The following is a 144179-nucleotide window of genomic DNA, read 5'->3' as shown; positions in this document are numbered from 1 at the left end:
CTGATTAGAATTGTGAGAGAGGTAATCTGTTATGGCCCGTTGCACCAGGTCCAATACAGCAGTGCAGTGAAGGAGAGTTTCTCGCAGGCATCAGTAATGTGTAGGACGCTGTAGAGGAGGAAGCGTGAAAGTAGCTATGACAGGTGCGTGATCGGAGAGTGAAGCCGCCCCTATTTCGGCGGTAGTCATCAGGGTATGCAGGGGTGATGTGCTCGAGAGATAGTCAAGCCAAGCATATGTTTTGTGAGCATTGGAATAAAAGTAATATTCACAGCTATGGGGATGAGCGCTGTGCCAAACATCCTTGCGGTCTAGGTCGTGAAGACGAGCCCTGCTGCTGAGAACGCGCCTGTCTGGCTCGTGCGTTGGCATGATCTGTCTGTTACGTTGTCAAAGACTAGATTCAAATCTCCGCCTAACAGTATACGGCACTCAGTTGTAGCTGTGGCGTCTGTGAGTGCTGAATGGAAAAACTTCTCCTGCCCATTGTTAGGGGCATAAATTGACCCAACAGTGAAGGTCAAGCCACCTAATGTGAATAGGTAGGTGATTAGCCTCCCCCTAATTTCAGCTTCTTTCTGGAGGATTTTCCCAGGGAATGCGTGGGAAACCAAGATGGCCACCCTGGCCGGTTTGGTGGGGCCTGAGGAAAACATTTGGATCGGGAACATGTGAGATTTGAGACAATGGCAGTCATTAGATAGGAGATGCATCTCCTGCAGGAGGTATATGTCAGCTTTGGTGCTATCAAAGTAGAAAAGGTCCGCTTTACGCTTAACTGGGTTGTTGAGTCCCTGAATGTTGAGTGTGAGTACTTTATGAGTGGTGCGTGGCATCTATGTGGGTGTAAGGGTAGCAGATTCGGTGGCCAGGTGCACATATGACCTCCGCAGTGTTGTGGGCCAATCAATGGGGCTGCGGGGATGCTGTGGGAAGTGTCTGTATGATAGGGTGAATGGATAGACAAGGGACCCTAGAACAAGAGTGAAAGAAACCCCGAACAAAGATCAACAACAGAAACATCAAGTAAAGATAAAGTCATTATGGGGGTCGCCGATGATAAAGAGAGAAGTCCAAAAACTATTATGCCTTTAAACACATTTTCACGTTTATATACTGTTACTTCTTAACTATTACCATTCTTTTCTTTGATAAATTGCAAGCAATGGATTCTAACAAGGGGATTTAAGACCCCTTCAGTATTAGGAAAGTCTTTATTCAACATGCTCCTTCACAAAAATAATAAGGCATCAAAACCTGAAAACCTTTTCTGCTTATTATTCTTACTATTAAAGAATGTACTATTTCCAGCCACGGCCCGTGGAGGGAGTTTCGGTGGGGCGGATAAGCGGGGCGGGGGAGGGGCAGGGTGTGAGGTGCTAAAAACCGGAGTATGGATAATTGAAGGTAAGTAAACAATTTGATTAATAAAGCGAATTTCGTTGCACGCCCTGCATCGCATTTTGAGAGGTGATACCCCAAATACTCCACTTCGGTTCTTTCAAACTTGCACTTCTCCACTTTATAGGATAGATTGTTTTCCCGGAGAGGTAGAAGGGCAGAACGAGCATGGACTAGATGTTCAGGAAGGAAAGCATAGAATTTCAGCATGCCATGCAGGGAAACCACCAGAAACTGGTCCAGGACATCAGAGATATTCTGTTAATGAATCTCTAGAAAACTGTTGGAGCATTGATAAGGCCAAAGGGCATAATTCAGTTTTCATAGTGGCCAAAGAGTGGCCAAAAAGCTGTCTTCCACTCATCATCCTTCTTTAAACTGAGCAGACAGTAAACTCCGCAGAGGTCTACCATTGTGAAATATTAAGCTCCCTGAATGGGATCCATAGTGTTCTTGATGAGTGGAAGCAGTTAACCATGGAATTTGAGCTGGCCAAGCTTTATTGCTGACCTTATTCAAACTACAATATTCAATTCAAGGTCTTCTCTCTTTCTTTGTATGAAAGAAGCAAGTAGCTTCAGTAGGGGATGTTGGCTAGACAATAAAGTAATTCTGAAAATGTTTCCCACTCTTCAAATCAGAACCTGCTTCTTATGCTGGGAAAGAGAGTATATGTTGCCATAGGGAATTATGGTGCCATGTACCATTGGGGTAGCACATTCCAAAAACCTATGAGGAGGGAGTGACACAGAAATAGTGTTCTGAAAGACATCAAGAAACTCTTCAGAAGCCATAGCAATTGACAAGATCTGATCTATAGTGGAATAGACTGGTCTTCAGAAATTTCTAGCGCCTCTGAAGCTTAATATCTCCCGTCTGAATTAACAAATGCCTCTAAAACTGAAAGGAAAGAGAAAAGGCCCTTGTTAGAAATGGAAGTCTCATGGCAGTAGAGACTGCGCACAGACACTGCAGTGGCAGGTCTGAGAACCCCTTTGAATAGCTTCTTGTGTGCGGGCACAATCAGTGTTGCAGGCCCACTAGCAGCATTTGACTTACAGCACACTGTACTATGGACTTAGTAGTAAGTCAAACAAGCCAATCAGGGAAACAGCAATCCATAATAACAATTTACACTGAGAGCATATGCACTTTAGCACTGATCAGCAGTGGTAAAGTACTTAGAGTCCTAAAACCAACAAAAACAGGGTAAAAAACAGGAGGCCAAAAAGCTAAAGGTCTGGGGATAAACCCTCTGAGAAAGCCAGGTCTAACAGCCCTGATATCCTAATTGATTAAGGGACTGTAGTGCTCCAACCAGGGTATCCAAAGCACTAAGGTATTGTTCGGAGCATGTTTAGATCAAAGACAACCAATTCTATAATATTACTTAAAGAGATACTAAGAGGGGAACTGTAATGGAGGTCATTAGAACCAATGTCAGTTTTACATGATCTAGATAAGACTTCTTCCTGACTCGAAAAGTAAGTTTTGGGGCATAACTCAAGTCCATATACTTTCAGAGGCACCACAACCTAACAAGGCTGGTACAGAGATGTACTGAGAGGGAAGGAATTGAAGAATTAAATCCAATAAGAACAAGCGTTAACTGTAACCACTGTAAAAGCGGAATACTTTCGTGAGAGTAGAATCTCCCATTGCTTTCTCCCTTAGGAAGGATGAGATATGATGGAAGGTCAAACAGTGCAGTGACTGGGGCTTGTGTAATAAACACAAGTTTGCCCTATGTCTTTGATCGCTTTCACAGTTAGATAATTGGTCTCCAGCAGACCAAAGAAGAACTGGTTTGGCAGGCACATCAGACAAAGGATTAGTAGGCTCAGCAGGTCAACCACTCTGCCTAAAAATATGGGGAAGAAAAATAGAAGTGAACCTCTGGTTTCTCAGTTTTTCTATTCACCTTTCTTAATGTCTGTGTTCAATCAGTAGAACTTGATTGTGGTATTCAGCAAACAAGGTAGCTCTTGGAACTCTTGCCAACTCATGGTTTAATTTCTACTTTAACCCTCATCGGAATAAAGTAATCTGAGTGTGTTTCACCCATGTGGACTCAGGAGCAAGTTTACAAAATTGTGTACAATAGGACAGTGCATCAGAATTTCCCTGGAATATTGTACGCAAGGCATAGTCTGCAGAAGTTTCATGGTCAAGTCTCTCAAACTTCTTCTTAAAATGTGCCAAGAAATTTACATAATTGTTCAGACAATGGTCTTCAGGGACAAATAAGGGAGTTGCCCAAGCCAGAGGTGCACCAGTAAAGGAAGCAGTCAGATATCCCATGTTAGCTCTGTCAGAAGAAAATTGTCGAGGTCAAATGGAAAAATAAACCACCCAGATGTCCAAAAACCCTCTTTAATCTCAAAGGGTCTCCAGAATATTTAGAAGTTGAGGAACTGATTGCAAGAAGTTTGCAAGACCTGGAATGGATTACTTGGCAAAGGGCAGCTTCCTGGGTCGTTAAGTAGACCAATTCCAGGATTAGTTAATGAAAGACAGCCCACAAGTCTACACCATGATCAATGCTGCAGTTAGAAATTCTGGTATTGCAGCCTGTGGTGGTCTGGATGCTTACCCTTAATCTGTATCTGGGTCTTCATCTGTCCGATGTGTGGTCGACTGTTTCCTAAAGTCATAATGTCATCACACACTAGAATATGTGGTAGGCAGATGTCTCCTAGAAGCTGCTACCATCTCAGGAGGGAAAAGTCAAAGGCATAAAAAACCACCTTGCTGGGCTTCAAAGGATAGAAAAAAACTAGTAATCCAAAATCCGATAGTGGAATTTTTTCAGGAGTAACAAGTCAGAATCAGCAAGGGGAGGAAGTGAGAAACAAGTGAAAGAGCCCAGCTTTGTTGCAGGGCGCCCTCCAACTAGACTGAAGCCTTTATGTAGTAAAACAGGAAAAGGACATGAGCTCAAACATCACCCAACAGAAAACACAATGGATTGGGATACCCAGGAATTAATTAGAGAAGAAACATCCACAATGGAAAAAAATAACACAAAGGAAAATCTGAACCGGACTGGCTCTAAATCAGCTTTAAATAGCACCGCAGCCCCACAGGCTAATCAATTCAATTTTTAAGATGAAGGAGCAAGGATCAGCAGCTTGGACCCCAGGTGCATGAGGGAAAGCAGTCCAGGTCAGTGAAAGTCACAACCTGCAGCTGTTATTTGCATGCAGCATTTCCTGAGATCTAGGAACCATGTAACCACACAAGAATCTGCTTCTCAGGTGCCCAAGCGATTGCAATAAGGAGGTAAATAGGAAAAGCTTACGATTGCCCCCTGAAATATTTAATTTATATAGGTTACATAGGGGAAAATCCTATCACCTTGATCAGCTGTTTTAATTCTCAGAAAGTGGGCTTTGATAATAATTTAGAAAGTTCAGCAGCCTAATCAAAGAAATTGAATGGGGAAAAGAAAGGAGAAGAGAGCAACTTGGATTAATACTCCTTTTAGAAGATGTATTCCAATAATTGAAGGTGGGGTACACTGAAATGCTGGATAAAAGTTTAAAAATACATAACATGATAAATGCTTTCTCTATTATTAGGGAAGCAAAAAAAAATAATGGATATGCTAATTAAATATTGCCTTCAACACCTGAATTGGCAGCATCCCAGAGATCTGCCAGCAAGGAATCCATTACAGGGTTTAAGGAATTTTACGCTAATTGTTTACATCTGTGTGAACATGGAAATACAGTAGGTAATTTTAAGATTTTGAAATAATACTTCAAAAAGAAAATGATCATGGTTCTCTAGTTTGGGTAGTAAATATAGACTTCATAGGTAACAATGAGGTAGTCAACAAGAGATATGAGACAGCTAGTGGAATTTCTAATAGCCGTGAAAGCTTCCTAGGGTAGAAGGTTAATCAGGAAGAAAGTTCAGTAATTTAACAGTAAAAGTCTCTTAGAAATCATTTTGAAAATGTGAGTGAAGCTCTTAGTGAGAGTTCATCAGTGCAAACCAATGATAGATATGTTAACCTTTTTCCTTTCTAGTTTAGTCTCCCAAAATAGAAAGCCTATGGAACAGGTGACTGTCACTCAAAAACAAATGAATGAAAAAAATATCGACTCATTTCAGCATTAATTAAGGGCTACAATGCAGAAGAAGAACACTACCGAGGAGAAAAGCAAGGTATCATCTAGCGCAAGAAAATGGGTTTTAAATAAGTCATCAAAAATCAAAAAATTGCTGCAGAGATTCGAGAGGTATGTGGAATATATTTGTCAAGAATACTGTAGTATTAAAGAACTGTCCAGAGAGTGCAATAGGTACTGTGTAATGTTTTTATCACTTTTCTCCACTTTGTGAACCCCTAATACAATTAAAATACATGTATTTAATGCATATAGACTGGTAATGACCAGGTAATCTCGATAGATTTGACACTTGTTTCCCCACCACTAAATCTGAGCACAGTGTAACTGGTATTCCATGCTTTCAATTTCTCAAAATACTACTTTTAATGCTGCAATTGAATGGCTGGTTTGATTTCACACTGGGCTAGCTTCTCAAAGATTACTTTGTGAAGTTTAAACTTGAAAGAGAAAACAATGATTAGGAACTGGCATTTATTCAGAACTATATACAACCCTCTGCCACAGATAGACATGGACAATACCAAGAAAGTGCATCAACAGCTATTGAGAGACTACTAATTACCAAGATTATGCTAAATTATGTTATTAATTGATTACTTGCTAACTTAGGATAGGGTAAGGCTGTAGGGAAGTATTTTAGAAATGTAATGTCCTTATGGACTAGGTAGAAGAAAGAATAAGACACTCTTAGTATTATGTTAAGCATGGCATATAAAAATGCAGAACAGATGGAACTTGTTCTGCTAATTAGGAATTCAAGGGCCTGATTTAGAGTTTGGAAGACTGGGTTACTCCTTCTCAAAAGTGATGGGTATCCCATCCACCCTATTATAAGTGCATTATATCCTATGGCACTTTTAAATAGGCAGACGGGATAGCTGTCACGTTTGTCACGGAGTCATCTGTCTGTCATACTTTAAATCAGGCCCTAAATTGCATGATTAAAAAGCTGCTAAGACTTTTTCTGATGAGTACAGATTCTAATATTCCATACATATCAGATAGTTATCCTGGGTGTGCGCTAAGAGTACAGGTACAGATGAATATTGGTACAAAATTTTGTTTGGTATTTAATAGCAAGGTGTTCTATCGCAAAATCTATCTGGATTGATATATGCGAGGACGCGCTTACCTGCTTCTGGATTTCTGTTGCTCCCTTCTGTGCGCTTGTTCCCTTGCTGTTGTCCTGCCCAGAGACCTTTCCAGGGGGGCCTTGTGTTCGAACTTTCCTCGTGCCACCCTCGCAGACTGCTGGGGCTCTACATCCCCCAGAAGGCAGTGCAGTCTCGTGAGAAGAGCCGCGAGAGGACCCGCGACACCTGATAAAATCGTCAGAGAGCCCCTGCGGCGAGCGACGCGCTTACCTGCTTCTGGACTTTTGTTGCTCCCTTCTGTGCTCTTGTTCCCTTGCTGTTGTCCTGCCCAGAGGCCTTTCCAGGGGGGCCTTGTGTTCGAACTTTCCTCGTGCCACCCTCGCGGACCGCGGACTGCCGGGGCACTGCATCCCTCAGAAGGCAGTGCGGTCACGCGAGAAGAGCCGTGAGAGGACCCGCCCCACCTGATAAAATCGGCGGAGAGCTCCCGTGGCGCGGGACGCGCGCGGGCTCGCCCCGGGCAAAGCCAGGACCAAGGGCGGGCCCGTCCGCGCCCGTCGTAGCAAGGAGGAGGCAGGGCTGGGCCACCTCTCTTTCATCTGACTTTATTCATCCTGGAGGACTAGAGGACTTGGTCAGTGACGTTTATGTTTAACTGTTAGTGAACTTTGATTTATAACTTAAGGTTCAGACATCCTTATTTCTTAGTAAAAGCTTGTAGGCCGTGGGGGGTGGCTGCATTAGCATTGTTTTACATTTAACATTTTAGATTTATTGTTTGATGGCCACAAAACTTAAGCTCACATGGCGAGGGGCGAGGGGTAGCAGGTACCATGGACGCTTTCCTAACCAGGACTGAATCTGTGCTTCAGCACGAAATCCAGCTTACTGAAAAGAGCTTGTCTTTAGGGTTGTATGTGGATCAAAAAAGATCATCTTTGGGGGCAATAAGAATGGCTAAGTCACCTGTGGCAGTTAAACAAACCTCAAGTCTCATAAGCATAGAGTCCGCTGAAGCACTTAAAGTTAGTAAGGTTGATATGGAACCCATCCCTCTACTGAACGCTCTAATTCTTCAAGACTGAGTGCCCATGGTGCTACAGGGGGCTATCTCCATTTGCAGAACCCAGATTTCTCTGTTGCCCAAGTACCTCCCCAAGCCCAATCCCACTCCCCCATTATACCTTGGACGGCCCAAGGCGATCGAGCCACCAGGTCCAAATTGCTACCTGAGGCTAGTGAAGGGCCGGCTAGTGTATGTTCACAAGGGTTGGATTTTAACACAGAGGGGGGACCTGGGGAACCACCGGCAAAGCGTACTAGGGGCAGTTTAGCATCGGGGGGTAAAAATAAAGAAAAAGGAAAGATTAAACATCCAAAAGGGAAGTCACCCCCAAGAACTGACAATGGCTTGCCCTTACTCATTAACCCTAACGTGAGCAAGCCGATAGACCCCGGAGACATATTGGAAACGAATGGAGACCCTAATTACCACTCTCCACGCACCTTTTTGGTATAAACAGGGGCAAGTGAAGAAAACCTCGCCCTGCTTTCAAAAAGTTCTGAGGTAAGGGCAAATACTGATGTAGTGAGGATCGTAGGAGGATGCCCGGAACATGGGGTGCCGGTATGGCCTAGGAGTAGTGGTTCTTTTGGGGATCAAAATCAGGTTATGACTTACGGGGCAGCAAATAACTTTAATGAAAAAATGTGTATAGCAAGTTTGCAACCCCAGCATGTAAGATTAAACCCAGGGGGCTCTTCCCGCAACCGAGCACAGCACCTCAAGGCATGGGGGGGCAGGTAACCTTTTCTTGTTCGGGTGGGCAGAATTTGCATATCCTAAAGGGGTCACCTAGGGTATTAACTGCTGCTCCGGCCCATTCTAGCGAGGGACCCAGCACCACTAACATTGCGTCCACTAAGCCTGCACGAGACACCTTAGATTTGCCGGCGGCGGCTTGTCCCATAGTTGTGGTCTTGGCCGGTGTTCCCCCCTGAGACCCGATCAACCAGAATCTTGAACCCAACTAAGAAATAAAAGTGTGGACTGGTTAACTAGATTTAAAGGTTTCAGGGTGGCAATGAGCAATAATATTTTGATGTTGCGCAGAGTTGCATGGGTTGGGCGGTCGCTAAAAAACATAGGGGGGGATTCTGTTATTGTACATTTTCGAAGCCCCACAGCTGCTCAAATGATCCTCAAAGCTCATTATTATTACCCACTCTCTACCACCAAATATATACCTCTGCACCCCAAACTGTGCTATATCTGGGCCTCAGTGTGACTTAATAGGTGCACCTAGAGTTCGCACCCCCCCATATTGCGGCTGCAATATCACACTGGTAAGGCACCCACTCAGCATGCTAGTAGCATTTAAACTATTTCCTAACACCCTCATCCCGTTTGCCCAACATCTAAATGACCACCAGCAAGTTAAACCAACCTCTTATTTGTTCCTCTCTCTTTCTTTACCCTCTCTCCCATTTTTGCTCTCCTCCTCCTTCTCGTCATTCCCTCTCAGTGCCCACCCTTTGTTTGTGTTTCCCTTCTATGTTCACCCTTTCCTCCATGTCCCTACCCTCCATTCGTGTCACCCCTCTGTACCTTTCTTCCAGACAGTATAGATAACAATCAGTAGTAGTATCCATACCTATATAGACATCCACCAGCAGTTACCATGGAACACCTGTTAATCTTTGTTCCAAGGCACATGAACCTCGCTAGGTAAAATCACATATCAGGCCTAAACCCCTTGATGAGTCACTGCAATATAGGATGTATTCTAGAAAATGTATGCCACATTGTATATATGTATATAGTAGGATTCTTGTCTTCCCCAGTTTTTAACTATAGCTTTGTAAATATTAAACTTAATGTATTGATTGCTTTTGTAAACTCTAATATTAGGACACTGATACTGACATGGACTTTTCATATATTTTGTATAGGTACACTTGGAATACATACCATGGCTTCCTGATGAAGGCTCACAGCCGAAACGCGCGCAGCAATGTTATATTATCTTTAGCCATGCCTTTATGATTAATACCAATTATCCTTGTATATAGATTACAGTTGGTGTACCATTCGTGTACGTTTTGTATTTATGTATGATATGTAAATTGAAATCTAAATGTATTGTGATGTATAACAAATATAAATTGCACAATAACAGAATTAACTTCGGATCAACAATGAATGTTAAAAAGTTAGATCCTAAATAATTATATTAACCAATAAAGTACCCTTTTTACTACATACCCCAGTGTACTGTCTATCCATAGCCAACTAAAAACCTCCCTCTCCATTGTCAGTTTGTGTCCAGGTGAAATCTATGTTCCTAAATTCTTTTCTTTCCAAACGCATTACCCACTCTCTGCCACTTCTATTGTTGCTCTTCCATTGGGCTATTTTTACAGGCCCCCATTGAGACTCCAGAAGGAGATTATCCCTTATATCCCTGTCTCAAATAGATTTGAGGCCTTATCCAGCCTAGACGAACAAGGCTGACTACCTATAAATCAATTGGCTACAGAGGACCCATTAGTTAAGGGGGACACTGTAGAGGAAGAAATTCCTCTTCCCATGATTAACCCGCTACCTCCTACTACACCTCCTATTGAAGAGCCCGGTCCCTTTACTCAGGGATCCACTGAATCAAATTCCACTCTGCAGTCATCTAGTGTCCCTGGATTAAAAATTCTATCATGGAACATAGCAGGTCTTCGATCCAAAAGAGGGGGACATTAATTGGGAACTTTTCCTTGCAAGTCATCACATCATTGCCCTGCAGGAAACATGGGACTCAAAAGAACCCTATTTTCTGGATGGGTACTTGTCATTTTGTAAATATGCTGTTCTATCTAGAATGGGGAGATCTAGTTGGGTGCTTTTGCTATTAATTAGTATAAAATTACTGTATAGGGCAAAGTTAATAGATACGTACTCACCTTACATTCTAGCAGTTGAATTAACAGGAAAAATCTACTGAGCTTTTTAGTGGTCAATTTTTACAATTCCTTTACGAGAAGTGATGATCTGGAGCATTTAAGACTTCTCGCTTCCTTTTTGGATGACTATGGGGCTAAGGTTGATATGTCCTACCATTTATGATTTTAACATTCATGTTTGTCCTACTAATTGCATGTCAAGACTAGAAGAGGAGTATGGCCCGCAGGGGCTAACAGATTTTGAACATACAAACTCTGGGTCTTTTCTAGAGAGTTTTTTATCGGCCCATACTCTGATCTGCCCTGCGCAGTCAGATGTTTTATCTCCCATTTTTACATAAACGGGTCAAGGCGTCCCAAGTATCATTGATTATATTCTAGTCTCAGGACTATTGATTTACTTACTAGGTACTTTTTGTGTAACCCATAGTTGACTGAGTGACCACAACCCTTTGACTCTGGTCATTAACATCTCTGTTACTGAGAAGGTTAAACCCCTGGTTCACAACACTAATTCCAAAATCGCTCCAAAAGACCAAGCTCGCAGGCTAAGATGGGAGGTAATCACCCCGGATAGTTTCCTTGAAAATCTATAAAATGACTGCGTAGAGGAGTTTGGAATTTGTATGGACCAGGACTCTGACACATCAAATATCCTAGGTGCATTTGACCGCATTACCAAGCAGGTAGAAGTCAATTTGACGGTCCTTTGCAAAGTAAGGCCCAAGAAACATAAAAAATGGTTTGACCAAGCACGTGTTAGTACGCACAGAGCGCTCTTGGAGGAGCTTAATGTGAAACCAAGGGACCCTGATAGGGCTAAGCAAACCAGAAGGGCTTACAAAACTGCAGTGCAAAAAAGAAAGTTGCAGCTAAGAGAGATGGCATGGGATGAACTTAGCTGAGCGAGCATTTTGGCTAATAGCACTAGGACTGTGGTAAATAGCCCCACTTTTGACGAATCCACTAACTCTGTTAATGATTGTCTTATCTCTTACGAGAGGTGGGTCCAGCACTTTGGGGGCATATACAGTGACGTGAGTCAGGGATCTATTAGTTGGCCAGGGGACACAGGTTGTGTTTAAAATGCCCTGTCCTTTACACAGGACGAAGTCACTGAAGCAATCATATCAACATCAAGGGGGAAGGCACCAGGCCTTGATGGGGTGCCGGCTGATCTTTACAGGGCAGATCCTATTTTTGGGGAAAAAATCTTAACTTTTGTTTTTAATGCTGCAACCCAGGTCGGCTTTCCCCCATCTTGGGCGAAGGCGGTAATGGTCCCGATCTTTAAACAGGTCTGTTATAGACCGATCTCACTCTTGGATTCCTCACCTAAAATAATAGGGAAAGTTGTTCTTGCCGGAACAGATTGGTTAGATAAAAATAGCATCATCTCTGATCTTCAATATGGTTTTAGACAGGGAAAGGGCACATTGGGACAATGTCTTAATCTACATTTTGTAGTAGGGAAGTACATGGTCGCAAAGAGTGGGATCTCCATTTCCCCTTTACGGACCTAACCACAGCTTTCGACCTTGTAAATAAATCAAAACTCTGGGCGTCCCTTCATAGCATTGGTATGGAGGCACATTTGATCTCTTTATTGGCGGCCATTCATGAAAACACCATAGCCGCTATCCGCTATAATGAGGATGGCGGCTTAACTGAAGCATAACTGAAGCATGGGCTGTCAAGAGAGGGGTGAGACAGGGGTGCATTTTAGCTCCCCTGTTGTTCACACTCTATATCAATAAACTTGGGGACACCCTGAGCTCATCTTGCAAAGATGTCCCAAAAGCCGGTTCAAAATTGGTCCCTGACTTACTCTATGCCAATGATGTGGTTCTGGTAGCAAGGACGTCGAGAGGGCTGAATTCTCTTTTAGATTGTTTTATTGATTTTATGGACTCTCTAGATTTAATCACAAATCTTAAGAAGTCAATATCAATGTCTATTGGTACAGCTAGAGCAAGGAAGGCTACATTTTATTGTAAGGGGATGGAACTTACAAAAGTCCCCGCCTTCTCATATTTAGGTGTTCTTTTTGATGAAAGATGGTCCTGGCTCATGTAGCATGTCCACAAAAAGAACACCCTTGCTAGAGCCTCTGGGGCCATCTTAGAGTTTTCTAGAAGAATTGGCTCCAAACTGCTCCCGGCCCTCATGAAGATTTATAATGCCAAGTACCTCCCTATGGTAACCTACGGGAGTGATGTTGGGGACATATAGAGACCGGTGAAATCCATTCAGTTGAAAATAATTTCTTTCCCAGGCTGCTGTCGGTCCGGCCTCCACCCTAATTTTCAATATTCATGAGGACCTTGGTGCTGGTTTTATCTCGGATCAGATTACGGTTGCCCCTTTATTATGCTGGCTGAGAATTTGGGCACAACCGCCCCCTAATCTGAATCAATTGATCATCCAAGATTGCCTTTCCCTGGACAAAGGGTTAGACATACCTTGGGTCCGCTATATTAAGACCCAAATGAAATCTCTTGGTTGTCCTGGTTTATTTCTAAGCGCTAGAGCTCTTTTTAAGTCAGCTATTAGAGGACTAAAGCAGCAGTTCTTGGTTAGATCTATGTCAATAAGGGAGGAAAAGGAATTAGTTAAACCTACTGTGGGAAGCTTTGTCATGCTGAGTATAGATAGTCATCTGCAACCATATTTAACATATATAAATAAACCGTATCATCTATTTGCTTTAATTAGATTTAAGCACAATATGATGCCCTGGCTACTAGCCTTCCAAAAGGGTTTTTAAAGAAGGGATGTTGGGTCCCTGTGACAACTTCTCGGAACAGAACACCCTACATATGATATTTTTCTGCGAGTTTTATGTCTCGTTACGCATGAAATGTATCATTCCATTCTTAAGAGGGCATCAATTTGAACAAGTCAGGCCAGCATTGGCCTATTTGCAAATGTTGGAATCCCCAGTAGTCTGTTTTGGGGTTGCAAGTTTTATTATCGGAGCAATCAGGCGTAGGAATAGACTCACTGTACCATAGCGTGGACTTTGTTAATTTTTAATCTGCCTTTGGTAAAATTGTTTTGTAAATAGTGGACAAACTTTTTATATATTTATTTAAATATCAAGGAATGTTTTGTCTGGTAGGAATGCCTAATATTTGATGTCTCATGGTGAATCTGTTAAAGGCATGAGATTTGGAATGAATTGTATAAATGTAAACTGTTTTAATGTGTTATGCTCTGTGATGTGCACTTTGATGGTTTTAAATTTTAACCGAATAAAGTCATTTTTGACTTTGACTTTGACTTTGATATATGCGAGGAAGTAGGTATACATAATTACATCTGGATTCAGTGGTATAGTGAAGATGGGGGACGTTGAAGTGATTGATGATATAGTAAGTCAATCATGTAATTATCTGCTACTTTTTAAAATTGCATTGCTAAATTTTGAACAACAGATATTAAGGAGTGATTGGTTGTGGCACTGAAGTAGAGATAGGCATACATAAAGTTCATTTGATCCCTGTGCTTTCGGTGGCATTGTTCAGTGTGTTGATTATTAAAATGGATAGTAGTAGGAAAATAATTTGATCATATTGTCCTTGTGATTTTGTCCTCACCTTTAGGATTAGTGAATGTAGTTGACTTATGATAGAATGTTTTTGTAGCAGAAGTCACTTGGTGTATTTGAGAGGTTTGTGACATTAGGTACTAAAAAGACCTTAAATAGCGCTTGAACTGAGAAAAACAAGGGGGCATATTACCAAGCAATAGCGATAATTATCACTATTGCTTGGTTAGAGACAAACATTTACCGCAGCGCTGCGGCGATTTTTACCGCAAATAAACCTTGGTATTACCAAGGTTTAACGCAAATGCGGTAAAAATCGCCGCAAAGCATGAATATCGCTGAAAAGTCAGCGATATTCATGCATTAGCGAGCTAATGCTCTTAGCCATGTTATCCACCTCCCATTGGATAACATGGCTAAGAACTGCTCAGGGCAGGTGTTAGCTTTTGGAGATATTCACGCTTAGCGCGAATACCTCCAAAAGTTGGTAATAGGAGATAGCGATGTTAGCGACTGTTTTCAGTCTCTAACATCTTGGCACGCCCACTTTGCATCTCATTAGTGATAAATATCACTGACATGCAAAGTGGGGCCCAAGATGTTCGCTATCTCCTACTAGCTGTCGCTAACTGGTGTTAGCGGCAGCTAGGTAATAGGGAGATAATTTTATCTCCGCTTTCTTGACTTTTAAAGTCAAAAAAGCGGAGATAAACCCCCTTGATAATATGCCCCAAGATTTATTTGAATTTATGTTGATGACTGCATGCTCATGAATGCATGATATGTGTCAATGTGTGCATGGAGATTGTGTGTTTGTCTGCATTTGTACCTGCACCATGCAGACCACATATATATTTTCTTTAACAAGGTTTTTTTCCTAGTTTTCATTAATTTGATATCATTTTTTTACACATTTGTTTTATTTCTGAAAGTTGATTCTGACAAAGCATGAGCTACAATTTACCCCCACTCTACGCACAATGCACCCTGAAAGCTTTAAAACATTGCTTCAGACACCTTCATATCATCCATCTATGTTGCTCTGTCTGCATACAAATGCATTCCTTAATGTATTGCACCAGCTTTGGTGGATGCATTTCGGTTTCTGCTATAAACATGGAAATGTCTTACAAATTTAAATTATACAACAGTGGTGAAGACTCGTACCTTCTCCAATCTTCTTATTGATAACCCTATTTACTCCACCCTCGACCCACCATTTGATACAGTATCCCTCTCAACAGACGTAATCAGAAGGCGCCGTGAAATGGACCAAATTGTTATTTGACATTCATTCTTTATCATGCAGAAAGAACAGCAAGCCACTGATGATGGTCCTGTCAAACTATCCTGTATCCACAATATCAAGTAGCACAATATTGTGGAAGTATGTATGCCTAGGTAAGTATAGCTTTACTATAATGAGCTCTGCTTCTCCGCACCTTGGAGCTATGTATCTGCATTGTAAAACTAGCTACAATAAGTGTGGATTTTCTATTCGTAACTCAACATTTATGCACCTTGAAGAAATATATTGTGATTATAATGGTATTACCTAGGTTGACATACTTCATAACTGAACCCTAGATTATGCACTAAGAAAATGTATGTTAATATTGTCTTGAAAGTTTAAAGCCTGTATCTTTGAAATGTAATTGAAGTGATTCAAAAACAGAGTGAATAGGAAATGCCTGAAGTATATATCAGATTTTGCAGACTTCAATGCCTAGAAAATGTAAAACAAAACAGAAAAAAACGATGAAAGTAGGGAAGAACATGACAAATTGTCATAGAATGTATCAAAAGCATCTGTAATTTAGGTATTTAAAGTTAGAGAAGGCCTAGAAATGAAAGCAATACAAGTGATCTCCATGTTGACAACAATTTGGAAAATCAACTTTTTAATGAGGCCGCTCACATATTACATAATTCTATGTTGTTTATTCATTCAGCTTACCAGAATGGTAAATGGATGCTGTTGAAAGGGAGATGGAGTTAACAGACCTAAGTTGAGGTTGAAAGAGTTCTTAAGAGTTTATTTCATGCTCAGGAGCAGTGCTCTGAGGAAATATGCTGGTGGGTGAACTCGCCTGAAGAAAAACTGCAGTATGCGTGGGGGTTGAACTATGACAGGAAATGCCACACTCACACAATTTGTGCTGTTTATCTTCCTTTTCCATTTTTTTCATGTTATCAACTGTGTATTAACATTTTCTTGGAACTATTTTCCGACGCTCCAAAGCTGTTTTATTCCAGCACCGTTTCATCCATCTGTTTCCCCAAGAAGATTTTCAATTAAAACAACCTCACGGCATGGCAACACAGCATTGTTTTTTGAAAACTGAAACACGAGCTTCTTGTCAGAGAAGCAATTTGAGAATTTTCTTTCTTTCACGAAAAATGCGTTAAAAGCTAAACACCATAATATCATGTCAGTGTCATCTAAAGGGCATCATCCACATACTGTACCTAATTACCCATTGACATTTCTCCACTAACGTGTACTTTTTTTTATTAATAAATGGCAAACAGAGTCGAGGATGTTATAGTATGTCAGCTGTCAGGCTGTATTTTTTTTTTTTATCCTTCTGATCTTCTACAGTTTATGGGGTCATTAACTTGTCATTACCACCAGAAGTGTGACCTTAAGGGTCTCATTCCGAGTTCCTCTTTAAGTCTGGGGAAATACTGGAGTGTAATTAACGATTCTGGCCGGTATCCCCGCAAACTGCCTCCTTCTAGGGGTACTGAAGGGCCAAAATCTGCAATTATTTATGTTACAGAGGATTAATCTTTTGGGGGGTAGGGGATCAAAAAGGGGCAGCGGTTCCGGAATGATAGAATTCTTTCTCCTTCAGCTGGGGAGCTTCTCCTGCTCTCCCCCAAGCTGAAGGATGGAGGCAAGTTGGGCCGGGCACAGCAGCTGCCTACATCTCCCACTGCCCCACCGATTGCATGCCTAAAGACCGAATTTAGGGCCTTATTACAAGTACTGCGGTCCATAGGACCGCTGTATTCGCAGTGGCGGTCTGACCACGCCACTCTGCGGCACCGTGTGCGGCATTAGGATTGTGGCATTAGATCGGCACAGGACCGCCACCTCAGCCGGGGTCCAGTATCTCGAAACGTGGCAGTCAGGCATAGTAATATGCTGGTGGTTCTGCTGCGGCACTGCAAGCATATTATGAGTTGCCAAATCACCACCTTTTCCACAGCGGTGAACCTGCCATGAAAAGGATGGCGGTGAGGCAACTAAGAGGGGCATAGTAGAGCCCCCTGCTGCTCCTGGCACTGGGGGTGCATGCGGGGGTACACATATAGTACCCTTCTGGATGTGCACCCCCATTTTGTGCACAGTGTGGCATGTATGCCACACTGTACAGGAAGGTGCAGGCAGTGCTCTGATAGCAGTGGTCTGCATGTTAGGCTCTTTTAGGAGCCTAACAGACCGCTGCTGTCAGACTGCTGCAGGACCGCCCACCAGACAGGATTGAAGTCCTAATCTGGTGGTCCTACAGTGGATTGCGTGTTGCACCATCAGCTGTAGAACAGCCAAAGTCATAATACGGTCTTAAAACACGATTGAGGCCCTAAGTGCAACGTTTAAGAATTAGGAGGGGATTGAAATATATTTCATTCCAGATTGCTAATTCAAGTATTGCTCAAGTTGATAATGAACTAACATCCCTTCAAGTGTGTGAAAGGGAAACAGCCTTTACAACAAGGTTTTTACCTCGCTGTGCCTTTATCACACATTTTTTAGCACACATATTTTTACCGCAAATATGCATTTAAAACGCATGCCAATACCACGCATTTAAGGTAAGTTGGGGGGATGGGGGTTCCCCGCACAAATACATTGTTTTTAAATCTAAAAACCATGAGTAGTATTGCCATGCATTGTAATAGCATATTTGCAGTAAAAACATGCATGATAAAAAATAAATGCGAGGCAAAGGCATGCAATATATTTACCTGCGGTGTACCGTCGTATAACGGTGTGAACAAGTTAGTGCTATCAGATGACTCAACAGTTACCGCTTACTCTGGCTGACACCATTTTTTTGGGGCCCATCTAGATCACTTTTCCCAGGATCATGTATGGGTTTTTTGTGTGCTGCACTAATCTGCACTAATCTGATCTAATTGTCTGTTGGAAATTTGCCCTTTATGCAGGGTCACCCCAGTTTTTTGACATTTTACTAAACCCTATTTTTTATGGCTGTAACATCTACAGACTTTACCCCTGCTAACCAGAAGTAACGTGCTTGTGTTCTACTTTTCAACATGGAAAAACTGGTTGACAAATTTAACGTGCCTATAAGCCCCTAGAATACGGTACGTAAAGTGTACCCAGGGCTTGTAAGCTAGATGTCACCAGTGGGCTGATACATCTCTACACAGAAAACCCACAGATAAAAACATGCTACTTGCGTACTCTAGTTACCATTCACACACTCTCACAGATGGCTTACCATATGGCCAATTTTTAAGACTGCACCACAACTGCACATACAAATCTGACTAATTCAGTGAGGCAAAAGAACTAGGTGAAAGAATGCTCCAAAGTGCGTTTCCACGTAGGATTGTCAGGACTGCGCTAAAATGTGCCTGGTACAGCTATAGGGAGGGACTACTGACCACGAGTGAAAAAAAAGAATGTGAGAAACTCACACGTGTCACCACGTTCTCACCCTACTCCAACGAAATCACAGCATGCATTGGCTACGAAGCACTGGATAACCCAATGTTCTCCTTTAAGAGGTAAGAACATCAGGGGTCATTTGGTACATTCTGCTAGTCCCAGCACCATAAACACTTAAATCAAACCCAATTGGCAATTTATGGAGTGGGCCACCTGTAAGAGGACACTACAAATGTGGTAACTGTGTAATATGTCAACAAACCACTAATTTGAAAATGTTTATGCATGACCCCAATAAGGTAATATTAATGAAATTTTGAAACTTGTAACTCCACCAATGTGATCTAATGCATATGGTGTCCTTGCCACTTGATTTACATTCGTCCAACAACACAGCAGAGTAAAGTCCGGATTGGGCAATAGCAAAGAAGGATCTGCTGCAGTTTCACTACAGCCCATTGGTTGCTCACCACCTGGCACACCAACACACGGCAGATGACATCAAATGGCAAGTGTCTACACAAGGAGATGCGATCTTTCCATCAACCAGCTGCTTCTTAAATGTAAAAGGATTAGTACTTGGAAATCCACCACAAAGGGATTGATGTTCATGGAAGAGAGCAGGAACTTTGGGCCTGATTACGACTTTGGCGGTGCTGCGCCGGCTGTGCACTGGGACAGCAATGCCAAAGCTGTGCATGGTCTGCCCACCAGATTACAAATTTAACTTGTGCCTGGAAATGGGTACCGCAGTGGGAACGCAAAAGAACTTTCAGCACAGCCTGGACTATGAAGTCCATGCCAAGCTGAAACTTGAGATGCATGCAAACAGCGGGGCACATGTTGTGCCCTCATGAATGCTTCCCCATGGCAGCTGGGGCACAGGGGCCCTTTAGAGGTCAATTTTTTTCCTCACCATCAGCCTTTTCATGGTGGTCTCACCGCCATGATAAGGCTGGCGGTGAAGAAACTCAAAATATGCTTGGCAGACTGCAACAGTCCCGCCTTGCATATTGGATACTCCAGTCCTCTGCGTCACCGCCAGGGAACAGCAGTTTCCTGGCACAGCCTGCGCTGCGGTGGCAGTCCAAATGGCCACCTCATAATACTGCGGCCACAGGACGCCACGCTGCGCCACCACGAGTTTGTCGATTAAAGACCGCTAGACTCTTAATCGGCCCCTATGTCTCATGTGACCGGTAGAGGACCATTCCCTTTTCAATTTTTTATTCATCTTCAGATAACCCAAAGTGGTTTTTGTACTAACCTACAGGCTTGTGTGTCTTTTATTTTCAGTTCTATCAGTTGCCTTTGGCAAATGGCATGTATTTTATCTAAGGTGTTATCTTACAGAATTGACTGTCATGTCATTGTAATTGCAGACTGTGTGTTTGATTTCATCCGGTGTATCAATATACCCCGGCGCATTTGTTCCCATCCAGCTGGTAATAATATGGTTGGGTGCACCTTTATTATTTTTTTACATTTAATCTTTAATTTATTTTTTTCTTCCTATGTGCTTTCTGGGAGTTCATTCTGCCCACGCATCAAGTACAGGACAATTCTTCTTTCAGGCCAACTCCCGCTGAGACTGTGGATTTGCAACGCATACTGCTACAAGCCCTTTGTCCTCTAGGCTCACATTAGGTATCCGAGGTTTGGGTTGCATTTCGTTCTAAGCCATGTTTTCAGCCTCCGCCCAATATTTGATAGACCATGCAAGCAAGTGCGCCCCCATCCAATTACGACATTCTGCATACAAGCGTGCATGGAGGGTTTACCCCCCTAGGCTTTTTTGGAACTCTAAAGTGCCACCTCAGCACCTTGCCCCGGTGGACCCTTAAAACTATATTAATAACAAAGGAGGGAGGGAGAGAAAAGGTGGATTCAGTCTCCCCAGGTATATTTCATAAACAAATTAGAATCCACTAAGACGGTGGGGGTGGTGGTCCTTACTATGGTGGGGAGCACAAAGTGTTGTTTAAATACCCCTCACACACCAACAGGCCCCTTGGTGTCATGATTCATCATCGGGGTCTTCACTTCTACGGGATGCGGCGTGCTGCGACCGACGACTACGTGGTAGCACTATCTGCGGACTATGTGTGAATGTGTGTGGGGTAATGAATGTGAGTAGTGGAGTGGTGAAAGGTGATAGTTAAAAAATACCTTGCTCGTGGTGTGAAAAAATAAACTTTTATTAAACCCCCGGCTGGTATCATTAAAAGGGGTGCAGTGAGAGGTTGCTAGTGTATAATTATGTACATCAACCTCATTTGTGCGTCTACATGGACATGTTTCGGAGTGAAAAACTTCTTCTTCAGGACGGGAATTGCACAAAGGTCCCCACCTTACTCACATGAATGTAAATGTCAAAGTGTATTATACAAAAAAGGGGACGTGAACTATAGGTGTTATGTACCTAGTATGTAGTTCAATAATGTAGTCTTTCTGCACTCAATTAGCGTGTATTTAAGACCTGGAGGGAGAAAAAAGCATAATAAATATTTTTCTCACAGTGTTACTTGGCTGTCATAAAGGTAGCAGTGACCTGAAGGGCAAAAAGTGAAGGGTTGCCGATTGCCTCCAGTGATCGTGCACCCTGTAAATAAAGTGACAGAAGTAGGACAAGAACACACATATATAACAAACATAACACACGTATTGGATTTATGTTGATTCCTTATGATCCTGTAATATGAGGGTAAAAACAGGACAGAAATAGTCTTACTTCATGATATTGACTAAAATGCCTCATGAGCCTTTTGTGTGTTGTTGGGGGTTTTCAACATTCTTAGTTCAGCGATCTAAAAACACGAGAAAACCTTGTTTAGGTTCTTCTACTTACAGAGTCCTCCTGTAGCCCTTCCTCTTGTGAGGATTTTCTGATAACTCACGATTTCTGCAGGATGCGATATGCCCTCTTCCCCTCAACGCGGCTCCGCTGGTTGTGCCGTTGTGGGGAGAGGTTGGCCCTTTTATACTCACGCGGGCCCTCTTAATTGTTGATTAGTGAGTAAATTCAAGGCGGATATATGCCCAAACATGGGCTTATTGTCTTGTCTTTTGCCGGTAGCGCGCGAGTGATCATAGTGCTGGTCCTGCGCATGCTTACTCACTATGGTTTGGCCGGAGGTTTTCCGCGCAGGTGCTGAGTATAGAAACTCACCCTCGCGCATGCGCGATAGGGAAAAAAAGGGGGGGGCCAGCCCGAGTCCTAAGTAAATACGAAGACAGAGGCTGCCCTGTCCCTGATGTTTGAGAGGGTTCGAGTTGTTTTGAGAGCTCAAGTGTGACCAATGGGCATAATTATCATTACCAAATGCACAATAAAGGGAACTTTCCAGATGTTAATGAGAGGGCGCTTGTCTTTGCTGATATGGTTTTATTATGTTTTTGGAGCTCACAATTGATTGGCTAGTAATTGGTCATAAGATCATAAAACAAGGCTTTTGTCTTTGCTGGTATGGTTTATTCTATTTTTTGAGCTCAAGATTGATTGGCTATCAAGTGGACATAAAGATGGGAAGTTCATAAAGCATTAGGGGTGCCTGAATACGATCTTTTTCCGATGCAATTTTCATCAATATTCTCGGATATCTGGGTAGAGCCCCTACGATATTGATCAGTGGGTGGTGCCCTCTTATTGAGGATCATGGGTTTAGTGCAGGTTGTATTTCATCGCAGTTTGCCCCATGGTATGGCATCGTTGAGGCCTTCTGTATTCGTGCCCAGACGGAAGACCCATCTTTGCTCCTTTTCAAAGAGGCCTGCATCAGAGGGTAGCTGTTCGATAATGGTCCAATGTAGGTCATTAACACAATGCTGCTCCTCTAGATAGTGGGCTGCCATCTTCGTTATAGATTTTTTACATCTGACATTGCTCTTGTGTTCGTTCATCCTTATTTTTACAGCCCTTGTGTTCATGCCCACATATTCCAAACTGCAAGGACAAGTGATCGGGTAGACTACGTTCCTACTGTTGCAATTTGTGAATTTGCGTTGTTCCCATTTGCTTCCATTCCTGAAAGTAAGGTCACGGCTCTTTTTCGTGAGGTTCAACTGCTGAAGTTGCCACAGGGATGATGTCCTTGTATCCCCTGTAGCCTGGGCTGTTGATTAGGTACAGTCTGTGGTCTAGTGTGCACTAGGATGTCCTTCAAATTCTTACCTCGCCTATGGGCAAATAGTGGTTTCTCTAGGTGAAGAGCTCCGCTAGTCAGTATCCTCCAATTTTTATTGATCATTTTAGATATTTGGTTTGAGTGTGAGCTGTACGTGGTGACACACACTGGTCTTGCCTGAGTGTTGTCTCTAGGTGCCCTGTCTTCCAGGAGGGCCTCCCGGTTGTTGTTTCGTGCCCTCTTCATTGCTGAGTTTATTACCCTATCCGGGTATTGTCTCTGTCTCAATTTTTCTTTGAGGTCTTGGGCTTGTGATTTGTATTTGTCTATGTCTCTGCAGTTGCGGCGTAGGCGGAGAAACTGCCCGTACAACAGATTCTCTCTGAGATGGCGGGGATGGAAACTGTCAAAGCGTAGCAGACAGTTCCTTGCCGTTGGTTTGAAGTGTGTCTCCATTTTGAGGAAACCTGAGTCATGATAGATGTTGAGATCCAGGAAAACCATGGACTCACTGGACATGGAGTGGGTGAATTTTAGGTAAGCATTTTGATTGTTTAGCCACGTCAGAAAATCTGTAACTGACTGGCTGTCCCCTTTCCAGATGACCAAAACGTCTTCTATATATCGTTTCCATGTCTGGATTCTGTTTTTGAAGGGGTTATCTGGATGGAGAATCTTGGTGGACTCTAGATGGTGCATATATAGTCCCGCCAGTCTCGGCGCAAAAGTGCTGCCCATGCTGGTGCCGTGGCGTTGTAGGTACAGGGTGCCTTCGTATTCGAAAACGTTTTTAGTCAATGCAGTGGAGATACATTCCATAACTACCCCTCACGGAGTCTGGTATTGCCAGGTGTTTGAATGCAGTACTTCCTCTATGATGAGGAGAGTCTCATTGTGGGACAGGCTGGTGTAAAGACTCTCCACATCTAAACTTAGCTGCATCTGGGAGTCTGGGTCAAATGGGTGATCCCTCAGTAACTGAAGGACAGCTTTAGTGTCCTTCAAATAGGTGTCCATAGCCTGGACCAGTGGTCTAAGGAAAGCGTCTGCAAATTTTGACAACGGCTCCAGGATTGACATGATTCATGACACTATTGGTCTGCCTGGTGGACTTGTTAGACTCTTGTGCACTTTGGGGATGCTATAGAAGTAAGGCGTTCGGCGGTTCATCTGTGTTAGGAATTCAGCTTCTTTTTTGGTGAGCCAGTGATGCGCTAAAGCCTCCTCCAACATTACTCCTATCGCGATGCGTAAGGGTTCAGTGGGGTCACTAGTTAGAATTTGGTAATTCCTCTTATCAGACAAAAGTCTCCTGCATTCATGGTCATACGCAGCTGTGGTTTGGATCACCACTGCTCCGCCTTTGTCTGCTGGCTTGATTGTCAGTTCCTTATTTTGGGAAAGTTCTTTTATCGCCTCACTCTCCTTCCTGCTCATGTTATGGAAGTTATTGTGATTGGTGGTGTCTAGCTTGCTCAGTTCCACCATCAGGGCTTTTTCGAATGCCAAAACCTCTACTGGGAGTGCATTGTCAGGAGGTGTGAATGTTGACCTGGGTTTTAAGCCTGTGTCTGAACTGTCAGGGGTGGTTTCTCGATTGCTGAAGTATGCTCTTAATTTTATGCTTCTGAGGAAGTCCTGTACCTCTGTGTGCAATCGGAAGGTATCTCATTTATTCGTGGGTACATATCCAAGTCCTTTGTTCAGTACTTGGTTCTGTAACTCTGTGAGTGGCCATGGTGTGATGTTGATCACTAGGTTCCCCTCTTGCTCGTGGAGGCTTGGTTCGCCAGGGCCCCTGTCATGCTCCTGGTGTGCACCCTGGGGTCTGTTTCGTCTTCCGGTTGCCAGGTCACATTGTTCCCTTTCTTGTTCCTGCCCCGACAGGGTCCTGGGCCACATCCTAAAAAAGGCTGTTGATTTTGGGTTCCTCCCGAGAGATCAGGTGCCCATTGTGGGTACATCAGCCTCATTGGTAGAGGTCCGTAATGGTATTGCGGGTACTGGGGTCGGCCTTGGAAAGGGTTATATTGAGGGGGACCTTGGTAACCTCTCCATCCCCTTTGATGTGGGTATTGGGGTCTTTGCTGTCTGTACCCCCCTCTCTGATATCTCTTCTGCTGGTAGTTACTTGAGTTTGAACTCGAGGAGTTGCCATCTGAGCCTATACTGTCTGTGTTGACTGTCATGTCATTGTAATTGCAGACTGTGTGTTTGATTTCATCCGGTGTATCAATATACCCGGTGCATATGTTCCCATCCAGCTGGTAATAATATGGTTGGGTGCACCTTTATTATTTTTTTACATTTAATCTTTAATTTACTTTTTTCTTCCTATGTGCTTTCTGGGAGTTCATTCTGCCCACGCATCAAGTACAGAACAATTCTTCTTTCAGGCCAACTCCCCCTGAGACTGTGGGTTTGCAACGCATACTGCTACAAGTCCTTTGTCCTCTAGGCTCACATTAGGTATCTGAGGTTTGGGTTGCAATTCGTTCTAAGCCATGTTTTCAGCCTCCGCCCAACATTTGATAGACCATGCAAGCAAGTGCGCCCCCATCCAATTACGACATTCTGCATACAAGCGTGCATGGAGGATTTACCCCCCCTAGGCTTTTTTGGAACTCTAAAGTGCCACCTCAGCACCTTGCCCCGGTGGACCCTTAAAACCATGCCCATGCTATGGGCTTCTTCCTTGTTCCTGCCACCACTGGCAACAGGAGATTTTGGCAGTGTCCCATCTATCATGTTCAGGATGTCTACATACTTTATGTCAAGTAAGTCGCAAGGCCATAAAACCCTATTATTCCATATCGATGAACGCCCTTCCTAGGCCTCCTGTAACTATGTCCCTTTTTGTCTTGTAGTAACTCTTAGATAGTAAGGTATACATATCCTTTTTCTTGAACCACCCGGTGAGCATGCACACTCATGCATGTCTCCTCGGTACCTTCTCATCTCAGGTACCCCCATTTCTTTAATGTTTTTTTTAATTTAGGACAACACAGCTACATACCACCCTAAACTCTAATCATTGCTGTTTTTTTCCTTCCATTTAGGATGCCCCTGCATCCCTAAAGTTCTGATGAGACCCCTTTACTCTTAACAGGGGTCAAAATATCGTAGATCGATTATTGTAACAAACAGGTTGTGTATGTTTTCACCTCTCTATGAGATGTATTTGTATAATGTTGGAGTTGTCTGTTACTATGACAAAAGCTCTGCACATCTTCTAATTGTTGCTACAATAATAATGTTGCAGCTTTGACACTGGGGAAACATTGCACTTAAATGATTACTGGGATTGTGCTTTAGTTTCTCCGCCGGTACTCGAGGCCTGTTTCCTATTTGCACAAATATAGATAAACGTTTCGTTTTTTCATAGAAGTGATGGTTGTTTTGTCTTTTAATTTTGCTGTATAATAACCCTTTGTTTTGTCAATTCCTGCTGATAGATACGACTATTTTAGTCGATTGATTAATATTATTTTGCCACATAAAATACCTTTGTGAATTACTGTTGCTTGATATTGTTGTATACTCAAGTTCTCATGGGTATACGGGTTGCCCTTGTTGCCCTTGTAGCCCATTAAGGCAGAGTGCATGGTATTTAATAGCTGTAAATGCTTAATAATAAACATGTTCTTGCTGTGAAAAGGCCCAAAAGGCTATTTTCACTGTAGGAGGCTTAGTTGTACCATAGTAAAGCATTGTAATACAATATTTAGGGCCTGATTTTTAACTTTGCTGGACTACTGTTGTCACTCCGCCACAGAGTATCCAAGTACTCCGTCAAGCTGACAGAATTCTGCCCACCCCATTTAGAGGTATGTTGGCTGTCTCTCTGTCTGTGTTGACAGACTGTTTACCGTCGTTTATGCGGCTCACCCCTGCCGATGCAGGACTCCTCTGCTGGTGAATAGTATCCACTACTGTCAAGGTGGCGTGGTTTCGCCAAGCCTATTTAAACTTCACAGTTGTACTGGCAGTGTTACAGCAGCAGTTTGGGACGGAGTGATTCCATCACAGGACGTGGTCAACCTTGGACTAGTCTTGTTGCTGCAGTATGGATGCTAGCATCACACACCTGATGTGATTTACTTAATTGCTTACATCTGCATACCACAATATAAAACACCCTCCATTTCAGACCATGATCCTTTGTCATTTTCATCCAGCGGGTTACCAGCAACAGGTAATCCAACACTATATACGCACCTGGGCACATACACACAATTCACAACAACCTGGCAATAACCGCTGGGGTAATGTTTTATGAATGTCTTACCATAGCAAGATTAGTTACTTTCTGGCTCCGAACTAATCTTTCACTGATCAAAAAGTTCTTTCCTCTGGTCTATGGACCAGATTAGTTAAACTAGTTGATGGTGAAATGACATACATCAATTTACCTGTAACTACTAAATATTCACAGTCGACAAGTGTTTTAAAATCTTTATCTAAGAGATTAATTTCATGTGAGTCACTTATAAAGTACTGAACAGTCTCTGTCTATTCATGGAAGGATTATTCAATAAATCAATTATAAAATACATTCAATTTTAATACGCAATGTTGATGCATGGAAAGACAGGATAGAGAGAAAAGGACATAGGAACATAAACAGACATATATTATATTTACTAAGTATGGTGTAAAAACCAACCCCCTGGCCAAGAGGCATGAAGGATCCCCAAGGGAAGATCTGGCAACCACAGACTTCAGGATAGGAATCAGGACAGGACAGATGACCTCTCTATAACCGACGCTTATGTAGCACCCCTCTCTGACACACTCTTCCTCCTCAAGATTCTTCCCCGATCTTCTTCTAAATTAATTAGTTTAAGATATATGGTTCTGCAATTCGATTCTTCTTCAGCATCTCTTGTCACTCCGACAACATCTCGGTCTCAGCAGCATTCAGCATCAACGTCTCTCTAACTAACTAAGAACTACCTCAATTATACCCTACAATATTCAGTTAGTCAGTCTGTCAGTCAGTCAATCTTTATTCGGGTACCACAATACCCATAAAAGCACAATATAAAAATACATTACATACATATTACAATTTTAACCAGTCAAATAGTCTAAATACATTCATTATACAGATCATAAGTGATTTAGTGCAAAATTTAGGATCATCACAGTACAAAGCTATTTACATTACTCTCAGTCTTCAGCCATGGATCTGCGCGCCCTTACTGCCGTTTTTAGGAAAGTGCAAGTGCGAAAAATAAGGTCCTCATCATCTAAAGTTAACATGGAATCAAATGCTGCCTCTAAACTAATTGGTCTTCTCTAATTAAAATAAGAGCATAAAAACTGTTTAAAATATTTGATATAAAATTTGCAGGAGAATATAAAATGTTTTACAGACTGCTCACTCCTCCCATCGCACGGACACGGGATTGAGTTTGAATTAGAACAATAACCAAGTGGGAAGGAGAGTACAAAACGAATTGTGCCAGCCCATTAAACGGAACAATAAACTTGTCTCCCAGCGAGTCATTGGTAGTAACAAATAGATGTGGAGTGGGTGCCTATAATGTTCAATGGTCATATAGTTACGCACAGTAATTTTACTGACCTCTACTGCCTCACGCTCGGTCTTATATAAGGAGTACAGAGCGATCTGCATATCCTTTTTTGCGACTAAAGCAGCAAGGGAAGGGTCCCAAAAATGCTATCCATATTTATAATGCGCAAACTACTCAACACTCCACCCAACCACAGGATATCTAGGCCCCTAGCACAACCTAAGCAATCCTTAATGATTGACTGGGTCAGGGTGGCTGCTTCGTTCTTCCATACAGCAATCCACGTAAGTGCTGGGCGAGCCCTGATAAAATCAGAAATAAAAGTAATATTGAGCTCTTTATGAGATATGTAATTGGAGGTTGAAATAGGGACATTCAGTATTATTATTTTTTTTTTATTATATTTTTTTATTTTCCAAATAAGCACAATGTATAGACAGTGCAACACAATTCCTATATAATTAACAAACATTAAAAAATAACTAAGCATTACAAAATAACAATAGAAAAGACATTACAGCACTTCATCTAGATCCGATACAACAAAATAAACCACCCAATACATACATAAACAAACCTAAAAAAAATTACAACTATAATTAATACGCATTACAGTGCTTCAAAACTTGATCCAGCCAAGCAAAGCAAATAACCCAATACATGGGCATTCCTAAAGATGTTACCCAGAACCATATCTTCTCATGACATCCCAAATCCAGCCCGCCACCTACTGATGGGTTCCCAAATTCTTAACCCCAATTGCCTTCCTCTCCTGCCTTTCCTTGCATATAAGCAGCAAGTGAAGGGTCCCAAGAAATGCTTTCCATATTTATACTGCACAAACTACTCAACACTCCACCCAACCACAGGATATCTAGGCCCCTAGCACAACCTAAGCAATCCTTAATGATTGACTGGGTCAGGGTGGCTGCTTCGTTCTTCCATACAGCAATCCACGTAAGTGCTGGGCGAGCCCTGATAAAATCAGAAATAAAATTAATATTGAGCTCTTTATGAGATATGTAATTGGAGGTTGAAATAGGGACATTCAGTATTTTTCTGCAGAATTTATTCTCCTCCTGCTGTATACCAGAGCAGCTGGCTTTCCCCCATATCTCAGCGCCATAGGTTGCTACCGGGGTACACTGATGTTTATAAATCCTTTGGACAGCTAATACTGCACCCATCGTCTTAAGGCGAGGGATGCTTAAAATCGAGTTATTGGCCTTTGAGAACTTGCTGCTGGCACGAGCAAAGTGCTCACTCCAGGAGCTGTTCGCAGCAAAGGCCAAACCCAAATATACAAAGGATTTTACTGCCGTCATCTTATGGCTATCTATTCCAATCGGGCGTATAGCTTATTTGCCTGGGCCACTGCTCATTAAAAAAGATTTTTTGAAATTGACTTGTAAGTCTAGAATTTTTCATAAAAATATTAAAATCTTCGACAAGGAGGTGTAATGAATTTGATGTGCGCCCTATTAAAACTGCGTCATCGGCGTAGAGCAACGCAGGAATGGGTACTTTGTTAATATATGAGACGACTTGGATGGCCAATTTCAGTGAGGCATTCAGGTCATTGATATATATAATAAAAAGCAGGGGGCCAGAACACAACCTTGTCTGACCCCCCTGCCGATATCAATAAACCCTGAGACCTCTCCTTCCACCCCCATTCTTACTTGGGCCTTAAGATCTCTGTGCAGATAAGCCAGGAAATTGAGCAGAGTTTCGTCCAGACCCTTGGGTAGAAGGATTGCCCACAGCTTAGACCTATTAACTAGGTCAAAAGCTGTGAACAAATCCATGAAGGCCATATAGACCGGGGAATTCTTAGCGGTAGCATATTTGCAAATAATTAAGGCATTGCTCCCTTGTTCCCACCTTACTCCTGAAACCCAACTGACAAGGGTCCAAGATGTTAGTTTCCTCTGCCCATTCTAAAATGTTGTTATAAAGAACTCTTCCTAAAATTTTAAGGGTGTTGTCTATTAGGGAGATGGGTCGATAGTTACACGGTAGTGATCTATTGCCTTTTTTAAAGATCAGAACTATTATACTTCTCGCCCAAGTTTCTGGGATCTTTGCTAGGGTCAAACTGTTAAAAATATTCAGAAGTAAGGGGGCCCAAAACGCCGGATTCCTTTTAATTAAGTCTATTGGCAGCCCATCCAGGCCGGGGGCTTTGTTGCCTAAACTTTGGTTAATTGCTTCAGTTACTTCTGAAATGCCCATGTCTATAGGTGAAGGATTACCAAAAATAGGGGTTGGGTCAGATGGAGGTGGGGCACAGTAAATAGTTGCAAAATGGGCTATCAGGCCTCCTCACTAGTTATATTGCAACTGATAGGTGTCAATGACTGCCCCATGGAACGCACTTCCCTCACTGCGGCCCAGAAGATGTTAGCATTATTTAAATTGGCGGCGTCGGACAGCTTGTCCCAGTGGTCCTTTAGGACTTCATTTCTCCTAATTTTGGTTACTACCTTGTAATTGTTTCTGGCCTGCCTAACCATTATAGAGCATCTCGGAACAGTGGTTAGGGCCCTGCGAGATTCCGATTTGCTTTCGAACAGTCTCGATTAATCCAACTAGGGACCGGTGCTACCTTTTTGGGAGGTTTGGATATGAGGCTTTTAACAGTCAGACAATATTCACATATCTCCCAAAAATGTTTCAATGTCATGAAACTCCTAACTCTGATTGGACAGGCAAGGGGAGGTGATCATCACACCATGCTTACATATCACTTCTTTTCAGTTAGCCCTTTGTTAATAAACTTTTCCCCTTAATTCTTTATTCAAACTTTATTTCCCACCCGCATTTCATATTATTTTGCAACATTTATAATAGCTTTCACAGTTTCTTCCATCTGGTGAACTCTTCACCACTTGGTTCCCAGTCCAGGATACTCAGTGGCCTTGGCTTGTAATCAAGTTTTTAGTCATTGTTCCGGATTCACTCTCAATGGGCATACCTGGATAACCCTTTCGAACACGTGACTCTTCTTACTTCTAATAATAAAGTCAGAAAAACAAATGTTACTTTAAAAAATAAATGGTTTTGCTGAATTTCATATATCTCTCTTCTAACCCCATTTACTTATAAATGCTTTCCCCACGTTAGCATTAGTAAATAACTTGTTTTTGTTTTCATCAAAGCAGCTGCCAAGCATGTGAGCTTCGAAACAGCCATCTTGTTAGCAACTGCGCAAGTGCGCAAGTGCTAGAAATTCCCTCCAAGCAAAAGTACATCATACTACATAGATGCAGTTGACGCGTGCGTACTAAAGATTTTCAGTTAGCAGCCATTTTAGAATCACACTCGAGTTACTGGTTAATAAGAACACATAGGAAAGCTTCTCTTTCTTGTATATATAATGTTGTGCATATGAACTTTCACAATACAAGGTTAATACGGGTTACCGGTTACTTGAGAGGATTGCGTCCGAGCAAGTCTCTTTTCTACGAGCCTTGCTCCATCAATTCCCTCTCTGATGGCATTTTAAAGTCATCACAAAATTACCCATCCCTAATCAGATGCCCACTTTTGCAATTTTCACTATCTTTTCCTTCTTCATTTTTATTTTTATTCTTTATTTCTCTCATCCTGTCATATAGCTTTTCCTTCATTTCTTCCATTTGTATCTCGTCCTACTTTCCCTTGGTTCCCTTTGCATTTATTTCATATCTCCTACTTCTCAACTTATCAGTGCAACACTTACACCGTATTATTATTGACAAAACTAATATTGCTATACCTACTAAGGGAAATACAACTTGTCCCAGGAAAATGTTCCCTATAATAGTAAACCAAGTCCCTATTTTATAGATGCTTTTTGTTAGTCTTTCCCATATACTGTCAACCTCTAGTTGTTTTAATCCATCATGCATTTTTGAAATAAATTCTTTATATATCCTTCAATTTCTGTACTTTTATCTTGCACTTTCAACATTTTACAGACTCCGCCCTCTTTTGTCAACAATATTTCAAGCGCAAGTCGATTCTGAAAACCATAGATCTAATTGCAACCATTTCTGTATTATTCATCAAGAAACCTCCAGCAGGAGGAGCTACGCAGCAACCAAGATGACCGCATAGGATCCCGGCTCCGCCGACCCCCGCCTGCTGCTTGATGATCCTGCCAGATATACTGATTTTACGCCCAACCCCCGTGTGGATGAACTGTTGCTGAATCTGACGGTGCGTCCCGAGAATTTTATCGCCCGGATTGACGGAGTTGTGTCGTGTTTAAGATCTCGGCCTAATCCAGCTTCTGAGCCGGGGCCTCGAGTACTTGCCCAGCCGGGTTACAGTTGAACAACATCGGCCGTGGGACTCAAATAGGGTCCGGTCTCTTACAGTGGAGGTTATCCTGTCCTGTTTTTGGTGGCGAGTGTCTAGTCTTTTTTATTTTGACGGAGTGGTGATAGGCTTCGTCTGTGGCTGTGGGGGGGAGTCCCCGTCCCCAGCGACCCGGTCGCCACGTCCCGGGTGTGCTGGGCCAGGGCCCCTGCTCACGGTGGTTTACTGCTGACCGATAATGCACCCTCCATTGCCGTCCGCTCCGCTCTTGCCTCTTCTCCCGGAGAGACCCGGCTCTATGAGGAACCCGCCCATGCTTGGAACCGAGCAAGTGGAGGCGGATTGGACGATCTGTGAGCCGTCCTTGAAGACCGTAATGGCCGCCATCGGGGCACTTCAATTGCATCTGGAGACCATTGTCCATAAAACGATCGCTGGTGACATCGAAACTGGGCGACCGAGTCTGGGCTCTGTTCTATTGCATGACTCTCAACGAACTGATTCTCCCACGATGCCCGCAGTAAAGAAGGATGGAGACCCTGTGTGCGATAAAGTTTTGACGTCATTCACCTGTTTGCAGAATTCTTGCGGAATTGTTTCTCTGGGGGTATCGCTGCATTCACCATCGCAGCCGATTATTGTGGAGCTACCTGGTTCTTCACTCCTTGAGACTTCGATAAGCAAAAACTGAAAGTCACTACTGTCCCTTCCCGCCCTTGTGGTTCTTGTACATCTACGGAGGAAAGGATATCTGGACTGCATGTCGGTGAGGGGGATCTTACCGGTGGCGGATGCTTGCAGAGACTCAAGGTGTTCAATGGGTCTCATATTAATCTTGATCGCACTTTCTACGAACTTTGACTCTCCTGGGGCGGTGATGGTGTTACCGGACAGAGTCCGCATGAAAGATCGGAGGGGTCAAGGATGAGACTGTTGGTCTGGGTCTGATTTCGGGGCTTTAGAGAACTAGGGATTTGCTAATGTAATGCTTGCGGGAGGTTGGGCGGTGTTCAACGTCTCCCCTGTCTGGCTCTGTCTATAATATTTTTGAGTACTTGGTGGTCTTCGGACAGGGGTTGTTTGTTTCAGGCGGGGGGAAAGGTGTCCGAGAGTTTGTATGACATTCTCCTCCTCCATTCTCCTTCTTTTACTTTTTGTAGTTTAGTTAGTCGGGGCGACAGGCACGCTGCTAGTTGGGGTTAGGCGAAAGCCACATGCAGGGGGGCAGGGTGGGGGATGGGTCTATAGTTTTGTTAATTAGTTTAGTCTTTATGGTTTCTTTATCTCACGCTTTCCTTTCGCTCTCTTTTCATAACGTTGTGGTATTATCCTGATCTCGTATGTATTCCAGTATCTGGTGACCGTACTTCTTTTTTTATCCTGGCGTGAATGGGTGGGCGGGGTCTGGGTGCGGGCGACTGCGTTGGGTTATAGATTGCTTTGTCGTACAGCCTGTTTTGTGCTAGCTAGCGCAGGCGTCTCGGTCGTTCCCTTTAAATTGATCTGTGATTATTCTATTTTTGTACCTGCTCACTTTATCATAGTGTTTGAATGTATGGCACCAGATATGTCTGTTTCTTTTTCCTTGCTTTTTAGATTGGGGGGGGGGGGGGTTAAACATAAAATGAAACCTTTGTCTTATCCTGTAACGTGCTGTGAGTTCAATACAATGTTTATCCTGATTCGCTGCCGGACCTCAGGGTTGTCGGCTGAAGAGCTGTGTCATTTGATAATATAGTGGGTCTTATTCTTGTGTTGCGGCCAGCCCCTGTGGTTGTTGGCCCGTGCGTGTAATTTTATTGAACGTTACAATAAATGTTTTATAAAAAAAAAAAACTCCAGCAGTATCAGTCGAAAGATGATCAACTACTATTGATAACTGACAGATTCTATGTGAATTTAGAACCCCTCCCACTGAAGGTATCAATGCACCAAATATATCACCTATTATTTCTGGAAAACTAGCTCTTTTTCATCGTATTTTTCATTAGTGGTTTCATTGCTTCCAGTGATTCTTTTCACATGATAAATCTTCAGAAATACTATTCCAAAATAATAACTCCCGTACCACAGTGCAGGCAGCTTATAACAATATTTATTCCCAACACATAGTAAGTTCCTCCTTTTAGTCACCACGTCCCAAAATTAGGAAGTTATGTTCACATTTACTGGAACCAATGAATACGCTATTATAATCTGTCTTTAATCTATGGAGACATGTTTTTCCTGTCTTCACAAAGCGTAGGGAGATCGCAGCATGAGCCTTGCCAGCTGTATAAGTTCCCTCTTTCTCAGCCCATGGTGGAATATGGTGTTTCTGTTCAGCAGCTTTTCTTTAGAAATCCTATCTCCTTTCTCCAACTAAATTTAAAAACAATTTTTCTTCTTCTCATAATGAGCATGTTAGATTGTTTTTATGTGCCTTACCTATATCTAATTACTTCATAGTTAAGAAAAATTCACCCATAAACTGTGCATCTAAACTACTGTGTACTGGATTCATATTCTTTCGAATAGGAATTTCTGTAAGTACTACATCTAAATTAGAATAATAATATTGCAGTTTTCCTGCTCTATAAAATGAACTGGACAATATACTACATCAAATACCATATGTTAAAGGTAAATGGTGGTATGTAACACCCTCAGCTACTGAAGTAGGTAATTTCATACAAACATAACAATCACTAATCTCCATTGGGTCCACATACTGAAACAATAACTTTGTAAATACATTTAATGAAGTGTCATTATCTGTTACGGTGTGATGTAAATCTGTCTCATCTGATGCTTCTAATTCTACTCTATCCCCTTTATGATTAGCAATCTTTTCATTAGGGTTTGTGTCATTCTTCTTATCAGTTATCATAAGATAAGGAACCCCTATTGTTAGGAATAGCCATACTAAAATCACTAAAAAGACTAATAATATACTACATATGCAAACTCTACAGCATTTCTCTATACAACTTCCTTTTGGTCTTTCTGCAACTCTGTTCTCAGTCATTTTGACTCAAGAAGATGTCTCTTCTTTTCTTAGTTATGAATTAGAATCTTTAAGTACTTCAAGGAGGCCTCACATACTTTTCGTCAATCTGTTCTGCATTTATTTCTTCTTCAGATTCTTCATTTAAATCTAGATTCTCAAATTCTTCAAGAATCACATAAGTCCATTCAGGTCCTTTGAATTTGCTATTCAGAAACTTTAGTCTTGGACTTCTTTGAAAATGTCAAGTAACTGACTGCTCAGTCTGAGTTTGGCTAGTAACCTCATTCACTTGTTATGGATCTTCATTTGTTTTTCTCAGGGGGATATTTCAATCTTTTCACTCCCCCAGGCCAATTATCACCTTTTCTGACCCGCATAAATTGTAATGCACTTTCACCTTCTTCATCACTTTCAAGAGCTCTCTTATTCTCGTTACAATGTAGCACAACCTGGGTTTCTTCGATTTCTGAGTTCCTCTCCACCTTTCCTGTTTGTATGGCCTTTTCTGCCTCACCTCGTTCTTCTTTTACTAACTGTTCCTGTTCGGGTACTTTCCTAATCTGTTTTTCTTCTTCCCGAACTTGTTCTTCTTTTCTTGTCTGGTTCAGTTCAGGTCTTATCACAATTTGATCTTCAGTCGCCCAAACATGTTCTTCTATGCCTGATTGTCCCTGCTCAGTTTCTTTGACTGGTTGATGTGGTTGTATGGCATTACAACGCGGGCTTTAACCACGCGTGCCATTACAACACTGTTTTTACAACGCAAGTCGTTACAACGACTTGCGCTGTAAGCGCTGGATAGTGGAATAGTTTAATTTTCTATTCCAACTCCAGCCCACGTTACAGTACGGAAGGTGTTGGAATAGAAAATTAAACTATTCCCTATCCAACAGCGCCCTCCAGCGCAAGTCGTTGTAACGACTTGCGTTGTAATAGCAGCTTTGTAATGGTAGCGCGTGGTAATACCCGTGTCGTAAAGGCTGTTCCCCGGTTGCTGTACCTAAGTTTGATCTTCTGTCCCTTTCTGATCCAGCTCAGGGCCGCTACTTTCAAAGTCTTCTTTTTCCTGAGCATGTTCTTCTATATTTAACTGGTCCTCTCTAATCTTCTCTTCTAATCTGGTTCTGCTCCTTGTTTTGATAAACACGTTTGGTATGTCAACGACTGGTATCCATTCCCCCTGACTTATGCTCGGTTGCTCTCTGTCAGTTTCCCTTGAATCTTGTGCAATAGATTCTTCAACTGTACAGCCTTCAGTGGCACCAACTGTTTGAGTTAGTTGTGGTCCTTCTTCATCAGGGGCTGGCACCTTTTTGGTATAACTGGCATGAATCCAGTTTGGTATACCTGCACACTTCACTGCTGTGGTGGTGACTAATATGGCTTGCCTTAGTTCAACCTACCTTGGTGCTAGGCATGACTCTCTGGTGTGATTCTTTACTAACGCCCAATCTCCTGGATTCAAATGATATGCTTGATCCGGCTGCCTGGTCACTGCGTCTTCTCCAACCTGGTGAGAGACAGAACGCACTAGGTCAGCCAACCTTTTGCAATAGTCCAATACCAGATCATCGGATATATTCAGCCATTTATGTCCTGGTATATAGGCTTGTCTCATTGCTCTTCCAATGATAATATCATGGGGACTCAGATCTGTGTTTCTATCAGGGATACTTCTGAGCCCCATCAGTACAAGAGGCAATGCATCTGGTCAACTCATTGAAGTGGATGCACACACCTTAGCCAGTATCAATTTAATTGTGCCATTCAATTGTTCTACCACTCCAGAAGTCTCGGTATGCACAGTGTAGATTGTGTTTAATGTTGAATGCTTTACAGATTATTCAGATTTTTTCATTATTGTTTCTGGAAAACCAGAACATGGAATTAGTTCCCTCAAAAACAAATTTGCAAATGTCATGCTGTCATTTCTCCTGGTAGGGTATGCTTCTACCCATCTTGAGAACAAACATACTATCACAAGGATGGATCTCATTCCCCTACATGGTGGCAATGTAATGAAGTCTAGCTGTAACCTTATGAAAAGTCCTTCTGCTTTTCCAATCTTTACCCAACTGACCACTGTTTTTCTGCCTGGATTTATTTGCTGACAAATTGAGTATCCCTTTCAAAGGCTCTCTGCAAATACCCTGAACCTTGGATTGTATCGAATTTGTCTGAATAGTCGTATCATTGCATCGCTGCCTACATGTGTGTCTCCATGGTACATTCTCGCCATTTTTGAGAGCAAACAATCTGACATGACTGGTCTGCCATCATGGCATACCCACATTTAATCTTCTGCCCTCTTTTCACAACCTTGTTTTATCCAGCTTTCCCTTTCACTCTCGTCCACTTCATCCTGCAGCTGTCTCACCTCTTCCCATGTTTTCATAACTGAAAATGACATAAGTTGGAAGCTAATTCCACTTGTTTCCATTTTTCTGTTTATTGACATGCTGTCCCTTAGCACAATATTCAGCATCCTGGTCAGCATATTTATTACCAGCTGTCACATAATCATTTCCTGACTGGTGAGCAGCATACTTGACCACTGCTAGTTCTTTTGGCAATTGGATTGCTTCCAATAGTTCTTTTACACATTTCCTATACTTTATAGGGGAGCCTGATGAAGTCATAAATCCCCTCTGCAGCAAAAGATGGCCAGAGTCATGCACAATCCAGTAACTATACCGACTATCAGTAAATATGGTTACTCTTCAAATCTCCCTAATTTTGCATGCTTTAATTAAAGCTATCAATTTGGTTACTTGTGCAGACTTGACTCCAGGTAAATAGGATGCTTCAACAACTCCCGTTAATTTGTATACAGCATAAGCTGCACTCAATCCACCTTCCTCACGCCTAAGGCAGGAACAATCAACAAATAGTTCATGGTCAGGTTCTTTCAGAGGCTCTTCCTGTATGTCAGGTCGGGGCTTAGTGCACATCTCGGTCACATCTAAGCAATCATGTTCTACCTTATCTCTCACTTCTTCACATCTTGAGTCTGTCAATAGTGTAGCTTGGTTAACCATGGTACCCAGAATTACATTTACATTTTCTGCTCCCAGAATTATTCTTTTATACTTAGTCATCCGACTAGGGGTAAGATGCTGTGTTCAAGTTCTTGTGAATAGAATCTTGACTGAATGTGGAACATATACTTTTACTAGATATCCCATTACAATTGACTCACTTTGTTCTATGCTCATACAAGTAGCAGCTACTGCTTTTAAGCAGCCAGATAATGCTGAAGCCACAGGATCCAAAGTAGCAGAAAAATATGCCACTGGACGTCAGCTCAGTCCATGCCTTTGTGTTAAGACTGAGAGTGCACAACCCTCTCGTTCACAGCAAAATAGAGCAAATTATTTTGTATAGTCAGGCATACCTAAGGGTGGGGCCTCACATGAAGAGTTTCGTAATTTTACAAATGCTTCTACACTTTCATCATCCCAAACTATTGGATCTTTTACTCTTTTTCGTGTCATCTGAATTAATGGCTTTGCCAGTAAGGAGAATCCAATAATCCACAGTCTGCAGTATCCCACAACTCCAAGAAACATTCTGATTTCTCTTTGTGTTTGCGGAAATTGCATTTGCTTGATTATTCTGATTCTCTCAGTGGTCACTTTTCTCATACCTCTCTCTATTTGGTGACCTAAATATTTTACTCCTGTTCGGCAAAATTGCCATTTTTCTGGAGATACTTTGTGTCCTCCATCAGGCAAATGATTTAGTAATACAATTGAGTCAGTAACACAGTTATCTGTACATTTTGAAGCCACAAACAAATCATCTATATACTGTACTAGGACAGCATTTCGGGGCATAACTAGCTTCTCTAGACACTTTTTCAAAATCTGATTGAAAATTGAAGGAATTTCAGTATACCCTTGAGGGACTCGATTCCAAACACAAACATGATCTTCAAATGTAAACGAAAAGAGATACTGGCTGTCAGGGTGTGAAGAAATTGAGAAAAAGGCCTGAAATAAATCAATTACAGTAAACCATCCAGCTTTCCAAGGTATTTGATATAGAATTACCGTTGGATTCGGTACTACAGGACAACATGGTACTACAATCTTATTCATCTTTCTTAGATCTTGAACTATCCAGGATTTTCCACTAGGCTTTTTAAGTCCTATTATGGGCGAATTTCAAGGGCTGCTCATTATTTTTTTTAAATGCCTTGTTTGACCATTCAGTCAATTTTAGTAGTCACTCCTAATTTAACCTCTGGACTCATTTTGTATTGTCGGGTGTTAGGGTAAACTGCACCTTCTTTTACGGTTACTTTCACTTGGTCTACATCTGCCATTAGACCTATTCCTTTTCCAGTAAAGTCCTAAACATCTGGATTAACTGTTGTTTTCAATTCTTCTGGCAATTCATTCTTTGTCATTAAAGAAAATATTTCAACAACTTTGTTGCCTTGTTTAGCTAACATTATTTTGTATATCATGTCTTCAACTGGGGTCTGGATAGCAACACCCTCCGGTGTGCAGTATATTGTGCAATTCATTTTGCATAGAAGGTCTCTACCTAATAAATTCATGGGACTAGGATCACAAACGACATATTTATGCAAATCTTTGAATGTTCGCACCTCCATAGGTTTTGTAAGTGGGGTTCCAATCTGCTGGTTAGAAACACAACCTACTTGGATTGCTTCACCCGAGAAGGGTAGGTTTGGGATGTCTGCTGTTCTCACAGTAGAACGGGTAGCACCAGTATCCAAAAGAAAAGTGATATCATTGCCTTCCACTTCCCATCAATAAATGGACCTGACTGACCTACTGCAAAGATGCGTCAAGTACGCATTCCTCTACCTCCCCCCTCAGGCACCATCATTGCATTAAAATGTTTTCTTCGTTACTGTTCTGCAAGAAATATTGTGAAACTACAAAATTCTTCAAACCACTGCCTTGAAATCCGGTGTCCACAATGCACTGTGTTTGATTCACAAAATTGTGCATAGGGGCAGGTAGCAACTGACACTTCTGATTAACTACCTGCTGCGGTTGATTCACAAACACCTCATTCTGCATCTGTGGATTTAAATTTTGAGTTGGGCCATTATTATTATGAATATTTTTATACTTGTTTTTCCAATGTTCAAGCTTTCCGAATCCATGACAAGGAAAGTTTTTCTTTGCATCTTCTCTACTCATTCGTCATTTCTGTTTACCACCACTTGCCACACTATCACTCTGATTCTGTTCCTTTCCCTGACCTACCATTTGACCATTTAACTTGTTTTCCTGCTATTCTGCCAATTTTACTTATGCCCACATAATTTTCTCTTTTAATTTCTTATGTCTAGCCTCAATATCCTCACCACAATATTTGGCTTATTTCCATATTTCATCAATGATTTTGCTTTGCCAGCAAAGCATATGTTGCTGAATAATTTGACTAATCTCAGGTTTCAAACCATAAACAAATCGATACTCAAAATGACCCATATCCTTGTCTCCAATGTTCACAAACCCTTTGAACTGCTTAAACACCTGCAACAATCTTTCATAATAAGCATAAACAGATTCATTTGACTCTTGTGTTGTTCTTTCTATCTTTTCCCAATCTGTTTCTTTTGGTGGAAATTTCCCTTTCAAGAAAGTAATTACTTTGTGATATTTCTTCATTACATCATCTGATGGTGTTCCTGTTTTCAAATCTCTTGGATATTCATTGCTAGGTCAATCAACTGTGATTTTACTTTCTGTCCACAAATCTGAAGGGACTGCTATGTCAAACAAACCGTCTAAATCTTTCAACAAAACCTTTGAAACCATCACAAACCTTTCAAATTGTTTGTACCATTCAACTGGCTTTTCTCTCAGTTTTGGAAAATCATTTGTAAATGTCAAAATATCTTGTCGACTCCATGGAACATGAACATCTCCTCCTGCAGGTACCTCTCTCACGGGACACAATCTATCTCTACCCAATCTATTTCTTTTGGTGGAATTTTCCCTTTCAAGAAAGTAATTACTTCGTGATATTTCTTCATTACATCATCTGATGGTGTTCCTGTTTTTGAATCTCTTGGATATTCATCGCTAGGCCAATCAACTATGATTTTACATTCTGTCCACAAATCTGAAGGGACTATTATGTCAAACAAATCATCTAAATCTTTCAACAGAACCTTCAAAAAATTCACAAACCTTTTAAATTATTTGTACCATTCAACTGGCTTTTCTCTCAGTTTTTGAAAATCATTTGTAAATGACAAAATATCTTATCGATTCCATGGAACATGAACATATCCTCCTCCAGGTACCTCTTTCATGGGACACAATCTTTCTACTTTCCCTGTTTATTTCATTAGATATGCAGTGGATGCTTCCTTTGCCTGTGCTTCCTTCTTTTTTCCACTCATCTTACTCTCCATTTGTCTATGTCTCCCCATCTCTGTAAAATACTCAACAAATCTTTTACTTGTAACTTCCTTCTAGACACATTTATTTTTTCTAAATCATTGTCTGAAAAATGCACTCCATAGGGCTTCAGTAATAGTTTTTATTTCCCATCTTGGATGCAAGTTCAGTTAACTTCTCATGAAATAATTTTGCATTTCTAGTTATACTTCTGCATATGAACAACAATTCTTCTTCATTGTAAGTGTTTAATCTATCTATTCCCATATTTCCAGCTATAATTTCTTCCAATTTCACTTTTAATTTATAAATGTCTAATATTATAGAAGGTGGGAACTCTGCTTCTCTATCCCTTGTGCCCATCTTTCTAAATCCTCTGGAGTTACCGGTGTGGCTCTTCTGACTCCTGAAGATGTCACTGACCTTCCTTCTTTTGAACTACTAGGCATACCTCTCTTTGGGTTTCACCCACTGGGTCTCTTATTGGCAGATCAATTAATGAAACAGCTGAATCACACTCACTGACTTGGTCATCAGCAATTATAATTTCTTTTCCGGGATTGTTTAAAGGAGTCGCTGCAACTTGTGGCTTTGGACAATTTACCTTGTCCCCATACATAGGGACAAGAGGGCCTATAGTTACGGGTATTGCCAATGCTTCAGGGGTTACATTTAGCTGAGTTAATTTCTGTATTAGTTCTTCTCTATTTTTGTTCAATGCTTCTTTTTCTTTATCATATAATACTCTATTAACTGGCTGATCATGTAATACCTGTGGAATTAAAGGTGTTCCTAACACTGGTGCACGTAGGGTAATTTTATCTGGTCCTTCTTGATACAGTGGAGGGTTTTTAGTCAAAATAGCCTCCCAAAATTCACCGTCGGCTTCTCCATACCCTGTCGCATTCAAGTGTTTCAATTTTTCTTTACACTTACTCCCTGTTTGTTCATCAGCCATTAATAGGGGATACAATCCTTCTGATAAATTGCTCTTCTCCACTGTTTCATCTGTTCTTCATGTGTCCCATTCATACGTCTCGTATAGAATCCTGTAAACTTTGCTCTTCTTCATTTTTCTCTCTCAAATGACTCAGTTTCCCTATCTTCCAATCAGACCCCCCCAGGATGTAGCGGCATGGATTAGCAAATTTAGCGGCATTAATATGGAAATTTAGAAGCAAAAATTTGGTAATTTAGCAGCATTTTTTTGCGGCACTTTATTTTACTCATAATCATTCATTTTCAGCCTGAAATTGCGAAATCATGGAGAGTCTGAATAGGTAAGTAAGACAGTGAATATTGACAGTGGTACTAGTGCTTGATGCTGGCTCTCGGGTTCAGCACTGCCCATCTAGCTGACCAAGTTACTGTTCAAGCTTTATATAATTTTTTTTATGTAGGTTAAAAAGTGAATCCCACAATTAAAACATATGTAAATGTACAATTCTACATATGTTTCAACAAGTGTTAAAATAACTACAACCAGGCAAGTAACTTTATTAAATTATTGACTATGTTGCACACTCATAACTAACTACGAAAGGCGCTAGTCGCCAGTATGGAAGCTAAAACAGATTTTTTTTTTAAATAGTGACATGGATAACTTAAATGAATTGGGTATTTTCCTCACATATTAAATATCTTGGTTCTTTTGGCCATACTGTGTGTTAAACCTTATAGCCTGAGCATTTACAGCACTATGAGCTATTTTTTCTGTATTGTTAGGCGATTGCTGCTAGCTGCTCCAAAACTATTACTGAAAAATAAAGTTTTTTATTATTGCCTTTATCAAGGAACGCAAGCACTTCTGAAAACTGACACCGTCCTAAAAACTGTGTGTGGCGTGCTGTGTGCTAACTAACTTTCCTATCAAATTTAGATGTATTTTTTTAAGTGATTGTTTGGTGAAGAGCAAGACCACCGGCGTTAACGTTAGATGCTCAAGTTTGTCTCACTTTCTTGGCTGTAATAGCCCACTGCATGATGTAACCGAAAAGCCCTAACTTGTCTTAGCTCCTCGATGTTCACACATGCACATTAACAAAGTTTTTTTCTCACTAAGTTTAAAGAAACCAAACATTGCTCAGTACAAATCTGCTATGTGTTCTGCACACACCTTTGCTGTTGTCTTGTGTAGCCGTTCTGTTTATTGTTTGAATACATTCTTGTCTTTTTTTAGGTGTCATTTCATCATAGTTTGGTTGTCTTTACAGATTGGTTACAGGAAATGCTTCAGTGCCACTACTACATTTTAATGGGTTGTTTGTGTCCTTAAATCTTAGTCCCCTGTTCCTCGTTTGAGGTGCTGGTTCTGAGATGCATTGGTTGCGCGGCTCACTGCTTACGCCTGTGCAATGCTTCGTTAACCTGGAGAAAAGAAACCTATCAAATTGTGAGCGAGGTGGTGGCAGTACATTTGAGGGCACTCCATGTTACATTTTGGTGAAAAGCCGTCGAAAAAGTGAGTCACAATAAATAAATAGAAAGCTAATTACATGTTTTCCTTTGAACGTTTTGTATTGCTCAAGTCGCAACAGCTTTGTTGTCTTACCCAAATTGGACGTAATCGCCCCTCCTCCAGCCTGAGCCAGCAGCCGCTACCCTTCAATTTCACTGGCACTTTTGTAATAATTGGGGCATTTTTTTAAAAGTGCTGATTTTGTGGCATATCACAACATTCTGGAGGATCTGTTCAATGCCTCATATTGAGTAAATCTAGGTCTTGGTTCTAATTCAAACATCTACATTCTCAAATTCTGTAAAATTCTTCCATTAAAGGTACCATGCTCTGGAAAAGCTAAAACACCATCATCCTTTGTATACTCCATCCAATTTTCCATCCATACACATGTATGATAACCTCTCTCCGTCATCATAAATGAAGCAGGCGGTTTTGGTGACAGAATAGGAATTCCTTCTTTTGTCAAAACAGGTATATCTTTCCTAAAGAAACTTTTTATTTTCTTTATAAGTGACATTTTCCTTCTTTCCCAGGACATTTTGGACACTCACTGGGTAGTTCAAATGTGCAAAATTTCAAGCTTCCTGTTTTCGGCAACTTGTACCAAAGGACAAATGAGAATCCGGTACACAAATTTCCACTAGCCAATCCAAATTCAGCTTTCGCTCAAGCTTCCAATCAAGCTTCAGGTCCTGCTTGTGGTTTAACCAATGCTAGCGTGACCTTTCAGATGTCATCAATCCTGCTCCTTACTACTGAGACCTCCTTTAAATATTTGCATCAAACATACATCTGCTGTTTCTACCTATCCCAGCGCGGCTCACTATGACGTTAGTGCTACTCCGGCGACTGACCCTCCCAAGGTAATACGAGAAACGTCTTTCTCTACTTATCTTTCAAATAAAATCCTTTAGTAACAACATAAAACATTCGCTACTCTGTCTGTTCCACTAAATTCAAAGGATAGAATAATTCCTTCAACTGCAAGTAAAACCTTCTGCTCACTCTTCTCTGAGTAAGACCTTCCATTTACTTTTCATACACTGCGATTAAAAGTTTCCGTTTACCCTTCAATCAAGCTCAGAAGAACCTGCTACTCCTTCGGCATTACCCTTAATAGGTGATATAAGACCAAAGTTTCATTCACGAACTCTCTGCTATCAATCACTTTTCACTTTTACACAAAAAATAGACCCTAATTTAACACTGCCAGCCCTGCATACCTTTTCAGTGCTATTCCAAGAGACGAGTAACCTCATTACAGTGTGAATGTTATCGCCACCCGCTATTCAATTTCCCGGGAATTCTGGACAACATAAAATAAAATACAAACTCTTTTTGTTAAACATAAATCAATAATCAGCATCAATAATCAATACTAATCACCAAGCTAGTCAATAATAACCATAGCTCTGCTACCAGAAAACTGATCCAGCGGGTTAGCAGCAACAGGTAATCCAACACTATATACTCACCTGGGCCCATACACACAATTCACAACAACCTGGCAATAATAATCGCTGGAGTCATTTTTTTTAATGTCTTACCATATCAAGATTAGTTACTTTCTGGCACCTAACTAATCTTTCACTGATCAAAAAGTTATTTCCGCTGGTCGATGGACCAAACTAGTTGAGCTGGTTGATGGTGAAATGACATAGATCAATTTATCTGTAAATTCTAAATTATCACAGAGTCTGGAAATGTTTTAAAATCTTTATCTAAGAGATTAATTTCATGATAATCACTTACAAAGTACAGAACAGTCTCCGTCCATTCATGGAAGAATGATTCAATAAATTAATTATAAAATACATTCAATATTACTACGCAATTTTGATGCATGAAAGGAGAGGGTAGAGAGAAAAGGACATAGACACGTAAACAGACATATATTATATTTACCAAGTATGGTGTGAAAACCAACCCCCTGGCCAAAAGGCTAGGAAGGGTCCTCAAGTGAAGATCTGGTGACCAAAGACTTCAGGACAGGAATTAGGACGGGACAGATGACCTCTCTATCACCGACGCTTGCGTAGCACCTATCTCTGACACTCTCTTCCTCCTCGAGATTCTTCCGAGATCTTCTAAATTAATTAGCTTTAGATACATGGTTCTGCAATTTGATTCTTCTTCAGCATCTCTTGTCACTCTGACAGCATCTCGGTCTCAGCAGCATTCAGCATCAACGTCTCTCTAACTAAGAACTAAGTCAATTATACCCTACAATATTCATGTACCTCCCAAAAATGTTTCAATATCATGAAACTCCTTACTGATTGGACAGGCAAGGGGAGGTGATCATCACACCATTCTTACATACCACTCTTTTTCAGTTAGCCCGTTGTTAAGAAACCCATCCCCTTAATTCTTTATTCAAACTCTATTTCCCACCCATATTTCATATTATTTTGCAACATTTATCGAAGCTTTCACAGTTTCTTCTATCCTGGTGTATTGACCGGGTTTTGGTTCTATTTCTGAGTGATGGTGACTTTAGCTTGCTACCATCCTAGATCCCTATTCTTAGCTTGTTTTGGTCCTTTTCAGGCCTCTTTTCAGACCTAGAAGCATAAACTAGAGGATAGCCGCTTTATATGATGATAGATCCCTTATTTCTGACTCTAATCCATCTATTGCCTATTGGCTTTGACATAATTATGTGTCCTTTCATCATTTCCAGGCCTGAAGACCTATAGTAGAGGGTGGATCCTGTAGTTCTGACTTTATATTAGCTATTGGTAGGGTTTGTGTATGTACTTTGATAGAGCTATGTGTCTATTTCATCCTTTACGGGCCTACAAGGCCCAGAACAAGAGAGACTCCATTTTGCTTTCTGCCTCTGCAGACTGAGATGCATGTAGGTCAAGTGTGATGTTTTAGTTATGAGGTGTTCTTCACTTGGAGAGAACAGGCCTGGGCCGGCCCTTATCAGTAGACTGTATTTTTCTTTGTGTCGAAGACACCACAAAAGGCCGGCCGGCTGGGTGTGTGTCCTTGGCGCGGAGTGGTGCAGGGATCTGATGGGCGGCAGGCTGCTGACTGGAACTTTCCACTAGGAGAGAGCATTCTATATTATCGAAGTGCAGAGAGGCAGAGCATTCAGATGAATCTTGGAACGGTAGAGTTCAGATGGTTTTTGGAGCTGAAGAAAGCAGTCAGAAGCAGTTGCAGTCAGAAGCAGTTACTTGTCAGAAGGAGTTGTGATCAGAGGGAGCTGGTCAGAATGAGATGCAGTCTGGAGAAGATGCAGTCAGAATAAGTTGCTTTGTATGTTGAAGTAAGATGCTTTGGAGACAGAATGAAGTTACATCATGAGAGATCAGTTGGAGCAGGCAGTTAACAGCTGGAGTTTGGAGTGATACCTTTTGGAAGAGACTGAAGTTATATCGTGGATTAGTCTGTGGGAGCAGCTGGAGTGAGTTGGACATTGGAGCTGGAACAATCAGACAGAGTGAAGAAGCTAGTGGAGCAGATGGTTATCAGAGCGGCAGAAACTATATCATTAGACTGAAGTTGGAAGGTGAAGACAGTTCGTGGGAGAGAGGAATCCAGTGCGGAGTGATCGGCGCAGATGTGTGTCCAAGAGTGCAGGGGAGAATCTGAGATGAGCCAAGGCACAGACGAGAGAGGGACCCAGATGACAGCTAGAACAAGACTTCATAATAATCAGGTGATATCTGCCCTGTTATATTAGTGCCCATATATATATATACATTAATCCTTTCCTTTATTTCCTAGGCTATATTCCCTACTGTATTGTTGCACTGATTAATCCCTTTTCTTTCAGCGGTGTGCAATCCTGTTATAATCCATTATTTCCCTTTTTAGCTATCTACAGTTCCTGTAAGCTATATGTGGATGTGTTAGTAATAAAGCTTTCTTGTTTTCCATTTTAATAAAGAGACCCCGCAGATCTATGTGTTCCTTAGATGTGTCTATTCCCCTTTACTTTTCAGGCTATGCCTAGATTGCTAGTTATTGTGATGTTATAATTTGCTATTGTGTAATAAAGGGACCCCAGTTCTTAGTGAACAGCTGTGCAAGTGTTGTTATTTTGATGAGACTAACCTTTCTTCTATTCAGATGCTGTTATGTGGACGGATGTGTTTCCCGTCCGGGTAAGTGGTAACTGAGCAAGGGAGCAGGGAGCGCCTAAATCAGAGAATAACCTTTGCATATTGTGATTTTGCCATTCTTGTGTGAGAGGATTGAACTGTCTATCTACCACATAAAATATATTGTGCATGAGACATCCCCAGTAGATATTAGACATATAGAGAAACTTCCCAACAGAGAGAGAGAGAGTTGAAGGTATCAATAGAACAGTGATCGCCGTTGTGTAGCGGCGTTAGTGAGAGCACCGGGGGGATACGGTGTGTATCGTCACCTGATTGTGGCGGCAGCGTGAGCACCGGGAGGATACGGTGTGTATACCCACAGGATTGTGGCTTGCGTGAGCACTGATTGAGGTCAGTGTGTAATGGTAGATGCATTAGAACTGCTCTCCACCATGAGGAAGAGAGTAGCATAGTCTGGGCCAGATTGCCGTGAGACTATAAGGTGAGATCATAGGATGTGACATGGAATTCCTTAGTAATCAGTGAGTATTCCTAGTAATCCTATAGATTTAGTGGTGTTTTTGATGATATGAGCTTGTATATTGCTAATTCCCCATCCCCAGGAAGGTTCCTAGGTACTGTGGTAAGTAGGCTCTGGGGAGGGAGATGGTTACGTTTCGGCTGGATTGGTGGTGTCTTGGTGAGCTGGTGATATCTGGTCTGAAAATCCGGTCGTTACACCTGGTGAATTCTTCACCACTTGGTTCTCAGGCCAGGACACTCAGTGGATTGTATTCAAGTTTGCAGTCATCATTCCGGATTCACACTCATCGAGCATGCATGGATAATCCTTTCAAACACGCGACTCTGCTCACTTCTGTCAAGCTTGGGAGGCCCAAAGACGTACTAATAATAAAGTCAGAAAAACAAATGTTATTTTAAAAAATAAAGGGTTTCACTGTATACCACCTATCTCTATTCTAACCCCATTTACTTAGTAAAGCTTTCCCCACGTTAGCATTAGTAAATAACGTGTTTTAGTTTTCAGCAAAGCAGCTGCCAAGCATATGAGTTTCATAACAGCCATCTTGTTAGCAACTGTGCAAGTGCTAGAAATTCCCTCCAAGCAAAAGCATGTCATACTACGTAGATGCAGTTCATGCGTGCGTACTAAAGATTTTCAGTTAGCGGCCATTTTAGAATCACACTCAAGTTATTAATTTCTTTATTTACCATTTCTAAAGTGCATGGTTACGCCATCTGGCGTGTCCTCGCGCTAGCAGATTCGCAACTAGGACCTACAGTTAATCACTTTTCCATAAGTTGACGAGTAATGCCATCTTGTAATACTTCTATAGTTTAATAGGCGGAGGAAAATAGCCAGGTTTTTAGCTTCTTCCTAAATTGGCCTTTACATGGTTCCATTCTTATTGTTTCTGGGAGTTCATTCCAATATTTTGCTACAAGATAGCTGAAGGACCGGGCCCCCATTCTTGCTCTCCAAATTCTCGGAACTTTCACAAGTGACCTACCTTCTGATCGTAAGTTACGCCCTGGGACATATTGGGAAATTAGGGGGTGCAGGTAACGGGGACCCTTTTTTGCAAGTATTTTATGGCAGTAACACATGGACTTATAAAGGACCCTTTCTTCCACCGGGAGCCAGTGCAGTTCTTTCAGAGTAATCCTGGCGGATACTCTTCTAGGGAGATTCAATATCAGCCGTGCGGCCGCATTCTGCACCACCTGTAATTCGGCTAGCCCCCTTTTGGGATCCCACTAGATACAGTACATTACCATAGTCCAATTGGGATGTTACCAATGCATGGACTATGGTTTTCCTTGCATTTGGACCAAGGAGGTCCAGGATTTTCCTCAGGGTTTTAAAGGTTTCAAAGCATTTGTCCACTACCCTTCAAATTTGAGCCTCGAAGGTCAATTTCGGGTCAAAGATGACTCCCACATTTTTTACTTCTGATTTTGGCATCAGGACTGGTTCCAAGGTCTCTGACCACCATGCAGAAGACCATAAACTCAGTGCATTGCCTACTATCATCACCTCTGTTTTATTGCTATTCAATTTTAGGCAATGATCGAACATGCATCCTGCAAACCTCTTCTAGACACCTTCGGTGTTTTCATTTTGTTATTACCATATGCTGTCACAATTAACTGAGTATCATCAACATATGATACGATGGTAACTTGATGTTTTCCCACTAGTTCTGCCAGTGGTCCCACATAAAGATTGAATAGTGTTGGACTAAAAATGTATCCCTACGGGGCTCCCTGCGGCAACATGATACTCTTAGAAAGTTGTGACTGCTGTAACACTTGGATGCTTCGTAGCGATAGGAAGGATGTCATCCATTGTAGTACGGTACCCTCTATGCCGCATTCCTCTAGTCTCTGCAGAAGCAGCCCATGTGAGATAGTATCGAATGCCGCACTTATGTCCAATAGAATCATAGCTGACGTCTGCCCCTCGTCTGCACAGCGTCTCATTGTGTCAGTAGCCAGGAGAAAGCAGATTCTGTCGAGTGGGCTGTTCTGAAGCCAGACTGAGAGGGATGTAATATGTCATGTACCTTGATAGGATTAGTTACTGGTTAATAAGACACATAGGCAAGCTTCTCTTTCTTGTATATACATAATGGTGTGCATATTAATTTTCACAATACGAGGTTAATATGGGTTAAAAGTTACTTGAGAGGATTGTGTCTGAGCATGTCACTTTTCTACGAGTCCTTGCTCCATCAATTCCAGCACAGCAGAACTTTGTATTAAAGCACTTTACCACCTAATTAAGATTTTTTTCAGTTTTTTTGCTCTCTGTTTTTTTGTTCATTTACCCCTTTTCTTTATCATCTTGTGGATTATTTACTCTATTTAAGTTTATAATCTCAGAATGGGAGGGAGAAAAAATTAGTTTTACTGAGGGCGAATTGTCAGTCATGGTAGATTAAATCACCGCCAGAACCCCACCGTCCTGCCATCAAGCTAAGACGCTTATATATCCCGTTTTGGGATCATCGGACCGCCGCAGCAGCACACATGGAGCCACTTATCTAACTCCGTTTATTTTCCTCTTGCCGGCAAAGTTAATTTTGCATATCCATGCAGTCCGTTTTTAACCAAATCCCGCTGAATACCAGACTGGAACCCATTACTATACAAAAGTTGCTTTAATAATGTTGAAATACTTTTCAAGACAAACATGATACATTGCTTTTGTCCTGATGATGATGCATGTATTCTCAAGCTGCATCGAAACGTCGTCGACCTTAAATGCACCATATGTTTGTTTGAATTCAAGAAATGTCTAGAACAATGGATTGCTACAAAAGTATTCTAGTCTGTAAAACTGAATAATAGTACAGACCGCTTTGTGCGCTTTTTTCGTAACCTTCTGTCACTTGTTTTGTCTTGTCTCCTGTGGGTCACAGGCTGTGCCCACTTTTGCATAAATGTTGTATATATGAATTAATATACAAAAAAACTGATAAATAAAATCCTGTCCGGCTGGACAGAGGTCATACATACTATTTAGTGTATGTCTATTTCTCACACGATCCTTAATTACTAAGGTCCCCAGTTCTGTACAATAAATCATTAGGGTAGAGCCACAATAGTTTGGCGTCCAAGTACAAATTACTACTATAGCACAGAAAAAGGAAATTGTGGGCCAGAATAGGTGACATAGTGAATACTGTAGCAAACAACCTGCATGCACAGGAGGAAATAAGGAAGACCTGTTGGGGAAAGGGCGTTCCCTAGCCCTCAAGCATCACCTGGAGGCTCAGAGGATTGGTGGTGGTTCTCCCCCTTACAACTCTTTCCCTGTGAGGAGAAGGTCTTTGAGATCCCACATCCTGAAGGCTTGACAAGAATCCCTGGTGGAGTGGAGACTGATAAGTCGGACTTTTCGAGGTGTGACTAAACCTAAATGTCCTCTTTGCATTTAAGTTAGCTGTTGCGAATGTGTTTTTGCAAATTTCCTTTAACATACAAACTTAAATATATCAATAACATCTTATTTGATTTGTTTGTTTATTTGTTTGAATGTATTGTGTTGTATGTAAGATAACAGGTTTCAACCTCCATTACATTTCACATGGTGTTGTGGTGCTTGTAAGTGTTTGTACCCCCTAATAACATATATGTGTTTCAAATAATAAATTTTGGTTCTCTTTGTACTACAGATTTTTTTTCACTTAGTATGTTTAGGTTACAATTTTGCAAGTTTTGGGAATAAATCATTAAAATTAACACTGGGCGGGTAACGCAGCTCCACCAGTGGAGTTTGCGGAGATTTGCCTACTCCGGGCTCCGTGGCAAATGTGGAGTAGGCAAAAACTCCGCCTTCGTGGTGGAGCGGAGCAAGCCGCTCCCTCCCCCTTCCCAAAGTCTTTATAAATGTAAAAAAAGCCACTTATCTGTTGTCTGCTGCCTCCCTTGCACGTCAGACGTACAACGTAGTGTTTTTTTTATTACAGACGGATACGAGGAGCAGGACTGAGAAGGGCAAGGCATGGGAGGCAGCAGACAACAGGTGAGTGGCCTCTTTTACATTTTTAAAGACTTTGGGAGGATGGAGGGAGCGAAGCATATTTCCACTGAGTTTTTTTAAACTACGTGGAAATATGCATAGAGGCACTATGTCTGCTACACCCAGGGTTGATTAAAATAACCACACCAACAATGATACCTTGTTTCTGTTTTGTGAAAATCATATTGCAAACTAATTTTGCTCATTCTCCCTTTTCAAACGTTTTTTCACATATGGTAAAGTGTCATTTAAAGGCCAATCTCTACTAAATGCTCTCTTTTGAAAGTTGTATGTTTTAAAGTTTTGTATGCTGTCCTTTTCTTGTCATGTAATTAAATTGATGTCATTAGTTGCACACATCTAAGTTTGTTGAATGAAAACTTTCAAGGTATGTAGATTTGTTTGCTGAATATAAGTGGTATATGTGAAAAATGTGCTCTGCACTGTTAATATGAAGACTAATGCTAAACATCCTTGTAAGTTGTATAAATATCAGCTTTTTAGCCTGCTAGGCCTTGGATCGGATAATTTCACATTTCTCCTCTCTACTGTGTTGTGTTGAATTGTTGGTATCTATCATGTTACTACTTCTTTGTTTACATTTCATACATCTTTTTACCTGTTTAAGTGAAGATGTTTTGTATGAAATTAAACTGCTTGTGTAACTAATTACAATACCACAGAATTGTATAATCATAATATTGATTTCCTTTCCCATTTTAGGTTGCTACATTTTAGGCTTACAACTTATTGTATGTGTAATCTACATGTTTAAAATGTATCCATATTTTTACAATCGTAACAGGAGGGCTTGGTCCATCCAGTTTGCCTGGGCTGAAGGCTCCAGTGAGTCTCAATCGACCCACACCTACACCACCCCACTCTAGCTGTTACAACACCTCAGCTGCCTGATACCTCCACTTCCTGTGTCCAAACCAACACCACACTTGATTTTGTGCCCCCCAGTCCTTACTGCTGTTGAGACACCACCACCGACAGTCCAGCCAGGAACCTGTGGAATGTGGTACAATCGGTCATGGCCACTCGGTAGTGGGGGTAAGGGTCGTGGAAGGGCAACTGTGGTCCAGCATAGTGAAGCCACTGGATTGATTGTCACCCATGCCACCATAAGCCAAGTCTTGGGATCCCTACACCAGTCTGAAGACATGATGAGCCAGGTCCTCACAGAGCTCCAAGACATGAAGCAGCTGCAGAGGGAGCACAATGTACAGATGGGGATTCTGAACTCCAATTTGGGCTCCAAGCCTGGGGTGCTGCAGGATATTTACATGCATATGTGCAGGGCTTTTGCAGCACAATTCTTCTTCTTTCTGTGGTCCAGCAACATCTGGGCACACTACATATGCCTCAGCCACCAAAAAGGAGGCCCTGCCACAACAAGAAATACCTGCACAACCAGCAGTCCCTGCAACTGTGGATCCACCAGCCACCTGCAGGAGCACACCTTCGGCTGGACCACCAGGAGAGACCACCACCTACACAAAGAGATGCTAGACCTAATTTGTGTGACTACCATTCACTCTGAGGACACATTTACCTGTCTGATGCCAACTAAATTTTGGACATTGGACTTAAAACAATTGTGGCTTTTTAATAATGGTTTCCTTCACCGTGAATGACTTTTCCTTTTTTGGTTTACACCCTTTTTAGGTCTCGCCCTGCGACGCATCGCGAAGCGATGTCGCAGCGAGACCTATAGCTGTCAGCTCTGCTTACAACGACTAACAAGAGGGAGACAAGAGATGGGCATGCGCAGCATGCCGGAATCCAATCAGGTTGCGTGAGTGAACACGCGCTCCGATTCGGGCATGCTGTTCAGGCACAATGCATCAGGACGGGCATGCACGCACACACACACACAGACAGACAGACGCGCACACACACACAGACAGGCGCACACTCGCGCATACACACACATCCCCTCCCTCTCCCCCCCCCCACTCACCAGGCTCTTTCCGCGTGTCCCTCTGCCTCCGCAGCGGGTCAGTCTCGGCAGAAGGCTCCAATTCAGACTCGGAGCTCTGCGTGTCTTCGTCAGCGATCCTCAGCTTGCGTGCACGCTCACGGCGATGGCGTCTTGTGCGCTCCCACCGCCCTTTCAGTTTCGCGCCCGGCTTGTTGGTATCTGTTTTCATTTCAAGATGTTTCAGAGTTTGTTTTGTACCTGTGTGTGTGTCTGTACTTTGTTGTCTGTCTCTACATGTGTCTGTGTTCGTGGATCTGTCTCGCTGTAACTTTCGTGGTGACTTTCTCTCCATGTTTTGCTTCATGCGCGCATGGGTGCCCTCGGTCCGCCTTGGCAGCCTCAGTCGCCTCCCTCCCCTGCCCGGCCAGCTGCCGAGCGGTGCCGGAGTCCTCAGGCTCAAACTTCAGTCAGTGCTCATCCACATGTAAGCACCGGCTGCGAGGGAACCAGTCCTGCACTGCGGTGAATGGACGGCAGCCCCCTCTCTCCCTGGACTGCCTCTTCCACCCGCCGCAATTCTTTCCTGGAGGGGCCCGGATTGCCTGTGCCGAGCAGGGAGCTCAGGGTGCGGGAGGATCACTGTACACAGAACACCAGCACAGGCACCTTCTCTCTGGAGCTCAGGATGAACACAGTACTGTTGATTAGTGTTCACTGTCCCCCCCACGCTTTCGTAACCCTCCATTGTATACCCCCAACCGGTGCATATCCAGATGAGCCCGTTCCGTATACCCTCCTCTGTCAGTTCTGCACACTCCTTCCGCGTTCACTAAATAGACTACTTCTGTTCCCACTCTGCTTTCCTCTCCTGTGCCAACTATACATGCCCTTCCAGTGCCCACCTGTGCATACCCTTCCCATGTCTGTTCTGCACATTCCACTTGCACATCCTGCCATTTCCTCTACCTGGCTCTCTTGTACCTACCATTCATACCCTCTATGAGTCATTTGCATAGACTCTCTTTGCCCATCCTCCAAACACCTCGCACGGCCTGAAAGTTGGAAGCCCTTGTTAGAAGGTGCGACACGCGTCTCCGTAACCACCATTACTGTCTTGGTTGTTTCGTGCCGCTCAGCAGGCCTTCAGGTCAGACTCTTGTTCTTTTGAGATTTGTGAATGCAGGTCATTGTATTTGGTAACACTAGCACTGCAAAGCAATAAGATTCACCGTAGGAGGTTCTTGTTACTGCCTGCCGATCATGCATCTTTACTGGGGCCACATGAAGGTAACAGAGTTTTAGAGATATGGGGAGGCTTCTGTTGGCAGTTCCTACCCAGAGGATGAGGGCGGGGTAGCCAGGTATTTGTTTGCCCTCTGTGCCCTGCCTGGACATGGCGTGTGCAGTGGAATAATGTAGGAATAGTGCATTGACACATAGCTGGGCAGGGCACTCTGTGAAAGGCTGTGCATCATCACTGTAAGTCTGATGTGACGTCATGCTGGAGATGGGTGGGTAGAGGTACTTTGGAGGTCAGAGAGGGTGTCACTGTTGGAATATTGTTCCTGCAGTGCATTGACATATTCCTCAGCACACTGTTTGCCATCACTGTAAAAAAAGGCTCGGGGTTGTAATGAGTCAGGGATGAGGTGATGGTGCAGAAGGGTGGGTAGAGGTCACAGAGGGTGTCTTTGGTGACTGCTTTCCAACCCGCCCCCTTATGCGCCCTGCACTGTTAACCTTGACCCCCTCTGTACAGCTGGAGATGCTTAATGGTCCTGGCTGAAGTCCTTTCAAATGGTGGGGCACCAGGTGGCACTGTAAGGCTGGCCCAGTCCCCCCTACCCCCCCAAAACACTTGCAAGGAACAGAGCCGTGGAACCTCGGGTCCCTTAAACCTTACCCCTGGCAAAGTTAGGGTACCAGGTGCCCTAGTACTTCACCAAACCCTCGGGTTCTGCAAGGTGCTTCAAGGTTGCTGTTAGCACTATGTTGCATAAAGAAAGCCCATCGTGTTGGCTGCACATTGTTGAGAGGTTACATGTTTTATGGAAGCCTTTCATATAGACTTGGAGGATGGAGAAGCGTGTGCAATAGGGGAGTGCGCCCACAGGATGGAGCAGATGGCGAGTCCTCAGTTTACCTGGTGACAGCGTGCAGTCTGATGTGCACATACTGTTGGTGTGATCCCAGCGCGGGCAGATGGGGGCGCCACAGAGTTGCAGCTGGCCTCCGATGAGTGGGCCGAGTGCCTCATGTATCCGAAGCGTATTCCAGGCTCTCCTACTCTCCGACTCCAAGGCATCGCTCACTCCCAGAGACCCTCCCCGGTGCCAGCAGGACCACTTGAGTGCGCAGCTCCCCCTTCCTACCTGGCAGCTGCACACCATGCCCACCAGCAGTGTAACGAGCAAGACCGCTCCCTCTAGCGCCCACCTGCTAGTCAGTTCCCGAGGCCCTCTGCACAAATGCACATTATCCATCTCTGGTGCAGCTGTTTCGAGCCCGCCATAGATAGCGTGCAGTGCGTGTTTGTATTACACTAACCTCCCCACTCCGCATTAACCCTTAATGCTGGATTTGAAGGTAGCAAAAGTGCACTTACAACATAAGCTCCTTCTAAGCTGCTGCCGATATCTCTGCTTCAGCTACTCTGTTCCTGCCATGCGGAGTCCAGCCACTTTTCTGCCAACCAATAGAGCACTCAGAAAAAACCCACAGTTGTAAAATGTACCCCACTTATAGCATTAGAAAGTGGCCAAGGAGTATTACTGTGGTGAAACTGTCTAAAACGACTCAGGCTAACCCATGTAAAAATTATTTCTGTGCACTTTGCTGCATTTTAATAAGGGATTTAGCACGGCAGCAAAGCGCTCCAATGTCTTTGGTTAATGTCTGCACTATATAGCATTGTAAAAAAATAATAATAATTATGCATACTTAGTACAACCCTCAACAATTCTGCAGCACCTCCATTTCTGAAATCTTTCGGTACAATTGAAAAACTACTAACCTGGATAGGCTGGGGAACAATTTAGTACAACACTACGGGGCTGGCAGGTGCTTTGTTTTCCAACTGGCCTCTCGACTGTGGTCTCCTCTTCCCCTCCTTTACAGTGACACCATGAACAACAAGCATTTGCCATGCAATAGATCTCGCATTTACGTGAGTTTAAGCTATTGACATTGTAAATGAGAATGCCTTATATTTATTTTTCAAAAACAAAAATAAAAGGCACTGTCATTTGCAATATCAATAGCTCAAACTTGCGCAAATGCGAGACCTATTGCATTGCAAAAGCTTTTTTGGTTTATTTTGTTATGTTTAATACAAGTAAGAATAACAAAGTCAAAGACTGGTGCGATAGTCCTTTTCTGTATCATTCATTTTATTTCTATCCAACATACATTTTAAAAAGTAAACAATCAATGATTGTTTTTATGAATGAATTAGAAGTAGGTAATGTATCACACAATTTCCTACCATGACAACAAAATACAAAGACCAAAAACGCATCAACTAGTAGTTTATTAAATTTGAAAAAGATTGGTCTGTCTAATAATAACAAACCATACATAACTCAAATACTTGCCACCATGGATGAAAGGGATATAATTAAAACAATCAGATTCAATAGGCAAAATATTATGTCATCAGCTGGAGCCAGACATTCTGCCTCACAATAGAAATTGCACAACAATAACACCAATAGTCAGATATCTTGGTAGTACTCCATTTGGTGGCCATGGTGTCATTCTATCATTCCAGGACACTGTTGCAGGATCTGAGGGAATATCACAACCTACATTAAGTGGGGTGCTACAAAAAGTTAGCTCTACAATAATGAGACACACCAACAGCTTCATACACTTAACACAAAATGAGCATTTTGCCACTGTGAAGGGAGATTAGTATGCTTTGGATTGACCACCACTGTGGTTAGAGCAAATCTAGAAGCACATATTGGCTTGGTAACAAACCCGCAACAGAAAAAAAAGTCTAATGTAGTTTTAAAAACTTCCATTCAATCACTTTGTAAGTTTTCTCAGTACAAGATATGTACACTCACAGTCTATGTGTCTCCCACAGGATCAACCCATGTTCCGTTTGCACTTTGCAAAAGTAGCATATAACTGCAAATGTCACATCCTTGAAATGTTCAAATGAAGACGACATGGTGAAGGGTCCTAAAAACTGAGAAAACCAAGAAGGTTCAATACACGACAATACAAAATAGACACCATACAAAGGACTCATTTTCTAAGTACAATTAAAGATAAACAATGCACATGAACACAGTAGTTAATGTGTCAATACTTTGATCAACAACCACCTTTGCCCTGGATGTCATTTTACTTGGCATTTCAAAGAAATGTCCAGCACAGAGTTTTAGCCTCATTACATTAAACGTTGGTGTTACATTTCATGAAATAAAATGCAATTATATACTTACACTCATGTGAAGACGTGGTTAATACATTCTTCTTCACCACTATCATCTTCATTTGGCATTTCGACATCCTCAACCAATGGCTCTTCATGGTCTTCTTCATCTGCAATTTATGGGATGTTCTGTAAAAGGGCAATTTTGTGTAACATGCAGCATGACATGGTGATTTTACACACCTTATCTGGTGAGTAGAGGAGGACCTCATCAGTCTTGTCCATACATCAAAGGCTGGCCTTTAGGAGCCCAAAGCCTGTTCCACTGGCCTCTGTGTTTCCATGTGCCTCATTAAAGCGGGCTTCCCCTGGCGTTGCTGGATTCCTTTGTGTTGCTAACAACCATGGTCAGTTAGTATAAGCTGAGTCTGCTATATGAGAAGAAAAAAAATAGCAAAAAATTATAACACAATTGTAGATCAAAACACTTTACAATAACCAATCAATATAACGGCAGATAGTCGTTACCAACAAGCCAGGCTCTCTGAGGTCCAAGTTGTGACATTTGGAGGGGTTTACTGTTGCTCCATAGTACAAAGGAATCATAAGTTGGTCCAGGGAAATTCGCACACATGCTTGTGATGTACAAATTTGGTAAGCGTCAAGTTGCACATTGATGGAATGGAAGTTCTTTCGATTGCAGTACACTTGTTCTGTGGCTTGTGGTGGCACTAAGGCAATATGTGTGCCATCAATTTGTCTAACCACATGTGGTAGGTGGCCCAAGGCATAAAAATCCACCTTCACATTGGCAAAATCCTGGTTTGTAGGAAACTGAATTAAGCTGCTGACATGTCTCCTCATTGAAGAAAACACTTGTTGTAGAAAGTTGATTGTAACATTCCACCAACTACTGCCACAGTGCATTGGGATGTTCCTGTGGCCACAAATTGGAGTGCTGCCATTGTTTTTACTATTGGTGATATTGATATGGGATTCATATTGTGAGGCAGAAGATTTGGCTGCAGCTGCTGACATAAATCAATAATATTTTGCCTGTTCAATCTGAATTGTTTGATAATATTGCATTCTTCCATAGTGGTAAGGTCTGGAAATGTTTGGTACACTTGAAGAAGTCATATCCTCAGTCTCCCTGGGTTCTTATTTCTGCAATGAAAAACGTAAATTTGTTCTAAATGTTTGCTAACATATCTTCAATTTAAATAACACTTTACATATAGTTTTAAATAGATATGACATTTTCATACATAATTAGACAGAACTTTATTGTGTTTAGTATGATTTTTTTTTATTCACATTTATTACATGTGTAAATTATAAACCTTTGAAATATGTAACTAATATATTATTAATGTATTATTTACACATTCTTATTTTTTTATTTTGATGTAAAAATATCTTGACCGGCGGTATAAACACCACTGCGTAAATCTTTCTTAGAACCATATTAAGGCACTATATTACACTTTTTTATAAAAAACAAATAAAGAACATTAGCATTTTTGACATGTAAACAAAGTAGCCACCATTTTGAGTGGTGGTGACTCACTAAACAGTCGCAAACACACTATTCCACAATCGAAAACGGTGATTGCCTGACCTCGCCATCAGGACATTTGGAATTAGTTGACCACAGCATAAGTTGACCGCCAAGTGGGTGTGAAACTCAAAGATGGGCCCAGCCATAGACTACCCTGTGAAAGCAACATAAGACAGCCAATTGATGTGCTGTCACCGTTGACGATTGCATACGTTGTGTACATGTGAACAGCATTTCAAAAAAGCTCACTTGCTCATAACACTGCAACCAACAAGGCCTCCTCAACATTTGCTGCTGTTTCCAACCTGTGGGACCCAGAGTGCCAGGAAAAGCACGTGACAGCGATCCATATTTCTTGCTAGAGGAGCTGGAGTTTATGGCAACTGAGGATCAGACCCTGTATAGCCAGCTCTATGTCTCACCAGAGGAACAGGTACTTGTTTAAAATGTACTTGTAAATCTGTCTAATTGTTTTTTTTAATACACAGGCTAGAATGTTCCTTTGAGTTCCTGAGCAAAGTGTAGTGATTGAAATGAAGTGTCATTTCAGTCTGGAGGAAAGAAACATTGACCCTGACAAGACATATCCTCACAGACTGTTTGCATTTAGATGGTGTACATCAAATAAAATGGTTGAAATATATTAAGCCAAACTTCCAGGCAATCAATTTACCCAATTTATACGAGGGCCCGGAATCCTATAGATTTATTTGCCACAAAGAGGTATGAATTTAATGGTAACCGCACTACTTTAAGACATTATCTTACAGCTCCAAATATAATTAATATTTCAACTTCGTATCAGACAGTCGTAATAAATCTCTGTCACAGATACATATTATTAAGATTTTGATTACGATATATTCCACTCATGTTGGGTTTTCCTACCAGAATGTATTCCTTCAATGCCCTTTCTTTATGTCCATGTGATAATCATTCAGTACAGGATGATTAAACTTTGTTTTCTTTTGTAAATTTTACTTGAATAAAAGGAACGGATTTATTCTCCCGCTTATACGCAAGCTAGGGATTAGACAATGCTGCGCAGCTCTTTACTATTTACGGCAATTATCGGATCCCTTGGTATGCTTCTCTCTGGCCTCGTTGTTTTTATCTGCCCTAAAGACTAGAAGACGCATTCCTTAAACTCAAACTTCATAACTGAGAGAAGACTCATTATGATTAACTACTGTTTTAGTCCTCTTATTCTTTTAATTGATGAATTCTTTGTATGTATTATGACTTCTTACTCTTTTTATATTGTATAAAAACTCTGAGTGCTAATCGATGATCTTTGTATCTCTAATGTTTTTACTGTAGCATACTTTTATGCCATTATTTTATTGGAGAAATAAAGGTAATATGACATGACATGAAGTGTAATTTATGTTTAACATTGCATAAAACAAAGATGTGTGTGTTTTTAAGCATATTCTGATTAGAAAACGCTACAACAGTAGTATGTGTTGTGTGTTTGGAACCCTACATTTTATTTGGTGTGTATTTTGAGACATATCTATGTATATGTATGATTTTTATGTGAAATGTAAAAACATCAAATCATGTAAAATAGAAAACACATTTTATCTTACTTTCTTCTGCACATAGATATAATGTTTTACATACCATTGATCACTCAGCCTACATCAGGTGTCTCCAACCATTTGTTTGGGAGCTACCAGTAGCTCTCAAACACCTTCAGCGTAGCTCACAGCCTTGAGTTATTTTTTAAATGAGCACAAGGTCATGTTTTCATTTCAAAGTTGAGGGAATGCTGAGGTCAGGTTAAATCATGATATCAAGTTGCAGATGGCAGGGCCTGACAATGTTTCAGGTATCTGGGCCTGGCTGGGGCTGAGTCACAGATGTTAACAACTGAAGCACTGAGGTATTGAACTCTTAGAAAAAAACCCTGTCAACTCAAAGTTGGAGTTGTGAACAAAATTAGGCTTCTGAATTAATTTTAATGGAAGACAAATGAAATGGAAAGTTATTAATCAGACAGTTTAAATTTCACAGGCTCTCAGTCACCTGTACACTTATATCCCCTTCATACGCACACATTTTCATACATTCCCAAAAGCCACTCTCTACCTGACAAACATGGCAGCCAATTCATAGTACTTTTAGTCATGGTATATAGTTCAAACCATAGTATCTGGTCTTTGGACATTAGGATTCAAGTCAATAAATGTGGGAATGAGAGTGTCTGGTTACAATGCACCAGTTGTGCAGTTTTCAGTATGTCACAATGAGAATCACTGATAAGAAGTAGCTTCCATACATAAAATGTTGGAGCCCCCGGCTTGGTTGATGTCACTGTCCTGGATTATTCAATTCAGGAAATGACAAGGGCTAATGGTAGTCAACAGGTTACAACAAAAGTCTTAAATATTGTTTTATTTTGGCAGATTGAAGAATAAAATGTAATGTGTAGTAAGTTTTGCGTGATGCTTGTGATTAATGTAGTAAAATTGTGTAACATCAATACAGACCAAAAAGTCACAAAACATTTATTTTCTTTCCTTTCTTGTGTCCATACAGGTTAACGTCTATCAGAAAAAAGAAGATATGGAAGACCATTGCCCCATGGACTCTGGGGACTGAAAACAGCGCAGCATCTGTGCCACAAGAGGTGGGAGGACCTTCAACGCTGGACCAAGAAGTCATGTCATCAGAAGTCTAGCTTGGCATGTCTTCCCAGTGTGTGAAGTGCGTGTGCCGCATCTAGACCCCTCAAATGTTCTGCATACTTGCGGTGGCCTATCCAGACAATGAGGGACAATTGAGAGACCAGCAGCAACATTAAGGGTGTAAGTTCTAGTGTAAGTCAACACGTTAAATATTTAATGTTTTATTGCAGCAGCTGATTTAGCCATCAACATTAAGGTTGACACATGTCCAATGTAGAAGAGTTCGTGAAGTTGTAAGTGTTGCACAAGGTGTATGATGAAGTGCTTTATATATGAATTTGTGGAAAAGGATAACAACTGATTTCTGTTCACTACCAAAGGACTATTCGGAGCAGAAACATGGCTGCCTAAGCTACAAATATACAACAGGATGTTTGATGTCATAAGGGATAGTTGTAGGAAACATGCCACTATTCTTTATTGTGTCAGGTGTGATGCTTCTTTACTATTGTGGATGATGTACTGTTAGCTCTATTATATGTGAAATAGCATAATATGCAATTATGAGACAGTGGATGTTACAAACATCACATTGGTAAGTTGGGATTCTACACAAACAAGTGTGAGCATGTGACCCAAAATCACTAGTCACATCCGAATTAATGGCTATATCTTGGATACAAAACATATCCCAAATAAAAGACAAGACCTATGATGGGGATTTGCAAAACTGTGACCAAATGGTTTCGGAAAATGTTACATACATGCATGAGCTTATGGTAATGTAGATCCAACGTTTGAGAGCCTTGAAGCAGGTGACATATGAAAACTTGAAAACTGTTTTGTGATCAAAGTTCATGATCAGTTCTGTTTACACAGATTCAATAAAACTATTGTATATGCCATTTCAGCATCATCAGGAGCAGGCGGAGGAGACATTGGTCACATAGATGGGGAAGCATCTGGCCACTATTGTTCAGGTGCTGAGAGCACCAACACCAAGGGACCCAGTGGCAAGGAGAGTGAGGGGAATGTAACAGAGGCCCCCAGCTCCACAACATCATCTTCAGAGGCCTCCACAAGCGAGAACACTCTAGTGGTGGCAGAATCAATAGGAACTCAACCAGCTGCATCATTTTCCACCACCCAGAGAACCATCTCCCCCTTCCTCTTGCTCCCCCTCCAGTTTCCCAAACCAGCCCCCTAAAAGGGGTGGCATCTCCTTCGCTGCAGGCACCTCAACCCCTGTACCCCCGGCTACGTTGAGTGAGGAAACTATTGATCTCTTACGGAACATTTTTGTAGGCCAGACTGCACTCCTGAATGCCATCCAGGGGCTTAGTTGCCATATGCACCAAATAGTAGTTTAGCTGTAAGGCATTCGTAGTACTATGTCTGGCCAGCAGAAAGCATTTACAGGCCTAGCCTCCTCACTCACTGCAGCCTCCCAACTTGCCCAACCTTTTGCCCCAACTCAGGCCCCTTCCCCATCCCAATTCCCTATGCCTAGCCCTGTCCCAAGCACACTCACTCCTTTGCTTGCACCCAATCCACTAAACACATGCAGCACACCCACACTAGGCCTTGCCAATGAATTTCTGCCCTGCTCACGGAGTTTACGTAGTTGTTACCACTCCGTGAAGTTTTTTCCTCACTCACTCTCGCCAGCATTAAGTTGGCAAGCACGAGTAAGGAAAATCTTACTCCAGACTACCTCCCGGCAAGATTTCTCAATGTGGGCGGTCAGGGATGGCCACTTGCATTGAAAAACCTCCTGTTTATGTTGAGGGAGCTGCCACTCGAGTAGCACATCTACTTGCATGACAGAAAGAAGCAGAGCCCTCTTGCACTGCACATGGTGCCATTTGTGCTGATTTTCCAGAGCAGTAACAAATACCCGAAACTAAAAATCTGCGTGAATGGGGAGACCTAACACACTCTGCTGTTTGCAGATCTCCACATAATGTTTGGGTCACTTTGTGGAGTTCCACCTAGCGGAACTCAGTGAACTCTGCCCAGGCCTAACCCTCACATAAACACGAACACACCAAAAAATACAAAATAAGGGTCCCTGTGAACTGATAAACCATTATTTGAATTTATTTAGGGAAATAGTAGTAAAACATTCAGCACACTGTAAATTAATCACAATGAGTAAACCAATACAATTGATAAATACAGTGCCCCAAAGGAAAGGGAGTGAGATAGCGTGATGCTGTGAAAGGAAAGAAATAGTGAGAAGGTAGTAGTCGTGACAAATGAAAATATCCAATTTCATTAGAAATACAAACACTATTAAACGGCTTCAGATCCCTGAGCCCAAGTGAGGGATCATAACATATCCCATTTTAGTAAAATTGTCTATATTGACACTGGTATGGAAATATCCAAATTAGTGTGGGCGGTGTCAACTGAGGAAGAAAGGAGGTAGCCGTCGACGTTTAGACCCCACGCTACAATTGTAGGCGTACTTGTTGCCTTACATCGGGGTCTTCATCAGGACAAGGTATATATAGGGTGCACTACAATTTCTGTAAAGATGTAAATAATGTGACATAAATATGGTGAAAAGCGATAATAAATATTGAGTTACCGCAGTGAGCGGTAAACAAAACAAATCAGATATTACCATGGTTCTAAAGAATGGTTACTTGTAGTAATGAATATAATGAATTGCTGTCTTCAGATCAACAGAGATGAAGAATCATCTGTTTTACACTATAAATCGATTAAATGATTGCATTTCTTTCTCAATAGATGATGCCTAACTTATCAGCGTTAAAAAACAAACAAAAACACAAGCAATCCTGCATCGACCAGGATAAACCAAAGTTCTATCAATGACAAGATTAGTCTTGAACATCATATTGAATGTGGGTGGAGTCCATTGCATTAGATATTAGGGAGTGAACTTATAAAATGTTCAAGGTGGACACTTACAACAGGAAAGTATAGGAATGAACCTATAAGTACTGTGTGGGAGTGGAAACCTCTTAGTGAGGAAAGGAGTTGATATGGTTACTTAATATGTAATCATCATATATCGTTAATTATCATATGAGATTACTCTGAACATCGATCAGGTGAAGCTCTGCTATTATATTCATTAAGGCTGTGAATGACATACCTGCAGCAGAAACACCAAAGGTGTATACTATTCTTTATGTTTTTCTTCAGAGAATTATAAGGAAACCTGCCAGGGTAGAGAGGAGGGGCTATGTGATTCACATCGGCCTCAAATGCAACAACAGACCGTTAGTTATTATCCGAGAAATAGCATATAGCCCATGTACCTGATACAGGACTTGGGGAATGCGTCATGTCCGATCACTCTCAAACGCCGTATCTGTGGACGGCAATTATAACTCTCAATAATATGGAGCGAGCGTGGTAAAGGATCGATTGGCAAATTGAACTGAGCCGTGTCTTACCTAATACTAGCGTCGGGTCTCCTCAAGCTCGAAACCAGCTTCGATTCATATTGGGTAAATTGCGCCGTTGTGATGTTTGGGGGCAAAAGTGGACCCCATCGCTACTCCCTTGGTTTGGAGAAAAAAGTCTTGTTGGAACATAAAGAAATTGCCCATCATTGCAATTTTCAAAAGTTCTAAGATGAAGTAAGTTGGGACTGGAACTGGAGCCGTCCTGGTGTCAAGATCCTTTTCCATTTCTGCAATGGCGTCAAGTTGAGGGATACTAGTATACAGTGATACTATGTCACAGGTTACTAGTAACTGAGTACCAGAATTGAATGGTCTTTGATCAATCAAATTGGCCTCCCTCGGCTGAGCACCAGCACTCCCACACCAACAACCACCAACACCTACCTGCACCAAAACCAGTACACCCACAGGCACCACACACACCACCACTCCCACATGCACCAGCACCACCAGCACACACACAGACAGCTCAACCACCAGCACACACACATCTACCACCAGATCCAGAAGCAGCACCTCCAAACCCAGCACCTCAACAGCACACTCACCCACAAACACGTACATAAAATAAAAAAAAACACCCACAAATCACAAACGCCCACACTCTCCAGAACAACATATGTCTATGAAGAAACACAAACCCAAGCATACACTACATACACCAGGCCCACAGGCACCTGCAACCTCAACAGACACAAACACATCACCCACTGCCACTCTCACTCCCTCCCAAACCCAACTCCCTCCCAACCATCCTAACCGTTTTTCCATGAAGATGTATTATTTGCCCTTGCCGTGCCCCCTTCCAAAGCCCAACCCACCCCTCCCAAACACCAAGCCATCCCTTCCAAAACCCAAGTCACCCCTCCCAGTCCCAAGGCCATCCCTCCCAAAACCAAAACCATCGCTCCCAAAGCCAAAACTATGCCTCCTAACCAAAATCCACCCCTCCCAAAACCCAAGACTACCCCGCCCAAACTCAACACCACCCCTTCAGAAAGTTCATTGAGGTAGCTACTCTGTGCCCTCTAGATGACCCTTCCTGATGAGGTTTCCCTTGGCAGTTCAATAGGAGGCATGGTGAGAGCCACAGCACAAAAGTGCATTTCACTATTCCATTGGTGTAAATATAATCATAATTTTTTTTATTTCATTATGTTTTGAGAGAAACAGCTCATTGGTTTAATAAACCACTTTTTTTTATTTCACCAAGTTTGACTTGACATTAATTTCCCTTTGCAATTGTTTGAATCCCAGTAAAGTTTCTGACTAAAATGTGAAGTACATATTTTTATTTACCAATATCGTAGGAAAAACAAAAACAAATTATGTTTAATATCTGTTTATTGAATACAAACAAATAGAAAATTACCCATGCCGCAAAGAATCAAGGGCAATGGTGGGGGGGGGGGGGGGGGCAGCAAACAATTGTGGCAAAATAAACCATCAGTCCTAAGACCTGCAAAAGGGAGTAGGTTCAGTTTTCGAAGATTAAAAACATGTATGCGATGAGGGCATGGCGACAGACCAAAATATAGGTGGTAGCATCAGAGATAGAGTTCTTGCCAAACCTCAGGGAGAAGCCATGTAGGGGGCCAAGAGGCAGTTTGGCTGCCTGGTAGAAAAAAGACTTTCTGCCCCATCGGACTCTCCTTATTCTAGGCATACAGATCAAGTCCAGACTGCTAGATCTTAATGTGCGGGGCAGCACATAGCGAGGAAAGAGATTTGTCATGTCCCCCGGCCCCCTTCCATTAAGGGACTTTTGGAGTAGACAGAGGACCTTGAATTGCACTCTACGCCTGACAGGGAGCCAGTGAAGTAGCCATATGGCATTTGATGTCGGGTGACGCTTGGGGAGATCTAGCAGGACTCTGGCTGCCGCATTTTGAATTGATTGAAGTTTTGCGATTTGTTTTTCACCAGTTCCTAGATATAAGGCGTTACAGTAGTCTATACGGGATAGTACCAGGGCTCCAACCACTGTTTTTCTCAATGTGAGAGGTATATATGGCAGGATTTTCCAAAGAACCTTAATTGTAAAAAAACAGGCCTATGTAACTTGACTAATTTGTGCGGTACAAGTTAGTTCTTTATCGATCATAAAGCCCAGGTTCCTAACTTTTTTTGCTGGGACTGGGCATGTGCCAGCTTCTGGAGGCCACCATAGGTGACTCCAGATGGAGGGTTTTTGGCCAAACTCAATCACCTCGTTTTTTTTGGTGTTGAGCTTTAAAAAGTTCTTACTCATCCAGCTCTTTACGTCTAGGAGACAGTTATGAAAACGATCCGCTGTTGGGCATCATTTACAATATTTTTACACACAGCAGCACAGCAAGCCTTCCTGCTGTGTTGCCTTGTATCAAACGAAAAGGGCAGGAATGCACTGTATCTACAAGGTATGGTGCATTCCTATCCTTTCCCCCAGCCCTTGCACATAATGGGCTGCCATGCGCCAATGCAGGCACCCTTGCGCCATGTTGCAATGGTGTCTGCATTGTAGAGGTGATTGTTTTTGTGTAGGAAGGGACACCTTCCTGCACAAAACTGATCATGAGAGGTAGAAAAAGGAAAAACAAGAAGAAATAAAAGTATTTCTCCTCGTTGTGCCTCCCTTACGCCTTCCCTGGAGAGTCGTAGAAATATGACGCATTTCCAGGTTTACAAAACCTTGTAAATTTTGGAATGCATCACATTCCATGGATGTTGCGTGGGAACACCCACAGAAACACCCATGGAAGGCCCCTTTCATGTAGTGTAATGTGTGAAAGAGGGCCATATTTACAAGGTAATGAAAATCCACGCAGTGTGGCTAAGTGGCCTTGTATATATGGGCAGGCACACTGTGCAACTGATGCGTCCAGAAAAGTGACGGACTAGTGGCACAATTGGCTTGTAAATGACCCCTTGTGTGTATCTGCAGTCTGGTCGCTGAAAGCCCAGCTCGGATGTTACCATACTTCTGTCTCTGAGTTTGTTGGGGATACAGGGAATGTTTTAAAGTGGATTTTAGTGTTAGATGTAAAAGGAGACCAGGATTGATGTTGCAAACTATCCACATACAGATCCCCAGAGCCCAATTTTAGACTTCGACCATCTTGAAAATGCCCAAAGTAGGTAGGGTTAGCCCTGGGAACCTTTATCCCATTCATCTCCATTCCAACCTAATAGTGCATGCCAGGCATTAATGTGGAAGCTCCTAGCACCCACTTCAGAACCCTCCTAGACCTGAGGACGATCAGAAGAGGACTAAACCTGTGGTCGGCAACTGAGAAGAGCCTTGGAGGACTGGCCCTGCACTCTCTCTCTCTTGTACACACGATAAAAAGTGGACTGTAAAGGTCATAGGGCTAACCTCCTGTTAAAGATACAGGGATACAACAAGATACAAAAAGCCTTTCCTGCAACTGCCCAGATGTCTAGTCGTGACTGTACCTGGATTAGACCATCCTATTGATCTCAGCATAACTCCCTATGAGTCTCTAAGTGCCTCTCCAGAGTTCCTGGATGACTTTAAGAGTGTACTGCTGTGGTGGATAGGGAATTAAATGACTATAATCAGCACTTGAAATCTTTGACCACGATTAGCATGGTTGGTGCATCTGACCTGTGCTCCATTGTGGTCAGTGTCAAATTGTGCCTTTGTCCTGTTCAACCGTGACTATTACTGTCATTTGAACTTAGTGCTTCTTGGTACTATTTCAACTTAAAACTAGGGGTGGGGGTAACTGGCAATAATTCAGTGCAGCTTAATCACGCAGAATTACCTAAAAATTCAGCAAGATTCTGCATAATTATGCTAAAAGAGTAATTCTGCGTTTACCTGTATTTATTCATGCAAAAATGCCCCCTTGCGTCCAAATAGGCTGCAAGAATGCATTTGTGCTAAGGAATAGTGATAAATGCAACAGAAAACTTTAGCAAGCACAAGCAGCCACTCTCGCATACTAAAAGTGCTATTGGGGTTGGATTTTCATCTAACTTAAACCTGGTATTAAGAGCTATTTTCTTATAGCAAAATGTTCCATTGCATCCAAAATGTACGCAAGAAGGCACTTGGTGCTAAGAGCTAGCGCTATTTGTGCTGTTGGGATAGAATTTACTCCAACTTACTCCCGGCATCTAGCGCTATTATCTTAGCACAAAATTCACCTTTTTGTTCAAATAGACACAAGGTTACATTTTGCGTTAAGAAATAGCACTAAAAGCATCAGTACACATATAGCGAGTGGCCGCTCACGGTTGCTAAATGTGCTCTTGTGATAGGAATGTTTCCCCCAAATACTCTTAATTACATGAGCTGGCGTAATCGTGTTATTATCGGTAATTCCACATCAAAGTGTAACACAGAATTCTCACAAGCACTATTATGATTCATTGACATTATGAATGGGATAACGGGTTAAGTCATTTAATGAATATATTTAGTATATCATCAGCCTCCAGCCAACTCTTTCACAATATCAACGTGATACATTCCATTTTTCCTCAGGTATTTTGACGAAGGCAGGCATACTTGTACAAAGCACACGCAAGTACTATACACTCCTGACAGTAAAAAGTTGAAGATTTCTCTTATAATTATGGGTCCATGAGGAATGTCCTAAAACCTAAGCAATCATAGCAAGTCTTCAAGGAAGGGATGTGTAGTAATCTGCTTCTTATGTAATGCATCTCCCTGGCCCTGGTTCTCTGCCTGATGCTCTAGCTATATGATGTCATTTAGAATGTTATGGATGTTTGTACTTGAAGGTGGAGTTGTTGGAGAAGATGGGCTGAGCACCCAGGAGGCTGCTCCTGGTGGGGCTTATATTAAGACTTACATTGGAATTTACCAAGATGTAACTTGAAGAATAAACTACAACTACAAGAGCTGTCCACGAGACCTTATTGGTTTCTACAGGATGACTGTTCCAAATTGGAATTTGATTTTTGTTTGAATTATATAGTTTTAAAATTATGAGCATTTCTAGGAGGAATATTTAACACAACTTTTCTGATGCTACATAAGCGCAATACGCAATAACAGAGTTTACACATCAGTTTTATTGGAGAAAAATCTTTTAATACACATTTCTGTGGGTCAAAACTAGACAAAACACTTAATGGGAGGCATTAAGCTTAATGATCACTTGTCTCAAGTGACTTAGGCAGTTAGAGTTGGATTTTTGTGAGATCTTCAATGTACAAGAGATTGTTTTTGAGTGGCCTTGGGATGTAGGTAGTTAGGTAATCAACCTTTGAACCTGTCATGTCTGGAATGCAACCTATCTATAGCAGGCTGAGTTAAATCTCGTGGGGGCGAGATGTGTCGTCCAGAAGCAAGTATTCTCCAATCCCTTTCCCATCGCATCGTGGGGGGCGATGGGAAAGGGAATTGGATAGAGAGGCAGGATTATCACAAAACCATATGATATCCTTTTCTGTTCACCCCCTCTCACCCACCCTTTAAGTTATACCTTTGAATGAGTCTTCTACAAGCAATGAGTCATTTCTGCAAACCACATATCATCAAAGTCCAAAGAGAGTTTTTCAGAAGTTCAATCAAAAGTTCATGTAATTCAGATTTTAGCCTGTCTCCTCCACAAAGTATCCATCTTCAATAGTCTTTCTGTGGACACACATATATATATATATATATATATATTTACATTAAAGTCTTTTACTGTATCTTTCCTCCTTGTAGATTTCTTCAATAACTGATGGCAACACCGCTCAGATGTTGGTTCACCAGTAAAGGAGGATTCTACAAGTTCATACAGGACAGTAAGGGGCATATTATCAAGGGGGTTTATCTCAGCTTTTTTGGCTTTAAAAGCCAAGAAAGCGGAGATAAAATTATCTCCCTATTACCTAGCTGTCGCTAACACCAGTTAGCAACAGCTAGTAGGAGATAGCGACCATCTTGGGCCCCAGTTTGCATGTCAGTGATATTTATCACTAATGACATGCAAAGTGGGCGTGCCAAGATGTTAGCGACTGAAAACAGTCGCTAACATCGCTATCTCCTATTACCAACTTTTGGAGATATTCGCGCTAAGCGGGAATATCTTCAAAAGCTAACACCTGCCCTGAGCAGTTCTTAGCCATGTTATCCAATGGGAGGTAGATAACATGGCTAAGAGCATTAGCTCGCTAATGCATGAATATCGCTGACTTTTCAGCGATATTCATGCTTTGCGGCGATTTTTACCGCATTTGCGTTAAACCTTGGTAATACCAAGGTTTATTTGCGGTAAAAATCGCCGCAGCGCTGCGGTAAATTTTTGTCTCTAACCAAGCAATAGCGATAATTATCGCTATTGCTTGGTAATATGCCCCTTAGTTCCTTTGCTAATTATAATAACATGCACCTTTCCAGAATTGTTGAGTAGTTTTCTGTTGTTCAAAATGCCTTTACTTGTTATTCATTTTCTGGATTCACTGGATGGATGGCTTCTCAGGAAATATTGGTGAGTGGAATCCAATTACTGAGTAGACCACTGAAAATAATGACTCCTCGAGTAAAAAGAAAAGTGTGTAAAAATCCAAGCTAGAAATACAAGCAGGCAAAAAACGCGAGGCCAAAATGGTGGAATTTTCCCCTAATTGCTGGCAAATGTGTTGGCCCTCAAGTGCATCTTAAATATGCCATACTGTGATGCTAGGGACAGGGTCGCTACTGTGCAGTCCAGGAACACTAGACAGCATTCCCTAGGTCCCAATGGCACACACTGGGAGCCATTTTGACAGTGCCGTGCGTCTAATATCCGGATACATGGCGGCAACCACCACAGAACCACGGGGATTGCAGTCAAAGCATGGAACTAGGATGTAAAGTGTGATAATTTATCAACTGACCATATGCATTGTATAGGTGTCCCCTGAGGGGTTGGCAAGAGTTTATAAGGTCTTAAAAAACTTGATGAGAATGGACTTGGATTACACTGATGTTTCAAAGTTGCTTAAATTAGTCTGATTGTGGCATTATGATGAATAGTAGGTCAGCAGGTATTTCAAGGTGTGGGTTATACTACATTTCTGAAGGGGAGTCCAAATGTATGTGGAGGGGCTGATTCAGAGTTGAGGATAGAAGAGCCAGAGTAAAGATGATAACATGGGGAGTGGTGTTGAAGGTAGAATAGATTTTGCTATAGTACTTCATTGAAAAGACTCTGGATGGGACATGTAAAGAAATGCCTCTTTTTGACTGATCATCCACAAGTTTTTCTACTGATGCTACTATTTGTTTGACTCTGAAGGTGCAATGAGCCCAGCTAAACAGGCCTCAGTGCCTAAGCTCTGACCCTTAAAACGAGTATGTACAATTTGCTTGAGTTAACTTACTTATAAGTCCCTGGCATATGGTACCATGGGTACCCAAGTCCTGTAAGTTAAGGTGACACCACAAGTAAAAACTTGACCCCAAGCCAGCCTCTGCTGGCTGGCAGTGCAGTTTTTATGCTAATTCGACTTTACTATTTATGGTAATGGCAAAGCTGTAGTGACGTGGTCCACGCAGGAAGGTAGTTAATAAAGATGATTTATTCATGTAGATAACAAGTAGGATAGTTCAGAACAATACGTTGTTAAGTAGTGAAGGAGGGCCTCACCAGGAGCAGCCTACTGCTGCTCAGCCCATGCCCAACTGTCACTTCAACGCTCTGTGTCCCAACATTCCGAGGCTCATCCAGACTCCAACATTCTATTGAGCACAGAGCACAGGCACTGGCTGAGCAGGAGGAGTAAAATACATTTCATTCCAAATGCAGAATACTACAAAAGCCCAAACCTTCTTTTTCAGTATTTATAGGGCTACTGAGCCCGATGATGAAGCAAGAAATATGTGGTATCTGTAGGTGAGGACCCTGAAATATATCCAACAAGGGCACAGTGATTTTCATCGATTTACCTGGGTGAACAATCCTACACCCAAGTGAGACAGTGGCAATGCAACATTCAGTCTTGTGGATAGTAATAGGATCCAACAAAATAAGGTAACCCTCCTCAAGTACTGTTGTATATGAAAAGGGAAACTGAGGGTAAAACCTTGCACATACTTCTCACTCCTCTTAATTGTTGTCCTCTGATTTTCCCATGGACCCTGGAACTGGACTGGAGACTGCTTTGACTGTGAGGTAACTATTCTACTCGACCTCATTGGTCCCAGTGGCTGTCTCCCTGTCAGAGCAGGTCACCTTTACAGGCATTGTTTAGTTACTTGTTGTGGCAAACCCTTAACTTCGAATGGCAGTAGATTCCAAAGATTTATTGTGCTAAATGAAAATATGTAATTTATTGTTTCTTTCAAAAATTAATATATCTGGAACCCTCTGATGGATTAATGTCATTGATGTGTCTCTCTCTCAAGATAAAAATACAACCTATTTTCATAAATTGGTGTTGGATTTTTATTGTGTTGCATTTTCTTTATATTCAACTGTTTTGGTAATCCTTGAGCTTTACACTTATTCCTTTGATAAAGTGTGACCGCTCTGAGCTACAGCAACCCCGGATTGAGATAAGGTTTTTCAAATGAATGTTATTTACCCAATAAAGGTGTGTGAGTTTTATTACATGTCGACATTGCACATTCACACCATATAACAAACCACATTCCTCAGAAGAAACATCTCTGCCATGGGTCTGGAGGATTCAATTACAAAAGGAAGGGGTCCCAGACAAGGAACAAATAATTCAAATTATAACTTGGTTTGAAAAAATATACAATTATTTCAAGAAGCAAAGCTATTAAATGCAAAAAAGTTTAATTCAGATTTGCATATATTGCCTTTCATTGGTTAGAACACATAATACATTGTTTTTATATCAATAGCAAATTTTATTGATATGTGCCCACATTCACAACGGGGAGGGGGTGAAGTGAGGGAAGTGTCAAGGATAGGATAGGATAAAGGGATAGTCCGATTCATTCAGTGACAGGTATTATTCTCAATTCAAAAAATGAGTACATGTGGTTCCTTTAGCCAAAGGCCACAACATAAGGCTCATAGAGAGTCCAGAAAACAGCTAATGCAGACAGCCAAACTCCACTTCAGCCGCTAAGGTCTTGCTTGGGGTAGGAGTTGGTGATTGTTGTGCGGTCTACGTTTCGACCCAGAATATATGTAGGAAAGTGGTCCTTACAGAACGGGTCTTCTTCAGGATAAAGGAGATGTGGGTGGGCGACCTCCTGGGGGCAGTTAAAAAGAAATCCATTAGCACGCACCCATCCTGTTAATAATTACAAGGAGGGCGGATTTGAGAAAATGTTTTGAGAAAATGTATCAGTTAAAAACGTGTTGTCAAATTTTACATAAGACACAAGACACATAGTGAGGGATTGTAATTCAAATACACAGGATCTGGTAATAGCTCACCTATCGCGGAGGGCGAGAGGAACAGAGTCACCAGGGGCTGAAATCTCCAGGACTTCGTTATAAATTTTCAACTGAAAATTACAAGGAAAGGGATTATCATCTCCTATTTAGCTGAAGGTCACTTCTCATTCGGTTTTGTCTCTGTACTTCAGAAAGTTCTTTAACCAACAGATGCACCTCTGGACATTTTTACTTTGGGCTTTAATCAAAAAACATAGGGGAATCACAAACACCTGTTAGACCGATTCTTATTAATTTGGTTACATAGGGCAAAGATGTCAAAAGTTAAATTGATGGTTCGGGAAACATACCAACGTTGTCTAGTCACATAGGCTTTGGAAATGATATACCTCAAGTACATTTGCATGATGTCAAAAGGCACGTATATTTTGTGTGCAATATATATCTTGGCAAACTTAGGTCTACCAATCTAAAAGGATTACCTGGTTTTACATTCAAAGAATAAAATATTGCTACTATAAAGATCATACCTTCTGGTGCTAAGTTCATGTAGTCAAGTTGATGGTGGTTGATTCCTGATTAAAATACGCCTGTATACGGGGGACAAAGTTGGAGAATAGTGCTATCGGTAGCTTACATTTGCACAATTTTAAAGGCCTAGCTGTACACTAAGTTAAAGGCATACCTCTGAACTCAGGAGATCTAAAATTTTATGACAAAAAGAAAACCTATCCTTACCTATCCGACGATTATTTCCGACAGGATCAGCAGGGCCGCTTTACAAATCGTGGCTACAGAGGTGGCAGATCGAGAGGGCGTTTCACCACATTTTCAGACTCATCTTATAGTTCTGGAGAAGACTCTGACCAAGCAGGCACAAGTGGCTCTTACGGCTATCAGGATGCATATCGTCCCTAATATCAACCCAATTCTTTTTTAGAGCAAGGGACATGGAGACCGCCCCGCGAACGAGGCAACAACTGGAACCGAGGAACTGGACGTGGTCAGCAAGGTCCTCCGATGCAGTAGGACAACGATGGCGGCAGAGGTCACGGGATGAAACAGGTTCGATTCCAACCGGAGGAACACGGCGAACGCTCGACCAGGCGCAAGAACTACAGGTGGTGAACAATACCGGCACGCCAGTCATCAATCTGTCATCTCAACAATTCAACGAAGACGAGCTCAGAGTTTTGAGCAAGGGATTGTCATTTGTCCCAACAACACCCCCCAACTGCTTCAATACACTAATGGAACTCTCCAAATTTTTCAGAAAAATAAGATTGCGATTTTTCTTCAAGAACAGACCACCACCCAAGAATATATCTGTTACCGGATTCAGGGTACCATCCACTTTTGTACCTCCAACTAACACAATGAGCCATCGAATACTGGCATATGAAAGCATTATCACTGGAGAAGTCAAGAAGATCCTGAGTGAGAAGACATATGTGAAATACAATATTAGGAAGACCGAAAGAACAGCTCTTGAAACTTTAAAATCCAATTGCAATGTCGTGGTGAAGCCAGCTGACAAGGGTGGTGCCATCATCATCCCGGATGTATTGAAATATAAAGAAGAGATCTGGCGTCAACTAAACGATGGCGTCAGCTATAAGAAGCTGACATCCGACCCAACAAAAGACCTGGCGGCTGAGATCCAGAGGGTTACTTAGGAAGGAGTTCATTAAGGTTTCCTTACGGATCATGAATATCAGTACCTTAATCAGAGCCATCCTCGTATACCAACCATTTATACCTTACCAAAGGTGCACAAGGATATACATAACCCCCCAGGACGACCTATCGTCTCCGGATGTGGATCCATCCTTGAGCCTCTATGCCGTTATGTGGACTTTTTCCTAAAACCTCTAGCGGAGGCAACTACTACCTATTTGAGAGACACCACACACACCATTACCTTGGTAGATGAGAAACCATTCAATCCAGATGAGGAACTACGAGTAACCTGCGACATTGTGTCGCTTTATACGAGTATCCCCCAGGAGGAGGCTCTGATGGTGGCCACTGCAGCCCTTGACAGTCGGGAAGCCCCGGTACAAGTACATACTTCATTTATCATCCTTCTATTGAAGATCGCCATGATGAGAAATTTTTTTATGTTTCAAAATGTATTCTATTTACAAACGAAGGGCGTGGCAATGGGGGCAGCCTTTGCCCCGGACCTGGCAATTTTGTTCATGGCTTTTTATGAAAAGACTTTTGTCATCAGTGATCACAATCCATTTTAGCATCAAATACAACTATGGATGCGTTATATTGATGATGTTTTGGTGATCTGGAAGGGTAGCGATAGTGAACTTGAACGCTTCCACTCTTGGCTAAACCTGCAATCTCCAGACATTCAATTTACGATGCAAGCCAGTAACAACAAAATTGATTTCCTGGACATCACGATAGTAGCAGAGGAAGGTACACTGTATACCACACTCTTCAGAAAGCCTGCGGAACGAAACTCGTTGTTGCAATATTCAAGTCACCATCCGCTGAGCCTTCGAGATAACTTGCCCTATGGCCAGTTTCTTCGGGTTCGAAGGAACTGTAGTAGGAAAGAAGACTATATGGCACAATCCGACATAATGATGAAGCGTTTGATAGAGAGAGGTTACCCAAAACGGTTAATCAAGCGCTCCAGGAAGAGGGCATGGTTCTGTCATCGTGAAACACTCTTGGAACTCACCTCACGTATTTGTCAATCAGAAGAACGCATGATTTGCGTGACTACCTTTTCAACAAAGAGTCATGCAATTAAAAAGACAATAAACAAGCACTGGGGTCTAATTGCAGATGATTTGGAGATTACAAATGTACCCATGCACGCCTTCAAAAAAGCGAGGAATGTAAAAGACTATGTAATATCATCTTTTTTAGAGTGCCCATCTGCACCTACGTTGGCTTCATGCTGGAAACAACCACCTGTAGTTGGACATTTTAGATGCAGGAACTGTAAGGCTTGCCCCTCTACCATCCAATCTAAGGACTTTCTTTTCAAAAATCATCGACACACACACAAGAGCCACACAAACTGTAACACCAGGAATGTGATCTATGGCATAATTTGTCCATGTGATCTCATATACGTAGGTCAGACCCAGCAGCGTGTAAAAGCAAGATTCCTTGCACACTGCAGCCGCATTAGATGTAAGGTACCTGGGGCACCCCTGGTTGAACACTGCGTAAAAGAAAACCACATGCCCGAAACATTGAAATGGGTGGTTTTGGAGCATGTGACACTAGGCCCAAGGGGTGGTGATTTATCCAGCATTCTAAATGTCAGAGAGCTGAAGTGGATTAATATTTTCAATTCTGTAGTTGAGGGCTTAAATGAATCTGAAAGCAGTTTCGTACAGTTAGCTAATCTTTGATTTCTTTCAACAGGGTAACATGTTGGACAATCTTGATTACTTAAAAAAATCTAAAAACAGTTTTGTACAGTTGGCTAATCTTTGATTTTTCCAACAGGGTAATATGTTGAACAATCTACATTACTCCTAATGAAAAATGCTCTATTCATAGATTTGCACGATAGTGGACAAAACCTTTAAATGGGGTATGGGTTACACTATCCTGTGAGATAAGTGCACTCTGCCCTCAAAATACGACATGTACTTCCTAAGAAAATTTAGAAAATGGCTGGATTTATAATATCATGGGAGATAAGTGCATATTGCTTGGTTGTATAACCTCTGTATATACTACTACTTCGTCAATAGTATGTGATTATTGCTAACCCGTCTGGTGAATAATGAAGGAATTGTGTGTACTAAATGTATCAACCTAAGATCCATTATTATATGTTATTTGAATAACATAAAATGTGTGTTGAAAGATTACTCAACAAGTAGGGGCGCGACGCGCTCAAATGGTGTCATATATATTTATTTTTATCTAATCCAAGTCCTTATAAATGATTCCCCCAAAATGTCTAGAGGAGCAATGTCCCTTTAAGGCTTTTCTATACAGCCGTGTGCGTTTCTGAGCCAATTTGAATAAAATAGGTTCAATACTTATTTTCTGATAAATATATATTTATGCCCTTAATAGCCTTCAAAAATAGGCTTTTTTCCGATAATAACTGGAGGGCTTTGAATTGGCTTAGACTACTACGACTAGCAGGGGCGTAGTCTTTTTACTACCTCCATTGAGGCCTCGCGTTTATGCTCCACCCCTTGGAACTAACCAGGAAGTGAACGAGGCCCCATTCTTGTGGCAGAGCTTTGAACACGTCGAGTTGCGGGATATATTCCGGTCCAATTAAACATTTTGAAGGTAAGCGTCTGTCCCGCTTTTGGCTGGGCATTATAAAACGCGTTATACATGGGTCGAATATATGAACCCACTGGCACTTTGTTATTTTGCAGAAAGGTGTGCCGAATACATAGGATCTATTCTGCCTCCACAAAATTGAACATTGGAGGTAAGCCTCATGTGAAATACCTTGCTGTTTGGATGAAATGTGGTGTTATGCGGCCTCAATGCTAAATGCCCCTCTCCTCACTTTAAGGTAGAAGTAATAAGAAATAAAAGAACATCTACCGGCGAGACGCCTCGAGAACCCTCCTTAGTTCAGAGGTACGTCTTTGATTTGATGTACAGCTAGGCTTTTATAATGGTGCCAATGCAAGCTACCGATAGCAATATTTTTCAACCGTGTCCACCGTACACAGGCGTATTTTGAATCAAATACCATCAATTTGATAACACGAACTGTCCCAGCACCAGAAGGTGTGCCGATTACATAGGATCTACCCTGCTCACAACCGAATTGAACATTTGAGGTAAGCCTCATGTGAAAACCATGCTAGTTGAATGTAATGCAGTGTAATATGGCCTGAATGCTAAATGCCTTCTCCTCACCTTAAGGCAGAAGGAATAAGCAATTAAAGAATACCTATCGGTGAGACGCCTCGAGAACCCTCCTGAGTTCAGAGGTATGCCTTTAACTTAGTGTACAGCTAGGCCTTTAAAATTGTGCAAATGTAAGCTATCAATAGCACTATTCTCCAACTTTGTCCCCCGTATACAGGTGTATTTTAATCAGGAATCAACCACCATCAACTTGACTACATGAACTAACTTAGCACCAGAAGGTATGATCTTTATAGTAGCAATATTTTATTCTTTGAATGTAAAACCAGGTAATCCTTTTAGATTGGTAGACCTAAGTTTGCCAAGATATATATTGCACACAAAATATACGTGCCTTTTGACATCATGCAAATGTACTTGAGGTATATCATTTCCAAAGCCTATGTGACTAGACAATGTTGGTATGTTTCCCGAACCATCGATTTAACTTTTGCCATCTTTGCCCTATGTAACCAAATTAATAAGAATCGGTCTAACAGGTGTTTGTGATTCCCCTATGTTTTTTTGATTAAAGCCCAAAGTAAAAATGTCCAGAGGTGCATCTGTTGGTTAAAGAACTTTCTGAAGTACAGAGACAAAACCGAATGAGAAGTGACCTTCAGCTAAATAGGAGATGATAATCCCTTTCCTTGTAATTTTCAGTTGAAAATTTATAACGAAGTCCGGGAGATTTCAGCCCCTGGTGACTCTGTTCCTCTCGCCCTCCGCGATAGGTGAGCTATTACCAGATCTTGTGTATTTGAATTACAATCCCTCACTATGTGTCTTGTGTCTTATGTAAAATTTGACAACACGTTTTTAACTGATAAATTTTCTCAAAAATGTTTCTCAAATCCGCCCTCCTTGTAATTATTAACAGGATGGGTGCGTGCTAATGGATTTCTTTTTAACTGCCCCCAGGAGGTCGCCCACCCACAACTCCTTTGTCCTGAAGAAGACCCGTTCTGTAAGGACCACTTTCCTACATATATTCTGGGTCGAAACGTAGACCACACAACAATCACCAACTCCTACCCCAAGCAAGACCTTAGCGGCTGAAGTGGAGTTTGGCTGTCTGCATTAGCTGTTTTCTGGACTCTCTATGAGCCTTATGTTGTGGCCTTTGGCTAAAGGAGCCACATGTACTCATTTTTTGAATTGAGAATAATACCTGTCACTGAATGAATCGGACTATCCCTTTATCCTATCCTATCCTTGACACTTCCCTCACTTCACCCCCTCCCCGTTGTGAATGTGGGCACATATCAATAAAATTTGCTATTGATATAAAAACAATGTATTATGTGTTCTAACCAATGGAAGGCAATACATGCAAATCTGAATTAAACTTTTTTGCATTTAATAGCTTTGCTTCTTGAAATAATTGTATATTTTTTCAAAACAAGTTATAATTTGAATTATTTGTTCCTTGTCTGGGACCCCTTCCTTTTGTAATTGATAGCTACCCAGGTCCCTTTGACTCTAGTGGGTATAACCCTGTTTCTCTATAACATGGGTCTGGAGGAGGCTTTTTTGTGTAATTGGGAAAGATAGATAGTCAGGGGACCTTGCGGCACACAAACCTCTGGGTTTTGGGCATGTGATGTGCATGAGTGAATGTTGGAATGGATTATCAAATGCTAGGCAGACATAGAGAAGGTGTTTATATATGAAGATATGGTCAAGATTTCCAATAGGAGTGAATATTTATATATGTGTGATGTACACGCAGTTGAGCAAGAAGAAACTCGTGGGAATGGAGAATGGCATCAAATTTAAATCACAGACTACTAAAAAAGAGGTGGAAGAGATAAGGGACTCAAACTCTTTGTGAAGCTGATTGAAGAAAGATAATATTAGACTGGGGCTTCAGGAATAGTGGACACTATTTAATAAGGCAGTGAAATGGAGGCTGATACTGATATATTCTGATGAGATAGAATGCATTATGGCAGGAGAGTTAAAGGAATTTGGTTGTATAGAATAAAATCAATCTCTGCCACCAACATGCAAGCAGTGCAGAAGGTGCATTGTCTGGGCAACAGGATGATCTATTTATCAAGATCCACTTCTCAGTCAATTCAATGAGGTGCATTGAGAACAGTGTTAGTTAATGTGGGGGGGCATAATGTAGTTGTATTACCTATCGATCTAACATTTGATTTGCATAAGGAGATTACCTGACTCTGATTTGTGTGGTGAAGACGTGATTAAGTGCCACTTTTAGAGTTTGGTGGATCTGAAAATTCTTCTATCTCTGGCATAAACTCTGAAGTAGAATCCTCCAGGTAAACCCCCCCAACCCCACCCCCTCATCAATGATATCCCCATGGTGGTGGAAATGCAGCCACTGGATTTTACTACATATTTAGAGTTTCTCTTTGAACTTGGGGGAATTTGAAGACTGCAAACTAGGCTAAAAAGGCCTGATCTGAACTTGACAGATGCAGGATATCTGCCAAAAAGAGTCAGATGCTGAGTCCATCCTTTTTAGAGTGCACATACATTAATACACTCTATTAGGATGGACGCAACATATGCAGCTCTTTAGCAGATGTCTCACATTCTAAATAAACCCCTGAGTCTTGAATACAGTCAGTCTGGGGTTTGGTCTGGAGCTCGGAAGGTAGATCCTGAACCTGTTTGAAGGAGAAGTGTGGGGATAAAATGAAATGCAAGGCATGGTTTCCTAGGGAACTAGGAGTGGAGAGCAAAGTTATAAGGAAGTGTAAGAGGCCCCTCTACTAACAGGCAGAAAAGTGTGCTGCTGTCAAGAAACAGATAAAAATGATGGAGTATCTTTGTTGTGGTTGGGAGGAGGTCAGAAAAGAGCACAGAATGTTTTAAAACCCGAAAAAGGAAGATGGGAGAAACCAAAGCTTGAAATGAGTGCTTGATGGAACACTTCGGACGAGAGGACAGCTAGAATGGATGGATCTGTACAAGGAGGAAAGATGAGACCCTTACCAATGTGTCACCATGGCAAATTCAGCTCTAGAACCTTTTTGTTATTCAAAATAAATGTTTTCATGCCTCTCTTGTGGTAATAATAATAATAATAATCATAACAGACATCATAACGAGTTCATGATTTTACGCTCTCACATTTTATTTACCTAGTTTTGCTTTCCAGTAGCCACAAACACTGGGGTATTTCACTAGTTAAAGCAGGAACAGCTGGGCTCCAGGTCAGATTTTACTTCATTCTCACATTTTCCTTCTGAGGGTTAGTTGAACAACGTAGATGCAAGTTATTCTTGAATTTGACTTTGGTAGTCCTCAACCTCTCCACTGAATTGGGAAATCCCGAATTTAGCAGACCCACATTTTTTCGTTCCTTGTATTCTATGGAGGTGCCCGCTCTGGCACAAAGTTATCCCAGTAAACTCTCTCACGGTGTAATCCATATTTTAATACATTTATGATTTTACTTTATCTCATTTTTTGTAAGTAGTTTTATTTCCTAGTAGCCACAAATGCTGAGGGAGCTCAGTGGTTTCAGCAGGAGCAGCCACTCCATTGCATTAAAGACCAAAGCCCTGTACTCTCATAGAGGGTTATTAAAACAACACGAATGCAAGCACGCACAGTGGACATGCATTGCTAGCGTGTAAAGGGTGGCTCAAAGGCAAGCCCATCTATGCCTGCTTGTGCATGTGATGCACCCAGTACCTGAAACGCTGGCCAAATTACACCTTCTGCCGCAACACATTTATGATTTGGCTAGCTCATTAGGAGCTCTGGGACGTAAGGCTAAGCCTTTGAGTGACTGCATTCCATTTAACTGTCCTCTATTTCCCACCCTTTTTGAGGCCCGTCCGATCACTGGCGCAACAAAACTTGAGTGGCCACCCCTGCAGGGTACGGTGGGGGGCCCCCTCTGGACTAAATTGGGAGCTCTCTGGTCAGAGTTCTGTGCTGAGGGGGCCCCCTGGAGAATGGGGGCCCCCCAGCACTGCGGGGGATGCAGGGGCCCGTGTTACGCCACTGCATCCGATGTCTTGCTTGCCACTGTTCCACATCATTCACCCCCATGGGAATCCTGACAAAACATTATGTGACATATGCATCGTCTAACTTAACATCCAACTGTAACTAAACGTCAGATCCCTCTCTAAACACTAACTGGATATTTTAGATTTATGATGTGCCAGGTCACAAATGTGATGTTTCTAACTGAAGCTTGATCAAGTGAATTCTCCAACCCACAAAGTGCTCTAGCTATGAAAGTGGGCTATTCCGTTTTTGGTAAGGAATGAATGGGAGAATGGGGTGGCAGCCTAGCCATTGCCCAATGTTTTTCTATGCAATGCACCACAGTCTGCAACCTATCCTTCTCGCAAGGTGAATCCATGCTGTTCACCCTCAACTTCAATCCTAGTGCCTTTTTTCCGTAGCCCTATTCTACTGCCTCCTGGTCATAAATCCTGTTTTAGCATCTCTATGACAGACCTACTTGCACCTTTCATCCTCAAACAGACTAACTTCACAGTTCTTGGAGACCTAAACTTTTACTTTGAGGACATTTCCAACTCAGACACCTCGGCCCAGATTCCGAAAGGTGTCACAGAATGCAGCGCAGCAGGCACAAATGATGTGGTGCCTTGCGTGACAGGGAGTGCTCAGGAGCGCCATATTTACAGAGATATGGCTGTCTCCTCTGCTCTCCCTGCACCAGCACTGATTTCAGCTGATGTGTGCCCGGCACACACCTTAGCACCATAGTGCAAGGGTGTGTGTCTAAATCTACCATAGGTTTTGTACAGGAAGGGTATGTGTCACCCCTGCAAAGTGCAAGCTCCTGGCGCAAAGCAGCTTCTGCTCACTTTATACACCAATTTGGCCACAATGTCCGGTGCCTAGTCATTGGATTCAATTGCGCTAGGTGGGCTGGGTTCGGCCCCGTGCTTTCACTTTTGAAGGAGTGAGTGGCTGATTCCATAGCAGGAAGCACAGGTGGCAGTTTCTAGTGGTGGATGCAACGGTATCCCATAGGGAGGCGTGGAGCCACACAGGGACCTATCACAGTCGCTCTGAAACACACACTATACTCCTCTAGCACAGACACCCTAATGACACCTTGCACCGCTTGAGAGCTGTGCACTCACCTTGCATCTTCCTGTTTCTATCTTCGGCTCTTCTCAGGTCCAACAATGAGCCCTCTGCAGCTCGCTGCTCCGTGCTGCTGCCCCGCTTGCTTCACCTGTGAGGCGGAGGAGGGGCAAGGTAAAAATGATGGGCTAACAGCTGCCAGCAGGGCCGGGCTGAACCTGGAAGGGGGGGCGCAAATTATGAATGCAGCAGAGAGCTCCCTACCCTGACCCTCCACTAGCTCTCCAGCTCCCCAGCTGTCTCACAACTCTTCCCGGCTCTCCTCAGGGATGACTGTGAGCTTTCTGCTACACGCTCCCCAGTGCCCAATGCTGCTGCCCCTGTCGCCGCCCTACACTCTGTGATGGAGTCACCCCCGGGAGTATTGGCACCAGATCAGGGAGGGGTGCTAGCCACAAGGGTATGGCATGGGGCTGAAATGAGGGGAGGCCTAGTTCTGCTATGGCGTGCTAAGAGAGGTACACAGCCACTCAGTATCTCGGTCCGCGCCGTCAGCCACATAAGCTGACATCACCCTTTATTTATATTCTGCGGCCCGAGCCCGGCACAGGGAGTTGCATGTGCAACATTGTATGGTGGTGGCCGGGTGGCTCACTACATCCCATCCAACCCACGGAAATGTGAGAATTCAAGCAACATCAACTTAATATCAAAACTTGGATAACAGCTTTATGAATGTCACTGGATCAGCATCCCTCTTGTGGCATGGTGCTCAACACATGAAATCTCGGAGTTGAGTACTGGGTTGGAGGTTACCCTTCAGTCCATATTGCTGACCACCTCGGGGACTACAGGCTGCCTATGTTCTTGTGTCCTCTTGTCCTGAGGCATCTATCGGGGTGTCTTCAGGCTCTTCTCAAACTCCCCCACCAGCGTAGGCTCTGCCCCTGCTTCCTGAGGGAGATGCTCTCCTTCCCCCCGTCCTTCCGGTCTTGCTCCGCTACAAGCTCCACTGGCCTGCTGGCTTTCTTGAACCATGATGCATTGCAAGCTATTTGGTGGGTGCCTTTCCTAGTGGTGATCATGGAGCACTTGACTTGGATCACCTCCCACAATTCGCGCTTGTAGGGTGTACAAAACTTGGATCCGGGATGTCAGTCCTTCACTACCATGTGGTTACCTTCTCTTATTTCCGATGGTCGGGCTCTCCTTTTCTGACTGGCCCTCTCATTATTCCGTTGTCGCTGACCCTGGGCGCGTTCCGCATCCAACACCGCCGGAGACCATTGGTCATTGGTGGGGATCCCATCCCTCACAGCGCGTTTCATGAGTAGATCACTGGGAGCACACCGGGTGGTACAGTGTGGAGTTTGCCAATAGGCCATAAGGAAGCGATCCAAACAACTTTCAAGATCCTCGGCCTGGTCAACCCCGATCCTTAAAGTCCTCATGAATCTCTCAACATCCCCGTTAGCTTGCGGCCGTTGGGGTGTAATTCTACGATGTTTAATGCAGTGTTGATTCAAGTATTCTTTGAAGTCTTGTCCCTGAAAAGGTGATCCATTGTCCGTGTGTATTTCTTCCGGCATCCCGAGGAATGCAAATATCTTTTCTAAAATCTGGTTGTATACTGTCAAACGCTGTAGAGGCTGCTACTTCTACCACAGGAAATGTTATGTGACTGTCCACCATTACTGTGGTATGCCTTCTGTTGGGGAAGCTTCCAAAATCCCCGCTCACATGGGTGCAGAGCGCCGGGCTGGGCCCCTCAGTGATAATAGGGGACACCGGAGGTTCGGCCCCCGTGATCAAACAGGCATAGCATCCGTGCACCTTTTCTTCCACCATGCGATCCACCCCCGGTAACCACTCTTTAGACCTTAGTCGAGCCTTGGTCTTTTTGACTCCCTGGTGACTTTGGTGGGCCAGGTCCATAGTTCTTTTCCAGAGCTTCGGCGGTATCACCAGACGGGTACCCCAGAGGATGACTACATTGCCTGCTTCACTCAGCTCTTCACGACATCTCCACAGGCTTGCGTGTTACTCTCTTTCTTCGTCTATTAAACTGCCTGATCCCTGAACAAACCACTTCCACCGATGGCTGTGCAGGGTCCGACGGACTTCTTGCAGACATCCATCCTCTTTGGTGGCTTCTCGGATTTCCTCCATGGTCAAGGCTCGGGGGCATGCTGCTTCTACGATTTGTCACACAAAGGATTCTGTGCCGTCGTCGACCTCCCCCTTTGTTCCGGAGTGGAGGGCCATTGGATGCCTGGATAAGTAATCCGCAGGGTTGTTGGCTCCTGGGCGATAGACCACTTTGAACTTTTGGTGTCGGAATTTAACTGCCCATCGCTCTATCCGGGGTAGGCTGGTGCGGGCAGTACCTGTGAACAAAGCAATCAGCGGTTTGTGATCTGTGACCACCGTAAACGTGTGACCACACAGTGTCAGATACCAAGACCAGTCAACAGGAGTCGACGATGGTCCCAACGCCCCGCCACCTCAACTGCCACCCGAAGAAAACTTCTGGGTAATGAAAAATGCAGTGGGGAAAGGGGAAGTGGAAGAAACAGAGAGACAGCCTTCGCATTGGAGATCTGAAGTGCTCTCTTGCTTCTGGGTCAAATGTGGTTTAGGGCGTCTTCTTAATCTTCACCTGTGAGAGGGAACAAAATTTGTAAACATGCAAACTACTCTGTATTCATTGATCTCTCATAATATTTACCACTTTGACCTAAGGCTATTGCTTCTCTCTTACACTTTAGTGCATTAGGATGACTTTCACTGCGGCATCTATGTGGGAAGACAAGAAAACAGTAGCAACCAACACTCCTAGTTTCTGGTTGTTTTATTCTTGAATCTCTTTTAATTTTTACACCTTCATCCCTATACTACAGCACCTCAATTGTGATACATAAAAGTCCAGTAATACTTTTGTCCTTCTAGTACTGAGTTCTCGATATGTTTTTCCTCTGGTGCGATTACGTTCCAAAAGAAAACAATCTTGTCATTCTAAGTGGTTTCGCAATATGGTCTTCAACTTGTGAAACTCTTACTATAAGAAAGAAGTTTTGAGGTATCTTTGTCTGATGAGGGCTTCTGGAACACTGCTTACCGCAAGTCAGGAAACGGGTACTACCTCTGACTGATGAAAATACAAATGCGGGAGATGTTACTTTACCAAAGTTTCACTAGTAGCGTAAGTCAGTCTTTGTCTCTTCAGTATCTTTTTTTTCCTGTCAAGTATTTTTTCCCTCATTGCGCATGCGTTAGGCCATTCACTACTCGAACTCTAATGAACTGCAATTCTCCACACTAAAAGAAACTACTCGCGTCTCACAGAAACAGATTTTTGTCACTAGAAATACCTACGCGGTGAGGAGACACTTGCTCCACTCACGGCTATAGTTGAAGTGCGCAGTTTCTTCTTGGAACATGCACATTGAGCTCTCTGCCGGTCGCGAGTCCAAAAACACTAGACCACGAACCTGAAGTTGAATGGTTCTCACCTGTGCCGACATTTCCACCATAGGAGTCTTTTTTTATTCTCAAACATTGTCTTAGGATGAGTTTAGATACCATGTGTCTTTTTTTCCAACAAGGGTAGCTCATCAAACTTCTGAAACGTTTGCTCCTTTTCTTTCTAGTTCCCATCAAACGCAATATTGCCACTGTAGTCTAGACACACAGATAAATGTCAAAATGTTGGCACATCTAGCGGATTGGTAACGCCTCCCTCTCAATTTGAGCATATCCAGTTTCCACCGCCGTAAGTGCTCGACTGGCATAGGCAATTGGCACCCATTCATCCTGTGTGTTCTGTTGGAGCAGCCCTGCCCCCAATCCCACTGGGCTGGCATCTACCACAAGTTCTGTTGCCTTCCCCAACTGAAAGTATGCTACGGTGGCTCCCTGTAGCAGCGCACTTTTGATTTTGTTGAATGCTCGGGCCTCTTCACCGGTCCCTTGCCATGGCACACCTTTCTTTGTCAGCTTCTTGAGGGGCTCCGACAGTCCGACAGCGTCGCAAGGTGCAGTATGTATCTAGAGCAATTATTCGCCATCCCCAGGAAACTTCGAACTTCTGACTGTGTTTGGTGAATGGCGGCTGCCCGAATGGCTTCCACTTTCGCTGAATCCACCTGCAAGTCTTTCGCGGAGAACTTGTAACCAAACATTTCAACCTCGTTGGCATAGAAGTCGCATCTAGCTCTGTGTAGCGTTAAACCCAGCTCTAACAGTGATGAGAATGTCATCACTGTCATTTAACACACCCAATAGTCGGGACAACGCCTCTCCCACTGCATCTTGAAACACCTCTGCCACCGAGGAGACCCCAAAACTCAGACGTTTGAACCAGTGGAGCCCCACATATGTCGAGAATGTTGTTAAATAGCGACTCTTCTCCGCTAACACCAGCAGGTGATATCCAGAGTTTAGGTCGACTTTGGAGAACCATTGCGCCCCGTTGATGTCCGCTACCATCTCATCGTCGGTGGGTGGGCTGTGCCGCTCCCTCCGGATTGCTTTGTTGGGCAACCTCATGTCGACATATAAGCGGATTGCTCCTGGTTGTTTGCGCTTCGCGCTATGACTAATGGCAACACCCGCGGCGTAGGCCCGACACTTTTTTGATCACTCCGTTCTTCTCCGGGCATTCCATTTCAGCCTCCACCAATGGACGAAGATGAAACGGCACCCAGTGATGCCGTAGGGCTACTGGTTTGATGGTGTACCTCTACTCCCTTCAGACAGCCCAACCCTTGGAATAGCTCGGGGAACTCCGCTAGCACCACCTTCACCTGCGATTAATGGATATGCCTAGCAAACATTATGAGCCCCAGGTCTTCTGCCAAATGGCAACTCAACAGCGACCCTGCCCGGTCACATGTGTTGTAGAACCTTGTATGTGTCGACCTGGTCTGATGCTGGACTTCAACTTCAATGACGCCTTGGAGGGGAATCAGTGCACTGTCACCGTATGTGAAGATTTTGGTTGTTGTGGGCAACATCTGAGGCTTGGGCTGTAGCTTTACAAACTGTTCTGCATCTAGAATATTCACAGATGCTCCAGTGTCAATGAGAGTTTGAATGCAGTTGTCTCCGATCCATATCTGGCATAACGGCGGTGGTCGTCTTTTGGTATTGACTCCTCGAATGTTTGACACCACGAATACGTTGTCGTCTTCGTCGTCCTCAGTTAAGTTCAACTTCTGGCACCTGTTGTCCAGCTCCTCCACCTCTTGGATGGGATTTACACTTCACTGGGGCCTCGGTCCTTTAGTCTGACCATTCCCTGATCTTGGGGCACTCTTACACATCTTCGCAAAGTGACCATATTTTTTACACTTCAAACACTGTCTCCCGTGAGCTGGGCATCCCCTCTGGGAGTGGTTCACCAACCCACAGTTTCTGCATCCTTGCTTGCCCTGTCGGTCATCATTGCTGCTTGTGCTGCTGGCTCCCGAACTGTATGTCTTCCTGATAGCTTCCACTCGCTCCTCCTTGATGGGACTGGGATACAGCAGTTGCGGAATGGTGGATCGCTTGACCCGTGCCGACTCCATTTCTCCAGCCCTCACTTCCGCCAGCTCATGGGATCTCCCAAGGACCAAGATGTCATCCAGGGATATCCCAGGTTGTCGCTGTATCAGCTTGTGCAGTTCCAGGGATTTACACCCCATGATTAGTTGCACCCTTGTCTCGAACTGATGGTCAATCCCCAAGCAGGAACTCGCCGGCTTCCTTAGGCGTGTGGAGAACATGTCTATGGACTCGTCCTCTCTGTCTGTTTCGTCTGGCGTAGTTTGAAGTGTTCAAAGTCTAGGTTGACCTGCAGGTCAAAAGGCCAGTTAAGCGATCTGACCGCCTTCTCATAGTCGTTGCTGTCTCCTGTGTCCGGGAGGTCCTGGAAGAGGTCGTACATTTCATTGACCCCCATCAAGAGCATTGTGGAGCGCTTCACCACATTATCCATCTCCCTGGTGGCTAGAAAGTAATTCTCTAATTGTCCTATCCACTTGCGCCATCGCAGCGCCTCCGTTGCCAAGTCTGCCAGTGGCTGAACTCGGGAAGTTTCTTCACTGCCGTCTGGGGCCCCGGTCTGCCCCTGCTTCTCCATCTCCCTGGTGGCCACTGTCGTCTGTGGTGTGGTCATGGTGAGTTAAGAGCCCTCACTGCCTCTTGCCTGGCACACGAGAGTCAGCGCTGGTCCTCGCCTGCATCCACCTCTGTAACTGCTGCTGATCCGATGAGGCTTGTTCTGTGAGCGCTGTAGACACTCTCGCCCCTCCGTGCTTCCACCTCCACCTGCTCCCAGTGCAGACTCAGGGTGCAGCGCTCTTCCACAAACTGGTGGCCAGCCCACCAGCTGTGTCACCATGTCCTTCCTTAGGACCTGACTTGGGCCTCGTGTGCTCGCCGGCTCTTCTGTGTACTCCCAGCCAATTCCGATGTCGTCCGTGCGTGTCTGCACTGGTCTAGGTTGAGCAGTCACACCAGGCTTCTCGCACCACACAGAGTGCTGATACCACTTCTACTGCAGTCTTCCCAGCACACCCACACCGTGCGGTCACCTTACCGCGGTCCGTACTTGCCTCCCCCAGCCAGCAAACCGGTCATGCAGATGCTGTCGCGCACCAGCACCTCCGTTCACAATCGATCCCCGCAGTCGCGCCTGCCACCAACGCTGACCTGCGCTGCGATGGGCAGGTGTGTGTGCAGGCCGATCATCACCTTTCGGTCACCCCTGGGAGTATGGGCACCAGATCAGTGAGGGGCGCTAGCCACAAGGGTATGGGGGAGGCCTAGGACTGCTATGTCGCGCTAATAGAGGTACACAACCACTCAGTATCTCGGTCCGCGCCGTCATCCATGTGCGCTGACGTCACCCTTTATTTATTCTCCCCGGCCCGAGCCTGGCCCAGGGAGTTGCATGTACAACATTGTATGTTGGTGGCCGGGTGACTCAATACACACTGGGGTCCATGGGAGCCTGCCTTGTCTGGCTCATCATGCCACATTCCACCGGAAGTCTCACAGGGTAGGATTGCCGTAGGAACCAAAGCAGGCTTCAAGTTATCTCCTCAAACTCACATGTATTGGGCTACCAAGTGTTTTAGGGGATATGCCAAGGGATTCAGGCGATATGCCAGGGGATCCACTATACCTATATGGTGCTGCTGCAAAGTACAGATTTGTATGTTGCACAATGCCTATTCAGAGAACGGAGCTTGTCCACTATGAAAAGTAGATACATTTGAAGTGGGTCACCAATTATTAGACTGGGCCTCAAATTTTTTATACAGTGATGCTTTTTTAATTGACAGACAGAATACACTGGCTACTGACTACTGCTTAACATTATATAGTTAAATGTTCCACATTGGTGAAGCATGACCTACAGCCTTTCCCTCTTTCCATTACCCCAGCCCTTGTTCCCTCCAGTTCCCTGTATCTGGAAACCCTACCATGGCCACACTGAGGAGTGGATAGTTATTGACATTTTTATTGAATAATGCGAATATGTTGAAAGCTTATGAAAGATGCGATCATATGCAACAAAGGCTTGAGATTCGTGATAGGACCAATGACATTAATAGTGTATAGCGATATTGCAGAGAACATGAGGGATTGCTCTTTCTTTTGTATCTTGTATTTTGCGAGGTGGCCAGGAGGATAACCTTATGTATAATTGAATGGTACTCTATAAAGCAACTCATATACTGCTGTTTGTGGAACTTTAATAAAAGTTTATTAAAAAACCTTGACTCAAATCTTACATCGCCCGAGAGAGCTTTTCATTAAAAAAATATTGTATATAATAGCACCTGCAATCCCTTTTTTCAGCCAAAAGCCGCTACACAAGTAGGTGAAATGGTGGTAACTGTTTTTAAGGCACTGCGCTGTCTAAAGCACGTACACATAACGCAGACATATTCTGAATTTGGTGCATGAGCTTCATATAGCTCAGCTCAGAAGAGGGATGAGTGGCTGCCTGACCATGTTTACTACAAAGAAGAAGGTCCACAGCTCTATGCAAGTGCACCCATTCATGATACTGCCTCAAAGGCAGAATCATGAAACATTTTAAACAATTAAATTAATTTTTAAATAAACTCCACTGACAAGCACAATCATACTCCCCACACTCTGTTAATCAGGGTAAATGATGAATGGCTATGCATTTCCATTCAGGGCAAAAAGTCAAAAACTACAAAAAACTCGAAAAGGAAAAATTGTTAACTGGTGTCAAGAGTGGAAGTATACACTCCTCCAAATACAATTAAGGTAAAAGTAAAATGCTCCAAGGATGGAATAAACACAGCAAAAAAGAAGAAAGCTATTCCATCAGAAACTTGAATTTGAGCTCGGCAGAAAAGCCATCAAACCACGAGCAACAGGCAAACAGGAATTAACAGCAACAACCAGGCCCTGTTTGTTTGCATCTTTATCTAGGAAAAAAAGCATCTGACTGGAGGCTGCGAGCAAAAGAGTATCCACATGGTCTCAGTACACCCATTTATATACATACATATATATATGTGATGACACAGCTGCCTGTAATTTACTGAATTATGCACTTTAAATTTGGCGCCGGTCCATGGGTAACTCGTCATGTGATCAAGGTCCAGGTCGGACCGAAACGCGTCATGGCGGCATAAGATGCAGGGCGGAAAACTTTAAATAAATGAAAAAACGCACAAAGAAATTGGGTCCGTTTTGTCTATCTGAGTCCGTGTTTTCTACTGGATTCCTGAAGGATAGAGTACTGCAATACATATATATATATATACATATATATATATATATATATATATATATATATATATATATATATATATATATATATATATATATATATATATATATATATATATATATATATATATATTATATAGTCTTGTGGTCCAGTAGATGTCTAATAAAAACCATAAGGTAAATATGTTTGCATGCGTATATTTGTTTGATGATTCATGGAAATTATATTTTTCTCTAGCCCCGCAATTTTCGCTCACCAAGGGGCATATTTACAAAGGAATGGCGAAGAGTGGCGTTGAGCAAAAATTGCCAAGGCCACGCTCCGCTCTTCTGAAAACGCAGGGATGTGCCTTACGTGTGCTGCATTGTGCAGCCTACATAGAAGTTGCAACTTGTGGTTTTTTCCAATCATTGTTTAGGTGCAATAAGTGACACCTTTGTGCACATATACAATCATTCATGGTGATTTGCTGTTTCTATGTGTGCTGCACATTGCAGCACACATAAAAACAGCAAAAACGAGCAGAACTTAAACATTTCTCCTCGTTTCGCCATGTTAAGACCAGGTTTTCCCTGGTCTTAATTTTGGCGCTGCCCCATATTTACGGCTGCATCATAATCAATGGGTGTTGAGGAAGAATGCCCACCGCAACACCCGGTGCCCACCCCTATCTCGCTAAGTATAGCGTGAAAAGGAGCCTTATTTACAAGGCGCTATTAAGCCACGTTAAGTGGCGTAACGCCACCTTGTAAATAAGGCCAAGAGTTTATTGACACAGGAACATCACAAAAAGTGACGGTCCTGTGGCAATAAGCCCGTGTAAATATGCCCCCAAATGTGCTAAATGGATTTCAATGCTATTCTTTTTTTGTCTGGAGATCTATTACCTAATTGTCCCTCAGGAAATAACATAATAGTAATTTACAGATGAATCATTTGCTGTCTTAGTTGGATTTATTTAGTAGAGTGGTAACAATAAGGTGTTCTGTTCATTCTAACATCAGTTTTCCTGTTTCAGGCTACTCCACATGTTGGTTTTAAGCCGTAATAGGCACAATTTGTTTCCTCCCCATGTGGCTTATGCATGTCCAATTGTATGCCAGTAAATTATTCGGTGTGATATCCAATCTTCCCTCTAATTGTCGTTCTCTGTGTGTGGCAACTTCACTCAGTCATGCGCCCAACCACATGATGGAATCAGGTATTATGTGGAGTGCAGAGTAGACGTCATATCCATGTTGGCAGAATGTGTGGCTCCCCTCAATACTTGGTAATATTCCAGTCCAGCCATATCTGGTATGGCTAATATCGCAATAAAGTCATTGACTCTATATGGCTGCAATCCCTCCCCTAGCCCTCCCCCTTTCAGAGCAGAGATTTGTTGTCAGACCTCCCATTCATGTGGCTGAGATCCCACGTTTCCAGCTCTCCTTGTGGTTACACCAGACAACACTACCATGAGAAGTCTGCTAATGCGACTGATCAGTACAGCCCAAAGACGGAGTTCTCCTCCCATGGAAGCAAGAATGTGTCTAAACATACGGCTTATAAGGCACTATAAATTGCAAGAGGAAGACTGAGGTAGAAATGTGCCTACAGTGAATGTGTAGGATGGGCGTGGGTCATCAGAAACAAAAGTGTAAATATATGATCTACAAACTAACTTCCCATCACTTTGTGTATTTAAACATGATGAAATGTTTTCTTATTGTGATTTTATCTTCTTATGTATTTATCTAATTTTATTGTAAATGACCACATTTTAACTGTTATGCTTTTATGACAATCGTCGAATAAAGCTTGTTTGACTGAGTGCCTACAGTGAACATACAATGAACCGCAATCTATACTAGAGGTAAGTACACCCAGGAAAGGATTCCCTTGTGGCCAGCACAGACAGGACTGGAGGCCACTGCATTCAATCTGCCTGTGCTATAGCTACCAGGGCTCGTATTATACATTGTGCCTCAGAGGGGGCAACAAGAGTGCGTCCCCGCTTTGAGCACCCCAGGGGGTCACAATGGTATTACAGAAGGGGTTGCAGATGCTTGTGCGCCCTATTCTGAAATAGATAGAGCGCTGGTGCACATGTTGCACCAGCGCTATGATGAGAGGACATTCCCTAATTTGCATGGGGGCGTGGCCCCATGCAAATGAGGGAATCGCCTTGTCTCTACACCTGCACCGTATTACCAACATTAGCGCAGAGGCAAACATGCTTTTATAGGCACACAAAAAGGTGGCGCACTGAAAGTGCGTCTCCTAAAAGCAGCCCTCCGGAAGGGGGAGGGGGGAGAAATGGGGTCCCATGTACCCCTCAAACATCCACCTGCAGGCGACTGCAGTCACTCACTGCACCCGTCTCCAAGGGGAGCTCTAATCCCTCTTAAAAGTGCAGGTGGGTTGCTGCCTGCACAGTGAAACATGGAGCAGCTTTTAAACAGCTGCTCTATATTTCACTTAAGTGTTAGCTCACAACTGCCCTAGGGGCAGCACATTCATTCTAATACAGCACACTGTCCTTGTTTGCGTAGGGCGCACTTTTTGAAAGGGGCACTGTGGTGTTAACAAGGAAAGTGTGCCGTATTCGTCATACGGCCATAGGTGGTGGTTCTTAATAAGCGACACTCTCACAAGCACTTCTTTTTAGCCAGTAGATCTGTGGCTTTGCAAGAAAGTGAAACTATAAATCCCATAGTGCAGTGTGCTATTGACTAAAAAGCTGGGACTGGCTGATCATGTTACATGTTACCGGGGAAAACCTGATAGCTACTCTCTAAATGATGAGATAAACTGTGTTACATGGACATATTGCTCCTGTTGTAGCTCATGGCCTTTCATTTACTCTCAATGCAACAAAGGCAGCCCAAACATAAAACAAAGCAACAAAAACTGCCACAGTGATTCTTGAAGTGCACTTGCTTTTCTAAATATTCGCGGAAAATATCACTGCGCACCTCAAAGCTCGTTGCTGCCTCATCAAAGGTAGAGAGTGCTATATAAATGATTATGCAGTACAAAACAATGATTTAAGAGCCAAAACCTTTACAGCAAGCCTCAGTGCCAGACATGTGTGACTGAGGTAGCCACACATGTGTGTGGGGCTACAGAGGCAGGCTGGCACACATCTGCGTATTTATATTAAGGTGTGCACTGCCTGAGGAGACCAGCTGTGAACCAGGAAACAATTTAACAAAGGAAAGCAATGTGCCAACCGGTGGTCTTCGGAGCAGCGCGAGCAGAATAAATAGAAAGCTACAAGAGGTAATCAGTGCAAAGCATGATGGTATGTAAGTTGCCATTTTACACTGAGTTTTATCTTAACTCTAAATTCATTCCATTTCTCTTTCTAGAAATATTTGACCCAGAAACCATTAAAAAAAAAAGCAAAGGCTCTGCGTTCTTGGCTGAAGCCTGTGCCCGTCCCTATTCCGTGTGCGTGGCACAGAGGATAACACAGTGCAGGCACTCAGGCCCACGTTAGAAGGAACCTAGGCGATGCTGCTACTTCATTTGAGGTGCATTGATTGCTTCTCTGAAGGAACCCATTAGGATCATTTAGAATTCTGACCAAGCCCATCAAGAGAGAAATTTGTTGCGGTCATCTTGGAATTCATCGGAGTCTATAATATCACCTTCTGTGACAATACAACGAACTAGAAACATCAAGCTGTTTGTGACACTGTGTCCCTATTACCAATGAGCTAGTAATTCCGATCCAGGTAAACGCGGAAGTTTACACCCAGCTGGGTACCACAACTAATGAAATAATATTGGACTTTTTTTCAGACACTCTCATTTTGAGAGGTAAAACTTGGGTTTATTGGTGGAAGGAAAACGCCAAACATGCTTAGGATAGGTAAACGACGTGGCATTTCTATGATATCACTCACTCTGAGGAGTAGAAGTCAGAAACCCAATACTACACTCAGTATATACACTCCAGTCCCTGAGGTATCATTATTTACCAGGATTATTATTACAGTCCTAAACAGCATCGTATGGTACTAGCTGGAGGGGTTTACATGTGGAAGTGTTGTGAACATGAGCACACACTCAGAATCTAAAATCAAACGCAAACACTGTTTGCACTCCACTTCGATTTTGCACCTGACTTAGAGAATTAGCCCAAACGTGAAACTCGGATATGAGGTAAGGCTTGGATGCAAACACGTTTTCTAAATTAGTACTAAACTCCATCCAAGTAAAGTTACTTGTTCTATAATTAAATCATCACTGATATTTTTGCTCATTGTTTCTTAGCACATTGTCCCGTGCCCCAATGACAGCAATGGTCTATTTTACATTAAATTAATCCATTTACACATGTGAAGAATGTATACATTCTTCATACATACATACATACACGTATACATACATACACACATACATACACACACATACGTACATGCATGCATACATACACACATGAGTACATACATACACACACATACATACATGCATACATACAAACAAACAGACATACACATGAATACATTCATACATACACATGCAAAGAAATGCAAAACGTAGCACACTCTGGTAGCTCCCCACAATCAGAAAACATTATGTGGTACATCTGGTGAGCCAGTCTGGTAAAAACGCACGTGAGTTTAGTACAACAGCTGTTTGTAATTTGATTTCTTGCTGTTAACCACAACTTCCCGACACTCTTCAAACGTTTCAATCATCGTCAAGCCATATGTGCCAAAGGGCAATATAAAAACGAATTAAGCGCTGTATTGTTTTTCACATTACATTTTGTGTAATTAGTTTTCAAGCAAAAGCGTGTAGGCTGCGGATAATGATACGAGATTATTATTAGTATGAGTTTTAAAGCTCACACGTTTTAAAAGATGCTTTAAGGGGAAAATATTGGTTTAAAAAATAACCTAAAGGTAGAGGAAGCAAAACCACTAATGTGCACATGTTTTCCATAGTATTCTCTTACATGACTAGAGAGGGAATGCCTTTAAAATGTTTCAAAATTAATCTATGAAGCTTTAATTATGTCATTAACTTTGCGTATATAACTATGACCACTCTTAATTCGTAAAAAAAATGCATTGCAGGGGACCAAGGTTTTTTTAGGATGCCACCGCCAGTGCTGCTGTACATCAAAGCTGGCTAGTCTTGAGTCCACCACCTGGAACCTCTTTTTCCACATAAGGATCTGGATCACAAAATATTTTTGATTGGTGTTTTTTTTATGACCTTGGTGGTAGGTTAAGGCAGTGCTGCCCCCAAGCACCTTTAACCACCATAATATGAATACAGGATACCGGATGTGCTAATGTGTGACAAGAACGTTTGTGCACATTTGTTGTGTGGCATTCTTTTGGGTGGTGATGTGTTTTTTTTGTGCTGCTGTCTTTTGTGATGCACTATTATAATGTGATTTTGTTGCTGCGACTGTTGGGCTGTTTTCTGTTTTGTTACGATGTGCCCTTTTATGTTTTGTGTTTTTATTGCTTTGCTTATGTTATTGTGCTATGTTCTGTTGTTAACTTTCGATGTCATTAAATGCTGATACATTTTCATCCAAAAGCAGCACATCTTGATTGTTACTGTGACAAGCAACCATTTATCTCTGCCTAAAATAGTGATGCTGTAGATACGCAACTACTAAAGACACCACACGACCAAAACTTTGGCAGAGATTGTGGGCTTAGTTTAGCATCCACAGTGCACACTTTATGTGATATGCCCCCCACCCATCTCTTGCAACCACCGGCACAAAGCCAGTACTGAACTATGGTGAAGTGTTTCTTAAATGTTTGCCATGCAAAGCTTATTTTTGTGGCAGGATCAACCAACGTGTGAATTAATCAAAACACGACGAGAATGATCAGATTGTTAAATGGTGTTTAGGAAGAGAGGAACAAAAAATGCATAGGTGCTCCTACATAAAATGTACCATGCATCCACTTGTCTGGTAAATCATCAGATGGGCACATAATAGTTGGCAGTGTACATGTGTTGCATGTTCACCAGATTCACATGCATGATTTAGAGTTTCTTTCAAGTTTCAGAGATTATCATCTCAGGCGTGGCAGTTGTGGAAAATGGAAGCTGTGATACTAGTAACAATACTGGACTGTACAATTCCAGGTCAGAGGCGGAACTTCCAGGGCACGGGAAATAAACACAGAAAATAAGAACTTTAGTAAGTGTCTGACAATGTCTGATGCTGTTTCAGCTTTTCCAGTGATGCATAGTCCATTACCTAGTCTTGCGTTCACTACACTTTGTTGGGTTTCTCCTTCCCGGTTCTCCATTCTTGGCATATCTTTCTTCAAATACAGGTCTTCTATGCATTACTTGGATTCTTTATCTGCTGTTCTTTAGAGCTGGCTTCCAGCTTCTTTGGTGCACACTCTTAACTCACATTTGGCATCCGGTTAGCTTCCTTGAGATGCACAAGGCAATAATTGGAACTTTAACTGATAAAACTCGAAGAATACTCCCAGAAAAGTATGCTACGCTTAGGTAGGCTCCAAAACTATTTTATAACAATGTAAGAAAAAAATTGGGGTGGTACATCAATCTCAATCTAAAGTTCCAAACTATGGAATTCACTACTACCAAAGATAGTGACTGCCATAAATCACCTAGAGTTTAGAAGCATGTTGAAAACATAGCTCTTCATTATTTCAAACCCGAGGGTACACAATAGATGAAGGATTACACAATACATGAAGTGAAGACCTAGCATAACATTGAGAAACTAGAAAGACTACAAACTTTGGACCATTGCCTAAAAATTACAATGTCCCAATCAACATATCTTACTCATCATCGACAAAGAACGAATGCAAGAAAGATACACAAACAACAAATTCAAATGGGAAATTGCACTTTTTGTGAAAGTGTGCTTCCAAAAATCACCTGCTCTTAACAACTTTGCTCTGTTCTTGCTCTCTGGGCTACCCAGACCTCATAGAAGCTGGGCAGCACCAAATGAAGATAGTTACCTTGGGGGTCCCTTTCCCAAAGGCTGTGCAAGGTAGAAAGGGAAGAGGAAGGCATGTTCAGGTGACCCCAGGCCCAGCTCAATCACTTAGCCTGCAACCGGTGTGCTGTGGGGGAAGGGAGCTGCTGCCCAGCTCACAATCTCCTTCCCTGAAGATCATAGCCAGAAAGATCTTCCTGCTTGTATCTTGCAAAGATTGCTGCTTTAGGTGGAATTGCAAGCTCTAATTTTAGAAACTCTTATGCTAGAATATTTTCCCCATGGGATATAAGGCCATCATCTAAGTTAAATTCACATCAAATGGTTCACTGTCCATGTATGTCAATGTTTATTTATTTAATGTATATATTTGCAGAGTTTTATATAGCGCTGGCTAGTCCCGGAGGTAACAGAGCGCTTTAAGATTAAAATTGAAGCCGCCCCCACTTATCTCCAATCACTCGTCAAACCTTATGTACCCGCACGCTCTCTTCGCTCTTCTTCCCAACACTTGTTCTGCGTGCCGAAGTTCAGGCTCTCCAGAGTAGGTGGCCGTTCCTTTGCTGTACTGGGACCCAAACTCTGGAATTCTCTTCCCCTGGACCTACGAGTGGAGCAGTGTCATCTTCGCTTCCGCAAAGCCTTAAAGACCTGGCTCTTTGTCCAATAATTCTTATTCAGGATTTATTATGCTGGTCTCTGTCAATTAGCGCCGGGAAACCCTCACGGGTAGCTGTCGCGCTCTATAAGATTAATAATAAATAAATAAATAAATAAATAAATAAATTACATGAGGATTAGCGAGTTACAACAATTGCATCATGAGTTTCAAAAACAGAGCAAAAAATAGACACAACATCCTATCGGGAATAGAAGGTAGAGGGCGAAAAGTAAAAAGGGATTAAAATGCCGATCGGGTCAGGCAGACCGGGAAGGGGGAAAGAACTTCAAAGGAACCAAAAAGTCAAAGAGAGCCAAAACAAACCAGCTGGGGACCAGCAATCACCACAAACAGTGTCGCAGTGATTGTACAAGATGAGAGGGGTGGAAGGGACAAAGGGGGGTCGACTAGAGGTAAGGACAGTCAGGCGACACAGGGAGCAGTCCAGTGGCAAGAGAATTGGTCGAAGCCGCTATGATGGTGGACCCAGGTCATCATCTTGCTCCTCCATCGGCAGATCATCGGAGAATTTGTCGGAAAGGTGGGGAGGAAGGAGACACAGTGGAGAGACGAAGAAACTATGCCCAATGTCCGGCTGGGTAAGAGACGGCCAAGGAGGTGATCCACAGCCAATCTCCTCTATAGCTGACTAGGCAGCTCTACCGGGCATCAGCCATGTTACTAGGGCTCAGTGGTCTGTAAAATAATTCACAGTTCTTCAGAGGTTTCAAGATCAAACGCAGGAGTAGGAGAGTCGAAGCACCGCAGTTAATAAGAAACCAAGGTGAGTATAAAGGTACAAGGAGGGGCTAGATTCAAGGGGATTAGGGCCAAAAAACCCTAATCTGGGAATCAAAAATCTGGGAACTCCCTGTCTGAGCTCCTCACCTCGTCTCATGTCCCTGGGAACGTGAACACCAGGGGGTTCCCCCTCCTCCGTTGTATGGCGCAGACAATTGCAGATGTTGATGAGTCTCTCGCGACCGTGCAGTGGGCCCATGCCTTGACGAGGCGCCATATTGCTCACCCTTGAGGCAGCTGTGGACCAGTAGCAATCCCCAGGCTAACTTCTCACGTGTCCTTTGCCATGGTCTGCTCATCCACGCTCAGGGCTGGGCCAGCAGCTGGGCCCTGTTCACTGTTTCGATGCAGGGCGGTCCTTGTTGCTTAGTGCTGGCTGACTGCTTGTCTGTTTGACGGGAGCTGTAGTGGCGCTCCAGTCCCAGGAGTTAGTTTGGGTTTCACCTGCACCTCGTTTCGCACTCCGCCAGTATCTCCAGGCAGCCTTTCACGTGGGATGTGGCCCAGGCGATTGCCTGCAGATTGCACTTATGAAGCATTACATATGTACAACACAAAACTCGTAGTCTTGCCACACTGCAATTTAAGTCTGGAATAGAGAATAACCAATGAAGAAGTCTGAGGGTCAAAATCACATTATTCTCAGAGATGATCATATCTTTTTTTGATAGTTTGTAACAAATGTTAACAGATCCGTTTGGAGAAGCCTGACAACACCACAGTATGTAGCCTGCAAAGTCCGGCATTCATATATTTTTTTGCGAAACGATCTGAAAACAGCTTAAGCTGTCATTCAAAAAGTATGTCGGGGCCAAAAAGATTAGTTTCAGCCGTTCATTGCTGTAGGTGTCACTCAACAATTGCTAGGCCCACATTCTTCAACCATTAGTTGATTGTAACGGTGAGGTCTATACCGGCATAAAGCTATTTAAATGAAACAGTATTTTATAGTTCAGAAGAGTGGAGTTCAACTTATTTCTTCTCATAATGCTGGTGGTTCTCTAAATCAGGAGCATTCTAAGCTCTGGGACATGTGTAGAGTCCCAGGTGAGGTAAGCTTTGGTGCTGTGTTACTATTTATTGCTCACAGGATTGTAACAAACAACATTTACCATGGTAGGTCCTTGAGGAGAGAGTGTCGCACCAGAGTTTGCTGAGTTTGCTATGATCCAACCTAATGGTACCCACAGTGCTAGTGGTGGACTTGCCCTTGCTAAAGGCAGATGCCACCAAATATAACACAGCACATACACAGTGCTGGAGATTGCCACCCCTTCAAAACCAGATAGCAGTAAGCTATGGCACCTCTCCAGCAATCTGTGTGAGATGCTTTCAAAGACATTGTGAATTCCCAGGGTGACCATATTTTCAAAATAAAAAACCAAATAAGTTGTCACAGAAATACTCAAGGACAACAAACAAGGACCCAGAAGAACTCGGATGATGACAGCAGCAACCAACATTGAAAAAGAACTACAATGGCATAATTCACAGACATCGAAGACAGATGTATATATAACAATGTCAGATTTTTAGTGGCAATGAACTTTGCCAAATTCCCAACATGTTTTCATCACCTTACTGCTTGAAAGTTACCGCTTTTCAGGTATGAGCAGTCCATGAGGTCTTGGTTTTAACTGGTTGTTACTTTAGGTTTTGTTTTTCACATTATTAATGCACCACTTCAACTACCAGATTGTCTATAGGATTGGAGGAGATGTAAAATGTTGCAAAGTTATGCAAAAAACTATTTAATTGTGTATCGAAACATCTTTGCATCATTGCTTCAAGGCAGGTTATACACTGGGTTCCATTGTGTGGGAAGGTAGTGCTTTTTGAAGAGAGAGATGTTTCCAATTCTATTCTAAATTGCAGGAGGCTGGAGGCCATTCAGTACTAATGCAGAAGTGTTCTAGATTTCTGGACATAGAGGGATAAATCCTATATTCTTCCTTTATAAATGTTGTCTCTAGTCTAGCACTGTTCGGGCTCTTTGTTTGTTGATGTCTGCCTGAGACTGTTATTTTTTTCAGTCAAGTATGGAACACTACTGCATGTGGAGGCTTTCTATTTCAGTGTTGGGTTGATGTGGTTAAACATTTTGAGGTCTTTGAAGAGATGTGCTGCTGCATGCAGGATCCCTTAAGGGGTGCAAGAGTAGTCAGGATAGGTTTGCCACTATTTAGGTGAGAGGACTAAGGCTTGTTCAGAACTATATTGGTGCGCTCTTTAACACCTTCCATGCTCATGCCGAGCTCAGCTCGTCATGCAGTACACTGCTCGTGTGCTCATGACGAGCTGAGCCCAAGTTGGGTTCACAAATTAAAATGCACAAAGAACATTCGAGAAATATGACCTCATACACATCACAGTACTTTTCCAGTTCTCAGAAATAAACTTGGCGCCTTGAACACTGCTCCCATATTCCAATCTCCGCTTCCAGAGCCTCCTTGGATTCCTCCCTTCATCTGATAGTCCCAACTGGTAACACTCCCTTTGTTCTTCATTAAAATTATATTACCTTACCAGTTCCTCCTCACCTCGCTATCTCATAATTACAAAGTGCTTTTCACTAACTAATGAATGCCTTTGGTCTGCATTATAAAAGAAAGTGTTAGTTTTAGGAAACATATCAATGATCCAGAATGAAGAAAGAATTACAGTTTAAATTCAAAAGCAGAATATAATTTATGCACTAGCAAGTTTCAATTGGGGAGTGATGAACGACATTGAGAGGGGTAAAAGTAAACCTTCCAACATTGAATGGCCTGTTGAGTGACCTTCTGGATTTACTAAAGAAAGGATGAATCCACTCAGCAGCAATTATGTGATCCTGCAAAAGGAGAAAGTTGTCAAGTGTCTCTTTCGGATCTTCTTCAAGAGGAAAAAAAGCTCTTTCACCATCCTATGAACCCCTTTTGAAGAAAACAATTCAAATGAAGAGAATAGTAAATCAACAAACTCCTGCTGAAAGAAGAGGAAGACAAAAATAGTTAAGACAAATAGGAGAAGTAGAATCAAGTAGAAGTTTCATCTCAAAGGAACAAAATTAGATACAAAACACTGTTTAGACAAAATATTGAGTTGTAAATATCGGGAGACAGAAATATCAGAAATAAAATATCATTATGCAAAAATATTGTGATGCACAAATATAGTTGTCATGGATGTAATTTTTTTAGGCAAGTGATTTTGTTTTTCAGAATATTGTTGTTTTTCATATTGTTTTTAGTAATATTGCTTTAAAAAATATATTTTTTTAATGTTTTATGTGTGTTAGTTTGTACATTAATTGTATGTGTTACAATTGTTTGTATAATTGCTATTACTTTTTAAATATAGTTTGCAATTTTAAGAAATTTAGAATATTTTATTTAGCTGCTGATAGTAATTTATAGTGGGGTTTTGGGTTTATGGGGGATGGGATGGAATGGGAAGTTAATTAAGCAACAATAAATTTTTACATATTTAATACATTTTAATTATGTGATTGATATTAATTATGTAAATATGTAATGCTGATTTATTTTAATTATATGATAGGTGCGGGTTGTTAGGTTTGTAAGGTTATATGATTGGAAGTTGATTAAGAAATTGTTAACTATCATATGATATTCATAATTAAATATTGAGTATTAAGTATGTAAATTGTTTACGCTTAATTTTTTAATAAATACTTATATGGATTTTTCATTTTAATTAATAATGTTTGTATAACCGCTTAATATTTTTTCTAAATTAAAAGGGTTGTTCAAATAAGTAATGTGCTTGAAGTGAAGTACTTTAGCTACTGTTGCTTATACTGGAGTGGAAATAGTCATTTTAACCACTTCGAAGTTCAGTGTTTTCCCTCTTGTTGCACAAACTGGATCTGGAATATTAACTCTTACCCTCTGAAGTCCAACAAGTTCTCTGCTGTTGTACACACTGGAGTGGTATAGTAAATCTCATCCATCCAAAGTCACATACTTTCCTCACTCTGAAGTCCAACACTTTCCCTACTGTTTGGAGTAGGAATAGCAAAGTTTACCCCTCCAAAGTCTGGCATTTTCCCGAATGCAGTATGAATAGTTAATATATAACCCCTCCAAGCCTAAAGTTTTCCGTCCAGTAGTTTAGACTGGAGTGGGAATAGTAAATTTAATCTCTTAAGAGGTCCTGCTTTTTCCCTACTGTTGTGCTGACTTGTGTCGACATAGTAAAACTAACCTCTCTGATGTCCAACACTTTCCCGACTATTACGCTGTTTGGATTGGTGTAATGAATGTGCTTGTTGCTAAAAGAAAACACCCTAACCCAACACTCCCAAAAGGTAAGGCAAGACACAGCACTTCCTTAAGGCGAGGTAAGAAAACAAACCAAAATGTATGTAAAGTAACACACAAGTTTATTAATGCAACATTTTAAAAAGGCAGGCCGAATATATCAGTCATGGCAGACTCCCAAATATCAAGTAAATAATTAAAATAAACTATTGAAATAAAATGCAGTATGTGCAAGTAGCAAAGAATAGAAAATATATACAGAAAAAGGTTAGGAACACCTCACCGACTGATTCTACACCATCCTTGCCAACTCTAGCAGGGGAAGTCCTTTTCAACAGCCCAGGAAGGAGTTTAATCAGGACCTAAGTTCCGTTACCATTCCACAACAATACATCTATTCTGTGGTTAACTTCCACCTGGCCCACGAAAGCTTCCAGCTTTAATACCATTATTCAATGTGGGACGAAGCTTCTAGAAAACCACGCCCCCTTCTCATTGGAAAAAACCGAGCTGGCTGGTACCAGTCTGCGTCAAGGCCAAGACGGAGGCTGACGAAGCTCCTGTGTTTTGGCTCCGAGGCAGAGTTGTATATATCGCAGACACTTCCACAACAAACTCTAGTTCACTTTGGTTGGTGAAGTGCGAAAAACAAGTGAGGAGTAGAGAGACCTTGAATATGAATCGCATGCCCTGCTGTTCCCCCCGAAGAGGAAGAGCCACTAATAAGCACCTATAATTCTCATCAAGCACCACTGGGCATTCAGAAGCAAGACAAAGTCAGGAAACAAGAAGACATGAGGCCATGTAAAAGCCAATAGTAAGTACCTATAATTCTCAATGCACAATACAATACACATTTCTGCAAACTGCCTATAGCATCACATACTTCATCTCTCAATGTACAACACCGAGCACATGTGTGCACCACCGCCCACAACGCTGTACTTCGAGACCAAAAATTACATTCCACACCTCTCTCCCTCTCAAGCCTTCAAATGCACATGCCACACTCTCTACTTGGCAAGACTGCTCTACTCTGTGACAGCTCCCACTGAAAGACAGCAAGATTACAGAAGAGAAGCAGGCATATGCGGGACAGTCCTACATTAAGGCTAGGGTAAAAGAACACACTGAAGTCAGTTAAAATAATGATAGTTAAAGGTCATCATAGGGTGCCAAACCACAAGAGTGGCTCTTTCACTACAAATGGGAATAGTAAATTTAACCCCTCCGAAGTCCAACACTTTCCCTACTGTTGCGCTTTTGGATTGGGAATAGTAAATCTTACCTCGCCAAAGGCCAACACTTTTGCTACCTTCGTGGTGACTGAAGTTGGAATAGTAAATGTAGCCCCTCCCAATTTTAACACATTCATTACTGTTACTTAGACTGGATTTGGAATAATAAATGTAACCTCTCCAAAGTCCAACACTTTCCATACTGATTGTGCAAACTGAAGAAGGATTAGTAAATCTAACCCCTCCAAAGTCCTACTTATTTCTCTACTATTTGCTTTGACTGGAGTAGAAATGGGAAATTGAATCCCTGCGATGTCTAACACTTTTCCTACTGTTGCATAGTTTGGCATGGAAATAGTTAATCTAACTCCTCCACACTCCAACACTTTGTCTAATTTTCCACTCTTTGGAGAGGGAATAGTAAATGTAACCTCTCCAAATTCTGCACTGTTGCTACTGTTGCCTAAACTGGAATAGGAATATTATATCTAATCAATCAATCAATCAGGATTTATAAAGTGGAGCAAATCACCCGCAAGGGTCTCAAGGCACTGGAGTTGCTAGGTGCTTTGGTGAAAAAAGCTGTGAAAAATTATGCAAAAGCAGGAAAAGCATTCAGAAAAATGGGGGAAAGGAAGGAGAAAGCATTAAAAAATTAGGCAAAAGCAGGAAAAGCCCTCAGAAAAATGAAGGGGAAAGGACAGAGAAAGCAGAGGAGGCAGACCGGTGCAGCAGCACTGGAGAGCTGGGCCCGGAGCCTGCTCAACGGGGTCGTGCTGCATCCTCCATTAAGTAGGTCGTGGGAGGAGGGATGGGTACTGTGAGGCGGTGGGCAGGCATAGGCGGGAGGCAGGAAAACTGTCGGCAGGTGGAAGTGACAAATGAGTGAAAAAACAAGGAGACGCAGTGAAAACTGAGGCAAAGTAGGAGAAAACAATCAAAAAAAGGGGAGAGGAAGGAGAAAACAGTTGAAAATGAGACAGAAGCAGGAAAAGCACTCATAAAAATGGTGCAAAGGATAGAAAAAGCAGTCAACAATGAGGCAAAAGCATTAAAAGTCCTCAGAACAACGGTGGAAAGGAAGAAAAAGCTGTAAAAAACGAGGCAAAAGCAGGAAAAGCACTCAGAAAAACAGGGGGGGACGACAGAAAAAGCAGGGAAAAATAGGAAAAAGCATGAAAAGCACTCCAGATTGTGATAGTCTCCAGATTGATGATAGTGGTCCAGAACAGTTTACTTTTATATATTTCAACAAAACTGATATTACAAGTAAAGATCATTGTTTTATCTTGGATTGAGATCCTCGGACAACATCCTATGAATGAAACACCATCTTGAAAAGGGCATGCTATAAGAGTTGGCCAAACCTTCTTTCTGGAAATCTTGGCCTTTGCTCGGGAAGTGAAAACAAAACCCAAGTCTGGCATTTTCCCCTGAGCATTGCATTCTGTGATTCCCCCTGCTACAATACACATCTTGTACATCAAAGAATGTGTGAAACACCCTACCACACAGGCTTGAGTTAAGAGACACTGGGGTAGTCCTGGCAGACCTGAAACTCAGCTATGCACGGAGTGCATCATATCAGAAGGTGCCACCTAACATCGCAATCAGTGCATCACACACGGCCCTCCAGGAAGCTCTCAGCTTCACCTTTGGCACAGATATACATAGAAATCAGAACTGGTAAAATAATCAATAACTTGACAACTATTGAGAAACTTGCTTGCTAATATATCAACTAAACTGATAAAGGAGAGAAGCTTTTCCCACAACAGAAATCTCAGTATTTTACAACAAAGGCTGTGTCAAACTAGTGATCCTAAACTTAAAATTCAGTGACACATGACAGATTTATTAGCTGCAATGTTGGTCTGTTTTTTAAACTAAACACTGTTTGTACCTGGGAACACATTAATGGAATGAATGTACACCAGACTTCTCCAACAAGGTGCTCTTGAGCTACTTGCATCTTCCAAGCTACCTATATACAGCTCTGCAGAGTGCAGCCCAGCCTACCAAATTAGAAGCTTCTGGTTGGCTGAATTGATATATGTTGGAAACGAAAATGTATTTATTGTCAGAACGTATATGTTAAATGGTTGGAGAAAAATAGTTCAATTTGAAAAACATTTGAAAGCTAATATGAGTGATAGCTTATGTGGTTAGGGGATACTTATTGCTAACCTTGGTGCCAGGAGCATTACCCCAGTGTCTGTTATGCAGTACCTATGTGTTAATACAGCTAATGTTGGAAACCCCTGTTGTGCACCCTGCCAAACATACATATAGATTTGAGAAATCCATCAAAGCTCCCTGTCATTACGGAAACTAATCCATTGTTGTTTTGTTTGTGAAATATGACAATATTTAGCTGCAAAAAGCATTTCCATTAATTCCTACTTTGACAGAACACACAATATGTTTGTTAAAAAAACAGAACTAACTCAAATTGATGAGAATGAGATTGTATTTACATGTATTGTGGTCACTTTGTATAGCAACATATCCAATAACAAGGGTCTGGAAAGACTGGGGAATATTATTATGAGTATTAAATCCAAATGGAAAAGGACCATCGCACACCTTGTACTTAAGTTGTTCCAATTGGTTTTCTGGTTGTTGGTGCCAATTCGTAAACCCTCCTAAATGAGAGGATGAATTCACTGTTTGATTTGCGTTACTCCCTGGACGAGAGGACATCTCCAATTGCACTCCTTTATATTTCAATGAAGTAATCATTTTTTTAAATTGCATTACAAATCAATTTTATTCATTGTTGCTTTTTGATCCTTTATATCATATTAATTTCTTCAGTAATACAAAGATGTGTTCTTTTTACACATTTAATGATATATCATGCCCAATGCAGTTCGGGCTCTGTCCTTCATCAGGGGGTTATTATCTATAAATATAGAGGATATTTTCAGCACAGTACCATGAAAATTAGTGAAAATACACTTATTTTGTGACATTGTGTTGATTATCACTCTTGTGCATGTCATTCATGCATATGGCCTAACCATATCATACTGAATCATAACAGAAGAAGGAACATGCAAAATGAGAGTCAAAATAGAATAAAACCACAAAACAGATGATATTGAAAGCAACAATGAAAACACAAACCATAAAAGGATTAAGTTGATTACTCAGTGAAGTTACAAATCATATAAAATCACCAGAATTGTAAGGAAATCCTTAAACATTCTTGAGACTGATGCAACTCTAAGGACCAGAACTGAGGAAAAACAATTTATAGTAAATACATAAAAGCATCATTTTAAAGACGTATTGGTTAGAAAAGACTTAGAACAATTAGATAAATATTTTCTTTTTTTTAAATGGGCCTAGTCCATGTCGACTGTTCAATAATTGCAACAGCATAATTAACCCCTTCTGTGCTGCGCGAATTTTGCTGCGGTGCTGAACGTTCCATTGGGCCTATGGAACCATGACGGAACGGTTCCGTCATAAGCACAGGCCAACTTACGCTCATGACGGAACCGTTCCGGCATGAGCATGGAAGGGGTTAAAAGAACCCAGATTATTTATGACAACACTGGAAAAATAAAATACTTCAGACGTATTGGTACATGCAACAATAAGAAAGCAAATTATGACATCAAATTGCTGTGTGATAAATTCTACATCGAACAAATAGCAAGGAAATTAAGTAACTTTTTGCCAACTTTCTGCATGGAGTACTGGCGGAGACCAGAATCACTATAGAAGCCACAGCTGGTAGGCCTGGGCGGAGTTTGCGGAGTGACCAAAAACTATGCCGCCTTGCTGCGAGGAGTTCCGCAAGTGACAGACTGGACCACGTCACACACAGATTTTTAGCTGGAAAATCAGCGAACCTGCACCAAGCAAAAGAGTTAAGTTTCTTTCTGCCGCTCAAGTGACATTCGACTCTAATGGGAGGTTCCTCAACATGAACTGAAGGTTTCTCAATGCAAGCGGTAGCGACCATCCTTGACCACCTGCATTGAGAAAGCAAGCCGTGAGGAGGTCTGGAGTAAGATTCTTGTCGCTCGCCAACTTAACATTGGCGAGCAAGAGTAAGAAAAAACTCAGCGTGTGGAGTTTTCGGAACTCCGCGCGCTATGCCGACCGGAGAGTGGGAAAACTTCAGCGAGCGGAGTAGAATTTCACATACAGCACTATTGTTGATACTCAATCTACTGGATTCCGCTTGCTGGTTTGCCATGCTGAAGGAGATATGACTTACAACAATGTTTTATGTCTGAACGTAGAGGGCTTCATCAGAACTGATGCCGAGCAGCATTTGGTGGTCAGCAAGGCTTGCCTGGGCATGAACTTTGGAGCTATTCTTCCTTAGTCCACGATCACACCGGGACCCCGTTCTTCAGCAACCTGCCATTGTCGAGCTACGATTCAGCTTGGAGATTGCGTTGTCAACAACCGCTTTTTCTCGTAAAGGTTTACAGGATCCGAAAGTAAACTTTGCACCGGGATGAACCTGGTTCTTGTAACGGATACACACTCAATCACCATCTGCCTTAACTTTTGAATTCAACTAGATAACTGCGTTTGGCGCTGTGTGCGTTTTAACACTATTTTTAATTGAATGGTTGAAACTGATATCTCTGGTTCTATTTACTTACATTTTGTGTTTTGATGTAATTTTACTTATTTAAATATGGAAATATTCTCTATTTTTCTAAATTGGTTTGACATTTTTCTTGAGTTGCGTTTTCACTTTATTACTGTTTGAATACTGCATGAAGACTTTACATGCTGGTTTGTGCAAGGTAACAGAGGGTTAAGCACAGGTTAATTTAGTGACTTTGACAAGGATCATGAATATTATTAGAAGTGGGTTCTCACCCCTCAACCAATACTCCAGTTTCTTACAATTCCCATTTCTGGATTTAAATCACATTGTTATTGTAACCATTGCTTCTGGTTTTGTGTTGCTTCCTCACCCTTTTGTTAATTTGACTTGTTTTTCAAGTACTCATTCTTGCTGTCAAATCCAGAAGGTGGGCAGAATAGCTGCCAGCGACGGCTCGTGGAGGGAGTTACGGTGGGGCAGGAGGGTGGGGAGGGGGAGGGGCAGGGTGGAGGTTGCTAAAAACCGGCATATGGATAATTGCAGGTAAGTAAACAATTTAATTAATAAAACGAATTTCGTAGCTCGCACTGCATTGCATTTTGCGATGCAAGGCGCACTACGAAATTCGTTTTATTAATTAAATTGTTTACTTACCTGCAATTATCCATATGCCGGTTTTTAGCAACCTCCACCCTGCCCCTCCCCCTCCCCACCCTCCTGCCCCACCGTAACTCCCTCCACGAGCCGTCGCTGATAGCTGCACTCCAATTTGCTTTTCCCTTGTCCACCCAAAGTATCTCTTTTCATTTCATTCACCCTCTGAGGGTGTTAGTAATATACTTCTGCTGCCCACTTTGATTGCTAGCGGATAATAATCACTACACAAGATAGCCCATGATGCAAGTGCTTTGGATGTAATCAGTGCTTGTGCCGCGCTTCTGCCTTATTGAGTCGTTTTTAATATTTATTTGTTTACCCAATTTTGTTTCTTGTAAATTGGGGAGCCTATCCTCTCCATCTCATTGCTTTTTTCTCTTATTATATTAATTTGAGCTCATTAACAGCGCATTGGTATTTTAACTTTTGTCGATGTTTCTGGGTTGCTTCCTCATACTTTTCTAAATGTGAATCATTTTCCCTGAACCCGAACTTGGTGGAAAATCCAGGGTACAGGCGGATTAGCTGCAATCCTGTATGTGTCTTTTGCCCACTCATATTCAATTTTATTTGTATTCCTCCTCTAGGGAGGTTAAGGTGCAACTTCTGCTGACATGTCTCTTCGTTCAATGCCTAGCTGGTGGCCAAGGATACAAATGGTGGCTCATCAAGACATGGCCACGCAGCGGCCTTTCAGAGTTCATACACCTGTGGTATGCAAGCACATATGTGCCCAGCTACAACTTGAGTGAAGCCACCGCCAGAAATTCTGTCCGTCTTTCCCCCAAACCAGATTCACAGCTCTAATGTTCCCTTAACGAGATTTGCACTCTAGGTGCTAATTGTTATGGTAAGACTGCTTAATTTATTTCCATTCTGTTAATAATTCGGCAACCATTTAACTTTAACAACAATTTTATTCATGAACTCTCTAAGGCTTATCTATTAGATAGCATAAGCAATAAAGCTGTTGCCTCTTCAACTAATGATTTGTATACCAATCTGGATAATTTTGATCAAAATAAACTTTACTTTCACTTGGCATTAATTAATGTTTGATCTCTGCCAAAGCATGCAGTAAAATTTTGGACTTCGTGTTTCACCACAAGTTGGATAAATGTGTTATCACAGAGGTCGGGATAAAAAAACAACTCTGTTGGAATACGGCCCTAGAAGTTCCCACTTCCCGTTAAATTATTTTAAGTTAATAACTTTCGCAAGAATGGTGGTGATATTGCTGTTATTTATTTCTTGTCTGTGTTTGCGTAGAATGCGTCACATTTTCCATCTCTGTCACCATTGCTTGTTCTGTCATTTTAGTATATTGTCCCCTGGGACAAGTTTCAGATTTTAATAATTTGTTAGCAGAGTTTATTTCCCCACTTGCTGTGAAAGCTGCAAATGTATTTATACTGGGAGATTTTAATATGCATTTTGACAATCTTTGACTACCAACTAAAAAGCGGGCTACTGTCCTTCATGGGCCTCCATGACAAAGTTAGAAATACTATTCGCATATGACAATCCTATTATCTTTTAACCGTACCTCGAGCAAGCCTAAATTTAGATCTGGAGCTATGCCTGTACATATATGCAGCCTTGCTAAAATCATTCCTGATTATTTTGATTATTAATGCATGGGATTCAATTGCGCTTGAAAAAAGGATTGTAACCCATCGTGATAAACATTCTAATGTGTGGGGTGCAAACATCCTCATCATCTCTAAGAGAATTTGTGGCATCATTTGGCATCAGGTTTGCTCTATTGAGGTTAAACATCAGAACACTATAGCCTGAAAAAATTATAAAAAGGAAGTTTAGTCAGTGTATGCCGTTTATTAATGCTATTCCACCTGGGTTAGACTTGCAGGACATTTTGCTAAAGAAGTGTTCAAAATTGACAATGGATTCTCTAAATCCACCTCCTCTCAGATCATTGTATCATCCATGCTGGAGCTCGTTACTGCTTTTCCACGCCCGCCTGCCTGCCTGGTTGAAGGGGACTCCATTCCTCAACTTGCCTTGTGGCCCCGCGGCTACTGCCGGATTTGCGCATAAATTCAACACAGGGCTCCCGCAGTGCAGGACGCGCCAGGAGCCAACTGGGCAAAGCAGGGAGGGCCCACCCACCCTTGCCCATCATTGCCAAGAAGATGCAGAGCCACCCCCCTTGATTCGTGAGCCACCTAATTGTGAGTTTCAAACTATCTTGATTTTGATTCCATCTCTGACATAGGGGCCCCTGACATTTGCCAGCAGCCTTTAAACGTGGGCGCCCTCCTCCTGTCCATAGAGGATGAGGGAACCTCCGCATGGCCTGCGGAGTTCCCTCCTGTCCAATTAAGATGTGACCGCCACCCTGGCAGTCACATCCTCTATTTTTACCATTGCGGCGGGTGCGGCTTCAAGCTGCACCCGCCGCAATGGTAAAAATGCATACATTGCATGTGTATGCAGAAAGCGGCAGGCACCGTGCGGTGCCTGCCGATTTCTGCATACAAATTCAGGGGGGTACCATAGGTACCCCTCATGTGGACCCTCCACCCCCCCTTCACCCAGGGGGCCCGCAACTGGCTGCCGCAGTGAAGTTCCACATGCTTTTCCACGGCGGAAAAGCCGCAGAGGAAAAGCATTTTTTAAAGCCCATCCTAATATGGCTGGCGGTGTCTGAGAGACACCACCACCATATTAGAGCTATTCCGCCGCGGTTGTAAGCCAACCGCGGCGGAAAAGCTGCAGACGGAAACCAGGACCCACCAGCCATCCTAATGTGGCGGTGGGTCTTTGGTGGGTCCGCTGTGGTTTTTCCGCATCCTCCGACACGGTGGTGGCTTCCGCCGGCCCGGAGGATGCGGAAAAACCGCAATCGTAATAGGCCCCTTTGTCTTTGTTCTTGGACTCTGTCTGACTCTATTCTTGGCCTCCCTTACCTGCCACACCAGCTTAGGACCTGGCTTTGAGCCATTTGCTCCTTTGGGTCGTTTTGTCCTTAATTATTCAATGTTTTTGGGGTTGCTTGGGCCGTTGGATGTCCCCCTGCTCTCTGCTTACCGACCCATGCCTTGTTTAACTATAGTTACAGCATGGAACTATCATTTTATTGCGTGGGTATAGTGGTGTGTGGCCAGCTCAGTAGCTCCAGTTGATTACTGTAGTGGTGATCTCTATGCTCCTTAGGTTGCATGCTGAGGATATTAGCTCTAATTCCAGGCAAAAAAGGGTTCCGGGGTGACTGGCAACACTCTAGATTTGCAACATACTAAGCCCCACAAATCACCATGAGGAAAAGGAACTCCAGAGATTTGAAAAATGGGGACGGAGGGGTACATCCAAAACCAAAATCAAACAAAACTAGTAAGGTACACAAGTCGGCTGGTGGCAATTGCATTCTTGATCGCATAGATGACCTTCTTGTGGAATGCAAAGATATCTTATTACCACCAGCTGACTTACCTTTGACCCCTTGCTCATAAAATCATTCCAACAGTGCAAAGTCCTGCCAACCCAAACGCATTCCATCAATGTTTAGAAAGCCTAAACCATGCAGCGCAAATAACTGTTCTCCTGACCACTCATTAGTGCCCCATATATCTAACGATGGCACTGAAGAGGTTGAGGAGGCGATAAGTTCTGAACTCCCTGCTAGGGCTCTAGATAATGCTTCAGCTTTTACTAGTCTAGCTATTGACTTTCGCCTCTCTAATAGGTTTCTCCTGCTCCAGCTCACCCATGAGCACCCAGTGGTAGTAGGGATGAGGATAGGTGAGTCCCCTGGCCTTGATGATGGGAGACACGAATTGAGAGCCGACATAGGGGCCGAGATACTTCAGCTCGGTCCATCCGCTAGATTGCCACTACCGACCAGGTCCTGAAGGGTCAAGATCCACTTAAGACTATAGCTGATCGGAGGTCCGAGGTAGAATTTCTGTAGAAGGCAGTCCAAGAGTTAACGGAACAATTCAAATTGCTAGTAAACAAAGGTGATCCCGAAGCCCGTAAAAGCTTTGATCTGCATTACTTCTCTTGATAGTCCAATTGCTCCATCTCTAGGATTTTCTGTAAATCCCACCTGCAAGAATCCCTCTGACCCTATGCCCAGGAACACTATGACCTATGCTAATACTGTTCCCAGTCATGCACCAGTCCTGTTGTCAACCAGATGTCTCCCAAACCCTCCCCCCATTTATGCTTGCCTCCGTCGAGAAATACAATTCTGGATAGTCTCACCACAAGGGTCCACTAAGAGTATCTTTCTGACTAATGTTCCCAGACTATCGTCATCCACGAATCATGAAAAAGAAGACTCCCTTATCAACAAAAGTATACATTGGATAACCCATGTGAGGGAGTGCCGTTCAATAATCAGGGCGGACACTTATGGGGCCAAAAGAATTAATGGAATCAATTCCTTGACAGATTGCATGTAGCTCTTCTTTTGCAATGCAAACCTTGCCCATGATTTAATTGCATTGGACTAGGTTCAATCCTCCCACTCACATGGGAATACAGATGAAATATCGCCCACTAATGCGCTCACTGTTGCCAACCACTCACAGCCCAGTACAACAGCGGAGCCCTGGCTCGAATCTTGATACTAATGACTGACTTGTACCTCAATCTTTGCCATCAGGCTCTATATTACATCCTTTCACTTCAATCTCCTACTTTCCTGAGACAATTTGCCCAGATGACTCAACCTTACCTTTAGTGAATGCCTTGTGCACTACAACCGGCGATGGGTGCCTGACCGCATCCAGTGGCCGCATTGAAGGGGGCAGTCCAGCGGGCACCGGACTGGATCTCAGGGAGGAGATATGGGAGAGGGTGAAAAGCCTGTAGTTTTAGGTAATAGAGATCACGCGACTAAACTCTCCTTACTGTCATGGAACGTTGTTGGGGTGAGAACAAAACTTGCACTTGCCCATTGGAACCAATATGTAGAAAAGCATGTCATCTGTATTCTACAAGAAACGTGCCCCCCTCGTCCAGCTTTATCCCCGGGTACATCACATTCCATCACCCTAAAATTACTAATAAATCTGGGCACCCAACTGGGGATTTACTAATCTTAATTAAAATCGATCTCCATTGTTCTGTCAGAGAACTTAAGACTAACAGCCCAGATTTATTAGCTGTCCAGACAAGGGCAGAAGATGGGTTGGGGTGGATCTTTTCAATGTATATGCCAGAGGGACAAAAGTGGCATGCACATCATCCACCCTACAGAAGTTGGAGAACCTTTTAGATGCTAGAGATACTCAAGTACCATTAATATTCGCAGGAGACTTTTTTTAAATCTTTTTTTTATTTATTGCATTTTAATCAATTTCATAACATCCCAACAACAGAACCAGCCAGTCTGATGTTACAGCAATCATGTGTCATGGTGTAAACATAAATCATATAATAAGGTACAGATACACAATATATGGCCACGTTCCACCAATAATAAAGGAAATACATACATAAGCAACAGCACAAAGTGTTGAGGGACTCACGGTACCTAGAAGAAAGCAAAAAACATACAGAAAGGGCGATTCAAGTGCATCAGGTCGTCCCCTCCAGTGTCAGTAGTACAAAGAAAGGGGCCTACTAGGTAATACGCAAAAAGTGAAATACCCTCCCACCTACTCTGGGGAATGTGTAGCTACGGGTCGCCTGGTGTCAACAGCCTCTGACTGCACCTGGACCCACCGCAGAAAGGGCACCCAAATGTTCAGAGGACGGGAAGCAGGCGGCATGAGCTCCCAAAATGTTAATAATTGTGTATGGCCATACACCACATTTGCCAGCCAGCCTTTGATCGTGGGCGCCCTCCTCCTGTCCCAACGCAAGGCCACATGTCTCTTGGCAAACAAAAGGAGTAAAGCATGTGGTTTACGCGTTTTGGGAGGAGTATGTTTGACATAACCCAATATACCCAGTTCCAGGTACAGAACATCCGATCTACCAACAATTTGATTCACCGAAACAAAAATTTTAGACCAATAATCTGCAAGCGCTGGGCATGACCAAGCCACATGTAAAAAGGAATTGGGGGAGTGCCCACACCTCCAGCAGTCGTCCCCATCCCTGAGTCCCATCCTGTGGAGGCTAATGGGCATCCTATAGAATCTGTGTAGGAATTTGAAATGTATCAATCGTAATCTATAATTAGGTGAGCATTCGGTAAGTTGCTCACAACAATATTCCCATTGGTCTATTGCCAACGGAGTCGGGAGGTCATCATTCCAGTGTTGCAGGGATCTAGGTTGAACAACTGGCGCTGTGGCCTGCATCTGCTTGTACAGTCTGGTGACTAACTTACGGGGGGATGAGGAACCCACCAGATCTTCCAATGCAGGAAAGACCGGGGGCAGCAGGGAAGTCGTCACTAATAGCACGGCATGCCGCACGAAGTTTGTGATACAAAAACAGTTCCGAGAAGGACACCGTCTGCCCCTCCTCTGCCTCTGGAGGGGGCATGAATTTGCCATCCAGGAACAGGTCAGCCAAAGTGTACAGGTGCCATTTTTGTTCCAAGTGTCTGCTAATCCCCCCTACAATGCTTGGTGGCAGTGGGTTCTGCGATAACGAGAGTGACGGAGCATATAACACCGGAACACCCGCCCATTTGCGCAGCTCCTCCCACACCAAGAATACCATACCTGCGGAGCCCATATCCCCTCTAGGGCGCTTCGTTCTAGCACAGACCGCTACCCTCAGAGGGACAGGCGCAACCGAATCCTGCTCCACCTCTACATGGGGTTGGAAAAGAGTCGGATGGGTCAAAAAATGCAAGAACTGGGCCTGAGCACAAAGCGTATACAGGTGCATATCAGGAGCGCCTAGGTCACCCTGCTTCAGAGGCAGTGTCAACACATCCCAGAAATCTCTTGCCAATGCCAAGGTGACAAGAAGCGATTTAAGGGTATAAAAAAAGTGCGCTGAGTGGGATCGGAATGTTTGAAAAGAGATATAAAAATGTAGGTAAAATGACCATCTTGGCCAGGGCTATCCTGCCAGTAAGTGACAGTGGCAGCTTCGCCCAAACGTTGACCTTCTCGTCAAGCCACAAGATCGCTCTCCCAAAATTTAAATTCCAAATTTCCTGTGCACCCCGGCATATCCATATACCCAAGTATTTAACCGCTTCTGCTTCCCATTTCAGAGGGAACACAGAGGATACCTGTGGGGTACCGTCCGTCATTGGAAAGATCACCGATTTGGACCAGTTGACAAAGATTCCGGCAAGTCCGCCAAATCTAATGAATTCACGTAGCACCGGGTCCAAATTAACCTCCGGGTCTATAAGGTACAAAGTGACGTCATCTGCATAGAGTGATATAAGAAGGCATCTGGAGCTAAACCCTATGCTGTGCGCCGCATGGTGTTGTCTAATTCGGGCAGCTAAGAGCTCCATAGCAATGGCAAACAGTAGTGGGGCAATGGGACAACCCAGCCTGGTGCCACGTGAGATAGGTAAAAGATCAGATATAAGGCCATCCACCCTTATTCTAGCGCTGGGTTGTGAGTACAACAATCGAATCCTGCTAATAAAGAGCGGACTAAACCACATGCGTTCCAGTATGGCGAATAAGTATGGCCATTCTACGGTATCAGAAGTTTTCGAGGCGTACTAGAACACCACCGCAGCATGGACCGACGGGTGTAGGTAGTGTAGAGTCGAGACGATTGTCCTTATGTTGTGTTAGGTTGACCTGCCCGGGATAAAACCCGACTGGTCAGGAAGTGCCACCATGGGAAGCAGTGGCTGCAAACGATTAGCGATCAACTTGGCAAGTATCTTGACATCAACATTCAGTAGTGAGAGCGGTCTATAGGAGTCCATCTCCCCTTCTGGATTACCGGGCTTTACCAGTGTAATAATCATGGCTTCCCTCATGGTTTTAGGCAATGTCCCCACCTCCAAGGCCTCCTCATACACTGCCAATAGTTTGGGCGCTAGGTCCTCCACATAGGTTTTGTAAAAGGCCGTAGTCAAGCCGTTCGGAGCAGGCGCTTTATCTAGAGGTAGACTCTTTATTTCTTGTGCTACATCTTCTGTGGTTATAGGGAGGTCGATATACTTCCTATAAGTTAACACTAAACACAAGATGGCAATGATATATTCTGGCCAGCACCTCTGTAACAGTTTGTATCAATAGTCAAAAATATGTATATACAGGGATATTCTCCAGCGTGCTCAATGTCTGACACCGTGCCATCCACAGTGCCACAATGTACGTAGGAGAACCCACAATACAATCAAGAACAAATGTTTACTTAGACAGAGCACAACTCAAATTTTGTTGCCACAGTAACTTAAGTACGTTGAAGAGCATGTGACATAATAAATGGTACAACTCAAAAAATTGTCCAAAAAGTAGAAAAGTCTTTAATTTTCAAATCTTCATCACAGTTGACACGTGGATAAAGAGAAATTCACAGCCGACATGTTCTTTGTCTTGAGATGACTTTTTCAAGGCTAAAAGGTTGTAGGAAAAAGCGTTGTAAGTTCACGGCGTCTCTTATAACAACTCGCATGCGGAGTCCACTTCGAGAAACGCCACGCCACTCCGCATGCGAGTTGTTACAGTCATCAGGAGACCGCCTTTCTTGCCAGTATCAAGTGGCGCTCTCCGTATAACTGATGCTCCTGTCGCGTTTTTTAAACACTACGACATAGTACTGATAAAACAACAGAGGTGTTCTCTACATTCTGGGTTTTATGAAAACATTCTACCTGTTAAAACTCTCCATTGCTGGCACCTTAGATTGGAAGAGACCACTATCTTCAACTTTGGAATTGTATACAAATACATCTCATCACCACAATTGGATCAGAGACTGTCTGATACAGCTCGAACCGAGATAGAAATTAAGTCTGCCTTAGACAAGTCGCTTTATAACTCAAAGAGACGCCGTGAACGTACAACGCCTTTTTCTACAACCTTTTAGCCATGAAAAAGTTGTCTCAAGACCAAACACGTGTCGGCTGTGAATTTCTCTTTATCCACGTGTCAACTATGATGAAGATTTGAAAATTAAAGACTTTTCTACTTTTTGGACAATTTTTTGAGTTGTGCCATTTATTATGTCACGTGCTCTTCAACGTGCTTAAGTTACTGTGGCAACAAACCTTTGGGTTGTGCTCTGTCTAAGTAAACATTTATACTTCCTAAAAGTATTGTTGAAACAGGCAAGAGCGATCAAATCCATAAAAGACTCCGGTCCCTCTGAACAGTTCTATTGGGTGGTGGCGTATAGGTCAGAATAAAAGCCTAAGAAGGCATTAAGAACGTCCTTTTGACCCCTACCCGTGGTGTTCCGTACAACATGGACCTCGTGGACATAAGTTGTAGATTTGGGTGATCGGATCATACCCGCCAGCGTGCATCCCGGCCTCTCTTCCTCCCTGTATCTCCTAGCCACCGCATATTTGTACAGGAATTTCACCTCACGGTTTGCTTCGCCAGCGTAATCTAACAGTTTTCTTTTCAGTAAACCTGAGGTTACAAGGTCGCCAGACTCATAAAATTGTGTTTCAAGATCTTTTTTACTAGCTTCAAGAGAGTACAATGTGCCCCTTATAGCCTTTAGCACCCCCGATTGGCGCGCAATGCATTTTCCCCTGATGACAACCTTAAATGCCTCCCATTGTGACGCTTTGGTGTCAACCGACCCCATGTTAAGCTCAAAAGAGTCAGTAATGTCCTGACTGATCTCCTCCTTAAAGGCTTCATCAAGCAGGGCATGCGGTGGAAGGCACCAAGAGAAGGCACATTTCGGCTGGTTGGGGAGTAGTAATTTGCGTAAACAGGGCGCATGATCGGACACGAGCATGGCATGTGCTCCACGTCAGTACCGCAAGTAGGCACATCCCTCGAAACCAACCAAAAATCCAAACGAGACCATGCACTGTGGTGGTCGAAAATGCAAGAGCCTTCCCTCAGAGAGGGATGTCTGGTGCACCATACATAAATCAGATCACCAGCAGCCATTATTGCTTTCAAAGCAGAACTAGCCGCCGAGTGTAAAGTCCGAGCAGTGCCTTGTCTATCTAGCACATCCTCAATGATAGCATTAAAGTTCCCCCCCATATGATCGTGGCCCAGCCAGTCGCCCTGATTTTTATCCATACATCATTAAAGAAGTACACTGCCACTATAAGCATGGATAGGCCAGATAAAGTACCTTGTATTAAAATATATCTGCCCTCCGCATCCCCGCTTATCAGCCCCTCCTTCCAGTCCAGTCCCCGCTTCACCAACACAGCCACGCCCCATTCATAATTTAAATATATAGCAGAATATACATGACCCCACCTCCCATGGCGCAACCTCTGCGAAGGCATAGTATTCAAATGTGTTTCTTGCAGGAGGCAGATGTCAACACTGTGGCACACCAAATAAGCATGAATCAGTCTCGACTTACGTCCATCATTGAGCCCCCTCACATTCCAAGTCAAACAATTCAATACATTATCAGCCATGCATGTAAACCCTAAGAACTTGTTCCATCGTAAACAGTAGCAACATGACGTGTGGCCATCCAGATTGACATTGGCCTATCATCAATTTACCTATATACTGGCCTTTGAACAACAAAATGAACTCCACCCACCACCCCCCATCCACTCCAACCCCTTAATCAGGTTGTAGATGACCCACCCTAAAAATAGAAAATACCACCCAGAGAGGCAGCATACCTGGGAAACTTCCAATGAGGGCATGGCATTGCCGGCAAACTACCTTACATTGTACAAGGTGGCCAGGAAATCTGTGGACGTCCCAACAGTCAAGCCACAGGAATTTCAAAACAATAACAGAACAGCAATGCTATGAGCAATTAAGCATGAAGTTACGATTAATGTAAAAACATCCCCGGGCCCTCAATTTAACAGTGTGATACTTTCAACATGCAGGAGCATACGATACCCAGTTTAATCATTGTCACTCAAATGTCCTCCTGCTTCTCCTGCAGTTTCCACTAGACCTTTAGACTTCTTCCCTCCTATGTGTTTGGTGAATTTCAGAGCGGATTTTGCATCGGTGAAGAAGTGGGCAGTTCCATCAATAGATACCTTTAGTTTATCTGGGTATAGCAAGGAGTATGGAATTTGAGCCTGTAATAGAATTTGCTTCGCTGGGAGGAATTTCCGCCTCACCGCCTGCACACCCGGAGTGAAGTCTGGGTAGAAAGAGATCTTGTTACCCTTGTGCGTAATCTGGCCCTTTTCTCTGACTAGCCTCAGGATAAAGTGTCTGTCCTGATAGTTCAAGAGCTTCCCACTAATCGTCCTGGGCAGCGCTTCCACGGGGGGTCTCTGCCCCAGCGATCTATGTGCCCTCATCACAATGAAGAACGCTGATAAGTGGGGGTCGAACAGTTCATGTAGCAAGTCTGCAACATAGGTCTCCATCTTAGATATGGCGGTTGTCTCTGGAATGCCAGTTACGCAGAGGTTGCTGCGTCACGATCTGGCTTCCAAGTGATCATTTTTGGCTCTGATGACCCCCAGTAGTTTATCCATGTGGAGCAGCTGCTCCTTGGTTTCCGTCTGGAATTCATGGAACTCAGTATGGCGATTTTCCAATGCATCAAGTTGCGTTTCATGCGTGGACACCTGAGCTTTAAAATAATCTAGTTGCGACGTCAGCGTATCCAATTTAGTGTCAATATTACAGAGACTAGATCTCATCTCCAGCATGAGTGTCCTCAAGTCTTCTCCTTGATCTACATGGATTCTCCACCTGCTGCTCCTGCTCGAAGTCCGCGTGTCTAGTGGATCGTTTATTGTGAAAATTCAGTTTGGTCTGTTTGGCATCTTGTTTGCCCATGGCTGCAGGGTACCCGGCGTGTAGAGGGTGAACTCAGGGCAAACAGCGGATACCCTCCCGCGCTTCACGTTATCAAAGTGCCAGCCCTGTGCTGTGACGTCTCTCCCAGCTACCACTCCAGATAAACCAGCAATGCGTACCACATAAAATTCCAGGGCATCAGAAAAATGTCACCACATCTGCCAGTTCTCACTGCGTGTAAAAGTGTGGGAGTCAGATCTCATGTGGGTATCTGCAGCCACAGAAGCGAGCAATGGGCCAACATGCACCTCCTCCTCGACGACCCAGCTCACCCACCGATGGCTTGGGGCAGGAGCACGGTCCAGATCGATGACCCCGCAGCACTCCCTCCAACAAGCGGGCCCACATCAACGCCCCACCAGCGTGGAGGTCAACAACCACAATCCAGGTGTAATTGGAGATTCCACATGCAGCCGCAACCCATATTTGAAGGAGACTTTAATGTCACTTTTGAACCGCTAGGGCATGAGGACCTGTGTAGAAGTAAGGAGGAGGAGGAGGTATGGCTCATTCCCCCTTGGACCTTAATCCTATCAAAAAAAGTGTCCCAAACGGCACTGCATTTTTTTTGATCAAATATATTTTTATTGAGTTCCACAAAGCGATATCATACATACAATGAACAGAAAAACAAGGGACAAAGCTGCTGCACCCGTCCCCAACACTGCATAGTACCCAACCGTGCGTCCAATAAGTGAGGCGGGACCGAGTGTTCATGTATGCTTGCATGGTGGGGGGCATGCCCCACGGTGTCCACCAGAACTCTTTTCCACCAACCACCCTAGAGACCCGCCCCCCCAACCTACCCCAACTGTGTCCTACCCCCCCTCCGTCAACCCCCTCTTCTCCAGGCCCCCCCCCTCCCGCCCGGTGTGTTCCTTGTAGCACTTAGAGGTGACTATTCGGGGTCCAGGCTAGACCTTATGTTCCACTCTGGCTATCTCGTCTCGAAACCCTTCCGCCAGTTTCAGAACCCTGAGATACTTCGGACATGTAAGCTCCGTAAATTCTTGGGAAAGCAGAGAGATGAGTGGCTGCCATGTTTCTCTGAAAGTTTCGGATGACTGTGTGAGCGAGGCCTGTATCCTCTCCATCCCCATGACATACCACAACCTGTGTAACCACCCCGTGTGTGTGGGCTTCCTCGTGGTCCCCCATAGCGACAGGATATGTTGGGATGCTGCCCCCATCGCCAATCCCATCTGTTTTCCCCGTATGGACTTGAGTGGGAACGTCAGGTTCTTCGGGAGTCCAAGGATAGCATAAGCTGGGAAGCGTGGAATGTCGGTGTCAAAGTGGGTGTCTATGACTTTAAGTACTGCCTCCCAGTATTCCCGTACGGCGGTGCATTCCCACAGAATGTGTAGCATGGTCCCCGTGTGCCCGCACCCTCTCCAGCATTTGGGGTCCTTGCTTGGGTTTCCCTGGTGTAGGCGTTCAGGAGTCAAGTGCCAGTAATAGGCGATCTTTACCGCCGCCTCTTTGCTAGCCGTATTTCTGGCTGTGTGGTGAGCACGGTAGTATATGTCTTTCCATTCCTTAGCAGAAAGATTGTGCCCCAGTTCCTTCTCCCAGCGCCTCTGCCCGGCTGATTTCTCCGTAGGGGGAGGTGGGGATAGCATCAGATATAATTCAGTGATGGACCCTGTGTCTGAAGTTTTGGTCAGGATCCATCGCTCATAGGGGGTAAGAGGACGACTAGCCAGAGGCGCCACGTCGGCGTGCATCAGCCAGTGCCTAAGCTGGAAGTACTGGTAGCGGAGTGGCTTATCCAGTGTGTAGTCCGCTGTCACTATGTCCCAGGTCAAAAAGCCCTCCGTGTCGAACAAGTGGCCTGCGGAGCGGCATTCGGACTGTCGCCATTGAGGGAACGAGCTTGGAGACCTGCCTGGGGGGAACGCCGGATTGTCCAGCAGAGGCGTCATGGGGGAGGGAAAGGTTGTCAGGCCCCTCGGGACCGCGGTTGCATCCCACACTTGCAAAAGAGTCCTGGTGATAGGGGATTTCTAGAGGTACGGCGGTCTGTCTGGACGTGCCAGGAAGGGAACTTTCCAGAGGGGCAGGCCCGCCATGGCCCTGTCCTGGAACAACCAGTGCTTCTCCGAAGTCGGCCGGGACCACTCCAGGAGGAATCTAAGCTGAGACGCCTGGAAGTAGCGCCTCAAGTCTGGGACCCCTAAGCCCCCCTCCGCCGTTATCCTCGTGACCAAGTCGCGCCGTAGCCTGGACCTTTTGTTCACCCAAACATAGTGGTTCAGGGTGTCCTGTAGCTTCTTCAGCATCCCCAGTGGGGGGGTGACTGGGATAGTCTGGAATACGTAGAGGATCTTGGGCAACAGGGACATTTTTATGGCTGCCACTCGACCCAACCACGAGAGCGGCTGTTGTTTCCACCTCGCTATGTCCCCCTGAACGCGTGACAGTAGTTTAGTGTAGTTAAGGTCGACCGTTTGGGTAGTCGCCGGCGTCAAGTCTATCCCCAGATACTGTATGGTGGTGCTGACCTCGAGCCCCCCTATGTGCAGCGATGCCCTGTTAGCTGGCCGGGTGTTGCTACCTAATGGCAGGACGACAGACTTTTGGACGTTCATTTTGAAGCCCGACACCTCTCCGAACGCGGTCATTTCCGACAGGAAGGCCGGCAAGGAGACCCTCGGGTTATCCACCGCTACCAGAATGTCGTCCGCGTAGAGGCTTATGGTTTGCTCCACGCCCCCGAACTTGATCCCGGTAATGGCATTATTGTCCCGAACACGCTGGGCAAACGGCTCAATATAGAGAGTGAACAGGAGCGGTGAGAGGGGGCAGCCCTGTCGCGTTCCTCTCTGGATGTCGAATGGCTTGGAGCTAACCCCATTGACTTTGATGGTCGCCTTTGGGGATGTGTAGCATCCTGCCACCCAAGAGCGGAAGCGGGGACCCACGCCGAACTTAATCAGCGTTTGTTCCAGGAATCTCCAGTCGACCCTGTCGAACGCCTTCTCGGCATCTACCGAGAGCAGTGCTGCGTCCGAGGCGTTGAAGTTAGCTTTGTCTATGACATGCATTATGCGCTTAGTATTGTCTGCGCATTGCCGGGAAGGGACGAAGCCCGCTTGGTCAGGTTCGATGATGCCTGGTAGGCACGGGCCCAGTCGGGAGGCCAAAATGCCCGTGAAGAGCTTAAGGTCGATGTTGAGGAGCGAAATCGGCCTGTATGCTGCGCAGCGCGAGGGGTCTTTGCCCCGTTTTGGAAGGACTATGACTTCTGCCTCTAACATCTCCTTCGGGATCGAGCCCGGGCCCCCGAACGAGTTAAACAGTTTCGTGAGGACCGGTGCCAGGAGGGAGCAAAAGGTTTTGTAAAAGCCCGCGGAGAAGCCGTCTGGGCCCGGGGCTTTCAGGGGCTTGAGACGGGTGATGGCCGCTATGACTTCCTCCAAGCCGAAAGAGGCGTCCAGCGCTGTGGAGTTCGTTTCATTAAGAGCGGTGACCTCCATAGTCTCCAGGTAGGCCCTCCCCGCCTCCTCCCCGACGGTCCGGTCGGCGGCATACAGCTGCGCATAAAAGGCTCGGAATGCCTCCGCTATGCGGTCATCCTCCCGGACCTCGTCGCCGTCGTCTCCGCGTATCACTGGGATCTGGGAGCGGACGGTTTTGGCCTTAAGTTTGCTAGCCAGCAAGCGGCCTGTCTTGTCTCCCCCTACGTAGTACGTGTGGCGAAGGCGGAGCGCCGCGTATTCTGCCCTGTCCAGGTCCAAACTCGCCAGTTGTGCCCTGGCCGCTTTCAGTTTGCGCCAAATCCGGGGGGTGCCTGTCCGGCAGTGAACCCGCTCCAGCTCTAGCACCTGCGTCTCTAAATCCCGCCTCCGTTCCTTCCGCTCCCTATTATCCGCCGCCGCGATTGCCATGATTTCGCCCCTAATGACTGCCTTAAGCGCCCCCCACAGTGTCGCCTGGGCCACCTCCCCTGTGTCATTATGATCCAAGTAGGTGGTAATGCTTTGGGACAGTTGTTGCACCACCCCCTTGCGGTAGAGTAGACTTTCCCTGAGTCGCCACCTGCCCCTATGTGGAGGAGTGCGCGGGACTGTCAGTTGAAGGATCACCGCGTCGTGGTCTGAAAGTGCCGCCGGTGTTATGTCAATGTCGTGAACCATGGGGACCATGTCCGTGGAGCCCAGGAAGTGGTCTATTCTAGCGTATGTGTGGTGCACATGTGAATAAAAGGTGTATCCCGGGGCAGTAAGATGCTTGTCCCGCCATATGTCAATCAGCCCCCTGTCCCCCAGCCACTGCTTCCCGGTCGCCGACAGTGCCCCAGTGTCCCCAAATCTCTTCCCGGACCTATCCAACTCGTTGTCCATGACCAGGTTCAAGTCCCCTCCCACCAGCACCAGCCTCATATCGCCCGACAGCGCTTCAGACAGCGCTCCCTTCAAGAAGACCTCTTGTTTGGTGTTGGGTGCATAAATGGAACCTAACGTGAAGGAAGAAGTACCTACATGTATTGTGTGCGCTAGGAGTCTGCCCCTGATCTCAGCCACCTTACTCCCCACCCGCCCTCTGAAGTGTCTGGCCACCAGTATTGCTACGCCCGCTTTTTTCTCATTGGTCGTGGAGTAGAATTGGTGGGGGAAGGCTCTTGCTTTCATGCGGTGCCAATCTTTCGCTAACAGGTGCGTTTCTTGCAACAGACAGATTTCGGCCTCAGAGCGCTCAAGGAAGGAGAGAACTGCCCTCCTTTTGATGGGGTTATTGAGTCCCTTAACATTAAGGGAGAGGATATGTATGTTGTCAACAGCCATGGGTATGCGAGCGTCCCGCCTGCCCTGACACGAGCCCCCAGCTAGCCCTACCCCGAGTTCCTGTCGCTAATCCAGAGCGAACACACCAAGCTCCCCCCCCCTGCCCTCCCCAGCCCCAACTCCCCCCCAACCGTCCCCCCTGCCCCCCCCCCCCAACTGGTGAACATAGTCCCAGGCCAATCATTAGACAGTCTAGGCCTGTGGTAAATGAGTCAATGAGTGGGTTTGTGGCAGTGGCGGCTCTCGGCCCCCCGACCCCCCCCGTCCAGGAGTCAAAACTTAGCTGATGACGACCTTCACTGGAGTCGACTCAGGAAGCGGCGTCGGTGTCTTTAGATACTTCGTGGATCGCTGCGGCCTGTTCCTGGGCCACCGTGTCCGGGTCTGGCTTGAGATTCTTCTTCCGCTGCCTGTCTCGACGCACTTTCTGCCAACCGTCCCCCGTCGTCCCAGGGGAGCCCGACGTGGCCCCGGAGGACCATCGTTCATCCGTGTCGTCCTGGGGCGGTTCCTCGTGGGGGATGCCCAGTACTGCACATGTGTCTCACAGGGAACGCAACTGGTGGAGGGTGCCATTCCACTTAAAGACAAGGCGAAAAGGGTGCCCCCAGGAATAGGGGACCCCCTCCTTACGTAGGAAGGCGGTGGCAACCCTAAACGCCCTCCGCTTCTGTAGGGTGGTCGCGGCCAAGTCCTGAAAAAGTTCCACATTGTGGTCTTGGAAGCGAAGGGGTTGCTTGTGACGTGCCTCTCTCAATATGCGCTCCTTCAAGGGGTAGTCTGGCAGAAAGGCCAGGATGTCCGGTGGGGGGCCCTGGGTCCGACGGGCCGGGCCCACCCGGTGGGCTCTGTCAATACGAATCACAAAGTCCTCTCCCTCTCCCAGCACCATCCGGAAGAGCGCTTGTAGGTACCCCGCCATGTCGTCCCCCTCCGCCTTGAGCGGCACGTTCCGGACTCGAATGTTATTTCACCTGGAGCGGTTCTCCAGGTCCTCAGTATGGGTCTGGAGGTCCATTTTCTGGTCGTGAAGGCAGACGATCTCCTGCCGAAGGAGTTCTATTTCCTCACTTCTGGCCTGGCCTGAGAGCTCATTGGCAGCTACTCTCTCCCCCAGGTCGTCGACGTCTCGCCGGAGTTCCTTGTATTCCCCAGTCATTTCCTGCCGGAAGGTTTGAATATCTTCTTTCAAGGAGGTGAAGAGGGCCTCCATAAATGCCTTAGTCGCCGGCGTCTCGCCTTCTGGGAGATCCTTCCCCTTGGGGGGGGCCCCGATGTCGACTTGTCTGGGCTTTTGTCGGTTTTGGGGGGTCCTTTGCCAGCATCTCCGAGATGTTGCGGTTCCCCTTGCGGCTGTTGGTCGTCATGGCAATCTCAGTCTTAGCTGTAGGCCTCAGCCCGGTCGGGGCCCTGGGTGCCACCGCAGGATTCCCTGGTGTGCTCTGGTCGTATGTTGGGAGGGCCGGTTCCGTGTCCCTGGGGCCTCTCCCACAGGCCCTTATGCTGCTGCTCCTTCTCGCGCGTTTTACAGGTCTCGGCACACGTGGTCGATTACCGGGCCCCTGTCTGCCTGCACGGGCCTCCACCTCCCGGGGCCCGCCGCCTCCTCGAGCCGTCCTAGAGGCTCAGCTGCGTCCTAACTTCGTGGCCCGGGCGACCCCGGCCTGGGCCTCTTGTGTCTCTGGGTTTGCCAGTAATGGGGGGGGACCCCCTGCCGTGCCCCCAGTCACTCCTTGGCCACCCCCTGGTCACCGCTCACCTCCTCTCCCGAGACGACAGGGCCCCGCCGCAGCCCGGTGACTCCCGTCTACCACCCGGGCCATGTTAGCAGTAGACGCGTGGCGGGGGGGGGGTGACCTCCTTCCCTGCCCCCTCCGATGCAGTCACTCATCGTTGTGGCGGCCAGCCGGGCCCCGCGCTCTGCTGCTGTTAGGCCCCACTGGCCCACGATGCGACTAGGCCGCGCCCCCTCCACTAGGCCCACGCCGGGGCCTCGCGTAGCTCTGGAGGCCGGCGGGCCCGGCACCGCACAGTCCGCCGGGTCGCAGTTTGGTGCTGTAGGACTTTGCTCCCTGGCCCCCACAGACGCCGCCGGAGTCTCCGACGTCACCTCCCCCGTGTCCGCAATGCTGTTTGGGGTCTCGTCGTGCCGCCAGGTACCAGCGCCCGGGTCTCCTCTATTCGCGCCTTTCGGCGGCAGCTCGGCGCCTCTGTTTCTCGGCGCCCACCTCCACTAGGCCCACGCCGGGGCCTCACGTAGCTCCGGAGGCCGGCGGACCCGGCACCGCACAGTCCTCCTCCGGTCCGCCTGAACCACCGTCTGGTGCTGCAGGACGTCGCTCCCAGACCACCGCAGACGCCGCCGGAGTCCCCAACTCCACCTCACCCGTGTCCGTGATGCTGCGGGGGGTCCCCTTGGGCCGCCAGGCACCCGCGTCCGGGTCACTTCTTCTCGAGCCTTCCGGCGGCAGCTAGGCGTCTCCGTTTCTCGGCCCTCCTCGCCGTCCCTGAGCCTCGCCACCGGCTCCTCAGCCGCAGCAACTCACAAGGACCCTATCTGCTGACGATGGCCGGCTCGGTTAGGGCGAAGGTCCGCAAAGGTTCCTGACGGGGGATCGGGTCTAGGGAGCCTCCGCGAGACACGTCTTACCGAGCCGCCATCTTAGCCACGCCCCCCGGCACTGCATTTTAATGCTTTAACACTCAAATTTGGTTTGAGGGCTACTAATGGTGAACCAATTCTGATAAATCAGGAGCAAATACTTTCAACTGGACCACCAATATGAGCCCAATTGATTATTTTCTGTTAGAACCCAGATTATGGACCAAAGTTGTTGATATGGTTGTAAGGTCTACCATGGACAGCGTCCACAATCCCCTCAAGCTAATCCTAATTTCTCCTTGGGCTGGACGTACAAATTTCACTGATGTCACTCTCCCCACCATTGTGGTTCATTCCACCAATGATAAAAGGAGCCTTAAATGGGCACTTGTAGCAATGGACCAGGAGAAGTTAGTTCTAATCAACACCAACTTGGAGACCAGTAGCAGAGTGATGCTCAGTATGACCCCGGGTGATCTTGCCAAGATTGCTGACTGCCACACTAACTTTTTTAACTTGTTGGCCACCTATTTTAAAATACACCAACGCTCACAGGGTGGAAAAAAAGCTCAAAATCACAGTTAGCTTAGTACACGCAAGAATGCAGGGACCTTTGAACCCAACTGGCATTTGCAATCCAATCAAATATTGTAAATCAAGTGAGGGAAACCAGGTGAACCTACAAGAAAGCGATTCTCAATGCCAAAAAGGATTGGGAAGTGGCGCGATGGTCACTGATCAGGGATGCTCGTGCAAAAAAAGACACACGTTTCTGGCTCTTAGTAACTAAGGGAGAGGAAAATAGATCCCAGTTACCTAACAATAACATTGCCGTCGAGGAAAGACATAACCACTTCTCGTCTCTATAAACTGGAGAGCCTGTCCATGCTAACGAAGACCCAACAGTCATTTATGACAGCTCTGAGATTGATGGGCTTTTCACCTTAGCCAAAATAAGATCCAGTATTAATGAAATTAGTAGATCCAAAGCCCCTGGGCCGGACACCATCCCTGGTGACTTATTTCTAAGTAATGTTGAGAGTTGGTAATTGTATATTCTGTTCCTGGCCAAAGGAATAGCCGCCGGTCCTTCAATCCGTCCTCATGGAAAGGGGCTGAGGTTATCCCCGTGTTTGAGAAGGGTGCTCACTGCCCTCAAATTATAGACCCCTTAGCCTGATCGACAGTGCCCAAAAGTTCTTTGTCCGAGCACTCCTTATGAAAATCCAAACTTCAGTAGAAGACTACAACGTTCTGACACCTTTTCACAATGGGTTTAGACAGAAAGTGAGCACTGTCGATCAGGTTTTCCGCTTCCTAATACTAACATTGAAGACAGTGACAATCTCTCAGGGAAGCTTATATGGAGCTTTTATTGATTTACCATCTGCTTTTGACCTTATTCCCAGACACGAACTTTGGTGCGTCTTGAAGGAAATGGCATCTCACTTGAAATTTTAGCAATGACCATTCACTTGCATGAGAACAACTATGCAAGGGTACGCTGGGGTAACCAGGGTCAATTGTAAGACCCGATCAGGGTTGATAGAGGGGTCCGACATGGGTGTGTAATGGCCCCCACTCTCTTCTCACTCTTCATTAATGGTGTTGTCAGTTTCTCACTGAGAGTCTAGCTGATGCGCTGACCCTGGGGTGGGTTAAGGTAACAACCCTACTTTTTGCAGACAACACTTTGATAGTTTTTAAGACCCCGAGTGGCCTGCAATCCCTTCTAAAATGCGTTGAGTCTTTTTGCACACTAAGAGGTCTTAAGATAAACACCATAAATACCAAACTCTTAATGATTAACCCTCACTGATCCATTAAGGGGAAGCTGTTTCTACAGGCTAAACCATTAGAGAGAGTGAGCACCTTTGATTACTTGGGTGTCACTCTCTCTGAAGACCTCTCCTGGAGACATCATGTTAAGAGCCAGAACCTCCAGCTAAGGCGTATCTCAGGGGCTCTGATCAAGGAGCATAATTTCTCATCGAGCAATACAATTGCCGCCCCCCTTTGCATTTACGAGCACAAAGCAGTGGGAGCGGCTTTTTATGGGGCGGAACTCTGGCGGTTTGAAAAAATGGATACACTCTTAGTGACTGAAAATACATTTCTGAGATCACTTTTTTCTCTCCCAAGGGGAGTACCCCCCTGCAACCTCTGAGATTTGACTTGGGTAGATTCTCGATTGTGAAAAAAGCACAGCTACGCCCTTTCCTTGTTTCGCTACTTTTGAAAAACACCCCTGAGCTACACCCATAAGCTGCTGCTTTGGACGAGGTCTATGCGCTGGACCGTCATAAGAAAATGTGCTGGCTAACCAGGGTGAAATCATTGATGTCTACTCTAGGAATGGAAGGCATATGGGACACCGATACTCCAGAATCTCTTCCAACCAAAGACCAGATTAAGACATATTACTGGGACTGGGGGGCAGAGTCCCTTATCTCTCATCCATACGCGGGCCGCTTTACACTTGGGTTTTTGGAGTTCAAACTGGAAGGTGCCTTTGAGCAAGATTTGGAGGTTATTACCAAGGCCCAGGATAGGAAACTCTACATGCAATTCCTAGGGGATTCCTGAGGCGGAAAGCCGGGAATCGTAGAAGTAATTTGTTTTTAAATTGTTTTTAGAATATCCCACCTCACTGCTGCACTCGCTTCTCCCACAACGTAACGCTCTTCCCCGCAGCCAATTAGGTGCTGCCCGGGGACATAGCAAGTATTTCCAGCCGCACTTCGCCAGGCGCCATCTTGGGGGGAATAGGGGTCGGCGGGCTAGTTGTGTGAGTTCCACTTGCCCTTAGAGTACAAATACAGGGTAAAGACGCCAGCACTCACTCCTAGGGGATCCCTGAGGCGGAAAGCCGGGAATCGTAGAAGTAATTTGTTTTACATTTTTTTTAGAATATCCTACCTCACTGCTGCACTCGCTTCTCCCACAACGTAACACTCTTCCCCGCAGCCGATTAGGTGCTGCCCGAGGACATAGGAAGTTTTTCCAGCCGCACTTCGCCAGGTGCCATCTTTGGGGGGAATAGGGGTCGGCGGGCTGGTTGTGTGGGCTCCACTTGCCCTTAGAGTATTAAATGACTCCATTAGCGAGCTCGCGCAGCAGGCGCGCACGTGCAGCGGACGCGCGCAGTGGGCACGCCGGAGGCACGCCAGAGGCAAGCCTGTCTGTGCCTGTCCGCGCCAGACCGAGCCAGGAGACAGAAAATGCTGCCCAATCGGTACCGGAGGCCTGGTCAGAGACCTTCCTCTCTTATACTAGAGAAGTATTGCTTGAAATAAGAATCGGGGCGCATAGCAGGCAAGTGTCAACTAATACTAGTCCCATTAATTTTCCCACTGTTCTCGAAGGCCCGATCACATGTAAAACTTGTAAGTTTAATCCCCTCTTAGCAACGGCCGGTACGAGTGGTTGTGGTACTGATACCTTTCCAACACATAATAGGCCAAGCTATATTCTTTCCAATACCAGATCCCTCATGAAGCATTCTACTGAAATTTAAGGTATGATCTCCACCTACCCCCCTGATTTATGCTTTCTAACAGAAACATGATTAAACCCCCACAATGGTCCATCTATTAACCTAGCTATACCTGACAACTATAAGTTTATCCACTTAGATAGAGCAGGAAAGACTGGAGGAGGTATCGGGTTAGCCTTTAAAGACCATCTTAAACAGACCCTCCAGGATTTCGGCACTTATGTAAAAATCGCAGCATTTTAACAAAAGCTAATGCATGCCGCTATATCCTGGGGGGTTGTTGGTTATTTATTTAAAATATGCACATGATATGAGTGCGATTGTTGGAAAATCTGAAGTTTTACCCCTCCCCCATCTTACTGACGCCCCTGAGCCCAGGCCAGGACCCAAAGTGCTCACATTACGAGACGGATTTTCAAAGCCGCCCGCAGGGGCTGTGACTGTGACAGACACCACATGGGGCGCCATTGTTGCAAGTGAACACCCAAGTAAAGACACTTTCAGATCACGGTTTTTATTTATTTCCCAAACGTCATTCTTCCCCCTCACGCTGTTGTAAATGTGGTAAACACACTTTTCGTAATTGTTTGGAAAGAGAAGAGGCAGGTTGTAGAATGCGAGAGGTTGCACAAGCGTGGGCTTCGTGAGCGGGTGTCTGCTGTGTTAAGCAAAGAGTAAGCCCACAAAGGCTTGTGTGCTCACAGGATGAGTCAATGTCCCCCAGCAGCCCCTACCCACACCCCCTCCAGAAATGGGCCTCTTCTCTTCCCGGGGACGAAGTGTGCGAAGGAAACCCCCAGCCCAGTTTTATCTCCCAGGGTGAAAGGTGGGATGAGCGGTTGTAATGTCAGGACTCAGCAAACCATCTCAGGCTTACAGTCTAGTCCCTTGTCGGCAGAGTAAACACCACAGGTTATTTCATATAGCAATTGTTTGAAATCAAGGATGACAAAAAATCACAATGGGGGAGGTAGAGTACTGATCCGTTCAGTCTCCTAGGATTATCAAATTATCAATGGGGAAGGATCACTGGTCCTGCATAACCAGGGTATGCAGGTCGATTCGTTGTGTCTCACAAAAGTAAAAGACCCTCATGCACGTGTTTTTGGTAGAGATTCGTAGCGGTATATCTTGTCTCCCCGCTTTGTAACACATGTGTGCATAATCCTTGGGTCAGTTATTATGCAACCTCCATCCGGAGGGTTTACCCATGGTTAAAAACAGTAGTGATCGTGAATAGGTGACGTGAAGGGAAATTAAAAATACCCGTACAGCCAGCGGTAGGAATTTCATTAGCTCTGGATTCGGGTAATAATAGTCATCAAGTAGGCGTGTTGCTCTAGAATATTAAGGAATTCAGGCACACTGGTAAGTGCATCTTAAAAAAATGGTCGACATGTTTCAGCCTTAGTTGCCTATGTAGGTCGGTCGGCTTTCTTCAGGACCAATGTGAGGTGAACAAGTGAAGTGAAAAAATTATTGGTACCTAACCTGATTTAGGCAGTCCACGGTAACTTTGTACCTGTTGGAAGAAGGTTAAGATATACATAGTAGGGTAGGGTGGGGTAAGGGTCAGGGACACAAGAAGACATAACAGAAATAAACATATAGTTAGACGATTCTGGGTTCTAAACATCTTTAAAATGGCAATACTTTAGCTCAGATACATGCTCCATTAAAGGTGTCAACTCACTCAGTCCCATGCCGTGAGTGGGAATATCATGCATGACTGTGTGCCGGTGGTGTGGTAAAGTTTGTACAAACAAGGTGAAGTAAACTCATTGCGGCTGGAGATTGATCTGTGGAGAGCCGCGACTATTAGCAGTTACTGGTATAGTCTACAGAGGAGTAAAGCGTTGTGTGGTGCTCTCATCGTTAAAGAACTGAAATTATGCCCCGTGATGTTTTGTGGCTTGATACATGCTGGCATAGTCTGACCTCGAGGTAATGATAAGTGCGCTTGGTTAGAAATGGTCAAAGAAGTGCGTGATTAGACTACGGCGTTAACTAGCGTGTTCTGTCTCGTGGTGATTTACACGTGTTACATGCCGGTATAGTCTGACCTGAGAATAAATTGTAAACAGCAAGGTTGATTTGCAAATTGGTCAGTATTGAGCGTGGTTTAACTGAACAGTGTAATGCTAAGGCGTTATGATAGCATGTTAAGTCGAAATACCAAAGTGATCGGGCGGTGTGGGGGAGGTTTTTTAAGCTAAATGCGGACATACCTGGTAGTGTGCAAATGTGCACTTCTTCAGATATAGGGGCTGAAGAAGAGCGCCTCTCTAAGGGGAGAAATAAAATATCATGCTGCAATGATTGCGGTACCTTATTTCTTGATGGAGAGGGCGAAGCAGGTTGCTTCCGATATTACCTGTGGCGTTTTCTCTTCTTTCGCAGCTTGTGCTGTCGCTGCCACCTTCTATCCGGAAACAGAGGTTACTGTTTCCCGGAGTAGATGTAGTGCAGCGTAAACATGGAAGAAATACTTCCGTGAGTGTTGTACTCTTCACAAGGTGGTTTTTAAGTTCATCAAACATGTGGTTTATTAAGTGGGTTGAGAAGAATTAATTATTGGAAAATTATAAGAGAAATGTTGATGAAACAATGGTTTATTTAAAACGGGTTATTGGCATTATCATCTGTATTAGTATCAGGTCTCACCAGGCTAGATTAAGTTAATCAAGCAGGATGAATAGGGTAACGATATTAGTGAACCGCTTGCTTTTTTTAAACGAAATTTTGGCACTACGATCTGTATTGGTATAAAGTTTCACTGGCAGTAAATAAGGGAGTTACTTCCATATTTGATAGTTCAAACAACTAGTCATGTAGATTTCTCAGTTTGGGCAGCACTGGTGGTGGGTAATTTCAGTTCTTGAAAGGGTTCGCTGGTTCATAGAGAGGCTTAGTTAAAACTAGTTGCGATGACGAGTTATCTGTTTAGGCTAAGCCAAGGGATATTGTCATTGAGGCCGCTGGAGTCCGTGCCCAATCTGTGTATCCAGCGTTGTTCCTTTTCGAAAAGGATTTTTTCTGCGTTCCTGTCTTTAAAATCCAGAGTTTCTAGGATGACCCATTGGAGGTCGGTTACAGTGTGGCCTGCTTCTAAGTAATGGGTAGCCATTTTCGTTGTGCTTTTCTTACAGTGGACATTTCTCCTGTGTTTACAAAGTCTTTGTCTTGCCTTTCTGCAGGTCATGCCTATGTATCGCATATTGCACGGACAGGTGATCATGTAGATCACATGGCTAGTTTGCCAATTGGTGTGTTTTCTCATAGTCCATTTTAGATCAGGGAGTAATTGGATTTCCTTCGTGGGTTTTGTCAAATGACACACCGAACAAGTTCCACAAGGGTAGTGTCCAGTTATTGGAGGATTGTCCCATAGACCAGTTCTGTCTCTTGGTCTTTTGGGCGGAGGTCTGGTATGAACCAGTAGGTCTTTCAAATTGCGACTCCTTTTATTAGCAAACCTGGGTTTTTGCCAGGTGAGGGTGTTTCCAACAGGTACAAAGTTACCGTGGACTGCCTAAATCAGGTTAGGTACCAATAATTTTTTCACTTCACTTGTTCACCTCACATTGGTCCTGAAGAAAGCCGACCGACCTACATAGGCAACTAAGGCTGAAACATGTCGACCATTTTTTTAAGATGCACTTACCAGTGTGCCTGAATTCCTTAATATTCTAGAGCAACACGCCTACTTGATGACTATTATTACCCGAATCCAGAGCTAATAAAATTCCTACCGCTGGCTGTACGGGTATTTTTAATTTCCCTTCACGTCACCTATTCACGATCACTACTGTTTTTAACCATGGGTAAACCCTCCGGGTGGAGGTTGCATAATAACTGACCCAAGGATTATGCACACACGTGTTACAAAGCGGGGAGACAAGATATACCGCTACGAATCTCTACCAAAAACACGTGCATGAGGGTCTTTTACTTTTGTGAGACACAACGAATCGACCTGCATACCCTGGTTATGCAGGACCAGTGATCCTTCCCCATTGATAATTTGAAATCAAGGATGCCCAACATGAGCCCAGGAGGGCAGGATCCATATCAGGTTATTGGCAAGATCGTCACACAAGATGGATTCACATACTTCAAATCAAAACTGAATTTATTTACCAGGTTAGTCGATAGCCTGCCGCAGATTTTTTGTTTTTGTTTTGTAATGCAGATTTATATACATGCCTTTTAAGGCCTTGAGCACAAACAGCTTTTCCATAGAGCAGTCACTGTCACGACCGCGTATCCACAGGATCAGGGCGATGCTATATAGGGGTCCACCTCCAGACTGCCCTATCCTCTGAAACCCAACTTAACAGAGAATAAGGAAATCAGGTGAGGGAAAAAAAGGCCAGGATAGGACTGGAACGGGACAGGAGGCTGTAAAGAGAGAAAAAACCAAGAAGAACAAACATATATTGATACATTATACAACTAGCTACTCTCAGTATTTTCTCGCTAAAACACGACCTACCATGGGGACTAGCTAAGCTTTCCTTTCCTTCCCGGTAGGTAGTGTGGAAGCCTTCTTCCAAGTAAAGCGCACCACTCTGGAAAGTAATGAACACGGTAAGCATCAATTAAACCGCTTCACCCCCCCCAGACACTCGTCCCATGCGATTACTCACACACCTTCCAGCCTTCCTGGGATCACCAAACTAAAAGTCCTACTACCCTAAGTGAATCCAAGTGAAAAGAAAATGAGTGCTCCAAAAAACGACCAATTGAGTCTTTAACAGTTCCTCAAAAAACAACTATGCAAATCCATAGTCCAGTATTCACTATTCCACAATCCAGGTTTAGTTTGCGCACAGTTCCGATACCAGCAGAAAAGCAGCAGCTTTGATATAGCAAACAAGTTCCTTTTACTTTAGCGTCTTTTCCAAGAACGCGCTAGCTCAACGTTCCAGTGATTCAACAACTCACGGATCGGTGGATTGCAGCGAGTCCAATCCGTCTCTCCACTCGCGGAAGCTCAAACACCAGCCGGTGTCGTTATCGCATTCAGCAGCCGCTGAACGCTCAGAAGGAGAGCAATTAACTCCCCGCTCGTGTTCTCTCGGCCGAGGGAACCAAACAGTGGAAATGCCGCCACAGGATTCAGCAGCCTTCCCGGCCTCACACGCCGGGAACTTTCCTACCGGCTACTCAGGAATTGCAGACAAACTCCAGGACACGCAGCAGCCGCCGCACGCCCCAAAACTCTAACAAGGTACGCCCAAGTCTGAACACAGCCTAGGCGATTAATCCAGGGTTCGAAACTCCGAAGAATCAAACAAAATCACGTACACCGCTCTCCGGGAGGCAGGCAACTAAATAGACTTGGGCTCCTCCCTCATGCTAAGCCTTCTGGTAGTTGTGGTTCTGATGACTCTTACACGCCAGAAGAGGTAGCTACCCCTCCGTAGTCCTGCTCATGACCGTCACAGGTCTCCCATGCAGGGGAGGTGCATACAAATGAATGCACAAATTACACACATTACAAAAAATTCCCTTGTCAACGATGATTTTCACACCTAAACGACAGAAGAATAAGTATTTCAAATACTTTCCCTTTTTTTCCTTCACCTCCGTGGCACTAGGTCAAAACGTGGCAAAGTAATAGTGTTGAGGCATTGATTTTACTGAAATGGAAAACTAAAGGATCGTGGGCAAAAATTGTGCCCGAGGTTTGCACTGAATGTAGATTCTACGAGTTTTGACTTCTACAGGCAGCACAACGATTTCTACATCTTAAAATGGCATTCAAGACATCCAACCGGTCGTTTAGCTATACAGTGCTCTTAGCCAGCATTTAAATAATGTTAACTATGTAAAAGGTGCTATAAATGCTTGACTAAAAAAACATAGAGGTGCTTTTAGAATTCATGTCTCCTCTTGTTTACGTACTGCTCTGTTCAACTATGTTGAAACTTGTTACTGGTACTCAAACTACACTGTGGCTGTCAACAGCTCATCCACTGCATTCAAGAGGCTAAACACACATGACCATTTTGTCATCTGCTCGGAGTCTTCACTTAGGACCTCTGGCAGTGACCTCTTGGTTCTTCTCTCTCTTGCCATACATATCGCGCTAACACCGCGCTATAAAGCGCCGCCTTGCCCCACGCAACGCGGGACGCCTGTAACGCTGTTTAGCTGTCCTGGGCTGCTGACGGGCAGACTTTTGCTTTTCGAGGGAAACAAAGTGTCTACATTGTAAATTAACCAAATATGCAGAGCTTCATAAATAACAAAAAAACGAAGATATCTGTGTTTGTTGTAGGAAAACTGGCCAAATAAAATGCCGCAAAATTGCCGCTAAATTTCCATTTTTGTGCTGCTAAATTTCCATTTTTGTGCCGCTAAATTTGCCAATCCATGCCGCTATATCCTGGGGGGTCTGCTTAAAGCCCAATGGTTGTTAACTACCAGCAATGACACTATGGAACTGGGAATTTTTAGGTTCACCATGTCACCAACGGAGACTTGAGATGGTGCCCTACTCTTCCATCCACCAGGTCCGAAAGGAAATTTCGTTAATTATTTGACGGAATTCATAGCGATGCAAGTCCTGGCCTCCAGTAAAAAACGATGGATTTAGGCCCAGATCTTTGTACTGGGGTGAATGTAAGACATTGTTCTGCATTCTGTCCATCAACTGTGTTTTTTGCAATTTTCACCCCGAGTGGGCTGGGTATGCTCAGACGTGAGTCCCAGGCTCTCCACATCACTGGAGTCAAGCTATCCAGGCTGAAGAAGGCTGATAGCCAGAAACCGGTCCTTGGATGCTTGATTCCGGTTTTGGAAAGACATGGCTTGGTAGTTCGGGCTAGACTGTTCCCATGAGGCACAGGGTCAAGGCTGATTTGCATATAGCCATTGTCTGACCTAGGGTGGTGTGGAGTGCAAAAAAACGATGGATTTAGGCCCAGATCTTTGTACTGGGGTGAATGTAAGACATTGTTCTGCATTCTGTCCATCAACTGTGTTTTTTGCAATTTTCACCCCGAGTGGGCTGGGTATGCTCAGACGTGAGTCCCAGGCTCTCCACATCACTGGAGTCAAGCTATCCAGGCTGAAGAAGGCTGATAGCCAGAAACCGGTCCTTGGATGCTTGATTCCGGTCTAGGAAAGA

Source organism: Lissotriton vulgaris, chromosome 2_1 (genome assembly GCF_964263255.1).
Source record: "Lissotriton vulgaris chromosome 2_1, aLisVul1.2, whole genome shotgun sequence".
NCBI classification, from domain to species: domain Eukaryota; kingdom Metazoa; phylum Chordata; class Amphibia; order Caudata; family Salamandridae; genus Lissotriton; species Lissotriton vulgaris.
Note: the sequence above shows the minus strand (reverse complement) of the source record.